Below are 144,179 nucleotides of genomic sequence, written 5' to 3'. Positions count from 1 at the left end.
TGCATTGTGCACGAAACGGCAGTTGTCCATCTTTTTACATTCCTCCCGTGCCGATGCCTATGCTTTGTCAATATGAAATAAAGTGAATCATTTCAAGAGAACGGTGAGTGCCATCCTGCTGTCTTTTTCTACTATGATATTTCATGTTTTTTCTTCATATGGATAGAGCACCCATTCAGCAAGGGTTACAGGTGTCACACTGATAGTGGTTACAAGCAGCTTTGCGGGTATTTCCTTCTCAGGGACAGTGCCGGATGTTTCTTTTTTTCTTTGACTGACAATTGCTGGATTCATAACTGGCTTAGTGATCGGACCCAAAGAGTGGTCGTAAATGGCTGCACATCCATTTGGAAGAATGTCTCAAGTGGGGTACCACAGGGCTCTGTCCTGGGCCCTGTATTGTTCAACATCTTTATCAACGATTTAGATTAAGGAATTGAGGGTAAACTGATTAAATTTGCTGATGACACAAAGCTAGGAGGGATAGCTAATACTAGAGAAGAGAGAGAGAGGATTCAAAAAGATATAAATAAACTGGAGAAGTGGGCAGCAACTAACAGAATGGTTTTTAACAGGGAAAAATGCAAAGTACTACATCTGGGCAATAAAAATGAAAAAAGCATATACAGAATGGGAGGAATAGGGCTAAGCAACAGCACATGTGAAAAAGACTTGGGTATACTAATAGATCACAGACTGAATATGAGTCAACAGTGTGATGCAGCACGAAAAATGGCAAATGCAATTCTAGGATGTATTAACAGAAGCATACAGTCTACATCACGTGAAGTCATTATTTCCCTCTACTCCTCTTTGGTCAGACCGCATCTGGAATACTGTGTCCAGTTTTGGGCACCACATTTTAAAAAAGACATCAACAAACTGGAGCAAGTTCAGAAAAGAGCAACCAGAATGGTGACCGATCTGCAAACCCTGTCTTATAAGGAAAGGTTGCAGGATTTGGGAATGTTTAGCTTGCAAAAGAGAAGGCTGAGAGGAGACTTAATAGCTGTCTACAAATATCTAAAGGGCTGTCACATTGTAGAAGGATCAACTTTATTCTCATTTGCACAAGGAAAGACTAGAAGCAATGGGATGAAACTGAATGGGAGGAGACACAGATTAGATACTAGAAAAAACTTTTTGACAGTTAGAGTGATCAATGAATGGAACAGACTGCCACGAGAGGTGGTGAGTAGAGATGAGCGACTTTGCCTTTTTTCAGGTCGAGTCGGGTTTCATGAAACCCAACTTTCGCAAAAGTCGGCTCAAATGAAATCGGCCGATTATCGTGAAAAGTCGAAGGCCGACAGAAACACGAAACCCAATGCAAGTCAATGGGGAACCAAGGTCGGCAGGGAGTGGAGGACAGGAAACACACCTACAGTGCCCATTTTAATGCCAAAAACATGAATTCTTATTACTTAAGCTTGTCAATCTTAATTAACTTTATAATAATAGTTAGCCATTACACTGGCTACCTATTCACTACAGGGTCCAGTATAAACTCATCTCTCTCACCCACAAAGCTCTCCACAGTTCCACACCGCCTTATATCTCCTCTCTCATCTCTGTCTATCGCCCTACACGTGCCCTCCGTTCTACAAATTACCTAAGACTAACATCCCCCGTAATCTGAACTTCGCATCTCCATCTCCAAGACTTCTCTCGTGCTGCTCCAGCTCTCTGGAATGCACTTCCTCAGATGATCAGACTGATAACTAGCCCCGACCTATTCAAGCGCGCTTTGAAAACCCATCTCTTCAAACAAGCCTCCACATCAACTACTCAGTAAACTAACTTTGCCCTGTTCCCTCCTTCCAAATATTATTCTGAATCTGCACCCTACTATTCATCTGTCTCCACCCTCCATGCACACGATAACTGCACTTGATACTTGACTATTGCACTTAAACACACGGGCTGATGACCGGATCATGCAGCTTTATATGAATATCCCTATTATAATTGCCAGACCTGAATTAAAAAGCACTTTTCACCTACTGTGTCCCCCCCATTTCCTTGTAGAGTGTAAGCTTGCGAGCAGGGACCTCACTCCTAATGTCACTGTTTAAACTGTCTTAACTTGTATTGAATTTATTGTCTGTACGTGTCCCCGCTTAATCGTAAAGTGCTGCGGAATGTGTTGGCGCTATATAAATAAAAATTATTATTATTAGGCATTGAAAAATGGGGGTTATTTGGCTAAAGTTGTGGGGGGGGCAGGGCTGGCTCCAGATTTTCGTGGGCCCAGGGCCAAAGAGTGTCAATGGGCTCCTTTAACACATGCCACAATTCATGATCCTCTGATACGGCAGAGAAATAGCGGTATAGTACAATGAAAAATACTTCACTTCTTACATCTCATGACTGATATCCATTTCAAATTCTCCAATAGCTCCAAAAACGGACAGTATATTACTCCATACAGTATTATGGCCACCGCATAGTGCGCTATACAGAGTAATGAGGCCCATATATTTCTCCATACAGAATCATTGGTCCCATATAATGTTCCATATAGTATATGATGAGCTGCACATAATGCTACAGTATATGTTGGTCCCCATGAATGAAGCTCCACTGTCTTATGGGCCCAAATAATGCTACATATATAATGGGCCCCATATCTAATGCTCTAGTGTATAATGGGCCCTGTAAATGCTGCTCCAGTGTCTGATGTCCACCTTTGGAATGCTCCAGTGTATGGTGAGCCCCATATATCATTCTCCAGAGTATAGTTCTCCCCAAAAATTGCTCCCAACCTTTAAAACAATTAAATAAGTCTCCTAGGGTATCCCTGTACTTGTCTGGACTCCTTGTCGTCCCCATCTTCCATCTCTCTGCACTTGGACTGTTTAGGCAGAGGGCGTACAGACGTGATGTCATCGCGCTCTCTGACCAGAATGTCACTCAGGAAACGCGGAAGATGTCACGGTGGTGGAGCAGGGAGAGGTATTTCAACTTTGCAAGTGCTGTGATCCTGAGCAAGCAGGGGGGGCCCTCTCATTGGCGACGGCACTGGCAGAGGGCCCCTCATAGTACGGCAGTGTGTCTGATGGCGGGTGGGCCACCCCTCCCACCGGCAGAGACACTTTTGCGTACTTTGAGGGGCCCTGTGCCAGTGCTGTCACCCATGAGTATGCCCCCCACCTGCTCAAGGAACCTGCACTTTCATCTGCATCTTCCTCTTTGTCACCGTGTAAGGTGGTACAGTATGTGGGAAGGGGAACCTGAGTTTCATCAGGGTCAGATTCTGGCTGTGTAGAGTGCGAGGGGAATGTAGTGGTCTGGGTCAATGTAGCAGCAGATTCATCGAGCAGTGGCTGGGCATCAGTGCACTTGTGGCGCCCCCAGGAGTACGGTCGCCACAGTGGCAATACCTTCCTCCTAGGGAGTGTGATGTCATGCTTGGGAGCAACAAAGGATCTCTCTAGCAGTTAAACCAACACACAACACAGTTGCCACTCCAGGCCAGCAGGGAGAACTCTGAACCTGACTGCTGAGGAGCTGCTCTCTGTGGTCGGGAGGAGGTAAGTTAGGGCACTCTGTGAAGGGAAGGGGAAGTGTGTGGATATGAGAAGGGGAGCTGGAGGATGAGCAGAGTTAAGGCTCACTCCTAGCTGGAGCGCATGGTCCGGATTCCAGTCTCTGAGTTTGTAGGGACGCTGATGGTCCTGTAGCAGAAACCGGAAGTAGCAGCTGTAAATGCTCTGTACCCAACTAAGGCTCGGAGGCCCCAGCATCGACGTGTGGAAGCCAGAAGGAAATGGCTACGGCTGCCTGCCATACGAGAAAGTTTCAAAAGAGAGTCAACAGGGGGAACTTCAGTGAACTCAGTACTACGAGTACCTCAGATAAGCGCTAGAACGGAGGCCACACTACCTATCTGCAGAGAGAGAATTCCAAATTTGCTTCATGGCTGACCAACTCCTTCTCCATCTGTACTCTGGGTCGTGTACGGCCCTTACCAAGTACAGGTAAAAGAACTGCTTGACTGTGTCTGTCATCGTTCTCCTGCGCCTGGCGCATGGCTCTGCTACATCCTGCACTGCACATCATCTACCAACTCTTTCATCTGCCCTGCGACAAAGGCCATACCTGTGCAGGGCTTCTACATCTTACCTGCACCACAACATCTGTCCCAGAGAAGCGACACTGCAGCACTGGTCAATCTGATCAGAAACCACAGGTGGCGTCACGTATCATTCACCGGCAGATTATTTAGAACAAAACACCTTAATTTTTTTCACGTGAGTGGAACCCACTTTCAGAGAAAAGGTATCAGTCATGAAACAAATTCCCTCCTGGTTGATAGGAGAAGAATCAATTGCCACGATTTTAACAGGATCTTTTAACCTGACTGTCTCTATCTTATGAAAAGTCACAACTTTGGCATCTATCAGATTAATAGAAGAACCACAGTCAACAAAGGTGGTAGTCCCAACTGGACCGCCTGTAAGTTCCAGTTCCACCAGAAGCAGAATTTTAGTAAGTGAGGAAAAGGTTACCTGGGAGTCTGGGCAACCTCCTTGATTGTTACCCAGACTCAGTCGTTTTCCTGACGGCTTTACTTAAGAAGGGCAAGAAGGACAGCTCCTTCTCCAATGTCCAGCGGATCCACAGTAAAAGCACAATTGGTTGTTTCTTCAGTGTCTCCTCTCTTTTTCCTCCAATGACATGGCACCAACCTCCATGTGCTCAGGACTAGATGCAGAGTCTCTCAGATTGGAGAATAAAGGGGTCTCCTGCAGCATGACCCCTCTTGCCCGCAGCCTATGGTCCATGCGGACAGCCTGGATCATAGCATCCTCCAAAGAATCCGGTGGAGGATGAAGGGCTAGGGCATCTTTCAAACGTTTGGACAGGCCTCTACAGAACAAACCCCGGAGGGCAGCATCATCCCAGGAGACCTCCGCTGCCCAGCATCTGAACTTAGAGCAGGACCACTCAGCAGAGTGCCTCCCCTGTGTCACACTCATCACCATATCCTCTGCCAGACGCACTCTATCAGGCTCATCATAAATGTGCCCCAGAGCCTCAAAGAACAAATTCACAGACATACGTTCAGGAGCAGAGGAAGAGAGAGAGAAAGCCCATGCCTGTGGAGCCCCCTGAAGTAGGGAAATGACGACCCCCACCCTCTGGAACTCATCCCCGGAGGAGAGGGGCCTCAATGAAAAAAAAAGCTTGCATCCTTCTCTGAAAGACCTGAACTCCTTTTAATTCCCTGAGAAAAGGTCTGGCAATTTGACCGGAGATTCGGGGGGAATGCCAATGACACATCTCTATCCCCAGCACTAGGAGCCCCTGCAGCGACAGCCCCCTGCACAGTATCCACCAACTGTTGCTGGGTCTGGGCCATCGTGCGCTGTTCCACATTAAGTTTGTGGAACATTTGGGTCAGGTGCTTGACCTGATCAGCCAAAGCTTGTATGGGATCCATGAGGATAACACTTTTTTTTTTTTCTTCAGAGGAAAAAAAAAACTGAAATGGTCAGCTATAATGTCAGGAACACCGCACTGCACTTGCTCACTGAGCCAGTGCGGGTGTCCTGAGTACAAAGACAGTGCTCAAAGATACCTATGGAGCAGGGCAGCAGCGGTGACGATGTGATCAGGAAATGAAGCACATGACTGCTGGGGGCGTGGCCTAAGCTCCACAGATCTAGGAGCTGCAGGGAAACTCCTAGAAAGGTAACTACAGGACAATGTTACCAAGGGGCATAGACAGAGACAGAAACCAGATAAAGCCAGGGTCAAAGCACAAGATAGCAATACAGTACCAAAAGTTTAGACAGAATGGATAGTCAGGATGTAGCAATAGGTCAGAAAACCAGAACGGGCAATAGACGGTACAATAGGGACAAACTGTAATGGAGTAACGATAGCCAAGCCAGGAGGTCAGAACCGGAGTAGACAATAGTACCAAAGCGAGCGACGGAGTACAGAGTGAGGGAACAGGCCGGGTCATACACGGGAAGCAAACAAGCAACGCAGAATACACGCACACCAGGGGTCAGACACACCAGAACAACAGTATAGCTGACAGAGAACCCTGGTAAAGAGTGAGTATAAATACACCTGCCAGATCCAGAAAGAGGCCACGAACACTTAACCCTGTGAGTGCAGGGCAAGAACTCTGTTCAAACCATGACAGCCTCCTCATATATAGACATAGATTTTTAATGTGTAAACTATGCTACATATATACCTGTTATTGGGTGACACTGTACCCTTTCTCAAATTTCTACAATCTTTTCGAATTCATAATGGGCCTGAGACCATCTGAGTCTGCCTCCTGATTAGAGATGAGCGGTGTTCGAGTCGACCTGTTTGCCAAGTTCAAATTCAAGTTGTTTTGGGCGGTCTTCTAGCCGTTCGTCGAACTCAAACACTTTGCTTAAAATTTGGCTGTTAGAGGTTCCGTTCGAGAACGGTTCGTTCACCAAAAGCATAACATTATTTTCACATTAATAATGGTTTTAAATGTTAATAGACAGTTTCATGGCATGGTAGCGGTGTCTGGTAGCCAGCGGTGTAGGGCACCTGTCAAGGAGCTACACCATGTGTGTTTCCAATAATTTTTTACCGCATCTTGTCCAGAAAATTCTTTTGGGCCTTGTAGCACTCTCTGCTACTCAGCAGAGGAGCCCACCCGTGAAACTAGCTATGCCGCCTGTTTATGAAAGAACCATTTTTTTTACTGCATTTAGTCCAGTTAATACTTTGGGCCTAGTAACTGTGTCTGCTACTCAGCAGAGGAGCCCACCCGTGAACCAAGCTGTGCCGCCTGTTTATGTAAGAACCATTTTTTAACTCCATTTTGCCCAGTCAATACTTTGGGCCTAGTACCTGTGTCTACTGCTCAGCAGAGGAGCCCACCCGTGAACTTAGCTATGCCGCCTGTTTATATAAGACCTGAGTGTTACTCAGCAGAGGAGCCCAACTGTTAAGCAAGCTACAGCACCTGTGGTTTGGACAATTAATTTTTTCACATTCTTTCTGGAATGCCGGTTAGGCCTAATTCCAGTTGACCTGCACTTACTCGGAAATCCTGTTTCGCGGGGAAGAATTGGAATCCCAGATGACCATCACTAATGGGGTTCAGCAGATTATCCGCACCTGTAAGCGACACACGCTGGTCCTTTCAGTGTAGCGCGCATGCAGCCCCGGACATGTAAGGGCATGACAGACCTGTTATTGTTCGATCTCGTGTGCCAGAGCCTCATGTGTCCCTCTAGTAAGCTGGACGCGGACCGTGGGGTCATGCCGGAGTCTCGTTCGTTAACAGAATTAAGCTGACAAATCGCTAGCACAACTAAAAACGGCCATGCACCACCACCCACAGAATCGACAAAGCTTGCAATCTGTGCATCTTTTCCGTAGCTGGCATGGTTGAGGTTGCCCGTGTGGAGTCCAATTAAGCCGCAGTCTCCTCTCCGGGTGGTGCCCTTCTGGACATTCCTTTAAGGTTCAGCTTTGCAACCATACTGCCCCGGAAACCAAACACTTTGCCTTCATGGACACTGTTCGGAGGGTCGTGGGAATATCGCCGTCTGATCGGCAGTTGGCATAATTTATTGTGGGAAGTACAACGGTATATGATCGTCTTCGATTTTAGAATTTTAGATTTTTTTTTATTTTAGATTTCTAGCCCAGCCTTTCTTGACTTTATAAGGACATGACATGCCTATATCTGTGTCTCCTCCTTTTACTCCTCCACCTCTTTTCTATATGTAGTTGCCCTTTTCCATATGTTATTTTTGTCTTCTGAGCATTGTGTCTGCTTTGGGACACCTTTTAAGGTGTTTTGTAATTGTTTTCTATGTGTTTGTATGTGTTTGTGTTTGCCTGCCATTGTTTTCAATGGGGCTCGATGGTGTTCGTCGAACGTTCGACGAACATTCGACGAACTTGCCTCTTGTTTGACGAACCGAACTCGAACACTAGCGGGGTGGCTCAACACTACTCCTGATATATAGACGTACATTTTTAATGTTTAAACTATGCTATATATACCTGGTATCTGGTGATACTGTACCCTTTCTTCCAGGAAGTCCTCCTCCACCCACCACTCTAAGTGTATCATTGACACCTGGAACATTGGCACACATGCGTGATTATTTCTTGCGGATCTTCTTTTTATATTGTGGTGTGATCCATCCTGAGCGTGTGAGAGTCTGTGGGTTACTCCTGCAATTTATATGTAGATTTAAAAATTACCCCAACACTGTATACAGCTCTATGCTTGTGATGCATTACCCATTTACTGCTTTTTATATTCTGGTCTAATTCAAACTGACCAAGTGAGAGTCTGTTTCTGACTGTGGAAATAAATACTGAGATTGACAACAATGACCCCTACTCTGTGTACAGCTGTACTCTTCAGATCAATTACCGTTTTGCGACTTTTTATATTGTGTTGTAATCCATACTGAGCCTGAGAGCGTCTGTGTCTGCCTCCTGAAAAATATACGGAGATTTAGAATGTTTAAACTATACTATATATACCTGGTATCTGATGATAATGTACCCTTTTTCTACTTTTTATATTCTTGTCTAATCCATACTGAGCCTGTGAGCGTCTCTGTGTGACTCATGAAATATATAGGGAGATTGACAATTATCCTTTGACTCTATAGAGCTGTACGCTTCTGATACAGTACCATATATCTGTTGTTATTTTGGGTACATTTTCTCCAAAATTTGGAAGTATGGTGGAAGAGGCCGCGGATGTGGGCGTGGGGATGCCAGATGGTACTGATGGTGGTGGTGCATCTGCTGGTAGTGGCAAAAGCACAATAGCAGCTAAGGCAGGAGGTGTTAAGCCTGCGTCATGGTCTGGCTCCAGAACACCTGGAAGGCTACCTTTTCTAGGAGTAGGTTAACCGCTTTTAAAGCCGGTGCATCAGGAACAGGTTTTGGCTTACTTTGCCGAAACAGACTCCAGCAAATATGCCCTCCTCTTCTGAAGTTTCAAAAAATGCAAGCACTGAGTCATCAAGTGCTGGCTCCTGGTCAGGAAGAACCCCTTTCCTTGTGTCATTCACCCCCACCAAATGTGAATGATGCAGCAGGCCACACTTCACATTAGTCCATGTAGCTCTTTCCCACATACCATGCCTGGGTTATCAAGTCAAATCGTGAATTCCCCAGTCAAAAATTAATCTGACATCGAGTGTGGATGGCCAGGCAGGGCAGTGGGGTTAATCGGTACCGGGCCGGTGTCTCAGAGGGATGTGTCACGGTGGTGGTGATCTGGTCCGTTGGCATGGGCGTCCATGCAAAGAGGTGAATAACGTTTATAGGTGAATGATACGTGACGCCACCTGTGGTTTCTGATCAGATTGACCAGTGCTGCAGTGTCGCTTCTCTGGGACAGATGTTGTGGTGCAGGTAAGATGTAGAAGCCCTGCACAGGTATGGCCTTTGTCGCAGGGCAGATGAAAGAGTTGGTAGATGGTGTGCAGTGCAGGATGTAGCAGAGCCGTGCGCCAGGCGCAGGAGAATGATGACAGACACAGTCATGCAGTTCCTTTACCTGTACTTGGTAAGGGCCGTACAGGACCCAGAGTACAGATGGAGAAGGAGACACATACGCTCTCAGGCTCAGTATGGATTACAACTCAATATAAAAAGTCATAAAACGGTAATTGATCTGAAGAGTACAGCTGTACACAGTGTAGGGGTCATTGTTGTCAATCTCAGTATTTATTTCCACAGTCAGAAACATACTCTCACTTGGTCAGTTTGGATTAGACCAAAATATAAAAAGCAGTAAATGGGTAATGTATCACAAGCATAGAGCTGTATACAGTGCTGGGGTAATTTTTAAATCTACATATAAATTGCAGGAGTAACCCACAGACTCTCACACGCTCAGGATGGATCACACCACAATATAAAAAGAAGATCCGCAAGAAATAATCACGCATGTGGGCCAATGTTCCAGGTGTCAATGATACACTTAGAGTGGTGGGTGGAGGAGGACTTCCTGGAAGAAAGGGTACAGTATCACCAGATACCAGGTATATATAGCATAGTTTAAACATTAAAAATGTACGTCTATATATCAGGAGTAGTGTTGAGCCACCCCGCTAGTGTTCGAGTTCGGTTCGTCGAACAGGAGGCAAGTTCGTCGAATGTTCGTCAAACGTTCGACGAACACCATTGAGCCCCATTGAAAACAATGGCAGGCAAACACATACAAACACATAGAAAACAATTACAAAACACCTTAAAAGGTGTCCCAAAGCAGACACAATGCTCAGAAGACAAAAATAACATATGGAAAAGGGCAACTACATATAGAAAAGAGGTGGAGGAGTAAAAGGAGGAGACACAGATATAGGCATGTCATGTCCTTATAAAGTCAAGAAAGGCTGGGCTAAAAATCTAAAATAAAAAAAATCTAAAATTCTAAAATCGAAGACGATCATATACCGTTGTACTTCCCACCATAAATTATGCTAACTGCCGATCAGGCGGCGATATTCCCACGACCCTCCGAACAGTGTCCATGAAGGCAAAGTGTTTGGTTTCCGGGGCAGTATGGTTGCAAAGCTGAACCTTAAAGGAATGTCCAGAAGGGCACCACCAGGAGTGGAGCCTGCGGCTTAATTGGACTCCACACGGGCAACCTCAACCATGCCAGCTACGGAAAAGATGCACAGATTGCAAGCTATGTCGATTCTGTGGGTGGTGGTGCATGGCCGTTTTTAGTTGTGCTAGCGATTTGTCAGCTTAATTCCGTTAACGAACGAGACTCCGGCATGACCCCGCGGTCCGCGTCCAGCTTACTAGAGGGACATGCGAGCCTCTGGCACGTGAGATCGAGCAATAACAGGTCTGTCATGCCCTTACATGTCCGGGGCTGCATGCGCGCTACACTGAAAGGACCAGCGTGTGTCGCTTACAGGTGCGGATAATCTGCTGAACCCCATTAGTGATGGTCATCTGGGATTTCAATTCTTCCCCGCGAAAGAGGATTTCCGAGTAAGTGCAGGTCAACTGGAATTAGGCCTAACCGGCATTCCAGAAACAATGTGAAAAAATTAATTGTCCAAACCACAGGTGCTGTAGCTTGCTTAACAGTTGGGCTCCTCTGCTGAGTAACACACAGTTCTTATATAAACAGGCGGCATAGCTAGGTTCGCGGGTGGGCTCCTCTGCTGAGCAGTAGACACAGGTACTAGGCCCAAAGTATTGACTGGGCAAAATGGAGTTAAAAAATGGTTCTTTCATAGACAGGCGGCACAGCTTGGTTCACGAGTGGGCTCCTCTGCTGAGTAGCAGACACAGTTACTAGGCCCAAAGTATTAACTGGGCTAAATGCAGTATAAAACTGGTTCTTTCATAAACAGGCGGCATAGCTAGTTTCACGGGTGGGCTCCTCTGCTGAGTAGCAGAGAGTGCTACAAGGCCCAAAAGAATTTTCTGGACAAGATGCGGTAAAAAATTATTAGAAACACACATGGTGTAGCTCCTTGACAGGTGCCCTACACCGCTGGCTACCAGACACCGCTACCATGCCATGAAACTGTCTATTAACATTTAAAACCATTATTAATGTGAAAATAATGTTATGTTTTTGGAGAACGAACCGTTCTCGAACGGAACCTCTAACAGCCGAATTTTAAGCAAAGTGTTTGAGTTCGACGAACGGCTAGAACCCCGCCCAAAACAGCTCGAATTTGAACTTGGCGAACAGGTCGACTCGAACACCGCTTATCTCTAATCAGGAGGCAGACTCAGACGGTCTCAGGCCCAGTATGGATTCGACAAGATTGTAGAAAGTTGAGAAAGGGTACAGTATCACCGGATAACAGGTATATATATAGCATAGTTTACACATTAAAAATCTATGTCTATATATGAGGAGGCTGTCATGGTTTGAACAGAGTTCTTGCCCTGCACTCACAGGGTTAAGTGTTCGTGGCCTCTTTCTGGATCTGGCAGGTGTATTTATACTCACTCTTTACCAGGGTTCTCTGTCAGCTATACTGTTGTTCTGGTGTGTCTGACCCCTGGTGTGCGTGTATTCTGCGTTGCTTGTTTGCTTCCCGTGTATGACCCGGCCTGTTCCCTCACTCTGTACTCCGTCGCTCGCTTTGGTACTATTGTCTACTCCGGTTCTGACCTCCTGGCTTGGCTATCATTACTCCATTACAGTTTGTCCCTATTGTACCGTCTATTGCCCATTCTGGTTTTCTGACCTATTGCTACGTCCTGACTATCCATTCTGTCTAAACTTTTGGTACTGTATTGCTATCTTGTGCTTTGACCCTGGCTTTATCTGGTTTCTGTCTCTGTCTATGCCCCTTGGTAACATTGTCCTGTAGTTACCTTTCTAGGAGTTTCCCTGCAGCTCCTAGATCTGTGGAGCTTAGTCCATGCCCCCAGCAGTCATGTGCTTCATTTCCTGATCACATCGTCACCGCTGCTGCCCTGCTCCATAGGTATCTTTGAGCACTGTCTTTGTACTCAGGACACCCGCACTGGCTCAGTGAGCAAGTGCAGTGCGGGGATCCTGACATTATAGCTGACCATTTCAGGGTTTTTTTTCCTCTGAAGAAAAAAAAAAAAAGTGTTATCCTCATGGATCCCATACAAGCTTTGGCTGATCAGGTCAAGCACCTGACCCAAATGTTCCACAAACTTAATGTGGAACAGCGCACAATGGCCCAGACCCAGCAACAGTTGGTGGATACTGTGCAGGGGGCTGTCGCTGCAGGGGCTCCTAGTGCTGGGGATAGAGATGTGTCATTGGCATTCCCCCCGAATCTCTGGTCAAATTGCCAGACCTTTTCTCAGGGAATAAAAAGGAGTTCAGGTCTTTCAGAGAAGGATGCAAGCTTTTTTTTTCATTGAGGCCCCGCTCCTCCAGGGATGAGTTCCAGAGGGTGGGGGTCGTCATTTCCCTACTTCGGGGGGCTCCACAGGCATGGGCTTTCTCTCTCTCTTCCTCTGCTCCTGAACGTATGTCTGTGAATTTGTTCTTTGAGGCTCTGGGGCACATTTATGATTAGCCTGATAGAGTGCGTCTGGCAGAGGATATGGTGATGAGGAACTCTGCTGAATGGTCCTGCTCTAAGTTCAGATGCTGGGCAGCGGAGGTCTCCTGGGATGATGCTGCCCTCCGGGGTTTGTTCTGTAGAGGCCTGTCCGAACGTTTGAAAGATGCCCTAGCCCTTCATCCTCCACCAGATTCTTTGGAGGATGCTATGATCCAGGCTGTCCGCATGGACCGTAGGCTGCGGGCAAGAGGGGTCATGCTGCAGGAGACCCCTTTATTCTCCAATCTGAGAGACTCTGCATCTAGTCCTGAGCACATGGAGGTTGGTGCCATGTCATTGGAGGAAAAAGAGAGGAGACACTGAAGAAACAACCAATTTTGCTTTTACTGTGGATCCGCTGGACATTGGAGAAGGAGCTGTCCTTCTTGCCCTTCTTCAGTGAAGCCGTCAGGAAAATGACTGAGTCTGGGTAACAATCGAGGAGGTTGCCCAGACTCCCAGGTAACCTTTTCCTCACTTACTAAAATTCTGCTTCCGGTGGAACTGGAACTTACAGGCGGTCCAGTTGGGACTACCACCTTTGTTGACTGTGGTTCTTCTATTAATCTGATTGATGCCAAAGTTGTGACTTTTCATAAGATAGAGACAGTCAGGTTAAAAGATCCTGTTAAAATCATGGCAATTGATTATTCTCCTATCACCCAGGAGGGAATTTGTTTCATGACTGATACCTTTTCTCTGAAAGCGGATTCCACTCACGTGGAAAAATTAAGGTGTTTTGTTCTAAATAATCTGCCGGCTGGATTGGTACTGGGTATGCCTTGGCTTCAACGTCACAATCTTACTATTGACTGGGTCACGGGGGAGATCATTCAGTGGGGTTGTATGGCTAACGGTCTATGTTGTAACTTGACAACTCTTGTCACCCCAGTAAAATCTGTGTCAGTGTCATCTGTCGATCTGGAAGGTATTCCGGAGTACCTGAAAGATTTTGAAGACGTATTTTCTGAAAGTGAGGCTGAGGCGCTACCACCACATAGACCCTTTGATTGTGCCATTAATCTAGTCCCTGGAGCCAAGTTACCCAAGGCTCGCCTGTTCAATTTGTCCGGGCCCAAATGTCTAGCCATGAAGGAGTACATTACCGAGAGTCTCCGCAAAGGGCATATTAGGCCTTCTGTTTCACCTGTGGCGGCGGGCTTCTTTTTTGTTAAGAAAAAAGATGGTGGTTTGCGGCCGTGCCTCGACTTTCGGGAATTAAACAAAATTACTGTGAAAAATACATACCCTCCCCCTAATTCCTGATCTATGTAACCAACTCACCGGAGCCAAGTGGTTCTCTAAACTGGATTTACTTGGGGTGTATAACCTTATAAGTGTCCAGGAAGGGGACGAATGGAAAACAGCATTCCTGACTAGTGTTGAGCATTCCGATACCGCAAGTATCGGGTATCGGCCGATACTTGCTGTATCGGAATTCCGATACCGACTTCCGATATTTTTTCAATATCGGAATTCGGCATCGGAATCGGAAGTTCAAAGTTGATTGACAGACTGACGTCATCATGATGCGCGGTGTGTGCGCATCATGATGCGCCGTCATTTTGGGCCTTCCGGGGGTCTCTGCCGGCCTGCCGGGGGGCTGTGCCGGCCTGCCGGGGGGCTGTGTGGACTGCCCGGGGTCTGTACCGGCCTGCCGGGGGGCTGTGCCGGCCTGCCGGTGGTCTGTGCACCCTGTGGGGGTCTGTACCGGCCTGCCGGGGGGCTGTGCCGGCCTGCCGGTGGTCTGTGCACCCTGTGGGGGTCTGTACCGGCCTGCCGGGGGGCTGTGCCGGCCTGCCGGTGGTCTGTGCACCCTGTGGGGGTCTGTACCGGCCTGCCGGGGGGCTGTGCCGGCCTGCCGGGGGGCTGTGCTGATGTTCGGGGGTCTGTGCAAGCATCGTCCGATGGGACTACAAGTCCCATCGGGCGATGCCTGCTACCATGACAGTGATTGACACATTAGCCAATGATGGGACAGTAGTAGTCCCATCATCCGGCTAATGTGTTAAATGTTAAAAAAAAAAAAAAAAAAATACTACATACATACTACATGCATGCTACATACATACTACATGCTACATACATACTACATATATACTACATACATACTACATATATACTACATACATACTACATACATGCTACATACATACTGCATGCTACATACATACTACATACATACTACATACATACTACATGCATGCTACATACATACTACATGCTACATACATACCACATACATACTACATACATACTACATACTGCATATATACTACATGCATGCTACATACATACTACATGCTACATACATACCACATACATACTACATACATGCTACATACTACATACATACTACATACATACTACATGCATGCTACATACATACTACATGCATGCTACATACATACTACATGCCACATACATACTACATACATGCTACATACATACTGCATGCTACATACATACTACATGCATGCTACATACATACTACATGCATGCTACATACATACTACATGCTACATACATACCACATACATACTACATACATACTACATACTGCATATATACTACATGCATGCTACATACATACTACATGCTACATACATACCACATACATACTACATACATGCTACATACTACATACATACTACATACATACTACATGCATGCTACATACATACTACATGCATGCTACATACATACTACATGCCACATACATACTACATACATACTACATACATACTACATGCTACATACATACTACATATATACTACATGCATGCTACATACATACTACATGCTACATACATACTACATACATACTACATACATGCTACATACATACTACATATATACTACATGCATGCTACATACATACTACATATATACTACATATATATGTTGTTGGCGGTAAAGTTGGCTTTTGAAGAATGGAGGCATTTCCTGGAGGGGGCTGTTCATCCCATTACAGTCATCACTGATCACAAAAATTTGGCCTATATCGAGTCTGCCAAGAGATTGACCCCCAGACAGGCTCGATGGGCACTTTTTTTTCTCGATTTCAGTTTACCATCACATTCCGCCCGGGATCTAAAAGCATCAAGGCTGATGCCTTATCCCGAAGCACTGATTCGGTGTTCCCTCCAGAACCTCCCTCCTCCATTCTTCAGCCAGGAGTAGTGGTGGCCGAAATCTCATCTGAGTTACAATGACGGAAGGTAGGTATCCTTCCGCACTGTATTCCTCCGCCACACAGCAATGGCATAAAGTGAGACTAGGGACTTTTTTTTTTTAAGTGGCGGAGGAATACAGTGCGGAAGGATACCTACCTTCCGTCATTGGATTCCTGCAGCCCGTAGAGAACGGCAGCATCATCTGATGCTGCAGTTCTCTACCCAAGATCGTCGTGGGACACACTCGTGGACTGCTTCGGATCGTGGGTGAGTATTTTTGTGGTTTGTTATGTTAATATTTATTCCGGAAAAGACAATGGCTTCGGGGAACAATGTGACAAGTATTGGTAAGTATGTTACTCTATGTTATATGTACTGTATGTCTATGTATGTATTGTATGAATGTATTGTATGTATGTAGTATATATGTGGTATGTATGTAGCATGTAGTATGTATGTAGCATGCATGTAGTATATATGTAGTATGTATGTAGTATGTATGTAGCATGCATGTAGCATGCAGTATGTATGTAGCATGCATGTAGTATATATGTAGTATGTATGTGGTATGTATGTAGCATGTAGTATGTATGTAGTATGTATGTAGCATGTAGTATGTAGCATGCATGTAGTATATATGTAGTATGTAGCATGTAGTATGTATGTAGCATGCATGTAGTATGTATGTAGCATGCATGTAGTATGTATATGGTATGTATGTAGCATGTAGTATGTATGTAGCATGCATGTAGTATGAATGTAGCATGTATGTAGTATGCATGTTGTATGTATGTAGCATGTAATTTTTTTTTTTTTTTTTTTTTTTTACATTTAACACATTAGCCGGATGATGGGACTACTACTGTCCCATCATTGGCTAATGTGTCAATCACTGTCATGGTAGCAGGCATCGCCCGATGGGACTTGTAGTCCCATCGGACGATGCCTGCACAGACCCCCGGAGCCTGCACAGCCCCCCGGCAGGCCGGCACAGCCCCCCGGCAGGCCGGCACAGCCCCCCGGCAGGCCGGCACAGCCCCCCGGAGCCTGCACAGACCACCGGCAGGCCGGCACAGACCACCAGAGCCTGCACAGACCCCCTGGCAGGCCGGCACAGCCCCCCGAAAGGCCCGTACAGACCCCAGAGAGGCTGTACAAGGGCAGGAAAGGGTTTTTCTTATTCCGATACCGGAAGTCCCATAGACTTGAATGGGACTTCCGGTATCGGAATCGGCGATACCGATACTTTTTTTAAAGATCGGCCGATACCATCCGATACGATACTTTGAAGTATCGGACGGTATCGCTCAACTCTATTCCTGACGACTGAAGGGCTGTTCGAAAACTTGGTTATGCCCTTTGTTCTCACCAACGCTCCTGCTGTTTTTCAGAATTTTATTAATGCAATTTTCTCTGATTTTAATTGGTCATTTTGTGGTTATCTATTTGGATGACATTCTGGTGGACAATCAATCTCACTTGCACCGTTTGCGGATGGTTCTCATGAGACTGAGGGAGAATCATTTGTATGCCAAGTTGGAAAAATGCTCATTTTTCATGCAAGAAGTATCCTTTCTGGGGTTGATTGTGTCAGTGGAGGGGTTCCGCATGGATCCTAAGAAGGTCCAGGCTGTTACGGAGTGGGTGCAGCCTCATGACTTGAAAGGGTTGCAGCGATTTTTGGGCTTTGCCAACTTTTAAAGGAAATTTATTAAGGGCTTCTCGCAGGTGGTAAAGCCTCTAACGGACCTCACTCTCAAGGGAGCTGATGTAAAAAATTGGTCTGTAGCTTCAAAAAATTCTTTCATGACATTAAAAAAGTGCTTTTCTTCAGCCCCTGTATTGGTGCAACCTGACCCGTCAAGACCTTTTGTCGTGGAGGTTGATGCCTCGGAAGTAGGGGTGGGGGCAGTTTTGTCTAAGGGCCCTCCTACCCTTACTAATCTGAGGCCTTGTGCCTTCTTCTCTAAAAAATTTTCCTCTGCCGAGAGAAATTACGATGTCGACAATAGAGAGTTGTTGGCGGTAAAGTTGGCTTTTGAAGAATGGAGGCATTTCCTGGAGGGGGCTGTTCATCCCATTACAGTCATCACTGATCACAAAAATTTGGCCTATATCGAGTCTGCCAAGAGATTGACCCCCAGACAGGCTCGATGGGCACTTTTTTTTCTCGATTTCAGTTTACCATCACATTCCGCCCGGGATCTAAAAGCATCAAGGCTGATGCCTTATCCCGAAGCACTGATTCGGTGTTCCCTCCAGAACCTCCCTCCTCCATTCTTCAGCCAGGAGTAGTGGTGGCCGAAATCTCATCTGAGTTACAGAGAGGGATTTTGGAGGCCCAGGCTCGGGCTCCTGGGGGTAAACCCCCGGGTAAATTGTTTGTACCGAAACATTTTCGTCTCGGTCTTATGCAGGAATTTCACGATTCTGTGTTGAGTGCTCATCCTGGGATTGCAGCTACCCGGGGGGCAATTGCGAGGGATTTCTGGTGGCCCTCTATGGTAACAGATATTAAAAAGTTTGTGACTGCATGTGGGGTGTGCGCTCATTCTAAAAGTTCTCAGGTCTGGCCGGCCGGGGAATTGGTGCCTTTGCCAATTCCAGAAAGACCATGGACACATTTGTCCCTGGATTTTATCACAAATCTTCCTCCTTCCAGGGGCAACTCGGTGATATGGGTGGTGGTGGATTGGTTTTCAAAACAAGCTCACTTTGTACCTCTCCCCGCGTTACCATCTGCTGAAACCCTGGCCCGCTTATTTATGCAGCATATAATTAGGTTGCATGGTGTGCCTATGAATGTGGTGTCAGACAGAGGGGTACAGTTTGTAGCCAGGTTCTGGAGGGCTTTTTGCAAAAAGCTGGGGATTTCATTGTCCTTCTCCTCTGCCTACCACGCAGAGTCTAATGGACAGACGGAGCGCACAAACCAATCGTTGGAGTAGATTATGAGATCCTTGGCCTCTTCCAGGCAGGAGGACTGATGTGAGGTATTGCCCATGGCAGAGTTTGCATTCAACGGTCGTGTGAGTCAATCTACTGGGAAGTCTCCCTTTCAGGTCAACTATGGGTTTAACCCACATTTTGGAGAGTTTTCCCGCATGGATTCAGGTTGTCCTGGTGCTGAGGATGTGACACAACGTCTTAGAATTCTTTGGAGGGAGGTTCAGAGGAATATGTCCAAGGCCCAGGAAAACTATAAGCGGTTTGCTGACAGGAGGAGGGGGCCAGGTCCAGCATTTGCAGTAGGGGAGAAGGTGTGGTTATCCACCCGCAATATCAAGCTTAAGATACCATCTATAAAGCTGGGCCCCAAGTTTATTGGCCCATACAAAGTTGTGGAGGTTGCTAACCCAGTAGCCTACTGACTGCAGCTGCCCACCTCCTTTAAAATTTCTGATGTCTTCCACAGGTCCCTGTTAAAGCATGTAGGGACGGTGAGAGAGGATCCCTCATCAAATGCTCTGCCAGTGCTGGTAGAGGGGCAGCTGGAGTATGAAGTAGGGCGCATTGTTGACTCCCGGTGGGTGCGCCGGAGACTCCAGTATCTGATACACTGGAAGGGGTACTCTCTGGAGGATCGGTCATGGGTTCCAGCCAGTTCGGTGCATGCCGATCGTCTGGTGCGGGCTTTCCACGCCAGATACCCAGACAAGCCTGGGGGTCCAGTGGCCCCCCGTTAAGAGGGGGGTACTGTCATGGTTTGAACAGGGATCTTGCCCTGCACTCACAGGGTTAAGTGTTTGTGGCCTCTTTCTGGATCTGGGAGGGGTATTTATACTCACTCTTTACAAGGGTTCTCTGTCAGCTATACTGTTGTTCTGGTGTGTCTGACCCCTGGTGTGCATGTATTCTGCGTTGCTTGTTTGCTTCCCATGGGAAGCAAACATGTATGACCTGGCCTGTTCCCTCACTCTGTACTCCGTCTCTCGATTTGGTACTATTGTCTTCTCCGGTTCTGACCTCCTGGCTTGGCTATCGTTACTCCGTTACAGTTTGTCCCAATTGTACAGTCTATTGCCCGTTCTGGTTTTCTGACCTATTGCTATGTCCTGACTATCCATTCTGTCTAAACCTTTGGTACTGTATTGCTATCTTGTGCTTTGACCCTGGCTTCATCTGGTTTCTGTCTCTGTCTATGCCCCTTGGTAACATTGTCCTGTAGTTACCTTTCTAGGAGTTTCCCTGCAGCTCCTAGATCTGTGGAGCTTAGGCCACGCCCCCAGAAGTCATGTGCTTCATTTCCTGATACTCTGAAGCACGCATCATCACCGCTGCTGCCTTGCTCCACAGGTATCTTTGAGCACTGTCTTTGTACTCAGGACACCCGCACTGGCTCAGTGAGCAAGTGTAGTGTGGGGCTCCTGACAGAGGCAGACTCAGACGGTCTCAGGCCCAGTATGGATTCGACAAGATTGTAGAAAGTTGAGAAAGGGAACAGTATCACTGAATACGAGGTATATATAGCATAGTTTAAACATTAAAAATCTCTGTGTATATTTCCGTAGTCCGACAAAGACACTCACAGCCTCAGTATGGATTAGACAATAATCTAAAAAGTAGAAAAAGGGTAATGTATTTGAATCATACACCAGTATACACTGTTGGGGTATTTTTCAATCTTCATATATATTTCAGTCTCAGTAAGACAGTCCAGACTCTCCGCAAGAGGAAACGAGATGGATACAAGTACAGACGGAAAGTCGAGTGACTGCAGAAATTTTGGAATTACTAATCACAGGAAAAACTCCCGGGAGAATTCTCAGAGGCGATGCTTACCCTCAATTACTTTGTCTGCGGAGACAGTGAAAACAGTTCTTGTGAAGAAAGGGTTGCTGCATCGCAATACCGTGGATCCCATCACCGTTACTCATCTCCATCAAATTGTGATCACTGGGAGAGATGTAGACATTGTCCTCACTGCCTGTCATGATCTGTTTAGGTAACTTTGGAGTGCAAAAGACAGAAGCCACAGGCCGTAGGCGATTCTATTGGATTGGCATGAGAGGATACATTTAAAAATGTGGGCAGGAATGTCATATGTCTGTGAGTCGGAAAACCATGAAAGCTGATTATAAACCACCACTGCATCTCATTGTGAGTCGACGTCCATAACAAATGGAAGCCATTGATCATCTGAAGATAGAGCCCAGCAGGACAGGGCATAGCAACGTCTTTACCATAATCTATCAGTTCACCAAATTTGTATTGGCAGTCCCAGTGAAGGATTTAACAGCCCAGACTACACAGCGGTGGAGCAGGGAGAGGTAAGTATTGCAAGTACTGGGGCCCTGAGCAAGCAGGGGGGGCCCACTTGTGGATGGCGGTACTGGCACAGGGCCCCTCATAGTACGCCAGTGTGTCTGATGGCTGGCATGCACCCCCATAGTCAGAGACACTTGATTGTATGAGGGACCCTGTGCCAGTGCTGTCGCCCAAGAGTGGGCCCACCCACCTGTCCAGGGCAACGGCACTCGCACGGGTTCGTGCACCAGGTGGTGACCCCGGCCCTGGGGGGGGGAGGCAGCCCAGTTAGGGAGATTAAAAAAAATGGCATATGTTGATGTTGGACATTCAGCAGCTGAAAATGGAGGAATTGGAAAAGTCCGAGGAAGAGGAGGACAAAAGTGATCCATTTTTCGGGCAACCTACGTGTCAGCAGGGGAAGGTGGGACAAAATCCTTTGAAACCCATGCATGGTTCATTCTAATGATGGTTACATCATCAACATTTTGGGTCGACAGGTGGGTCCTTTTTTCTGTCAGGATTGATCCAGCAGTACTGAAGACTCTTTCGGATAGCACACTAGCAGCAGGGCAAGCGAGCTCCTGTATGGCATATTGTGCCAATTCAGGCCAGGTGTCCAGTTTAGAGGCCCAATAGTCAAAGGGGAATGACCTGTGAAGGAGAACATCGATATGGGAGGAGAAGTAGTTTGTAACTATAGTTGACAACTGCTGTCTCCTATCACTTTCAGTCGATGCAGTATTACCAGTCGTGTGAGCGGTACTTGAAAAATCAGTCCACAACATGGTCATGAAACCCCTGTGTCCAACGCCACTTTGGCTGTGTGCACCACGAACACCTCTTCCATGTTGCCCCTATGGCTCATTGGAAAAACATCACTGCCACTGTGTGCTGGGAATGCCTCAAACAAACGGTTAACCACAGTTGCTTGTTTGTTAGCCAATATTAGCTCTAGGTTCTCCTGTGGCGTGATGTTTTGGAATTTGCCTTTATAGCGTGGATCCAGGATGCTGGCCAACCAGTAGTCGTCATCGTTCATCATTTTGGCAATGCGGGGGTCCCTTTTTAGGATCTGCAAGGCATAATCAAACATGTGGGCCAATGTTCCCAGTGTCAATGATGCACTGCTAGTGCTGGGTGGAGGAGCACTTTCTGGCAAATCAGCATCCCTCCAGTCATGCACAAACCCTGTAGCTGACCTTGCCACGCCAACATTTTCTCTTGCCCCCTGAGAAGCATCCTCCTCCCCTAAATAATCATCCCCATCATCCTCCTCCTCTTCCTCTTCCTCTTCTTCCTCTACCTTGTCCAGGAGAGTTCCCTGAGCAGACAATGGCTGACTGTCATCAAGCCTTCCCTCCTCCTCTTCCTCCTCGGCTGCAGACGCCTGCTCCTTAATGTGCGTGAAAGTTTGCATGAGCAGACGCATAAGTGGGATGCTCATGCTTATGATGGCGTCGTCTGCGCTTACCAGCCGTGTGCATTCCTCAAAACACTGAAGGACTTTACAGAGGTCTTTCAGCTTCGACCACTGCACACCAGACAACTCCATGTCTGTCTTCTAACGGCCTGCCCGTGTATCCTCCCACAAATGCATTACGGCCTGCTTCTGTTCACACAGCCTCTGAACCATGTGCAGGGTGGAGTTCCACTTTGTTGCAACGTTGATTATTAGGCAGTGCTTGGCGGTGCCTGCCTCAAGATGTAGACTGCCCAGCCATGACTCAGTTTGTCGCTGCAAGTAGTCGGCCAGTACCTCCGCAGTGTGTCTGTTGTCGTCCAAACACATCATCTTCAACAAATCGGAAAACCAGGGGAAGAGTCCTGAGGAGATCATTTGCATATTCCCAGTGCCTTCTGGGATAAATGAAGAGTCTCCGCGAGCTCAACGATCACTGGGTTTTGGCCGTTGCAGCTGAAAAGAGGAAATCGGAAAACCAGGGGAAGAGTCCTGAGGAGATGATTTACATATTCCCAGTGCCTTCTGGGATAAGTGAAGAGTCTCCGTGAGCTCAACGATCACTGGGTTTTGGCCTTTGCAGCTGAAAAGAGGAAATCGGATAACCACGCGCCGACAGCACGAATTTTAGCTCATCTTTCATCGTTTCTAAGGAATCTCAATATGGAAGAGGCCAGGAGCCATTTGGTGAGCTGCATTTCTTGCTACATGTTCACAGACTTACCAGTGGAAAAGCCAAACTTCACATGCCACAAATGCAAGCTTGTGTCCCTGTTGGAGGAAAAGTTGCATAATCTCGAAGAGAGGTTAGCTACGTTGAAGATCATTAAGGAAGGTGAAGAGTTTTTAGACAGAGCAGAATTATCTCTTCATGTTACAGAAAGAGAAGAAATTCGAAGTGCACCTCAAGAAACATAGGAATGGAGACATGTGACCCAGAGAAGCAGGAGGATCAGGAGGCAGTCAGCACCCATACTTCTCAGGAACCGGTACCAGGCTCTCACGCAGGAAAACAATGAAGAATTACATCAGGATAAGACTTTGCCCACAAACAGCAACCTTGTACGCCTTCAGAGTCCTCCTGGATGGAGAAAGAAAAATGTTGTGAAGAAGAAACGGAGAATGGTGGTCATGGGGGATTCCCTGTTGAGAGGAACTGAGACCACTATCTGCAGACCGGATATAACTTCAAGAGAAATGTGCTGTCTTCCAGGTGCAAAAATTAAAGATGTGTCTGACAGGATATCAGGACTCTTCAGACCTACAGATGACTACCCATTCCTGCTACTACATGTTGGGACAAATGACACCGCAAGAAACGACCTGGAAACCATCTGCAGAGGTTTAGGCAAGAAAGTGAAAGAACTGGGAGCGCAGGTGGTCTTCTCTTCCATCCTCCCAGTGGATGGCCATGGAACAAGGAGGTGGAATAAGATTCTGCAGGTGAACAACTGGCTACGTCGATGGTGCCGTCAGCAACGATTTGGATTTATGGATCACGGAGTGAATTACCTTTACGATGGACTACTTGCTAGAGATGGGGTGCACCTTACGAAGACTGGAAAACATGTATTTGGAAGCCGCATTGCTACACTCATCAGGAGTGCTTTAAACTAGAACAGCATGGGATGGGAAGCAAAAGACCAGAAAAAGCCATACACCTGACAAATGCTATTGAGAACTCTGCTATTAGAAGTGGAAAGGAAGAACAAAGACAAAAGAACCTAATTAATAAAAATATTGGAGAAAGAGAAACCAATCACAAACTAAAATGTTTCTATACTAATGCACAAAGCATGGGCAACAAACAAGGAGAATTGGAACTACTAACACAGGAAAAGAAATATGATGTCATTGGAATCACTGAAACTTGGTGGGACAATACACCTGATTGGAATACAAGGCTAGAAGGATACAACTTATTTGCAAGAAACAGACTTGATAAACGAGGAGGAGGTGTCGCATTGTATGTTACAAACGCGTATATCTGCACAGAGATTGAAGCTTCAGAGACTGAGAGTTCTGTGGAAACTGTTTGGGTAAGAATACAAGGACAGAACAATGGAAAGGACACCATTGTAGGCATTTACTACAGGCCGCCTGTGCAAGCTGAATCTCTCTCAGGCAAAACTAACAGGTCAAGGAAATTCTTATCCTCTCTTGCTGACAACTTTATCTTCCAAAAGGTAAGGGAGAAACCAGGGGAACTGCTACCTTTGATCTAATCCTTATAAACAGGGAGGAAATTGTTGAGGAGGTAAAAGTGTCTGGGACCCTAGGAGGTAGCGACCATGCTATTTTAGAATTTTGGATAACTAGAGGAGGAAGAAATGTGAAGACTCAGACGTCAAGGTTAGATTTCAGAAAGGCAGATTTCAAGGGATTCAGAAAGAGAATTGGAGGGATCCAATGGCTGGATATCCTTAAAGACAAAAATGTCCAGGAAGGATGGGAAATCTTGAAAAATGAAATTCTCAAAGCACAATTGTTAACAATTCCGAAAAGAGGGAAGAATAGGAAGCATTTAAGGAAATCAGGATGGATGAACACAGAACTTAAGCACATGCTAAAAAGGAAGAAAGAAATGTTTATGAAATGGAAAGAGGGAGGCATATCTAAAGAAGAATATAATGCTGTCTGCAAAACCTGCAGGGCACAAATCAGATTATCTAAAGCTGACAAAGAATTGAGGCTTGCAAGAGATGTCAAAAACAATAATAAAGGATTTTGGGGATATGTCAAAAGTAAAAGAAAAGTCAAAGATGCTATAGGATTTTTACAGGTTGAAAATGATGAAATGGTAAGACAGGATGTTGAGAAGGCCGAACTTTTAAATTCCTATTTCGCATATGTTTTCTCTCAGAAAGGAAATGTAACATTAACTGTTCTTCACTGTCCTAATAAGGGAATAGAAGAATCCAGGATATCTATAAACAGAAATATAGTGAGGAAACACTTAGCTAACCTAAATGAATTCAAGTCTCCAGGTCCAGATGAACTACACCCCAGAGTACTGAAGGAGATAGCAGAAGAAATTTGTGAACCCCTCTCCATAATCTTTGAAAATTCTTGGAGAACATGAGATGTCCCAGAAGACTGGAGAAGAGCAAATGTTGTTCCTATCTTCAAAAAGGGGAAGAAGGTGGACCCAGGCAACTATAGGCCAGTGAGTCTGACTTCTATACCAGGAAAGATCTTTGAACAAATTATTAAACAACTTGTATTCAGTACCTGGATAAGAATGAAGTGATTAAAGAGAGTCAGCATTGGTTTGTAACTAATAAGTCATGTCAGACTAACTTAATTTCCTTCTATGATGGAATCACTGATTTGGTGGATCAAGGAAATGCTGTAGATACAGTATATTTTGACTTCAGCAAAGCATTTGACAAAGTATCTCATACAATCTTTATTGAAAAAATGACTAAGTATGGAATGGAAAAGGCAACTGTTAGGTGGATTCATAACTGGTTTAGTGATCGCACCCAAAGAGTGGTCATAAATGGCTGCACATCCAGTTGGAAGAATGTCTCAAGTGGGGTACCACAGGGCTCTGTCCTGGGCCCTGTATTGTTCAACATCTTTATCAACGATTTAGATGAAGGAATTGAGGGTGAACTGATTAAATTTGCTGATGACACAAAGCTAGGAGGGATAGCTAATACTAGAGAAGAGAGAGAGAGGATTCAAAAAGATATAAATAAGCTGGAGAAGTTGTCAGCAACTAACAGAATGGTTTTTAACAGGGAAAAATGCAAAGTACTACATCTGGGCAATAAAAATGAAAAAAGCATATACAGAATGGGAGGAATAGGGCTAAGCAACAGCACATGTGAAAAAGACTTGGGTATACTAATAGATCACAGACTGAATATAAGTCAACAGTGTGATGCAGCAGCTAAAAAGGCAAATGCAATTCTAGGATGTATTAGCAGAAGCATACAGTCTAGATCACGTGAAGTCATTATTGCCCTCTACTCCTCTTTGGTCAGACCTCATCTGGAATATTGTGTCCAGTTTAGGGCACCACATTTTAAAAAAGACATCAACAAACTGGAGCAAGTTCAGAAAAGAGCGACCAGAATGGTGACCGGTCTGCAAACCCTGTCTTATGAGGAAAGGTTGCAGGATTTGGGAATGTTTAGGTTGCAAAAGAGAAGACTGAGAGGAGACTTAATAGCTGTCTACAAATATCTAAAGGGCTGTCACATTGTAGAAGGATCATCTTTATTCTCACTTGCACAAGGAAAGACTAGAAGCAATGGGATGAAACTCAATGGGAGGAGACACAGATTGGATATTAGAAAAAACTTTTGACAGTTAGAGTGATCAATGAGTGGAACAGGCTGCCACAAGAAGTGGTGAGTTCTCCTTCAATGGAAGTCTTCAAACAGAGGTTGGACAGACATCTGACTGGGATGATTTAGCGAATCCTGCTTTGAGCAGGGGGTTGGACCAGATGGCCCAGGAGGTCCCTTCCAACTCTACGATTGTATGATTCTATCACAGCCGGCTGACGCTTACCACTAGCTGTTCGATAGTGGGACACCTCGTGTGCAACACTGGCTGCTGCGGATGGAGTGCTCGTGCGACTGCGCTCTGTGGACGAGCTTTCGCTTCTGGAGGAGGAGGAGGGTCGATCGCCTACAGTCAACAGTTTCCTATACCGTGGGCTAGGCAGCACTGTCCCACTGCCGCTGTCCCCTGTGGACCTTGCATCCACCACATTAACCCAATGCGCAGTGATGGACACTAGAGTTGAGCGATACCGTCCGATACTTCAAAGTATCGTATCGGATGGTATCGGCCGATCTTTAAAAAAGTATCGGTATCGCCGATTCCGATACCGGAAGTCCCATTCAAGTCTATGGGACTTCCGGTATCGGAATAAGAAAAACCCTTTCCTGCCCTTGTACAGCCTCTCTGGGGTCTGTACGGGCCTTTCGGGGGGCTGTGCCGGCCTGCCAGGGGGTCTGTGCAGGCTCCGGTGGTCTGTGCCAGCCTGCCGGGGGGCTGTGCAGGCTCCGGTGGGCTGTGCCGGCCTGCCGGTGGTCTGTGCAGGCTCCGGGGGGCTGTGCCGGCCTGCCGGGGGGCTGTGCCGGCCTGCCGGGGGGCTGTGCAGGCTCCGGGGGGCTGTGCCGGCCTGCCGGGGGGCTGTGCCGGCCTGCCGGGGGGCTGTGCAGGCTCCGGGGGTCTGTGCAGGCATCGTCCGATGGGACTACAAGTCCCATCGGGCGATGCCTGCTAACATGACAGTGATTGACACATTAGCCAATGATGGGACAGTAGTAGTCCCATCATCCGGCTAATGTGTTAAATGTAAAAAAAAAAAAAAAAAATTACATGCTACATACATACAACATGCATACTACATACATGCTACATTCATACTACATACTACATACATGCTACATTCATACTACATACATACTGCATGCTACATACATACCACATATATACTACATACATACTACATGCATGCTACATGCATGCTACATGCTACATACATAACACATATATACTACATGCATGCTACATACATACTACATGCTACATACTACATATATACTACATGCATGCTACATACTACATGCTACATACATACTACATATATACTACATGCATGCTACATACATACTGCATGCTACATGCATGCTACATACATACTACATATATACTACATACATACTACATACATACTACATGCATGCTACATGCATGCTACATACATACCACATATATACTACATGCATGCTACATACATACTACATGCATGCTACATACATACTACATATATACTACATGCATGCTACATACATACTACATACATACTACATATATACTACATACATACTACATACATACTACATGCATGCTACATACATACTACATGCATGCTACATACATACTACATGCATGCTACATACATACTACATATATACTACATGCATGCTACATACATACAATACATACATAGACATACAGTACATATAACATAGAGTAACATACTTACCAATACTTGTCACATTGTTCCCCGAAGCCATTGTCTTTTCCGGGATAAATATTAACATAACAAACCACAAAAATACTCACCCACGATCCGAAGCAGTCCACGAGTGTGTCCCACGACGATCTTGGGTAGAGAACTGCAGCATCAGATGATGCTGCCGTTCTCTACGGGCTGCAGGAATCCAATGACGGAAGGTAGGTATCCTTCCGCACTGTATTCCTCCGCCACTTAAAAAAAAATTCCCACACAGCAATGGCATAAAGTGAGACTAGGGACTTTTTTTTTTTAAGTGTCTATGTATGTATTGTATGAATGTATTGTATGTATGTAGTATATATGTGGTATGTATGTAGCATGTAGTATGTATGTAGCATGCATGTAGCATGCATATAGTATGTATGTAGCATGCATGTAGTATGTATGTAGCATGTATGTAGTATGTATGTAGCATGTATGTAGTATGTATGTAGTATATATGTAGTATGTATGTAGCATGTAGTATGTATGTAGCATGCATGTAGTATATATGTAGTATGTATGTAGCATGCATGTAGTATGTATGTAGCATGCATGTAGTATGTATGTAGCATGCATGTAGTATGTATGTAGTATGTATGTAGTATATATGTAGTATGTATGTAGTATGTATGTAGCATGCATGTAGTATATATGTAGTATGTATGTAGCATGCATGTAGTATGTATGTAGTATGTATGTAGTATGTATGTAGCATGCAGTATGTATGTAGTATGTATGTAGTATGTATGTAGCATGCATGTAGTATGTATGTAGCATGCATGTAGTATGTATGTAGTATGTATGTAGCATGCAGTATGTATGTAGTATGTATGTAGTATGTATGTAGCATGCATGTAGTATGTATGTAGCATGCATGTAGTATGTATGTAGTATGTATGTAGCATGCAGTATGTATGTAGCAAGTATGTAGTATGTATGTAGTATATATGTAGTATGTATGTAGCATGCATGTAGTATGTATGTAGTATGTATGTAGCATGCAGTATGTATGTAGCATGTATGTAGCATGTATGTAGTATATATGTAGTATGTATGTAGCATGCATGTAGCATGTATGTAGCATGCATGTAGTATGTATGTAGTATTTTTTTTTTTTTTTTTTTTAACATTTAACACATTAGCCGGATGATGGGACTACTACTGTCCCATCATTGGCTAATGTGTCAATCACTGTCATGGTAGCAGGCATCGCCCGATGGGACTTGTAGTCCCATCGGACGATGCTTGCACAGACCCCCGGACATCAGCACAGCCCCCCGGCAGGCCGGCACAGCCCCCCGGCAGGACGGTACAGACCCCCACAGGGTGCACAGACCACCGGCAGGCCGGCACAGCCCCCCGGCAGGCCGGTACAGACCCCGGGCAGTCCACACAGCCCCCCGGCAGGCCGGCACAGCCCCCCGGCAGGCCGGCAGAGACCCCCGGAAGGCCCGAAATGACGGCGCATCATGATGCGCACACACCGCGCATCATGATGACGTCAGGCCGTCAATCAACTGAACTTCCGATTCCGATGCCGAATTCCGATATTGAAAAAATATCGGAAGTCGGTATCGGAATTCCGATACTGCAAGTATCGGCCGATACCCGATACTTGCGGTATCGGAATGCTCAACACTAATGGACACGTAACGGCCCTGGCCATGTCTACTGGACCATGTATCTGTTGTGAGATGCACCTTTCCACTCACTGATTGCTTGAGTGCATGGACAATTATTATTATTATTATTATTTATTATTATAGCGCCATTTATTCCATGGTGCTTTACATGTGAGGAGGGGTATACATAATACATACAAGTACAGTAATCTTAAACAATACAAGTTATGACTGGTACAGGATGAGAGGGGACCCTGCCCGTGAGGGCTCACAATCTACAACGGGATGGGTGAGAATACAGTAGGCGAGGGTAGAGCTGGTCGTGCAGCGGTTTGATGGATCGGTGGTTACTGCAAGTTGTAGGCTTGTCAGAAGAGGTAGGTCTTCAAGTTCTTTTTGAAGGTTTCCATGGTAGGCGAGAGTCTGATATGTTGTGGTAGAGAGTTCCAGAGTAGAGGGGATGCGCGGGAGAAATCTTATATGCGATTGTGGGAAGAGGAAATAAGAGGGGAGTACAGAAGGAGATCTTGTGAGGATCGGCGTTTTCGTGCAGGTAAATACGGGGAGACTAGGTCACAGATGTACGGAGGACTCTGGTTGTGGATGGCTTTGTATGTCATGGATAGGACAATGTGGTCTTTCACATCCAGGTGGAGGGCTGGGATGGATTTTCGAGAAAAGAAGTGCCAACTGGGTAGGTCATAGCGTGGTACTGCGTAGGCCATGAGCTCGTGGAAAGCTTCGCTTTCAACCAACCGGTAGGGCATCATCTCTAGCGAGATTAGTTTGGCAATGTGGGCAATCAAACACTGTGTACTTGGATGAGAGGATAAGTACTTTCTTGTCCTACTGAGAGTCTCTGGTAGGGTGAGCTGGACTTGAGAGATGCATATGGTGGAAATAGCGGTGGACATGGCGGCCTGAGAGAGGGTTGTGATGGTGTTGGTGGTCTTGCTGATGGCCTAGATTCAGTCTTTCGTAGCAATAACATTGTGGTTCCCTGACTGCTTTGGCCATGAGACGACACCTCAACATTTGCTGCTGATGGTGTGCTAACCGGTGGGCTTACAGTGGGGGAAGCGATGTAGTGTTGCTGGCTACCTTCATTCGGAGCAGGTGCACATGTGGTACGTGAGCTTTGGTAGTCCGTCCACGCTTGCAAGTGCATGGTGGTTAAATGTCTAAGCATGCAGTGATATTCAAATTTCTCAGATTTTTCCCTCGGCTAAAGGTCTTTGCGCACATCTTACAGATAACCTTTGCCTGATCATTAGGATTTTGTTCAAAAAGGTGCCACACTGCACTCTTCCTACCATGGAAGACATTTTGAGGCCTTGCACGCTGTGCTAATTTGACAGTCTGGCCAAGCTGTCCTGCAGCTCTTTGGGTTTTTGTAAACTGTTTTTGGACTGCTACGGGCCTGACAGATAACAGCTGTTGCGATGTCGATGCCTGCTGCGGATCTTCCTCCTCCTCTTCTGAGCTATTGGCAGCGGCACCCTCTTCCCCCAATGGATGCCAGTCTGGGTCAACAACTGGGTCATCCATCACCTCCTCTTCAATGTCATGTGCACCTTCCTCTGTGTCACCGTGTAATGTGGTATAGTATGTGGGAAGGGGTATCTGAGTTTCATCAGGGTCAGATTCTGGCTCAGTACACTGCGAGGACAATGTAGTGCTCTGAGTGAATATACCAGCAGAAAAATCTAGCAGGGGCTGTGCATCAGTGCACTCCATGTCCGATTCATCTTGGACTGGGGAATTCGCGATTTGACTTGCTAACCCAGGCATGGTATGTGATAAGAGCTCCGAGGAGTAATCTGTAGTGTGGCCTGCCGCATCCTTCACTTTTGGTAGGGGTGAAGGACAGAAGGAAAGGTGTTGTTCCTGACCAGGAGCCTCCACTGACCACTCAGTGCTTTAATTTTTTGAAATTTCAGAAGAGGAGGCGATAGAGCTGGAGGCTGTGTCAGCAATGTAAGCCAAAACTTGTTCCTGAAGCTCTGGCTTTAAAAGCGGTTTACCTAGTACCAGAAAAGGGAGCCTTCGAGGCCTTGTGGAGCCAGACGATGATGCATTGATCAACACCTCCTGCCTTAGGTGCTATTGTGCTTTTGCCACTACCAGCAGATGCACCATCACCCCCACCACCATCAGTACCAGCTGGCAACCCCCGCCCACTTCTACGGCCTCTTCCACCATACTTCCTCATTTTTGGAAAAATGTACCCAAAATACCACCAGCTATATGGTACTGTAAAACAAGGTACAAGGTGTATATAGTATTGGGGAGAATTTTAATCTCACTATAGATTTTAGGAGGCTGAACTATTATCTCAGGCCCACTATAGATTACACCTCCATTTAACAGGCTGAAATAGGCAGGTGTATGACCAAGCACAAGGTGTGTATATAGTATTGTGGAGAATTTGAATCTCCCTAGAGATTGTAGGAGGCTGACAATGATGCTCTCAGTCCCAAGTATGGACGCAGGCAGCCTAATAAGCAGGACTGCTGCACACAAAAGTGTGGAAAAATGAGCGCTTGGTAACTGTGCAGAAAAGAGGAAGAAAAGTATTTTTGCTTTTAAAAAAGCAGTTTGCACAGCAGTGTGAAAACAGCAATGCAGCTATCAGGGAGCCTTATAAGGCAGCCTAATAACCAACAGAGCTCATGCACCAAAATATAGCCTCCCCTGTCACTGCACACAAAGTGTTGTGATGTGCAGTAGAAATCGCTACCAGCAGAAGCAGTTTTTTTGATCTTCTTCCCTGCCTAACGCTCTCCCTTATTCAGAATCAGCACCAGCAACCTCTCCCTAATGCTAATATTGGCAGAATTAAGATGGCGGTCGGCGTGCACTCCCTTTTATACCCCCTGTGACGCCCACCAAAGCCAGCCAATCACTTCAATGTCCTTCTCTATGGTGGTGACCGATGCCCATGTCATCGCGTTGCCCACTGTGTGCGTCCTCCATCATTGGCTGAAAAAGGGCGCTGGAAGCATCATTTGAAATGCGACTTTGGTGCTCTGGTCGCCGACCTCGTGGCCGACCTCACGCTATGGTCGGGTTTCGTTTTAAGAAACTCGACTTTAGCGTAAGTCGGCGACTTATGAATTTGACCGACCCGTTTCGCTCAACTCTACTTATAAAAGGTATAAATGTCCACAAGATACTTGTAGAGCAGTCATAAAGGAGGGAATCATTAATAAAAAATACCTGTCCGTCCATCACGGTTTACACCTTGTCCATTGTGATGTCAGGATGATATACTTCATATAAATGGTTCAGTACTAAAGATGATTAAATCTTCTGAAATTCACAAGGTTTGTTGATTATTCTGAATACTATGTCTCCCAGTAAATAGAAAAGTCACAAATCGCTCTACATCAAGTCTCCAATTGCTCTGAAAAGGCGTGTATAACACTCTGAGGTCTCCTAGGACTGCATCCAACACTTGTAAGCATTTTAACACCAGCAGTGCCTTTGTAATAAATGGAAACCAGGTAAAAACCAACACCGACTCAAACTGATGGTGTTGCTGTTAAAGGTAACATCCCGCTGTGATGGAGACGAGTGATGTGCTGTATATTCCATAATGTCCTCTGGTCCCTCATCACTTATATGATTGACAGAGGTAAAGGAGGCCAATTACGACCTATGTTTGTATGTCCTACTACCCAGATGGCTGGTGCCAGTCGCGGTGGTGGCGCTTCTGCTGCAGCTCCCATATTCTTAGCCATGATATGAGATCTACTTCTACACTGCCCCGTCCAGTGCCATTGTCATGGTTTCTTTTATCATAGATTTTGTACAACATGATATTACATTTTCATAATCTTTTCACTCTCTATTATATGACCTTTGCCTATAACAGACATAACAAGTTCTGCTAGATAGGTAAAAAGACAATGTGGAGGCAGCCAAGGTGCGGCTCTTATGGTTGTCAAATTGGACTAGTAAAACAAGTGTGCAGTTAAATGTCTACATGTTTTTAGTTTTCAGCATTTTTTCTACTTTTTCAACAATATTCAATTACATTTCTAAATATTTCTAAATTCTAAAAATCCAGCTCCTACAACATTGCACAGTATTCATGCTGTGACACGTTCAGATGTGAAATTCTAGCAAGCGCGCCTGCTCTGACTGACACATACTGTAAGAGGAGGGCAGGACGGTAGTCGCAGCCGATGACACTGGGGCTCTGGTGTCCTGACCTCCTCCCACAGGAATATCTTCAGCATCTACTGGTGGACCTCTTCTGGTTGCTGGTCCACGGTCAGGGATTCCACTGAGGTGTGACCCAGCTCCTGGACACGTGTTTCCAGTGCATGAAGGTGAAATAACGGACACAGATACTAGTTCTGATGCAAAATCAACGCTTTTACTTCATTCTTTAATGGTTCCAGACACAGCAGTTACATCACAGTCCACTCAGAGTTCCTCCTGCTCTTTCCCTTTCTTACTTTCTTCGACCTCATGTACATTATGGGGTAACAATGCCTTTTGCGGTACTTCAGCTTCACTACCATACGACCTCAGTACATAGGGGATCCCGCTCATTCGCTTTGTCTCAGAATTGCCAGCTTCAGCCCTATTGAGGATCTGCCACATCATGAACATTCTGCACCCTACATGACTTTTGGACCACATTTCCTTTTCCGTTCTTGCTGCTGATGTGAACTGTAACTTCCCTAGGTGCACCGGTCTTATCCAGCACCCCTCTGACTCTGTCCATGCTTCTCCACTTAAAAAACTTTGCGTAGCTGCTATGGTGTCCTGGGCTTAGAGCTGTAGTGGACCTGTCAGGCGTGCTCGCCCTTCTGTCTAATCCCTACAACCTACACGAGCTTAACCCATAGCAGCCGCTCCTACAGTTAACCCTTAAGCAATCTTCCTAACAGCTATGCCTAACAAGGTCCACTAGTATTCCCCTGTAACGGGGTCTTCTGTGCTGTAATACTTCTTACATTACCACCCCGTGTTCCAGGAGGTCCACTCTGCTTTTCCTCACTGCTGGATGAAGGACGCTGGCTCGAAAAGCTTTGTAACATGGGAACATGTAAAAGATCACTGCTTCTCCACGTATTTCCAGTGTGACAACATTTTACTCACCGGTCTCAGAATATATATACATACAGAGGACAGGACAATCAATATGTGGCAGGCCAGTAGATAACAGGCTCCAATTAAAACGCCAGACGTACATTATGTTACACCCGGTCCCCGTCCTGGCGCTGCGTCCAGGCCTGCTGCTGCTTTCCGTTCTGGGCACTCACCTCGAGCCTCACATAGGCAGCAGCCGGACTCCTCTGGATCTCATGCTGCTGCTCAGCGTTCTGTCCTCCCTCCTGCCTCCTCCTCCTTCCATTCATTACACATTACAATAGCCGCAGGTGGCCGGCGACCCCCGATAATTTACCGTGGGATTTACAAAGGAGGGGGGAGGTCAGAAGTGGGATATTTCATTTACCTCTGCCCAGGGGTTGCAGCCGGTCAGTTGCTGCATTAGGGGTATGCATCTCACATTGCACCTATCATACATGCATCTCCTATTCGGGGTGCTGGGGGGTTCTGTAACACGCTCCCCCTTTTCAGCGACGCAATCAGCATACACAGTCTGATCCTTAACGGATCGGCTTGGGGATGACCGAAGTCTTTGGGGTTGGTACAAGTGTCGACTTAGTCCATCGGCATTACGATTTTGTTTGCCGGGTCTGTAGTGGATGGTGAAGTCTAGAGGTTGTAGGGCTAAACTCCACCACAGTAATCTGGCGTTGTCTCCAGAGACCCGATTAAGCCACACTATGGGATTATGGTCCATTAGGAGGGAAAACTGTCATCCATACAAATATGGTTGTAGCTTCATGAGTGCCCATACTACTGCCAGGCACTCCTTCTCGATGGCCGCATAGCTTACTTTGCGGGGAAGTAGTTTCCGACTCAGGTAAGCTACCGGGTGGTCTTGACCATCCGGCCCGACTTGGCTCAGCACTGCCCCCAGTCCAGACATAGAAGCATCTGTGTGAACAAGGAAACATTTAGTTGGATCGGGTGCTGCCAATACAGGGGTATTGGTGAGGGCATCCTTTAGCTGGCGGAAGGCTTACTCACACTCGGGGGTCCAGGTTACCTGGCGGGGGAGGTTCTTATGGGTCAGATCAGTGAGGGACTTGGCTATGCTGTAATTGGGGACAAAATTTCCTATAATACCCTGCTGTCCCTAGAAACGCCATGACCTAGGTTTTAGTGCGTGGGGTGGGTTATTTCGCTCTGATTTGCCCACCTGACACTTGTTGGGGTTCAAGGTGATTCCAGACTTCTGGATCCTGTCCAATACTGTCTCTAGGTGATTTAGAAGATCATCCCATGTCGCGCTGTAGATGGCGATGTCATTCAGGTAGGCACAAGCATAGTCCTGGAGACCATCCATAAGCCGGTCAGCCAGCCTCTGGAAGGTCGTAGGGGCATTCTTCATCCCGAATGGCATAACTCGAAACTGGAATAAGCTGAACTGGGTGACAAATGCAGACTTGGAAATAGCATCTGTGCTTAGGGGGATCTGCCAATAGCCTTTGCATAGATCGATGGTGGTACTGAAATAGCACAGAAAGAGGACTTAAAAATCCTCCAATAATAGAAAACAGCAAAAGAGCAAAATGTCAGCTAATACTCCACATTTTTTTATGTGTTTTTTGCACTTTTTATTCAGGGTGCAGTTGGGCCCATTTGGTCTTGTAAACTGTGGTGTCTGTTCACATGGCATGCATTATGATAGCGCTGGGCAGCCCTCCTGCGCTAATAGAAGGGTGTCACTACTAAGCTGGCCTGGATGCTGTGCATGGCCATAGTGTGAACAGCGCCGCATACAAGTTTTTTATTGTGCATTAACATACCAGGCAACCGCCCCCTCCATGTATTGGTTGGCTGTGTGCGGTTGTTTCATCGGTATTCTTGCACCTGTGTTGCCATCTTAATTATATGGGCATTTGTCTGGAGGCCTGGATGGGTAAACCTTTCTGCTCTTTTGCTGTTTTCTATAGATCGATGGTGGTCAAATACTTTGCCCCCGCCAGCCGGTCTAACAACTCATCCACATGCAGCATGGGATACGTATCCATCACCGTTTTCTCATTTAGCTTGCGATAGTCAACACAAAACCGGGTAGTCCCATCCTTCTTGGGTACTGACACTACGGGGGATGCCCAGGGACTATCTGACTCTTCAATGACCCCTAAACGCAACATCTCTTGTATCTCTTGCCGCATCTCTTCTCGTACAGACTTAAGGGCGCAGAAGGGGGGTTGTCTCAGGGGGGTCTGATCCTGGGTCTCAACCTTGTGTTGTGTCAGGCGGGTGTACCCCGGTCTCTCTGAAAAATCCTCTGTCGCTGCCTCAACAACGCCTCCGCCTGCTGTCATTCCCGGGGCCCTAGGTTTTCTGCCAAGTGTACCTGGTTCCATGTTTTAGACTGAGTCCTCTCCCCTAAGATATCAGGCAAGGGGAGTCCTGCTAAATCCTCTGCTTCGGGTGCACAGATGGCCACTAAATCTTAAGGGCGCTCGCGGTAGGGCTTCAGCATATTCACGTGGATCACGCGGATAACCCTGGGGTCATCACAATCGGCGACATTGTAGGTGGTGTCGGTAGGGCCCCTGCCATGCAGCTTTGAACTTGTTCTGCCTAGTTGGTTCTAACACCATGACCTTCTGTCCTATCTCAAAGGTGCATTCTCTGGCCCACCGATCGTACCACACGTGCTGGCGTCGTTGAGCCGCCTGCATGTTCCCACGTACAGCCTGAGTCACCTCCTGTAGGCGGTCCCGGAATTCCAGCACATAGGGCACAATAGGTATCCCTTCTATGGTTCCCTCCCCTTCCCACTGTTCTTGCACTAAGTCTAGGGGTCCCCTTACCCACCTCCCGTATAACAGTTCGAACGGGGAGAACCCTGTGGATTCTTGTGGCACCTCCCGATAGTCAAACAGAAGGTGTGCAAAAGACAAAATAAAAAAAAAACACTGCTATAATTAAATAAGTAAAAAGCAAAAGTGCATTCAAATCATACAGAGTTCTTAGTAATACTGTGTTATGAATGAGTCACCGTAGGAGGCAGACACAAAAATAGAAGCTACGTCCAGAAAACCAGAGAAGTTGGCAACTATCAGATTGCAGACCCCTGAACCTATCAACACAACTAGCAGTAGCCGTGGGGGGTTCCTACGGTGCCCTAGACCCCTCGATCACAGCCGGAGAGCTAAATAGCCTAAAGACAGAAAAGGAAATCTAAACTGCCCCAGAGCAGACCCCAAAGCAAAAGGCAGCCCCCAACATATAATGACGGTGAAGCAAGATGAAAAAACACTCACACAGACAGAAAGATAGGCTGAGCAAACGATGGGGCCCAAAACTAACTAAACAGGACAGGAAAGGAAGGTTGCTGTCTGCAATCTGCAAAAACCCTATAAAAGACATAAGCCAACAAGCTGATATGGAAAAAGACCCTGAAGCAGCTAGGCTTCAAAAGCTATATCAGCACTCAGGTACTTTCTGAAGACAGAGCTAAAGGAATTCAGCTCACCCAAGCAGGGAATGGCAGAAATCCAGAAAAACAAAGCAAAACAAAGGCAAAGCAAAAATGCAAAAGGCAGAGCAGAAAACTTAGCTTTAGATGAGCAGGAATTCAGACTGGTCTCCAAGGGTCCCACAGAGAAATCACCCGCAGGGCAGAAGGGCGTCGGCGGCCTTATATCCAGTCAGTAACTCCATTCAGCCAGTCATCATCATTAGGCTCAGATGTTTGATAATCAGGCTCACTACCTTTCTTTACCAGAAGAGGGAGTTCATCGGGCCTCAGTAGTGAAGGGGAAAATGAACTCACAACAGTACCTCCCCCTTGAGGAGGGGTCACCGAACCCTCAACCATGCCACCAGGGCGATCAGGGTGAGCCCGATGAAAGGCACGCACCAATCTTTTGGCATGAATATCAGAGGCAGAGACCCAGAAATTATCCTCCTGACCATAACCCTTCCACTTAACCAAATACTGGAGTCTCCGTCTAGCCAGACGGGAATCCAGTATTTTCTCTACCTCATATTCCATGTTACCTTCGACCAATACAGGGTCTGGAGGTGCCACCCCCGGAACAACAGGTTCAACAAACCTCTTCAACAAAGACTTATGGAACACATTATGGATTTTAAAAGTGACAAGAAGAGCCAAACGAAAAGAGACCTTGTAAGGTCCAATAAATCTAGGCTTAAACTTAGGAGAAGCCACCTTCATAGCAATATTTTTTGATGATAACCACACCATATCACCAACCTTAAACTGGGGACCGATGGTCCTATGTCGGTTGGAAAACCACTGGGCCTTTTCCTGGGAGAGAAATAACTTATCCACCACTTGGTCCCAGATCTGGTGCATTCTCTCCACCACAGTGTCAACACCTGGGCAGGCAGAGGGCTCCACCTGCCCTGAAGAAAATCGAGGATGAAACCCAAAGTTACAAAAAAAAGGTGACATCAAAGTGACAGAACTAGCTCTATTATTTAAAGCAAATTCGACCAAGGGCAAAAATGAAACCCAATCATCCTGATCAGCGGAAATAAAACATCTTAAATATGACTCCAAGGTCTGGTTTGTTCTCTCTGTCTGCCCATTGGTCTGAGGGTGAAAAGCAGAGGAGAAGGACAACTGAATTCCCAGCTTGGAACAGAAAGTTCTCCAAAATCTAGACACAAACTGAACTCCTCTGTCAGATACAATGTTCTCAGGAATCCCGTGCAAGCGAACCACCTGTTGCAAAAACAGGGGCACCAACTCAGAGGAAGACGGCAACTTAGGGAGTGGTACAAGATGAACCATCTTAGAGAACCTATCACAAATCACCCAAATAGCAGTCATCCTTTGAGAGACAGGCTTATCAGAGATGAAATCCATTGAAATATGGGTCCATGGCCTCTTGGGGACAGGCAAAGGCATCAACAACCCACTAGAGCGAGAACACGATTTAGATCGGGAGCAAGTCCCACAGGACTGCACAAAATTCCTGACATCACGAGACAAGGAGGGCCACCAAAAAGACCGACTCACCAGATTTCTAGTACCAAAAATACCTGGATGACCAGCCAAAGCAGAGCAAGGAACTTCACACATCACTCTCTTCTTCCACTGGTCAGGAACATACAACTTTCCACTGGGACAACGCTCAGGTTTGTCCTCCTGGACCTCTTCCAGAGCACATCTCAGAACGGGCGAGATGGCAGAAAGAACTACCCCTTCGCCTAAGATGGTAGCAGGCTTGGTCACCACAGGAGAATCAGCAAAGAAGCTCCTAGAGAGGGCGTCTGCCTTGACATTCTTAGTTCCAGGAAGAAAAGAAACCACAAAATCAAAACGTGTAAAAAACAAGGCCCACCTAGCCTGTCTAGGGTTCAAGCGCTTAGCCGACTCTAGGTAAATCAAATTCTTGTGGTCAGTGAGGACCACGACTTGATGTGTAGCTCCCTCTAACCAATGTCTCCACTCCTCAAATGCCCATTTCATGGCCAACAGTTCCCGATTCCCCACATCATAGTTACGTTCAGATGGAGAGAAGTTTTGGGAAAAGAAGGCACAGGGATTCATTTTAGATGTTACAGGATCCTTTTGGGACAAAACAGCTCCTGCACCAGTCTCAGAAGCATCCACCTCTACCTGGAACGGAAGTGAGACATCAGGTTGCCGCAAAATCGGGGCGGAGGTGAATCTTCGCTTCAGCTCCTGAAAGGAAGAAACAGCCTCCGGAGACCAATTTAACACATCAGCACCCTTCTTAGTCAAATCAGTCAATGGCTTGGCAATACTAGAAAATTTTGCTATAAATTTCCGATAAAAATTAGCAAAACCCAAAAACTTCTGGAGGGCCTTCAAAGAAGTGGGCTGAACCCAATCGTAAATGGCCTGTACCTTGGCCGGGTCCATTTCAATAGTTGACGGAGACAAAATAAATCCCAAAAAAGAAATCCTCTGTACTCCAAAAAGGCATTTAGATCCTTTGACATACAGGGAATTCTCCCTCAAGATCCGGAACACAGTCCGAACATGTTCCACATGAGAATCCCAATCCTTGGAGAAGATCAAAATATCATCCAGATAGATAATCAAAAATTTATCGACAAAATCTCGGAAAATATCGTTCATGAAGCACTGGAAGACAGAAGGGGCATTAGTGAGCCCAAAAGGCATCACCAGTTACTCAAAATGTCCCTATGGAGTATTAAACGCCGTCTTCCATTCATCCCCATGCTTAATGCGAATAAGATTATACGCCCCCCTGAGGTCAAGCTTGGTAAACCAGCAAGCACCTTTAACTCTAGAAAATAGATCCGAAATCAGGGGTAACGGATACTGATATTTAACAGTAATTTTGTTGAGGGCACGATAATCAATACAAGGTCTTAATGATCCATCCTTTTTGGCTACAAAAAAAAAACCGGCACCTAAGGGTGACGAGGATGGTCTAATGTGACCCTTCTCGAACGCCTCTTTAATATAGGATCGCATAGCCTCATGCTCGGGTACAGATAAATTGAAGAGCCGACCCTTGGGAAATTTACACCCCGGGCTCAGTTCAATTGCACAGTCATAACTCCTATGAGGAGGCAGAGACGCAGACTCATTCTCACTAATACATCATAAAAGTCCGCCAAATAATCAGGAACATCATGCGACTGAGGAGAGGTGGAAAACACCGGAGCCTCACTAAAGGCACACCGACAACCCCAGCTCACCACAGACACAGATTTCCAATCCAAAACTGGATTATGAATTTGTAACCAGGGAAACCCCAGAACAATGGTATCATGCAGATTATGCAACACCAAAAATCTGCAATTTTCTTGATGGTCTGGGGCAACCCGCATTACCACCTGGGTCCAAAACTGAGGTTTATTTTTCGCCAAAGGAGTAGCATCAATCCCCCTCATAGGGATAGGCGTCTGCAGAGGTGTCATCGGAAATCCACAACGTTTAGCAAAATCCAAGTCCATTAGGTTTAGGGCTGCTCCTGAATCCACAAAAGCCTTGGCGGAAAATGTGGGAGCAGATCAGAGTAATAGCCAGAAGAAACTTAGGTTGAACACCACCAACAGAAAACGTGTGTGCAAAGCGTTTCTCTCGTTTAGGACAGGCAGAAATAATATGCGAGGCATCGCCACAGAAAAAACACAACTTATTACGCCTTCTCAACTCCTGACGCTGCTCTCTGGACAAAACTCTATCACATTGCATAGGTTCAGACATTTGTTCAACAGGTGGCAACACCTCTTGTGCAGTTTTGCGTTCGCGCAAACGCCGATCAACCTGAATGGCTAATGACATAGAATCGTCAAGACCAGAGGGAACAGGAAATCCAACCATAGTATCTTTTACGGCTTCTGACAAACCTTTCCGAAAGAGAGCAGCCAAGGCATTATCATTCCAGGTAGTAAGTACCGCCCACTTTCGGAATTTTTGACAGTACAATTCTGCAGAATCTCGACTCTGGTTCAATGCCAGCAGGGTTTTTTCAGCCTGATCAATGGCATTAGGTTCATCATACAACAACCCTAAGGCTTGAAAAAATGCATTCACATTAGTCAGAATAGGATCATCTGGTTTCAAAGAAAATGCCCAATCCTGGGGATCGCCACGCAGCAAAGAGATGACAATTTTAACCTGCTGCGCGGAGCTCCCTGACGAGTTAGGCTTCAAGGCAAAAAATAATTTACAATTATTTTTGAAATTCAAAAATTTAGACCGATCCCCAAAAAATACATCAGGTGTAGGAATCTTTGGTTCAGCAGCATGTGAATGAGCAAGGTAGGTGGGATTTCCCCGCACTTCCACAGCGAGCTGCTCCACACGATCAGACAATTGCTTTATCTCCATTGAGAGAAAAAAAAATTCCCCCTACGGCCTCAGAGATATAGAGGAAAAAATATACACATATTTTTTTTTTTTTTTTTACAATTCTTTCCTGCTACTGAGTACCCTAGGATCTGCGGTATTGCGGGTGATTCTGTTATGAATGAGTCACCGTAGGAGGCGGACACAAAAATAGAAGCTACGTCCAGAAAACCAGAGAAGTTGGCAACTATCAGATTGCAGACCCCTGAACCTATCAACACAACTAGCAGTAGCCGTGGGGGGTTCCTACGGTGCCCTAGACCCCTCGATCACAGCCGGAGAGCTAAATAGCCTAAAGACAGAAAAGGAAATCTAAACTGCCCCAGAGCAGACCCCAAAGCAAAAGGCAGCCCCCAACATATAATGACGGTGAAGCAAGATGAAAAAACACTCACACAGACAGAAAGATAGGCTGAGCAAACGATGGGGCCCAAAACTAAACAGGACAGGAAAGGAAGGTTGCTGTCTGCAATCTGCAAAAACCCTATAAAAGACATAAGCCAACAAGCTGATATGGAAAAAGACCCTGAAGCAGCTAGGCTTCAAAAGCTATATCAGCACTCAGGTACTTTCTGAAGACAGAGCTAAAGGAATTCAGCTCACCCCAGCAGGAAAAGGCAGAAATCCAGAAAAACAAAGGCAAAGCAAAAATGCAAAAGGCAGAGCAGAAAACTTAGCTTTAGATGAGCAGGAATTCAGACTGGTCTCCAAGGATCCCACAGAGAAATCACCCGCAGGGCAGAAGAGCGTCGGCGGCCTTATATCCAGTCAGTAACTCCACTCAGCCAGTTATCATCATTAGGCTCAGATGTTTGATAATCAGGCTCACTACCTTTCTTTACCAGAAGAGGGAGTTCATCTGGCCTCAGTAGTGAAGGGGAAAATGAACTCACAACAATACTGTATTTGATCAAACACAGCATAAAAGCCGTCCCACTATCGACAAGGTGACTCTGTGGTTGGGGCGGTCCTACACTGTCTAGTATTAATAACCTTATCATGTGTCAAAGTTGGCTTCCCCATCAGGGGAAGCCTTTAAATACAATTTCCAGCTCAGTAGAGGGAGGCCACACCCCAGCTTGCACATAATGCAAAAATACAAAGAAAAAACACAAAAGACACTGTCGGTCCGTGTCTGCCCTTATTTAATTATAGAAGGGTTTTTTTCATTTTGTCTTTTGTAGGTTTTTGTATACTTTTTGGCCATGTGAACATGCATTTATATGCTGCATGTGTACCAACTCAAAACAAGCTCAATGTTTGTGTTTTTTCTTTGTATTTTTGCATTCTGTGCAATCTGCGGTGTGGCCTCCCTCTCCTGAGCTGGAAATTGTATTTAAAGGCTTCCACTGACTGGTGTTCTAGTGGTTGGGACCCTGTCCGTGTCTGCCCTTATTCACACAGACGTCAACTTTGACACATGATAAGGTTATTAATACTAGACAGTGTAGGACCACCCCGACTGCAGAGTCACTTTGTCGATGGTGGGACGGCTGTTATGCTATGTTTGATCAAATACAGTATTACTAAGAACTCTGTATGATTTAAATGCACTTTTGCTTTTTACTTATTTAATTACAGCAGGGTTTTTTTCATTTTGTCTTTTGTAGGTTTTTGTATGCTCTTTGGCCATGTGAACATGCATTTATATGCTGCATGTGTACCAACTCAAACCAAGCTCAATGTTTGTGTTTTTTGTTTTTAAACAGGAGGTGTGGCAAGAATTTCTCCCAGTCCCTGTAGGTCCTGGTAAAAGTCCCAATGAGTTGCTTTAATGTTCTTTTAAAACATTCACACAACCCATTGGTTTGCGGGTTGTACGGGGCGCTTCTAATGGACTTTATGCGGCACAGCTTCCACAGATGGTTGGTCACCTCTGCTGTAAACTGGGTACCCTGGTCCGAGATAACCTCCCGGGGAAATCCAACCCATGAGAAAACCTGGAGCAGGGCAGCCGCTACTGTCTCTGCTAGTATGTTAGGTAATGGAGCCGCCTCTGGATACCATGTGGCATAATCTACCACTGTCAATATATACTTTTTCCCTGACGGACTGGGTTTGGCTAATGGCCCTATCAGATCGACCGCTACTCGGTTAAATGGCTCCTGGCAACTGTCACAGGTCTGGCAGTACTGACGAACATCATAGGTTACCCCCGGCCAAAAGAAGTTTTGTGTCAGATGATGCCTGGTGCAACTGACGCCGAGGTGCCCGGCCAAGGGTATGTCATGAGAGATTCGAAGTAGCTCCTGCCTATACTTCTTGGGCACTGCCAGCTGTTGTTTTATAATGGGGCTCGTCCGTGTGTGGCGCTGCTCTGTAACCCGATAGAGGAGTCCATGATACCATACAAACTGTTCCCCTTCCAGTACTCCTCTCCCCTCCTGTGCCTTCCCACGATAGCCCTGTAATGAGGGATCCTCAAGTACCTCCTTTTTAAACTCAGCTGGGGTGGCCCAAGAAATGTGTCTGGCTATGGGAGTACATGTAGGGCTGGGGTTTCTTACCTGGGCCTCCTCTGAGTGTGATTCCGCCTCCACAGCTTGAGCTTGTCTCTGGGTGGTCACAGGATAGGTCTCAGCCAGAGGGGTGACCAAGAATGCAGACAACATGGGCCCCAATTCATTTTCCAGCAAGACGTCCGCAGGCAAATCCTCTATCAGGCCGACCTCAACAAGGCCATCCCCGACTCCCCAGTTCAGGTGAATCCTGGCAGTGGACAGTCGATGTATGGCTCCTCCGGCTACACTGACGGCCACTGTCCGGTCTGTCTTCTCTTGGTCCCGGACGAGATGAGGCTTCACAAGGGTTAAAGTTGCTCCGGAATCTCTGAGTCCCTGCATACATTTTCTATTAACCCACACTGCCTGTAGATGCTGTTGTCGATTATCTTCCCGGGTTGCCTGCATGGGGTCTACTTCATGCAGCACTTTCTCCATCTCTTGCATCCCCGGATTAGTCCTAGCCCCCAATGCCGGGTCAGCTTTGCCTTGGTAGTAGTGTACAGCGGCCCAGTTGATGGTAGCCGCTCCGGCCTTTGGCTGAGGCCGGTTGGGACATTGTCTTTGCAGGTGCCCCAGATGATGGCAGGTGTAGCATCGTGCCCCAAGGGAACTCTGGTAGGCCGGGGTTTTAGCTGGTCCCCTGACAATCTTCTGTGGTTTAGGGGCCTCCAGACTCATGGGAGGGCCCCTATTGACAGTCTTTGAGCCTGGCAACTGAGACCTCCTGGCATCATGATGTTCATCGGCCAGACGAGCGGTCTCCTCAAGAGTCATTGGCCGTCTGTCCCAAAGCCATTCTTGTGTCTCGGGGTTTAATCAAGTAAAGAATCGCTCTATCAAGAAGAGCTGGAGGATGTCCTCCTTAGTGGTTGCTTGGTTCCCTTGTACCCACTGTAGCAGTGACCGCCGTAGTTTACAGGCCCATTCAGCATGGGAATCTGTTACCTGTTTTATAAGTCCGTGGAACTTTTGGCGATATGCCTCTGGTGTCAGCGCATGCCGGGCCAAGATCACTTCTTTGACCCGCTCATAGTCCATGCAGTTCTCATCAGGTATCATGCAATAGACGACTGCTGCCCGGCCTGTCAGCTTGCTGGCCAGAACCTGACCCCAATCCTCCGGCTTCACTTGAAAAAGGGCACACTCAGGGGCAGGCTGGGCTGGGTGGCAGGGAGGCAAATGCCCCCCGGGCCGCTTCCCCAGCCCTGATAGCCCTGCACAGTGATCTGCGTGCGGCCTTGTCTGCTGTAATGTGATGTGTTGCGACCGGCAGTAGACACGGCCACGCACATCACAGTTTAATCTCAGCCACGGTCTGCAGCTTATGAAACACTGACAGACTGTGTTGTGCACGCAGGCGGCGCGATGTCATTGTCTCGCGCCGCGGCTCTACAGGCCGGAAGAGAAGACGGAGGCCGCGCTGCTGGGAAACAGGATGAGGTGAGTATAAACTTTATTATTTTTTTCATATGAACGGGCTGTGGGGCCATCATACTGTATATATGGGGGAAAACTATGACCATCTTACTATATATATGGGGAGAAACTATGGCCATCATACTGTATATATGGGGGCTGGGGCCATCCTACTTTAACTATGGGGAGAAACTGCAGACATCATACTGTATATATGGGGGCTGGGGCCATCCTACTATGGATATGAACGGGCTGTGGGGCCATCATACTGTATATATGTGGGGCTGGGGCCATCATACTGAATATAAGAACGGGCTGTGGGGCCATTATACTGTATATATGAATAGGCTGTGGGGTCATCATACTGTGTATATAAATGGACTGTGGTGCCATCATACTGTGTATAAGATCGGGCTGTGGGGCCATCATACTGTGTATATTAATGGGTTGTGGGGCCATCATAATGTATATATAGGGGGAAACTGCGGCCATCATACTGAATATATGAACGGGCATTGGGGCCATCATACTGTATATACGGGGGGCTGAGGCCATCATACTAAATATATGAACGGGCTGTGGGGCCATCATACTGTGTATATGAACGGGCTGTGGGGCCATCATACTGTACATATGAATGGGCTGTGGGGCCATCATACTGTATATATGGGGGGAAACTGCGGCCAGCATACTGTATATATGAATGGGTTGAGGGGCCATCATAATGTATATATGGGGGAAAACTGCAGCCATCATACTGTATATATGGGAGCTGGGGCCATCCTACATGTATATGGGGTGGAACTGGGACCACCATACTGTATATACGGGTGCTAGGACCATCATACTAAATATATGAGTGAACTGCGGCCATCATACTATATATGGAATGTATATTGTATGTGATTATTGTTATGCTGTAATGTCTATTGTCTGTACAAATCCCCTCTGAAATGTAAAGTGCTGCGGAATATGTCGGCACTATAAAAATAAAATTTATTATTATTATTATTATTATTATTATTATTATTATTATTATTATTATATGGGGCTGTGGGACCTTCATACTTTATATATGAGGGACCTGGGGCTATCATCCTTTATATATAAGGGAACTGGGGTCATCCTACTATATATATGAGGGAAATGGGGCCATCCTACTATATACATGGGGAATTGGGGCCATCCTACTTCATATGTGGGGGAACTGGGGCCATCTCAATATATACAAGGGGGGAACTGGGATGATCATACTAGATATATGGGAGAACCGTGGCCACCTTACTATATACATGGGGGAACTGGAGCCATGCTACTATATATATATATATATATATATATATATATATATATATATATATATATATTTAGCTGGGGATATCTTACTATATATATGGGGAGAACTGGTGCCTTCATACTATATATATGGGGCTGTGGGATCATCATACTTTATATATGGGGGAACAGGGACCATCCTACAATATACATGGGGGCAACTGGGGCCACCAATCTATTTATTTGGGGCAGTGGGGACCTTCATACTATGCTAGCTGAAGAGTCCAGCGTTGCCTGGACATAGTAACCAACTGTGGTTAGTTATAACAAATTATAATGATTATATTGCACATAAAAACCGTGCATCTAATCCTGTCCTGTGTGATACTGACTGCTGAGCTGTGTATCTAATCCTATCCTGTGTGATATTGACTGCTGAGCTGTGTATCTAATCCTATCCTGTGTGATACTGACTGCTGAGCTGTGTGTCTAATCCTATCCTGTGTGATACTGACTGCTGAGCCGTGTATCTAATCCTATCCTGTGTCATACTGGGCTCCCCCTGCAGTCTGTGTCAGAGGGTGGTCTGTGTTGGCACGGTAATAAATTGTGTCATTTCCAGCTTTACAGAAGGACAATAACACCATAGAAATGATAAGAATAATAGGCCTCAGTTACCACAACTGTCTGCAAAGAAAACTGTTGCTGATAGCAACCAATCACAGCTCATTTTTCATCTTATAAACAGCTCTGGGACAGCGTGGCGAGTTTTGAGTGGCGACTTTTGTGTTTCGACTTTTATGTGGTGAGGTTGGTGTATGTGTGGTGAAATGTTTCCTGAGGGTGGTATATGTGGTGAAGCACGTGGTAGTGTGTGGCGCATTTTGTGTGTGTGTTCATATCCCCGTGTGTGGTGAGTATCCCATGTCAGGGCTCCACCTTAGCAACTGTATGGTATGTACTATTTGGCTCCATAGCTCTCATTCTTTCAGTCCCCCTTGTTCACATCTGGCAGCTGTCAATTTGCCTCCAACACTTTTCCTTTCACTTTTCCCCATTATGTAGATAGGGGCTAAATTGTTTGGTGAATTGGAACGCGCAGGATTAAAATTTCACCTCACAACATAGCCTATGACGCTCTCGGGGTCCAGACGTGTGACTGTGCAAAATTTTGTGGCTGTAGCTGCGACGGTGCGGATGCCAATACATACATACACTTTTTCCCCATTATGTAGATAGGGGTAAAATTGTTTGGTGAATTGGAACTCGCAGGGTTAAAATTTCGCCTCACAACATAGCCTATGATGCTCTCGGGGACCAGATGTGTGACTGTGCCAAATTTTGTGGCTGTAGCTGCGACGGTGCAGATGCAAATCCCGGACATACACACATACATACACACACACACACATACATACATACATACATACATACACACACACACACACACACACACACATACATACATACACACACACACACACACACATACATACATACACACATACACACATACATACATACATACACACCCATATTGAGCTTTATATATTAGATATACAGGGCAGTGGGGCCATCATACTATACAGTTGAAACCAGAAGTTTCCATACACTAAATAAAAAGACACATATGACCTAAAGCGGGAAAGGTTTATTCTGATTTCATGTCAGATAGAGAAAAACATGCAGATTTGAATATAGTGGATGTAAACTTCTGGTTTCAACTGTATATACACAGGGAGCAGTGGGGATTTCATACTGTATACAGGGTGCAGTGGGGACCTTCATACTATATATAGGGGGCAGGGGGACCTTCATGCTGTATATAGGGTCATTGGGGAACATCATATTATATTTGGGGGCAATGGGAACATCTTATTTTATGTAGGGGCTATGTAGCCATTTTACTATATATAGGGAGATCTGGTGTCCTCAATGTATAATAAAGGGCTTTGGGGACCATCATATTGTGTTTTGTGGTATGTAGGACCATCATTCTGTATATTCAGAGCATTGTGAGCACTCAGAGGACATTATTTGTTATAAATGGGTACATTATTAGTTTTAATAGGGGCACTCAGGTTCCATTATTTTTTTCTTAGGGCTCGGATCTGCTCCCATATCTATGTATTAAGCTTGGTTCTGCTCCCATATCTCTGTAGTAAGCTCGGTTCTGCTCCCATATCTCTGTAGTAAGCTCCGTTCTGCTCCCATATCTATGTATTAAGCTTGGTTCTGCTCCCATATCTCTGTAGTAGGCTCCGTTCTGCTCCCATATCTATGTATTAAGCTCGGTTCTGCTCCCATATCTCTGTAGTAAGCTCCGTTCTGCTCCCATATCTATGTATTAAGCTTGGTTCTGCTCCCATATCTCTGTAGTAGGCTCCGTTCTGCTCCCATATCTATGTATTAAGCTCGGTTCTGCTCCCATATCTCTGTAGTAAGCTCCTTTCTGCTCCCATATCTATGTATTAAGCTCCGTTCTGCTCCCATATCTCTGTAGTAAGCTCCTTTCTGCTCCCATATCTATGTATTAAGCTCGGTTCTGCTCCTATACTTCTGTGGTAAGCTTGGTTCTGCTCCCATATCTCTGTATTAATCTCGGTTCTGCTCCCATATCTCTGTAGTAAGCTGGGTTCTGCTCCCATATCTATGTATTAAGCTCGGTTCTGCTCCCATATCTCTGTAGTAAGCTCCTTTCTGCTCCCATATCTATGTATTAAGCTCCGTTCTGCTCCCATATCTCTGTAGTAAGCTCCTTTCTGCTCCCATATCTATGTATTAAGCTCGGTTCTGCTCCTATACTTCTGTGGTAAGCTTGGTTCTGCTCCCATATCTCTGTATTAATCTCGGTTCTGCTCCCATATCTCTGTAGTAAGCTCGGTTCTGCTCCCAAATCTCTGTAGTAAGCTGGGTTCTGCTCCCATATCTATGTATTAAGCTCGGTTCTGCTCCCATATCTCTGTAGTAAGCTCCTTTCTGCTCCCATATCTATGTATTAAGCTCCGTTCTGCTCCCATATCTCTGTAGTAAGCTCCTTTCTGCTCCCATATCTATGTATTAAGCTCGGTTCTGCTCCTATACTTCTGTGGTAAGCTTGGTTCTGCTCCCATATCTCTGTATTAATCTCGGTTCTGCTCCCATATCTCTGTAGTAAGCTCGGTTCTGCTCCCAAATCTCTGTAGTATGCTGGGTTCTGCTCCCATATCTATGTATTAAGCTCCGTTCTGCTCCCATATCTCTGTAGTAAGCTCTGTTCTGCTCCCATATCTATGTATTAAGCTCCGTTCTGCTCCTATACTTCTGTGGTAAGCTTGGTTCTGCTCCCATATCTCTGTAGTAAGCTGGGTTCTGCTCCCAAATCTCTGTAGTAAGCTCCGTTCTGCTCCCATATCTCTGGAGGAAGCTCCGTTCTGCTCCCATATCTCTGTAGTAAGCTCTGTTCTGCTCCCATATCTCTGTAGTAAGCTCTGTTCTTCTCCTATATCTCTGTAGTTAGCTCAGATCTGCTCCCATATCTCTGTAGTAAGCTCTGTTCTTCTCCTATATCTCTGTAGTTAGCTCAGTTCTGCTCCCATATCTCTGTAGTAAGCTCCAGTCAGTTTCCTTGTCTACGTAGCATTCTTGGTTCCGGTCTCGTGTCTATGTAGTCAGCTTGCTTCTGTTACAGTATATATGTAGGCAGCAAACTTGGTTCTGCTTCCATATATATGCAGCTAGCTCCATTCTGTTCCCATATCTATGTACCACCCTGTTTTTAAAGCCTGTTATCTCTGTCTCTTTAATGCAGTGGCCCGAGACAGCAGGGCAAAAGCACCGCAACTGGACGGCCACTGCCTTGTGATTGCCTCCTAGGCTGAAAAGTGCCAGCCAGCCCCTGGGCACACTGCCGCTCAAAGTCCTGCAGAAAGCCATCAATGTCTTCCTCTGCCTCCTGCTGACGGTCCCTGGGCGGGGGCCAGAGCTCCCCCTGCTCGCTGACTCTCCTCTCTTCGCTCTGCCATCTCCATCTTGGCTAGCTCTATCTTGGCTAGCTCTATTTTGGTCCGCTCTGCCATCTCCATCTTGGCTAGCTCTATCCTGGTCCGCTCGGCCATCTTTTCCTTCAGATCAGTACGCACATCAGCCATCACCTCTCGTATGATCTCTACTGCAGGGTTTGGGCCATAGAACGACAGTCTGCTCTTTACCTCCCTCTGGAATTCGGTCTCTTCCACGTTCACATTGGGAGGCGCTGCACTGTCGTGTTCCATGATGGCTGCTATCAAATCCACTTTTGTTTTGTTGCTGGCGATTAACCCTCGAGCTTCCACCAGGATTTTCAATGTATTCCTCTTTAATTTCTGGTAGTTGTTTTCCATTCAGTCCTTTACTCCTATAGACGGGGTATCATATCCCACTGCTGCCACCAGTGTAACGGGGTCTTCTGTGCTGTAATACCTCTTACATTACCACCCCGTGTTCCAGGAGGTCCACTCTGCTTTTCCTCACTTCTGGATGAAGGACGCTGGCTCGAAAGGCTTTGTAACATGGGAACATATAAAAGATCACTGCTTCTCCACATATTTCCAGTGTGACAACATTTTACTCAATGGTCTCAGAATATATAAACATACAGAGGACAGGACAATCAATATGTGGCGGGCCAGTAGATAACAGGCTCCAATTAAGATGCCAGATGTACATTACAATAGCCGCAGGTGGCCAGCGACCCCCCGATCATTTACCGTGGGATTTACAAAGGTGCGGGGAGGTCAGAAGTGGGATAACTCATTTAGCTCTGCCCAGGGGTCGCAGCCGGTCAGTTGCTGCATTAGGGGTATGCATCTCACATTGCACCTATCATACGTGCATCTCCTATTCGGGGTGCTGGGGGGTTCTGTAACATCCCCCATCTAGTTGCCTGTTCCAGAACTATGCTTACCCATGCTACAAACTCTATTTTATAAGTGCCCTCCTCTAATGTTCCCAAAGGAAGCACTATCTTACCCTTAACTATACAGAAACACAATAGTCATAATAAAGCATAATATCTTACAGTTTGTACAATAAGGTATCACACAATGTGGCAATACCAATCAGACGGTTGGTAATACGCAGCAGTGTAGCAGTACCGAAGCATAACAGAATATTTACATTAAAGCTCTTTAAGGGGAGGAGGCAATAAATGAGTGTTCTATCCCAATCCCCTTCAATACTACAAATTTTATTGTCATGACTTGCATCCGCTTTCTAGTACAATAAGAATGAACAAAACCCTGTGTAATAGTGAAGTATATGTAGCAGTACAGGTACCAGCTCCCACATTTCATTGATCGATCACACTGAGGATGGCACTGCTTCTGCTGGCTCCTCTCATATCTCTCCCACCTATCATTTGAATTTCTGTTTTCTTCACAGAATACTATGCTCATTGCCTTCAGAGCTCCAGTTGCACAACATGTTACTGACTGGAGTATTAGTCCAATAGTTTAGAGATTTCTCTTCTGATCTCTATTGCTGAGCTGCTGTTTTTTTCTGTTCTCCCACTACTCTAAATTACTCTAAAATGTCTGCTGCATTCCCTGCCTCAGCTTTTATACTGCCCGTGATAGTCTGTCCTGACTGTCTAAGCTATACTATGCGATGAGGTAACTGCACGTTTGCACCTTAAGTCTGTAATGTGTAAAATGGAGGCAGCATTTTTTTCAGGGTTTGATTGAATCAAATCACAAATCGTTTGCATTAGCTGGGACCTGAGGGTTTCTTAAAATTCATCACAAATTTGATTTCTGATGATCAATTCATTTGTCTCTACTCATGACAAGTTAAAGAGGGATTAATGGCCGTGTCAAATGTAACCATCAATTCTTACCAGTATAACTAATATCCATGAAATAAACCCATGACTTCCTGCGCCTTGGGTAAAATGGCCACAGCAGCCTTTTATTAAACATTGCCACAAACTTGGGGCACCCACAACCCTGGCACCCTGAACATTATATAACATGAACCAGCTGATCTGGTGCAGAGGCATAACCCACAACCTTCCTAATCTTCCCCGGTCGCATCGCACCAGCCCAGAGAATGAGGTATTAATGACACTAAATTAGTTCCCCTAACTTCACAGGACTTACACCCCCAAGTGGCCTTGGCCTGTCACAGAAGCCACCATACACTACTAGTGCCTTCCCACCAAATGTCATCACCACTGGACCAGCCTCTAACCTGGACCTATCCCCCACCGATGTGACAGGAAGAAGGGAGGGTGGGCAGCGGGATCCAGGGTGGAAGAGAAGGCAGGAACCCTCCCCTGTCCCTTATATATCCCCGCACAACCCCGCCTCCAAAACTCCCTCCCACCAATCAGACTCCAGGACACCACCACAAATCCCTCCCATCCTGATTGTCACACAAGTTAACCCCCACCCTCTAAATTGTCATGGGGCCTGTCCACCCTGCGGCTCCTTCACTTGTCTCATTTCTCAGCATTCAGTCTTTGTCCCTCAGTAACATTCTCATCTGTTTCTCAGGTCCCAGTATCCCGCTGCTCAGATCCCTGCTCACCTGGAAGCTGGAAAACGGCAAAACCGACAATTCACACCTGCTGCTATGACTGCGTCCCGTGTCCAGAAGGCGAGATCTCCAATATAACCGGTATGTACAGTCTGAGGGGTGTAACCGGCATCCGGCACCTTCTTATAGATGATGGACTCCGCATCGACCACATTCACACACTGCAGGGCAGGACGTCACTCAGGGATCGGTGTGTGGGATTTCAGCCCCAGCATTGTCTGCAGCGGTCACAGCCCAGCACAGTCTGCAGTGGTCACCGCCCAGTACTTTCTGCACTGGTCATCGCCCAGCGCTGTCTGGAGCAGTCACCGCCCAGAATTGTCTGCAGTGATCGCCGCCCAGCACTGTCTGCACCAGTCACTGTTCACTGTAAGATACACAGCTCAGCAGATGGTATCACACATGATAGGGTTAGGTACACAGCTCAGCAAACGGTATCACACATGATAAGATTAGATTTGTAAGGAGGTTGACCGCAACATGGGTAGCTGCATGCCGGGTCCCAAACTAAAAAGGCTGCATCCTCTGTTTCCAGGGGAAGCCTGAGAGAGGCGGACCTTCCCCTGCTACAGGAGGGAAGGAGGAGAGAGATGGAGCTTCCTGCTGACAGAAGGGGACGGGGAGATCCTAAAAAGAGCGCACAGGCACAGTGGAGAAGAAGAAAAAGCATGCACTGCAGGAGAGGTTGGCGCCAAGTAAGTGCAATGCACAGAGCAGAGAAGAGCATGCAATACTTCCCCCACCAGGGAGTGCTGGCCCTGTGACAGGCCATGCGGCTGCTGTCCAGGATAGGAGTTGTAGTGCTGGGGAGATTAGCTGTGCCAGCAGAGACGTGCCAGCAGTGAAGAGCTGTGCAGAGCTGTGCCAGCAGAGCTGAGCCATGCGGAGGTAAGCCAGGTGCCGTACACTATGAGACAGTGAGTACCGCAGCTGCTCTGCCCAAGAGTGACCGCACACTTGACAGACACCTGCATTCAGGTCCATCATTTCTGGACGACCTACTGTCAGCAAATCGCTACTCTCCACATTAGGAGAGAGTAACGCAGAGAGAGAAAGATGGCAAGGCCAGAGCTTGACTAATAAGGACTTGTGTACACCGCAGAGTCTCTCACACTGGACTCAGTACCGTGCAAGATACGTTTAAGCATGGGGAATCTTCCTGCCCCTCAAACTTTGCTGAGACGTCCCATGCCGCTGTTGCCGGTGCCACCGTTGGATCCCCACCTGTTACAGACCTCACCAAGATGTCACGTGCCACTGCTGTTGGTGTCACCGTTGGAACCCTGAACCTCCTCATGTCTGAAGACTACATTCCGATAAGTTTAAACTCTTTCTTACTGTACTCTCGTTCGTGCCTCATCAATCCTGTCATACTCCCAGTTCTACCCCATCCAAACTCCCTTTCCCATATTTTGTCCTATTACCATTCCTCTGTGCCCTACTACTCCCTGAGTGTAGTATATTTGTTGTTAATAAAAACCTGTTAACTCTTGATCTGTCTCCTGTCCGTGGCAACATCCCGCGTTCCTGCGATTTCTACACTTGGCGTAGTCAGCAGGATGTCGCTCAATGGCGCGGAGGTGGCAGATCAAGCAGTTAGAGAGGGCCCCAGATCCAGCATCTCCCTGGGGGCCATGTTAAATAACATCCCAAAGTTCACTCGGAATGATACCATACTTGGGAGTTGGACTGAACTTATAAAGGGGATGATGCGGATGCATCCCATGACTGCAGCCCGAGAAGCAGAAGTGGCTATGATGGGACTCTGTCATGCTTCAACCCCCCTAGGCAAGAGACACGTTAGATAAGGTCTTACTGATATATGAGGAGACACACGAGGACCCGACTGACGTGGGAGAGTTGCACATGCATCTGTTCAGGCATATTCAAAGAGAAGGGGAGACCATGACCCAGTTTATGAATGCGCTGCAGGAACTCCATACTGCCATTGCTCGCAAAGACGGAGTATGAGTAGGGTCCATTGACGTGGTGGTGCGAGACCAGCTAGTGACGAGCCTATGTGACTGTAAAATAATGCATATCCTGTAAAATACTCAGGACTAGTTACCAGATAAAAATATAGTGGTTTATTTGGTTTCTTCCATCAAAGAAAGGTTATTACAGAAAAACAGGTGAATAAAAATAAGTGAAAGAGATATTGTCCATTGTTCATACTCTGAAATCTCACATGGCAAAAGCAACATGTATTCTTCTTTCTCTCCGGGAACTCACATGGCAAATGGCGTCTGTCTCTCAGTTCGGCTTCTTCATAATAAAGTAACATACCAGCTGTTGAGTTATGTCATCTTGCGTCTGTGTCTCATGATGGTGAGGGAAGAAGAAGAGCGACCTCTACAGTTAGCCATGAATTATATACGTCTCCTAAAGCACGTGGTCTCTACATATATGGAGCTGTCTTTCTACCATGAGCCAAGCTTAAAAATAGCCTATGTCGTGTAAGCTAAAGCATTCTACAGAACTGGGTGTAATAAGAAATAATTAACGGATTATTAATATTTAACAATTCCCCTTTTGAGGGAGACAGACATTAATTGGAACCCTCAAATATAACGATCTTTTTTCTTCTTTTCTTCTTCTTTGACAAAATAATTTAATATCAATAATAATAATAATAATAATAATAATATTAGATTACCGTTATAAGTACTCAATGACATAATTGATGTGAATTCATGTTATGGTAAGCCGTGAACAATATTCATATATAATATGTATAATTATACTTCCCTAAGTCTAAATTGAAGCATCTCAGGTCCAGTCATCATCATCTGATGTCATCTGGTCTTCATTTTGATGTCTTCTGTCTTCTTCTTGGTTCTTTTAAAAATGCAGTTTTCTTATAGCATATAGATGTTGTAAGAATTGTGTGGTGTATCAAATCAAAGTCCATAAATTCAAATGTTGATAAGAAACAAAGTCTATAGATGAAATGCAGCTTTAATATCTGTGCAGTGTCATCTTTAAAAACCTGGGCTTACATTGGCTCGCCTTGGATATTCTGGAATCCTCCATCGGCACTGGTCTTTGAACAGGTGTGACGTCTTTGGTCAGCAAAGCAAGGGTTAAAATGACTCTTCCTTGCTAAACATAGCACCATAACCAGTCCTTGTCCTAATGCACAGGACATATGTCAGGGTTGTAGCCTCCCGACAATTACCTTATTGTTCACCAGCCTTACATCGAAGCTTTACAGGTGATTGAAAACCTCTGGAACTTGATAAGAACGTGATAACACCGTTCATCTCAGCATCATAGGATCATCGTCCTCTGGTTGTCAGGTTAGACACTTTAATCGTGACTGTCAGTGGTGGATACTGCACTTGTGACTGTCAGTGGTGGATACTGCACTTGTGACTGTCAGTGGTGGATACTGCACTTGTGGCTGTCAGTGGTGGATACTGCACTTGTGGCTGTCAGTGGTGGATACTGCACTTGTAATTAACACAGTTCATTTCTCAGAAGTCATAGCTTTGTTACCTTCTGGGACTTCTGGATCGCGGCATTCTTCTTCTTGCAACTGATAAGAATCAATGAAGTTTAGAAATGTGATAAGTCTTTATTAACATAATTTCAGTATCTTGCTTGAAGTCTTCATTCCCTATTCTATACCAAATCTGGTAATTTCCCTATCCCATGATATCACAGCGTACCATAGCAATTAGTAATATCCATATAATTATTATCAGAATTTGTACCATATATGGATTTCAATATTTGAAATAATAAACCAATAATAAGTGATAATACATTATTATCCATATTTTTTCATGTGATAGAACATTTTTATGTCATAGATGTAATTACCTTTTTCAACCCATAGGTGTCACTGTGTTTTATGTAACCAGTGTTATCATCTTTATTAATAAGGAATATATTTATTATACTAATAATATGTAGGAATACGTAAAGCCATGAACCAAAATAAGAATATATGAGTGAGCGAATGAATGAATAAAAGAATTGTTGCATATAACTCAGAAGTGAAACATTTCCTTAGTAATAGAACCATATCATCCCTATATTTAATGAAGCAATATTCTCAGTAGATATTACTTTACTAAATATTGGTGAAAGAATTAAAAATAATGAAAAATAAGAATAAAAATAAAAATAAGAATAAGGCCTTTATGTTGATGCAGAGTAGTTATGTCTTCAGTAACATATACCCTTAATATTTCCATGATCTGGATTATTTCATAATTGTCATAAACTTGTGTTATCAAAATATTCAAATCATGCAACTTTGCATGTAATTCCTCTTAGTGTAAAGAAATGACTCTTTATAATACTTGTTATTATACCCAATACTTATACCATTGTACCTTATTAATATTTTTTTTTCCTATTAAAATGTGTGAAGAAGAGGTATTAATCAAATGTGATGATGTAGTCAGGATAAAAAACATATTTCCCCCTTAATATCAAAAAATATTGTTTCATGAAATAATTCATTTATCAAAACCAAAATTAAAAATAATTAATTTATAAGTTGTGTAAATATTATACTTGCTTATACCATTATTTGTCTGAAGATGTGTAACCATTAAAATTAATTTGAATATCATAAAATTATCCTTTGGAAAAATTAATTTAAATGTAGTTTAAGATTAACACACTTGGACAGAGAAGGAAGGTCCACTATTCCCAGATGCAGCTGGTGAATACCAGGCTCTGTGCTGGTGCCTGTTTAAAAGAGCTAAAGCTGATAAGGAAAGAATAGATTTTCTTCCTAAACTATTTTCTATTTTGTTGTGCGATTGCACTTATCCACAATTAACTAAATCAAGAAATAATAATTACTATAGAAATATAGAAATATATGTTGTATAGATAATATTTCATTATATATCCTAATATTCTAATAATTTAACTGATCTGCATATTTCTCCTAAAGATAAAAGCTTTTGGGTTTTTTTTTTTTTTTCTCTCTTATAGAATCCTGAGGTCTCATACAAACGTATCACATTACTCGCTCAGCAGCTGCTCATACACTCAGTCACTGTCACTCAGACTGTGTCACATATTAACTTTAAACCAAATACCTCACATATGAAGGTGTGATGAATACACGTATTTTAACCCAAATTATCCTAATTATCAATGCATTGTAAACTATTTCAATTTAGTCTCTTAATATTTCTTTGAATATTCCCCAAATACACATGACATAAATATATATGTATAGCTATACTTGACATTTAGGCCTGGAAAAAAAATTCCATTGCTTTGCAAAAGTTGAGACCCCCTTTAAAATTCTTTTCCTAAGGAACAGGGACATAGTATACTGGTATACTTGTATTATTAGAACAAGGTTCAAATTCCCCTGCTATGGTTGTCATTCAAACCATGCAGTAAAGCACACACCCAGAACATTTTAAAAAGCAATTAGTTATTTCCTTTTAAGGGTTAGATATATAAAATCATGCAATTATTGCATCTTCCTTTGTAAATAAAGGCATAAATCCTTGGAAGAGAATTTTTCTCGATTAAGTCCTGCTTTGAAATGAAAATTCTAAGGAAACATAAAAAATAAGGTTAATATCATATTCATATTCTAAATATTATTACTGATGTAGATTTTAATTTTCATTAAAAAATACAGTTCTACTATTTCTACTTCTACAAACACTCTATATATATACTGTATGACTATGTATATATCCACAAACCATAAAACTACAGGATTATACTCTATAACTCACTAATTGTATAACACTGTTACACAATATATATTACTTTTTTCCTAGCCAATTCCTACACCCATACTTATTTCTCTGCAAAAAATATCCTGAAAGGTTCTTGCCATTTTAAAGCTGATAGATTCTTGGAGCAGAGTATTCAGTTTACAGGCCATGATGTCACTCACCACCTGTTTCTGTCTGTCAAATTCAGCCATCTTAGTTACAGAAAGAAAATCAGAACTCATCATTTTTCTTAATTCCATTTGTGTCTTTTCGGTGATCTTTTGCATCATTCCATATGGCTTATAACAAACATGTGATTTTCTTTTTCTTTCTTCGTAGATTTGATTTTGGGGAAAACTCATTTTAGAAGGCTTTGCTAATACCGGCTTCTGATAAGATTTTACTCTGCCTGTCTTCACAAAATTAGCACAATTTACTTTCCTTTCACGATTCTCGTGTTTTCTGGCAAAATCAAGGGATTGCGCACATTCAAACAAAGAATCTTTTTGTGACGCAATAACACGAGATGCAGGATTTAGAAACCAAAATTTGCTTACAAAACTCCTTATGAGGGACGGTGTTTTGACATTCTCACTCAGCATTTTGTACAAACGTTCATATATGGACATGAACGTAAAAATACATTCCTTCCGACCAATTCTTAATTTTTGAAGAATATCAATATCTGGATGATTTTCATTTGATGAACAAAAAATGAGAATTTTTAATCTGTCTTTATCAGTTAAATTCTCATGTGTTTCACCAGATAACTTTAAAGACAATCTCCTAGCAAAATTTACAGGGATCCACATTTTGAACAACTGATTCTTCTCCTCGTTAGATAAATCAAATTTTTCAGAACAACTTTCATAAATCTCAGAGTTTCTACAAACATCTATTTTGTTGTCATAAGCAGGAATTATTTGGCATATTTTTATCAAATTCTTCCTCACGCTACTTCGGATTTGGGCCTGTGAGTCTTCTATTTTTAGTGGTACGTCTTTCCCTTGTACGTCCTCTACGTCAGTTCTGAAGTCTCCTCCTACTTCTCCATCTTGTTCCACGTCTGCATGGTCACCTTCAATGGCTGCTACAGACACTTGATTACAGTCAATCTCCCTAACTTTACAGCCAATCTCGAGAACATCACAACAATCATTTTTGGATTTCTCTGACACAGATCTATGAAATATATCTACCATCTGTAGAATATTTTTTAATCTCTCTCTTTCTCTATTGAAAAACTTAGAATCTAACCTCTAATTCTCGAGTTCACACTCGGCATATAAACTTAACCATAAAACTTCTGAATTAGAATTGTCTACAGACTTAAATTTCAATTTACTCTGCTTAGCAAGACAATTAATGACATCCATTTTATCTTACCTTGAAATGTCTCAGCTCCTTTTATGGACAACGCTGGGTTCCTGTCTTTACACGTCTGGCTTACGTCTGGTACTTTTGGCACTTGTAGTACTTCTCAATCTATCTGGCAATTCTTACTTCTAGGTTCTATGTGATTCTTGTAAGTAGTGGAATTCCCGATAACTTGCACATATGATTTGACGTTAGCAAAGTCCAATCCCCCGTGTGGGCAAGTTGAGGGAAATCCGCAAAAAAGTACAAAAATTCAGATCTGGCTGGCTCTCCAATGTAAAATAATGCATATCCTGTAAAATACTCAGGACTAGTTACCAGATAAAAATATAGTGGTTTATTTGGTTTCTTCCATCAAAGAAAGGTTATTACAGAAAAACAGGTGAATAAAAATAAGTGAAAGAGATATTGTCCATTGTTCATACTCTGAAATCTCACATGGCAAAAGCAACATGTATTCTTCTTTCTCTCCGGGAACTCACATGGCAAATGGCGTCTGTCTCTCAGTTCGGCTTCTTCGTAATAAAGTAACATACCAGCTGTTGAGTTATGTCATCTTGCGTCTGTGTCTCATGATGGTGAGGGAAGAAGAAGAGCGACCTCTACAGTTAGCCATGAATTATATACGTCTCCTAAAGCACGTGGTCTCTACATATATGGAGCTGTCTTTCTACCATGAGCCAAGCTTAAAAATAGCCTATGTCATGTAAGCTAAAGCATTCTACAGAACTGGGTGTAATAAGAAATAATTAACGGATTATTAATATTTAACAGTGACACGCTGTGGAAGCAGGCTCTGAGGGAGCACTTGAGAGTCAAACCCAGTATGACTTTCTCTGAAATAAGGGCAGAAGCGCGCATAGGCGAGCAGGAGCAAGGTATTGGAGCCTTGATGAGTTGGTCCGGCGTTGCGGAGTACCCAACTCAAATGAAGAAGAGCCGACATGGACCCATGATTTACGGCTGAAAATGAGAAGACATTGGGAAAAAGACGAGAGTCTGAGGGAAGCCCTTACTGCTGTCTTGGGGACCAGCGTCATACCCCATGGTAACACATGGAAGAAGGTGAAGGAAATTAGAGGAGAGGTTCGGAGCATAAAGAAGGCTTCAGTGGCGGCTCCAGAGTGTAACCTTGTATCCGGGAGTGAAGAGCAAAGGCTAAGTGAGATATGCTTCCCACCGAGGTAGACGAACAAGACAAAAGCATCCACCAGACAGATGCAGATGTGTGTGCTGGGCATGCGGAAGAGTGGGACACCTGTCCAGAAATTGCCCTACCAAAGAAAAGCAATGGCAAAGACCCACTCACCCCTACGAAGGTCATGCTAATTGGAGGGAATGTCGCCCCTGGAAGGAATATTGTGGCGGGAGAAGTGCCCCATTCAGAGCAAGACCATGTCACGACGTCAGACACCGAGAAGAGATAGAGATAGAGAGGGTGGTGACTGTTCATGGTAAAATGTCTACGCTGTCCCGAAGCATGGAGGCGAGTCTGGCAGAACTCCAAACTAGGTCTAGAGGTCATGACTAGAGATGAGCGACTTTGCCTTTTTCAGGGTCGAGTCGAGTTTCATAAAACCCGACTTTCTCAAAAGTCGGGTCGAACGAAATCGGCCGATTATCGCGAAAAGTCGAAGGCTGACTGAAACACGAAACCCAATGCAAGTCAATGGGGAAGCAAAGTCGGCAGGGAGCGGAGGACAGGAAACACACCTACAGTGCCCATTTTAATGCCAAAAACATCAATTCTTATTACTTAAGATTGTCAACCTTAATTTACTTTAAAATAATAGTTAGGCATTGAAAACTGGAGTTATTTGGCTAAAGTGTGTGGGGGGGTAGGGCTGGCTCCAGATTTTCGTGGGCCCAGGGCCAAAGAGTGTCAATGGGCTCCTTTAACACATGCCACAATTCATGATCCTCTGATCAGAGAAATAGCGGTATAGTACAATGAAAAATACTTCACTTCTTACATCTCATGACTGATATCTATTTTAAATTCTCCAATAGCTCCAAAAACGGACAGTATATTACTCCATACAATATTATGGCCACCGCATAGTGCGCTATACAGAGTAATGAGGCCCATATATTTCTCCATACAAAATCATTGGTCCCATATATTGTTTGAAACAGTATATGATGAGCTCCACATAATGCTACAGTATATGTTGGTCCCCATGGATGAAGCTCCACTGTGTTATGGGCCCAAATAATGCTCCATATATATTGGGCCCCATTTCTAATGCTCCAGTGTATAATGGGCCCTGTAAATGCTGCTCCAGTATCTGATATCAACCATTGGAATGCTCCAGTGTATGGTGGGCCTCATATATCATTCTCCAGAGTATAGTGCTCCCCAAAAATAGCTGTCCACACATTGAAAACAATTAAATAAGTCTCCTCGCTAGGGAATCCCTGTACTAGTTTGGACTCCTCGTCATCCCCATCTTCCATCTCACTGCACTTGGACTGTTTAGGCAGAGGGAGTAGAGACGTGATGTCATCGCGCTCTCTGACCAGAATATCACTGTCAGGAAACGTGGAAGACACCACGGTGGTGGAGCAGGGAGAGGTAAGTATTTCAACTTTGCAAGTGCTGTGATCCTGAGCAAGCAGGGGCGGCCCACTCGGCGACGGCACTGACACATGGCCCCTTTTAGTATGCCGGTGTGTCTGACGGCGGGTGTGCACCCCCACCGTCAGAGACACTTGATTGTGCTATGAGGGACCTTGTGCCAGTGCCGTTGCCAAACAGTGTGCCCACCCACCTGTCCAGGGCAACGGCAATCGCATGGGTGCATGCGCCAGGTGGTGACCGCGGCCCTGTGGAGGAAGGCAGCCCAGTTAGGGAGGTGGAAAAATTGGCATATGTTGATGTTGGACATTCAGCAGCTGCAAATGGAGTAATTGGAGAAGTCCGCGGAAGAGGAGGACAAAAGCAAGCCATTTTTCTGGCAGCCTACGTTTCAGCAGGTGAGGGTGGGACAAAATCCTTTGAAACCCATGCATGGTTCTTTTTAATCAAGGTTAGATCATCAACATTTTGGGTCGACAGATGGGTCCTTTTTCTGTCAGGATTGATCCAGCAGCACTGAAGACTCGTTCAGATAACACACTAGCAGCAGGGCAAGCGAGCTACTGTAAAGCATATTGTGCCAATTCAGGCAAGGTGTCAAGTTTACTGGCCCAATAGTCAAAGGGGAATGACCGGTGAGGGAGAACATTGATATGGGAGGAGAAGTAGTTTGTTACCAAAGTTGACAACTGCTGTCTCCTGTCACTTTCGATCGATGCAGTATTACCAGTCTTGTGAGCGGTACTTGAAAAATCAGTCCACAACATGGTCATGAAACTCCTGTGTCCAATGCCACTTCGGCTGTGTGCACCATGAACACCTCTTTCATGTTGCCACCTACAGCTTATTGGAAAAACATCACCGCCGCTGAGTGCTGGGAATGCCTCAAACAACGGTTTACCAGAGTTGCTTGTTTGTTAGCCAATATTAGCTCTAGGTTCTCCTGTGGCATGATGTTTTGGAATTTGCCTTTATAGCGTGGATCCAGGATGCTGGCCAATAAGTAGTCATCATCGTTCATCATTTTGGCAATGCGGAGGTCCCTTTTTAGGATCTGCAAGGCATAATCAGACATGTGGGCCAATGTTCCAGGGGTCAATGATGCACTGCGAGTGCTGGGTGGAGAGCACTTTCTGGCAAATCCACATGCCTCCAGTCACGCACAAACCCTGTACCAGACCTTGCCACGCCAACATTTTTTCTTGCCCCCTGAGAAGCATCATCCTCCCCAAAATAATCATCCCCATCATCCTCCTCCTCCTCCTCTTCCTCTTCTTCCTCCACCTCGTCCACGAAACTTCCCTGAGCAGAAAATGGCTGACTGTCATCAAGGCTTCCCTCCTCCACTTCCTCCTCGGTTGCAGACGCCTGCTCCTTAATGTGCGTCAAAGTTTGCATGAGCAGACGCATAAGTGGGATGCTCATGCTTATGATGGCGTCGTCTGTGCTTACCAGCCGTGTGCATTCCTCAAAACACTGAAGGACTTTACAGAGGTCTTTCAGCTTCGACCACTGCACACCAGACAACTACATGTGTGCCTGCAAACTGCCTTCCCGTGTCTCCTCCCACAAATGAATTACAGCCTGCCTCTGTTCGCACAGCCTCTGAACCATGTGCAGGGTGGAGTTCCACCTTGGTGCAACGTCGATAATTAGGCGGTGCTTGGGAAGATGGAGCAATCGCTGCAGCTTCTGCATACAACCAGAGTGTACGGGCGACCGGCGGATGTGCGAGCACAGCCTTCGCACCTTATGGAGCAGGGGTGTTAACTCAGGATAATTATTGAGGAAGCACTGCACCACCAGGTTCAAGGTGTGAGCCAGGCAAGGTATGTGTCTGAGTTTTGAAAGGGCTATGGCTGCCACAAAATTAATCTGAGAGGGCTCTCACTCCTACATTCAGGAGGTCCCTTCCTTATGCCATATAGTTACCAGACAGCGGAATCCATATTCCCCATCACTTTAGAATGCAGATAATACAGGCCTATTGTGAATTCTGGGGTTCATCCACCATCACCACCCTGTCCCCCGCCGTGTCATTATGTGGCCCTCGCTGACAATATTATTATTAGTAGTTTTCTGCCCATGAGAAGGAGTGTGGGCATTAGGTGGGATGAACCCTGGTCCATGCAGTCTTTATAAAAACCCCTGAGCCAGCAGACGACAGCGCCCACTGACCCTCATGTCTCCACATCTACTTTAAGAAAAGTTGTCCCCAAATGCTTTTTCACCTGTAAAATAACAAAACTAAGAAAAGGGGACCCAGTAACAGTGCACAAGATGTAATTATAATAATATAACAAATTGTAAACACAATATATATCTAGATACGTAAGAATGTGCGCTGAACCAAAGGAAAAATGTAAACTCTTAGTCTATCGGAACCGAAACAGCAAAAAACACCAAGAAAAAACCCAATATACAGTCCATTTGATGAATATAATTAATATTTTATTGGTATCACAGGTTGAAAAACAATTTAAAAATCAATGTCAGATATATTATCCATTGTAGCAGTATCTGTTATGAATGAGTCACCGAGGAGGAAAAAACAAAAAGCAAGCTAAGCCCAGAAAACTGGAGAGGTTGGTAACTAGCGGATTGCAGACCCCTGATCCTAAACACACAACTAGCAATAGCCGTGGAGCATGCCTACGATGGTCCTAGATGCCTCGTCACGGCCGGAGAACTAAATAAGCCTAAAGAAAGAAAGGGAAAATCTAAACTGCCCCAGAGCAGACCCCAAAGCAATAGACAGCCCCCAACATGTATTGTCGGTGAAACAAGTTGAAAACACAAGCACAGATAGAAAGATAGGCTGAGCAAATGATGGGGCCCTCACTAACTAGAAAGGACAGGAAAGAAAAGCTGCTGTCTGCAATCACGCAAAAAACCCTGCCAAAAAATGCCCAACACGTCTGATAGATAAAGGCCCTGAAGTCGCTAGTCTTCAATTCCCTATATCATCACTCAGGTATATTCTGAAGACAGAGCAAAAGAGATCAACTGATTAGAGACAAAATGGGGATTCAGTCCAGTACTAGCCAGGGCTGGCTGAACACAAAAGCTAAGTAAACCAGACGAAAATTCATATGAACAATAGCAGAGAAAACTTAGCTTTAAGAAGGCAGGAACCAAACTGGAAACCAGAAGTCACAGTCAGGAGAAATCACCAGCAAGAAACTAAGGAGTCGGCTGCCTTAAATCCAATCAGAAATTCCTGATGTCCAATCACAGTCCTCTTCCTCAGGTAGCCGGTCTCTGCCATTTAGATCAGCTTCATTACCTCCCTTCACCAACAGAGGGAGTCCAGATAGAAAACTCACTACTCCTCTGTCAGCACAGCCAGCTCCATAACCCTCACCAGAAGCCAGAGGCAAACCCAAAAATGAGCTCACAACAGTACCCCCCCTTGAGGAGGGGTCACCGAACCCTCATCCACGCCACCGGGCTGATCAGGATGGGCCCGATGAAAAGCACAAACCAATCTATCGGCATGAATATCAGAGGCAGAGACCCAAGAATTGTCCTCCTGGCCATAACCCTTCCACTTGACCAAATACTGGAGTCTCCGTCTAGCCAGATGAGAATCCAGTCTTTTCTCTACCTCATATTCCACATTACCTTTAACCAATACAGGGTCAGAAGGTGCCGCCATAGGAACTACTGGCTCAACATATCTCTTCAACAGCGACTTATGAAACACGTTATGGATCTTAAACGTAACAGGAATAGCCAATCGAAATGAAACCGGATTAAGAATCTCCAAAATCTTGTAAGGTCCAATAAATCTTGGCTTGAACTTTGGAGAAGCCACCTTCATAGAGATTTTCTTTAATGACAACCAAACCATATCACCCACTTTAAACCGGGGACCAATGGTCCTATGCCGGTTGGAAAACCGCTGGGCCTTTTCCTGGGAGAGAGACAACTTATCCACTACTTGGTCCCAAATCTGCTGCATTCTCTCTACCACAGTGTCAACACCTAGGCAGAGGCTGAAGATTCAACTTGCCCTGAAGAAAATCGAGGATGAAACCCAAAGTTACAGAAAAAGGGGGACATCAAGGTGGCAGAACTAGCTCTATTATTTAAAGCGAATTCAGCCAAGGGCAAAAATGAAACCCAATCATCCTGATCAGCAGATATAAAACATCTCAAATAGGACTCCAAAATCTGGTTTGTTCTCTCCGTCTGCCCATTGGTCTGAGGGTGAACGCAGAGGAGAAGGACAACTGAATTCCCAGCTTGGAACAAAAGGCTTTCCAAAATCTGGAAACAAACTGAACTCCTCTGTCGGATACAATATTCTCAGGAATCCCATGCAACCGAACCACCTGTTGTAAAAACAAGGGTACCAACTCTGAGGAAGATGGCAACTTTGGGAGTGGTACAAAATGGACCATCTTAGAGAATCTATCACAAATCACCCAGATAACAGTCATTCTCTGAGAGACAGGAAGATCAGAAATAAAATCCATTGAAATATGGGTACATGGCCTCTTAGGCACCGGCAAGGGCATCAACAACCCACTAGAGCGAGAACAGGGTTTAGACCGGGAACAAGTCCCACAGGACTGCACAAAATCCCTGACATCAAGAGATAAGGCAGGCCACCAAAAAGACTGACTCACCAAATCTCTGGTACCAAAAATACCTGGATGACCAGCCAATGCGGAGCAATGAACTTCAGACATCACTCTCTTCCTGCACTGGTCAGGAACATATAATTTTCCCATAGGACAATGCTCAGGTTTGTCCTCCTGGAATTCTTCCAGTGCACGTCTCAAATTGGGCGAGATGGCAGAACTACCCCCTCACCTAGGATGGTAGTAGGCTTGGTCACAATAGGAGAATCAGCAAAGAAACTCCTAGAAAGGGCGTCTGCCTTAAGATTCTTAGTGCCTGGAAGAAAGGAGACCACAAAATCAAAACGCGTAAAAAACAAGGCCCACCTAGCCTGTCTAGGATTCAAGCGTTTGGCTGACTCAAGGTAAATCAAATTCTTGTGGTCAGTGAGGACCACAACTTGATGTCTAGCTCCCTCCAACCAATGTCTCCACTGCTCAAATGCCCATTTCATGGCTAACAATTCCCGATTCCCCACATCATAGTTGCGTTCAGATGAGGAGAACTTTCGGGAAGAGAAGGCACAGGGATTCATTTTAGATGTCACCGGATCTTTTTGGGACAAAACAGCTCCTGCACCAATCTCTGAAGCGTCTACCTCCACCTGAAAAGGAAGTGAGACATCAAGTCGCCGCAAAACCGGAGCAGAAGTGATCCTCCGCTTCAGCTCCTGAAAGGCCGAAACAGTCTCTGAAGACCAATTCAGCACATCAGCACCCTTCTTAGTTAAATCAGTCAGTGGTTTAGCAATACCAGAAAAATTAGCTATAAATTTACGATAAAAATTAGCAAAACCCAAAAACTTCTGGAGAGCCTTCAAAGAAGTGGGTTGAACCCAATCATAAATGGCCTGTAGCTTGGCCGGGTCCATTTCAATAGTTGACGGAGACAAAATAAATCCCAAAAATGAAATCCTCTGTACACCAAAAAGGCACTTCGATCCGTTAACATACAAGGAATTAACTCTAAAAATCCGGAACACAGTCCGAACATGTTCTACATGAGAATCCCAATCAGGGGCGTATCTAGGGGGGGCAGCCGGGGCAGTTGCCCCGGGCGCAGCCGGCAGGGGGCGCAGTCCGGGCCGCCTAATGCAGCGGTCCGCAGTGTCCTCCCTGGCGGCTGCGTTCTGCCGGCCCCCCGGCCTGAGAGTCGGCGGTTCTCTGTGTCTGCTGTCAAGCTGACAGCTGGCGCAGAGAAGGTGCGCGTGCTGGCTCCCAGGGAACAATTGTACTGGTGTCTGTATAGACGCCAGTACAATTGCAGCTCTGACCGCCGGCCAGAGCGACGTCAGCAGCGTGACATGTCATGTGATCACGCTGCTGACGTCACTCCCCGGCGCCCAGAGTGAACGCTCAGCCCTTGTGGTAAGTGTGCTCCAATGTGGAGCTGAAGAAACCACCGAAGATGGGGGGTGTTAATGTGTGGCGATGGGGGTTAATGAGTGGGGATGGGGTTAATGCGTGGGGGGAGTTAATGAGTGGAGATGAGGTTAATGTGGGGATGGGGATTAATGTGTGGGGGGTTAATGAGTGGGGGTTAATGAGTGGGGAGGGGGGTTAATGAGTGGGGATGGGGTTAATGTGTAGTGGGGTTAATAAGTGGGGATGGGGGTTACTGTGTGGGGGGTAAAGAGTGGGGATGGGGTTAATGTGTGGGGGGTTAATGAATGGGGATGGGGTTAATGTGTGGGGGTTAATGAGTGGGGATGGGGTTAATGTGTGGGGGGTTAATGAATGGGGGTGGGGTTAATGTGTGGGGGGTTAATGAGTGGGGATGGGTGTTATTGAGTGGGGATGGAATTAATGTGTGGGGGTTAATGAGTGGGGATGGGGGTTAATGTGTGGGGGATTTGGAGTGGGGGGGTAAATAATGTGTTGGGGGATTTGGGAGTATGGACGGGGGGGTTAATGAGTGGGGATGGGGGTTATTGTTTGGGGGGGTTAATGAGTAGGGATGGGGTTAATATGTGGGGGATTTGGAGTGAGGAGTACATAATGTGTGGGGGGGATTTGTGAGTGGGGATGGGGGTTATTTAATGTGTGGGGGATTTGGAGTGGGGGGTACATAATGTGTGGGGGGATTTGGGAGTGGGGATGGGGGGTTATTTAATGTGTGTGAGGGATTTGGAGTGTGGATGGGGGGGTATTTAATGTGTGTGAGGGATTTGGAGTGTGGATGGGGGGTTATTTAATTTGTGTGACGGATTTGGAGTGGGGATGGGGGATTTAATGTGTGTGGGGAGATTTGAGGACACAGAGTATGTATGAGGAAACAGTATGGGGTTGGGTGCAGACAGTATGGGGAGCGAAAAGGTTAATGTGGACACAGTATGGGGAGTCAGGGGTATGTGTGAGAAGGCAGTATAGAGAGTGAGGGGGTAAATATATGAGGAGACAGTATTGTGAACAGAGGGATGATAGAGGAGACAGTATGAGGAAGGAGGGGAATAGTGTGAGGTCACAGTATATTGCAGATATTTGTATTTAGGGGCATTATAATGACACTTCTATCTTTAAGGGGATCGGGTGGAGATTTGCTGCAGAAAACTGGAGAAGATGGAAGTCTGCAGAGACGGCTGTGGATGAGAAAACTCATCATGGGGTTTGGACAAGAAGAAGAAAAGGAGACCGACTCCAGAGACGTCATCTATAAGGTACCTGGATGTAAATGTTATTTGTGATACTGACTAATTCTCATGTTTTTATTTGTTAGGAACATTACAGGGGTTGTCCAGGCTTATGCTGAGTCTGCAGTCATTCTATGTGACTGCAGACTTCTGAATTCTCACAGTGCTCACTGAACGCTGTCAGGATTCTCTCGTGCCGGTAATTTACATACATGCGGTCACATGCTGACTAGACATGTGTGGCCTCATTCAATAAAAATGAACGGAACGAGGCCGGGCACGTCTAGTCGGAATGTGGCCAGAAGTATATAAATCACATACTTTTGCTGACATGACTGTACATTGGCAAGGGAGAATCCTAAAAGTGTGCAGTGCATTAGTTGTGAGAATTCAGAAGCTGCAATGTCAGGATTCAGCTCTGCAGGTTCCAGTGTCATCACACGGACACTTCACTCATATGCGATTTTCATAGTTATGGTCCTGTGACAACGAGCTTCTCTTCCTGCTTACAGTTTTTTACTGAACATTGAGAGCATTAGGGAGAGCAGCTCGTGGGTACATGGCTAAGAGTGCAAGTCGCATGTGTACTTGGGGGGGGGGCGCCGAACCAAATTCTTGCCCGGGTGCCAGGAAGCCTAGATACACCTCTGATCCCAATCCCAGGAAAAGATCAAAATATCATCCAGATAGATGATCAAAAATGTATCCACAAAGTCCCAGAAAATATCATTCATGAAGCTCTGGAAGACAGAAGGGGCATTAGTGAGCCCAAAAGGCATCACCAGGTACTCAAAATGTCCCTCCGGAGTATTAAACGCCGTCTTCCATTCATCCCCATGCTTAATGCGAATAAGATTATACGCCCCCCTGAGGTCAAGCTTGGTAAACCAGCAGGCACCTTTATACGTATGTGACGCGCACAGGGCAGGAAGCGAGGAGGAGACCATGTACGCCGCGTCATGTGTCCATGGCAACAATTTGACATATAGAGACATGACAGGGCACGGAGACCACCGACGTAACACTGCACAGCGCGCGTACCGCGATCAGGGGTGAAGTCCATCTACTGTAGGGGCTATAAACACTTGTGGGCAAGAAAAGGGGGTTAAACGTGAGGATTAATATATAAATAGAGGCATATCATATAGTATAAAAGTATCCATAGTACTTATTAATAATAATCAACAGATCTATCATATTATATACATATACGTGAATTTTAATAAATATATAGACATAGTGGATATTAATAAATTAAGAATAAAATACATATTATGCAAAAATTGTGCACAAAAAAATTAATATATGCACATAAATATAATGCACATAAATATAATGCAATAATAATGTCCTTGATCTATATTACTTATCAAAAATTGGGTAATAAAAATGAAAATAAAAAAATAAAAAATAGAGAATAAGTGTAGTATGTATGAACTCAAATGAGTAAACATATCTATAAAGTAAATAACATGAAAAAAATTATTATATGCATACATACATGCATGATAGCACCTACAGAATTAATACTACTACTGATACATAATATAAAAAAATATAGAAAATATTAATGATTCTTGTCTTGAAATGCTTCATCACAGGTTTCCAGAATATCCAGGTACGTATGGAAAAGTAGGGTCTGTATCATCCATCAGAATCAATATATATAGGAGATGTGAATTTCTACACAATACAAAATAATAATTAATAAAATATCTAAAAACATATATCAAAATATACCATATTGACCGATGGTGTATATACTAAATTTATATATATACAGTGGGGCAAAAAAGTATTTAGTCAGTCAGCAATAGTGCAAGTTCCACCACTTAAAAAGATGAGAGGCATCTGTAATTTACATCATAGGTAGACCTCAACTATGGGAGACAAACTGAGAAAAAAAAATCCAGAAAATCACATTGTCTGTTTTTTTTTCATTTTATTTGCATATTATGGTGGAAAATAAGTATTTGGTCAGAAACAAGCAATCAAGATTTCTGGCTCTCACAGACCTTTAACTTCTTCTTTAAGAGTCTCCTCTTTCCTCCACTCATTACCTGTAGTAATGGCACCTGTTTAAACTTGTTATCAGTATAAAAAGACACCTGTGCACACCCTCAAACAGTCTGACTCCAAACTCCACTATGGTGAAGACCAAAGAGCTGTCAAAGGACACCAGAAACAAAATTGTAGCCCTGCACCAGGCTGGGAAGACTGAATCTGCAATAGCCAACCAGCTTGGAGTGAAGAAATCAACTGTGGGAGCAATAATTAGAAAATGGAAGACATACAAGACCACTGATAATCTCCCTCGATCTGGTGCTCCACGCAAAAACCCACCCCGTGGGGTCAGAATGATCACAAGAACAGTGAGCAAAAATCCCAGGGGGACCTAGTGAATGACCTGCAGAGAGCTGGGACCAATGTAACAAGGCCTACCATAAGTAACACACTACGCCACCATGGACTCAGATCTGCAGTGCCAGACGTGTCCCACTGCTTAAGCCTGTACATGTCCAGGCCCGTCTGAAGTTTGCAAGAGAGCATTTGGATGATCCAGGGGAGTTTTGGGAGAATGTCCTATGGTCTGATGAAACCAAACTGGAACTGTTTGGTAGAAACACAACTTGTCGTGTTTGGAGGAAAAAGAATACTGGGTTGCATCCATCAAACACCATACCTACTGTAAAGCATGGTGGTGGAAACATCATGCTTTGGGGCTGTTTCTCTGCAAAGGGGCCAGGACGACTGATCCGGGTACATGAAAGAATGAATGGGGCCATGTATCGTGAGATTTTGAGTGCAAACCTCCTTCCATCAGCAAGGGCATTGAAGATGAAACGTGGCTGGGTCTTTCAACATGACAATGATCCAAAGCACACCGCCAGGGCAATGAAGGAGTGGCTTCGTAAGAAGCATTTCAAGGTCCTGGAGTGGCCTAGCCAGTCTCCAGATCTCAACCCTACAGAAAACCTTTGGAGGGAGTTGAAAGTCCGTGTTGCCAAGCGAAAAGCCAAAAACATCACTGCTCTAGAGGAGATCTGCATGGAGGAATGGGCCAACATACCAACAACAGTGTGTGGCAACCTTGTGAAGACTTACAGAAAACGTTTGACCTCTGTCATTGCCAACAAAGGATATATCACAAAGTATTGAGATGAAATTTTGTTTCTGACCAAATACTTATTTTCCACCATAATATGCAAATAAAATGAAAAAAAAAACAGACAATGTGATTTTCTGGATTTTTTTTTCTCAGTTTGTCTCCCATAGTTGAGGTCTACCTATGATGTAAATTACAGACGCCTCTCATCTTTTTAAGTGGTGGAACTTGCACTATTGCTGACTGACTAAATACTTTTTTGCCCCACTGTATATATATATATATATATATATATATATATGTATATATTAATATATTAAAATTTAAAATAACTCCTAGAAGCGAGGCATAAAATGATTAAGTATACAATAAAATAATACAGAAATATTAAAAATATTAAAATCGTCAAAGGAATGGGGCAAAACTATTATTCTCATTTAAACCAAGCAGATGGAGGGTATTCAGTATCCAAATCCATTTTGTTTCACACTGTGCAAGTTTTTGACTGATTTTCGTTCCCCTAATATTGGATTTGATCAAGTCTATCCCTCTTACTCTAAAGTGGGAGCTGTCACAATTATGGTGGAGTTTGAAATGTTTTGGAATGGTCTTCAGGTTGTTAATATCTTTCTCATTTTCAGCTGCCTTAATCCCTAAAATGTGTTCCCATGTCCTGATTTTCTATTGTCTTGCTGTTAGACCTATATGTATCTGATTACATGGGCATGTGGCAAAGTATACCACCAAGATATATGATGTCTGGTCTTATAGTTACAGGTGTCATCTTGATTGAAAAAACTACTTGCCTGTTCCGTATTTGAACAAGCCACACAATTACCATTTGGGTATGATCCCATAGTTGTGATAGAGATGAGTGACTTTGCCTTTTTTCGGGTCTAGTCGGGTTTCATGAAACCTGACTGTCTCAAAAGTCGAGTCGAACGAAACCGGCCGACTATAGGGAAAAGTCGAGGATCCGACTGTGACAAGTGGATCGCCCGCCAGGGCAGTGGGGTACTCGGTATCAGGCCGGTATCTCAGAGGGAAGTGTCACAGTAGCGGTGACCAGGTCCGTGGCCCTGGGCGTCCATGTAAAAGGGGTTAAGCGTGGCTGGTTAAAGTTTATAAGTGGATGATACGTGACGCCACCTGTGGTGCTTGGCAATGAAGGGGTTAAGCCGGCGCTGCGGGCAGATCCTCTGGGACAGATGGTATAAGGCAGCAAGATGTAATAACTCCCCACAGGTAGAGCTGTAGTCCCAGGGCAGTGAGGATAAGTGTTGAGGAAGAGGGTGTAGTGTTAGGCACAGAGATGTAGCAGTGCTGAAGGGGTTGCAGGAAGAAGGCAATGACACAACAGGGTGCAGTTTCCTTTAACTTTACTGTGCTTTGTAGGTGCTGTCCAGGATCCAGATTACAGATGGAACAGGAGTTGGCAACCTGGAAGCATCTTAGGAATCTCTCTATGCAGATGGGTTGTGTAGTCTCCTTTCTAGCACTTATCTGAGGTACTTGCAGTACTGAGTTACACTGAAGTTCCCTTTGCTTTCTCTCTTTTAGAACCCCCTCGTACGGCAGACAGCTGTAGCCTCCTTCTTCTTGCTCACACGTTGCTGTTGTGCCTCGGAGTCTTAAGTAGGAACAGAGCATTTACAGCATTTACAGCTTCCTATTCCACCGGTTTCTGCTGCAGGAACATCAGTTTCACAAACAGCCTCAGGTACCGGACCCCGGAACCATGTGCCACGCTAGAAGTGAGCCCGAACTCTGCTGAATCTTCCAGCTCTTCTTCTCTCGTCCACACACTTCGCCCTCCTCACAGGAACTAACTAACTTCGCCCTTCCTGGCCCCCAGAGAGTAGCTCCACCCCCAGTTTTTGGTTCAGAGCTCCCTCTGATGGCCTGGAATGGGAACTGTGCTGTGTGTTGAATTTGTCTGACAGAGAGATCCTTTATTGCTTCCAAGCATGACAAAACCCTCCCAAGGAGGAAGACAATGCCACTGTGGTGACCATACTCCTGGGGGCGCCACACAAGTCAATGGGGAAGCAAAGTCGGCAGGGAGTGGAGGATAGTAAACACACCTACAGTACCAATTTCAATGCCAACAACAGGAATTCTTATTACTTAAGCTTGGCAACATTAATTTACTTTATAATAATAGTTACGCATTGAAAACTGGGGGTTATTTGGCTAAAGTTGTGGGGGGGTAGGGCTGGCTCCAGGTTTTCCTGTGCCCCGGGCGAAAGAGTGTCAGTGCGCCCCTTTAACATATACACAATTCATGATGCTCCGATACGGCAGAGAAATATTGGTATAGTGCAATGATGACAAATACTTCACTCCTTACATTACATGACTGATATCTATTTTAAATTCTACAATGGCTCAAAAAACAGACAGTATATTCCTCCATACAGTATTATGGCAACCACATAGTGCGCCAAACAGAATAATGAGCCCCATATGTTGCTCCATACAGAATGTGCTCCATATAATGCTCCATACAGAATAGGCCCTATATGTGCTCCATATAATGCTCCATACCCTATATGATGGTCCATAAATACTGAACCCCATATGATGCTCCAGTATATGATGGGCCCCATGGATGATGCTCCATTGTATGATGGGCCTATATAATGCTCCATATATAATGGGCCCCATATGATGCTCTAGTATATGATGGGCCCCATATGATGCTCCAGTATATGATGGGCCCCATGGATGATGCTCCATTGTATGATGGGCCTAAATATTGCTCCATATATAATGGGCCCCATATGATGCTCTAATATATGATGAGCCCCATGTGATGCTCTAGTATATGATGGGCCCCATATGATGCTCTCGTATATGATGGACCCATATGATGCTCTAATATATGATGGGCCCCATATGATGCTCCAATATATGATTATATGATGGGCCCCATGGATGTTGCTGCAGTGTATGATGGGCCTATACACTGTGTGCAGAATTATAAGGCAAATGAGTATTTTGATCACATCATCCTTTTTATACGTGTTGTCCTACTCCAAGCTGTATAGGCTTGAAAGCCAACTGCAATTATTTAAATCAGGTGATTTGCATCTCTGTAATGAGGAGGGGTGTGGTCTAATGACATCAGCACCCTATATAAGGTGTGCTTAATTATTAGGTCACTTCCTTTTTTTTGGCAAAATGGGTCAGAAGAGAGATTTGACGGACTCTGAAAAGTAAAAAAATTTGAGATGTCTTGCAGAGGGATGCAGCAGTCTTGAAATTGCCAAACTTCTGAAGCGTGATCACTGAACAATCAAGCGTTTCAGGGCAAATAGCCAAAAGGGTCGCAACAAGCGTGTTGATAAAAAAAGGCTCAAAATAACTGCACATGAATTGAGGAAAATCAAGCGTGAAGCTGCCAAGATGCCATTTGACACCAGTTTTGCCATATTTCAGAGCTGCAGCGTTACTGGAGTATCAAACAGCACAAGATGTGCCATACTCAGGGACATGGCCAAGAAAAGGAAGGCTGGAAAACGACCACCTTTGAACAAGAAACATAAGATAAAACGTCAAGACTGGGCCAAAAAATATGTTAAGACAGATTTTTGTAAGGTTTTATGGACTGATGAAATCAGAGTGACTCTTGATGGGCCAGATGAATTGACCCGAGGCTGGATCAGTAAAGGCCAGAAAGCTCCACTCTGACTCAGATGCCAGCAAGGTGGAGGTGGGGTCTGGGTATGGGCTGGTATCATCAAAGATGAACTTGTGGGACCTTTTCGGGTTGAGGCTGGAGTGAAGCTCAACTCCCAAACCTAGTGCCAGTTTCTGGAAGACACCTTCTTCAAGCAGTGGTACAGGAAGAAATCTGTATCGTTCAAGAAAAACATGATTTTCATGTAGGACAATGCTCCATCACATGCATCCAACTACTGCACAGCATGGCTGGCCAGTACAGGTCTAAAAGAAGAAAAAATAATGACATGGCCCCCTTGTTCACCTGATCTGAACCCCATAGAGAACCTGTGGTCCCTCATAAAATGTGAGATCTACAGGGAGTGAAAACATTACTGTCACGTGCCCCGTCCTGTGTGACATGGCCAGCAGGCGGGTAACTAATACAACAGGACACGGCACGTGTAATTGTCCAGTGTGATTCGGCCCGCAGGCCGGTAACTAATACAACAAGACACAGGGGATAAGGAAACATTTACAATGGTGGGCCCTGTGATAGGGAGCGGGGGATGTGGAGACCTCCTGCACTCCCCTGAGTCAGTGTCCCCAATGCTCCTAGCGTTCCCTATGCCGGTTCCGCACCGGGCGCCGATCACGAACCTGTCGCCCTAGCACACCCTACACCTATTCCTTACTAGAGAGCTGGGTGGTGCAGGCACTGGCCCCACTGCTGTACTAACACCAACATGAGGAAAAGTGACAAGCAGGGAAACACTTAGCTTTGCTCTGATGCTCTGGCTCCAGACAACAGAGTCCAACTTCTGAGTGCATCTTCCTCCCATGGTGTCCAACACCAGGGAGCACTGTCCAGCAATGGAGTCCAGCACCTGAGTGCAGCTGTCCAGCAAAAGAGTCCAGCAACTGAGTGCAGCTCTACACCATAGCTACCACTCCACCAAGCTTTGCAAGAATTCTTCACTGACACCATAGCTGCCACTCCACCATGCTTTACACAAACTCCTCGCTGACACCATAGAGTCCAGCACCTGAGTGCAGTTTCCAGCAAAAGAGTCCAGCAACTGAGTGCAGCTCTCAGCAAAAGAGTCCAGCAACTGAGTGCAGCTCTACACCATAGCTGCCACTCCACCAAGCTTTGCAAGACTTCTCCACTGACACCATAGCTGCCACTCCACCATGCTTTACATGAACTCCTCGCTGCCACCATAGCTGCCACTCCAGGACTCCGACAGGGCTGTCCTGGATTCTCCTCAGCTCCTTCCTTCACCCAGCATGGTTGGAAAAGACCAGCAATATCACCAACGTGAGTCAGAGCAACTGACACACCTTTATGGAGTAAACACACCTGTTAGTGATTCCCGTGCAATTACACTAACCACCACCAGGAGAAAACTATCTCTAAAAACACCTGTTATGAGCTCATTTTCTGCTCCACCAGTTGAGAGTTCTCCTTCCGTTCTCCCTCTGGTGGTGACAGGAGGTAGAGAGGTTGGTTTAATTGGTAGTGATCTGCCACCTGGTGAGGAGGATAACAATTGGATCTCTGGAGTATCAGACTGGATATATGACAGCCGACGCCCTATCCTGGTGCTGGTAATTCTGTCTGCTTCTCAGGTCTTGGAATCAGCTCTGTTCCAGTCTTCTCAAGTTAAGTTTGTTTTTGCTAATGTTCACACTTGCTCTTGTTGGTCAATTCAGTTTTTTGTGTGGTCAGCCAGCCCGGCTGGGCTGTGCTGAATTTCCACTCTTATTTATCTGTATTTGCCAATTTGCTTTTTTTGTCCCTTAGTAGATTGGCCTCTTTTTGCTCTGTCTCAGAATATTTCAGAGTGCTGATATAGTGGGAGAAGTCTAGTGACTTCAGGGTTAATTTTGCTATCAGATGTGTTGGACACTATTTTTGGTAGGGTTTTTGGCAGATTGCAGACAGTGTCTTTCCTTTCCTGTCCTTTCTAGTTAGTTTGGCCTCATCGTTTGCTCAGCCTATTTTCCTGCCTATGTATGTGTTTTCATCTTGTTTCACCGTCAATACATGTGGGGGGGCTGTCTTTCTTTTGGGGTCTGCTCTGGGGCAGTTAGTTTTCCTCTTTTCCTGCTTTAGGCTTATTTAGCTCTCCGGTTGTGACGAGGCATCTAGGACCAATGTAGGAATGCTCCACGACTGCTGCTAGTTGCGTGATTAGAATCAGGGATCTGCAGTCTGCATAGTTACCAACCTCTTTGGTTTTCTGAGACTTAGCTTGTGTTGTTTTTTTTTCCTCGGCGACCCATTCATAACAGAATCACCAGCCATACCGCAGATTCTAGGGTACTCAAAAGCAGGAAAAAATTCCGACACTCTTTTCTCTTTTTTTTTTCCTTTTTAGGAAAAAAAAAAAGAGAAAAGAGTGTCGGAATTTTTTTTTTTCTCCTCTTTTTCTCTGGGGCCGTAGGAGGATTTTTTTTTTCCTAATGGAGATTAAGCAATTGTCTGATCGTGTGGAGCAACTTGCTGCTGAAGTACAGGGAATTTCCACCTACCTCATTCAGTCACATGCTGCTGAGCCCAAGATCCCTACTCCTGATGTGTTTTCTGGGGATCGGTCTAAATTTCTGAATTTTAAGAATAATTGTAAATTATTTCTTGCCTTGAAGCCTAACTCATCGGGGAGCTCTGTGCAGCAGGTTAAAATTGTCATCTCCTTGCTGCATGGCGATCCCCAAGATTGGGCGTTTTCTCTGACACCTGAAAATCCTATTCTGACTAATGTGGATGCATTTTAATCAGGCCTTGGGGTTGTTGTATGATGAACCTAATGCCGTTGATCAAACTGAGAGAACCCTGTTGGCATTAAACCAGGGTCAGGATCCTGCAGAGTTATACTGTCAAAAATTCCGAAAGTGGGCGGTCCTTACTACATGCAATGATAGTGCATTGGCAGCCCTCTTTTGGAAAGGTTTATCAGAGACCGTAAAAGATGTTATGGTGGGATTTCCTGTTCCCTCTGGTCTGGGTGACTCTATGTCATTAGCCATTCAATTTGATCGGCGTTTACGTGAACGCAAGACTACACGGGAGGCGCTGCCACCTTTTGAACAAATGTCAGAACCTATGCAATGTGATGGGGTTTTGTCTAGAGCGCAACATCAGGAGTTTAGAAGGCATAATCAGCTGAGTTTTTTCTATGGAGACGCCTCTCATACTATTTCTGTCTGCCCTAAACGAGAGAATCGTTTTGCACACACATTTGCTGTGGGCAGTGTACAACCTAAGTTCCTTTTGGCAGTTACTCGGATCTGCTCCTTGTCCATGTTTTCCACTAAAGCTTTTGTGGATTCACGAGCAGCTCTGAATCTAATGGATTTGGACTTTGCTAAACATTGTTGTTTGTCCATGATGCCTCTGCAGACACCTATTCCTTTGAGGGGTATTGATGCCACTCCTTTGGCGGAGAATAAACCTCAGTTTTGGACCCCGGTGATGCGAGTTGCCCCAGACCACCAAGAAAATTGTAAATTTTTAGTGCTGCATAATTTGCATGATACTATTGTTCTGGGTTTCCCCTGGTTGCAAACTCATAACCCAGTTTTGGATTGGAAATCTGTGTCTGTGGTGAGTTGGGGTTGTCAGTGTGTTCTTAGGGACGCTCCTTTGTTCTCCACCTCTCCTCAGTCTCATGATATTCCTGATTATCTGGCTGATTTATCTGATGTATTTAGTGAGAGTAAGTCTGCATCTTTGCCTCCTCGTAGAAGTTATGACTGTGCAATTGAGCTGATGCCTGGGTGTAAATTTGCCAAGGGTCGGCTTTTCAACTTCTCTGTACCCGAACATGATGCTATGCGATCCTATATTAAGGAGTCATTGGAGAAGGGTCATATTAGACCATCCTCCTCACCTTTAGGCGTTGTTTTTTTTTTTAGTGGCCAAGAAAGATGGTTCATTAAGACCGTGTATTGATTATCGTTCCCTTAACAAGATGACGGTTAAATATCAGTACCCGTTACCTTTGATGTCTGATTTATTCTCCAGAGTTAAGAGTGCCTGCTGGTTTACTAAGCTTGACCTCAGGGGGGCGTATAATCTTATTCGCATCAAGCACGGGGATGAATGGAAGACGGCGTTTAATACTCTGGAGGGACATTTTGAGTACCTGGTGATGCCTTTTGGGCTCTCTAATGCCCCTTCTGTGTTCCAGTCCTTTATGAATGATATTTTCTGAGACTTCGTGGATAAGTTTTTGATCATCTATCTGGATCATATTTTGATCTTTTCTAGTGATTGGGATTCCCATGTGGAACATGTCTGGACTGTGTTCTGGATTTTGAGGGAGAATTCCATGTTTGTTAAGGGATCGAAATGCCTCTTTTGTGTACAGAGGATTTCATTTTTGGGATTTATCTTATCTCCATCGACTTTTGAAATGGACCAGGCCAAGGTACAGGCCATTTATGATTGGGTTCAGCCTACTTCTTTGAAGGCTCTTCAGAAGTTTTTGGGTTTTGCTAATTTCTATCCTAAATTTATAGGTAATTTTTCTAGTATTGTCAAACCACTCACTGATATGACCAAGAAGGGAGCTGATGTGCTGAATTGGTCTCCTGAGGCTGTCTCAGCATTTCAGGAGCTTAAGCGGAGATTTACTTCAGCTCCAGTTTTACAGCAACCTGATGTCTCACTTCCATTTCAAGTGGAGGTAGACGCTTCTGAGATTGGTGCAGGAGCTGTTTTGTCCCAAAAAGACCCTGTGACTTCTAAAATGAATCCCTGTGCCTTCTTTTCTCGAAAGTTCTCCCCATCTGAGCGCAACTATGACGTGGGGAAACTGGAATTGTTGGCCATGAAATGGGCATTTGAGGAGTGGAGACATTGGTTGGAGGGAGCTAGACATCAATTTGTGGTCCTCACCGATCACAAGAATCTGACTTATCTGGAGTCGGCCAAACGCTTGAATCCTAGACAGGCTAGATGGGCCTTGTTTTTCACGCGTTTTAATTTTGTGGTCTCTTTTCTTCCGGGCACTAAGAATGTTAAGGCAGACGCCCTTTCTAGGAGTTTCTTTGCTGATTCTCTTAATGTGACCGAGCCTACTACTATCCTAGGTGAGGGGGTAGTTCTTTCTGCCATTTCGCCCGATTTGAGATGCGCCCTGGAGGAATTTCAGGAGGATAAACCTGAGCATTGCCCTATGGGAAGATTGTATGTTCCTGACCAGTGGAGAAAGAGAGTGATGTCTGATGTCCATTGCTCCGCATTGGCTGGTCATCCAGGTATTTTTGGTACCAGAGTTTGGTGAGTCGGTCGTTTTGGTGGCCTGCCTTATCTCGTGATGTCAGGAATTTTGTACAGTCCTGTGGGACTTGTTCTCGGTCTAAACCCTGTTCTCGTTCTAGTGGGTTGCTGATGCCCCTGTCGGTGCCCAAGAGGCCATGGGCCCATATCTCAATGGATTTTATTTCTGATCTTCCTGTCGCTCAGAGAATGACTGTTATCTGGGTAATTTGTGATAGATTTTCGAAGATGGTCCATCTTGTACCACTCTCAAAGTTGCCATCTTCCGCTGAGTTGGTACCCTTGTTTCTACAACAGGTGGTTAGGTTACACGGGATTCCTGAGAACATTGTGTCCAATAGAGGGGTCCAGTTTGTTTCCAGATTTTGGAAAGCCTTTTGTTCCAATCTGGGAATTCAGTTATCCTTCTCCTCCGCGTTTCATCCCCAGACCAATGGGCAGACTGAGAGAAGAAACCAGACCCTGGAGTCTTATTTAAGATGTTTTATATCTGCTGATCAAGATGATTCGGTGTCATTTTTGCCCTTGGCCGAATTTGCGCTGAACAATATAGCTAGTTCTTCCACTTTGATGTCACCCTTTTTCTGTAATTTTGGGTTTCATCATCGATTCTCTTCAGGGCAAGTGGAATCTTCATCCTGCCCAGGTGTGGACACTGTGGTTGTGAGAATGCAGCAGATATGGGACCAAGTGGTGGATAAATTGTCACTCTCTCAGGAAAAGGCCCAGCGTTTTTCCAACCGGCATAGGACCATTGGTCCCCAGTTTAAAGTGGGTGATATAGTTTGTGTGATGGTGTGATATGTTATGTGGATATCATTTTTTGTATATTCCTATTTTTAACAATTCCAGTTATTTTCATAGTGTTTTTCTTATTACATTGTAAGTCTACAGCCTCACTGTATCTGTCTCTTGATGACCCCCTGTAGTGCATTAATCCCTAAGGCCCGCCCCAACTTGTTTGACTACCCCTGGACAAGGAAGGGGGTGGGGGAAGAACAGCAGCTGGACAAGTCAGTTCCGGTGTGGACAGGATCGTGTACAGACAGCACTGCAGAGAGAAGGACCCATTTTATCCTCTGGTGCTAGAGTTTTGGATTCTCGTTTCCCTGGACATTTTATCCTGATACTGGACTGCATTCTTATTCTGGACTATCTTATCCTTTGTGTGGGGGACTGAATATGGACCTTTTCGTATTTTTGCCTGAATAAAGGTCTTGGAATTGTTCACTCTTCCCTTGCTCTGTTGATTGTGTGATACCAGAGAAGGACCCCGTGACAACTAGTGGCAGCGGTGGGATCAGAGCAGAAGGAATGGAGGACAATGGCCCATCAACATCTGGAACCAGCACCGCAGAGTACAAGAACTGGACTGCGGTGAACCTACAAACAAAGGCCCGTGAACTGAGAGTCAGCTACAAGGGACTCTCCAAGGAGCAGCTGATTGATGCTTTGGAAGGAATTCGCCTGCAAGATGACGCTGAGAAAGGATCCCCACAGCAGACGGAGGAAAGACTGCAGTCGGAGGTAAATACCCAAAAAAGTCAGTGGGTTGTGTGGTACGAGGAGGAGTTGGCATTGCTGGGAGAAGAGGCTACCATAGAAGATAAGAGGGAGGCCATTCATAGAGCTCAAGAGAGGGCATTGCTGGAGAGGAAGCTCGCTGTGGAAGCAGCTAGAAGCTCCAGACAGACTGTAACCCCAGCACCCACCATGAGGGAACTCCCCAGAGTGTCCCGCAAAGACTTCAAGCTGTTTAATGAGGCTTCAGGTGACATTGAGGGCTTCTTCCAAGACTTTGAGCATCAGTGTCGATTAATGGAAGTCCCGGAAAGGGAGCGAGTCTGACATCTGGTGGGGCTCTTAGAGGGTGGAGCTGCCGCAGCCTATAGAGCTATGGACCCTCGGTGAAACTGTGAGAATGCGGAGATTAAACGGACTATTTTAGAACATTATGCTGTGACCCCAGACACTTACAGGACCCAGTTCCGTACTTTAGCCTGTGATGAGGAAGTGTCCTTCAAGATGTATGCCCACAGCAGGGGGTTGGACCAGATGGCCCAGGAGGTCCCTTCCAACTCTACGATTCTATGATTCTATGACTCAAACAAATATGTCATCGCTGGCTGGAGGGAGAGGAGGCCTTAACTTGGGAGACCTTCCGCCAAGTCATCCTAAAAGAGCAGTTTTATTTCAAGTGCCCCGCTGAGATCCGGAAATGGGTGTATGAAAGGAGACCCAGCACTGTGGAGGAAGCTGCAGCTCTAGCTGATGAGGCTCTCACCATCAAGCCTCAGTGGAAAAAACTACTACTCAGTGAGAAAAAAACTACCAGCCCCCCAACGCTGGCGGCCCTGGTCCTTCGGCCTCCAATATTCACCATCCCACTAGACCATCAACTCATGGTGACCTTCGGGTGACTGTGCCTCGCATTACTCCTGCTCCACCTTTGGGACTATGACGTGGAAGAAGAATCCCAGAGCGCAGATGTTATGGGTGTGGGCAACCTGGACATTTGCAGTCTGGCTGTCCCTCCAGGATTTGGAAGGAGCCCCACGCAGCCCCACCACGTCCAGTACATCTTGTACATTCCACCACACCTGAGGAAGAGCTACCACCACCCCCACTAGAGTGGACCACCGACCACGGCACCATAGATACCCCTCCTCCGGCCTCTGTCCTTTAGCTACTCAGAGCAACGTCAACGGCAATGTCTTTATTGATGGATACAAAGTGTCAGGATTTAGAGACACGGGGGCATTCTTGACTATCGCTGACCCCCGTGTGATTCGACCCGAGGCAATTTACCAGAGTCCGGGAATTCCCATTGTCCTGGCGGGGGGTGCCCGCAAATATATACAGCGAGCTTCTGTGCGTTTGGATTATGGTTGTGGAGAAAAACTGTGTTGGATTGGAGTTATGGGAGGACTTCCTGCAGATATCCTCCTTGGGAACGACATTGGGGAGTTACAGTGCCAATTTGTGGGAGCAGTCACCTGACTACAGGCCCTTCAAGCACTACGTCATCCGGACCCCACCGGGGAGCAACCACTACGAACCGCATCAGAGTCGGTAAGGAATACTTTCGCTGCTACTACATTGGGAGATTCTTGGGACAGAGAGGAGTTTAGGAGAGAAATAGAGGGTGACACTACCTTAGCAGCCCTTTGGCGAAAGGCAGAAACTGGGCACCTGGGAGATAATGGGGATGGCTTCACTCGAGAAAACGGACTGTATTATCGTGTAACAAAGGGCAGTGACCAGGGCAACCCTGATACAACGACCAGGTAACTCATTGTTCCTCAGAAGTACAGGGCACAGCTACTTCAACTGGCCCATGACATCCCCTTGGCTGGGCACCAAGGGAGAAAAAGGACTGAAAAGAGACTCACCCAAAGTTTTTACTGGCCGGGCGTCTTGCAGTCGGTAGCCCATTATTGCCGCACCTGCTATGTGTGCTAGCAAATGCGGCATCCAGGAGCTCGACATAAGGTACCCCTGCAATCCCTGCCCATAATTGAGGAACCATTTCAACATGTAGCCGTCAACATCATAGGTCCTCTGGCCCACCCCAGCAGGTCGGGGAAAAAATATATACTGACCGTGGTGGATTATGCCTCTAGGTATCCTGAAGCGGTGGCCTTGTCCAGTATTACAGCAGTAAAGGTAGCCGAGGCCCTTGTTACCATCTTTACCCGGGTAGGGTTTCCTAGTGAAATATTGTCGGATCAAGGCACTCAGTTCATGTCAGATCTGGTCCAGTCCCTATGGCATAACTGTGGTGTTCGAGCCATTCGCACCACCCCATACCACCCGCAGACCAACGGACTATGTGAACGTTTTAATGGAACCCTAAAAAATATGCTGAGGGCTTTTGTTGACGTTGAAAAAGACTGGGAAAAGTACCTGCCACATCTCCTCTTCGCCTATCGGGAGGTTCCCCAAGAGTCCACAGGGTTCTCTCCTTTCGAACTACTGTTTAGCCGGAAGGTCCGTGGGCCTCTCACTCTTCTGAAAGAACATTTGGAGGGAGACATCTCAGATACCGGAATGCCCATCGTTCTAGAGCTCAGAGACCGTCTCGCCCAGCTAGCTACCTTCGCTAAAGAACATCAGCGAATGGCCCAGTCCAGACAAAAAACCTGGTATGACCGTAATGCCAGGAACCGCGAATTTATGGAAGGACAGCAAGTGCTCATGATTACTGCTTCCCCTGCCAACAAGCTTCAAGCAGTGTGGGAAGGCCCTTATCAGGTTGTCAAGAAAATTAATGACACTATGTTATTGCCCTGGACTCTAGTGGTCGACGACAGAAAACCGTCCACATTAACATGCTGAAAGACTACCACGACCGATCTCTGCCTGTTCTAGCTGTCTGCCACCCCCCTAGTGATACCGCCGATGACGAGTATCTCCCAGATCTCCACCAGGTTGCCAAGTGTGAGGATCACTGGAACAAGTGCCCCTGGGCTCCCATTTATCGGATATACAAAAGGACGATATTGTCGCCGTACAAGGCTGAGGGCTGCTGCTTTCTCCTCAAAGCCGGGGAAGACTACTCTCACCAGCCACCATGTGGAAACCCCCGGACAACGCCCCATCCAGCAGGCTGCCTACCAGGTTCCAGAGGCTGTTCAAGGTATGATAAAGAAAGAACTGGAGGGGAAACAACTGGGAGTTATTCAGCCATCTCACAGTTCTTGGGCCTCTCCTGTCGTCCTGGTCCCCAAGAAGGATGGTACAACACGATTCTGCATTGATTACAGACGACTAGAGTTGAGCGATACCAGCCGATACTTGAAAATATCGGATCGGAATGGATCGGCCGATCTTAAAAAAAAATATCGGTATCGCCGATTCCGATACCGGGAACCAATGCAAGTCAATGGGGCCAAAATATCGGAATTAAAAAAAACCCTTTCTTTCCTTGTAGGTTAATTCTACATGAAGAAAAACAACTAAGAATAATGTAGAATGTATTGTGGGAGGTGGAGGAGACATTAAAGCCATAGAGGTTTAGCCCAATCAAATGGAATAGCAGGAATTAAACTTTTTTTTTTAAAGATGTTAGGAGTTACAAAGATATTGACTATGTTAGCCTCATTTATATTTTGCCAGACATGTATGTCTTCTTCTTCTACTTCCTTTTTTTACATTCTTCTTCTTCTTCTTCTACTTCCTTTTTTTACATTCTTCTTCTTCTTCTTCTACTTCCTTTTTTTACATTCTTCTTCTTATTCCTTTTTTTTACATTCTTCTTCTTCTTCTTCTACTTCCTTTTTTTACATTCTTCTTCTTCTTCTTCTTCTTCTTCTTCTTCTTCTTCTTCTTCCTTTTCTTACATTCTTCATATTCTTCTTATTCAACAATTATTATTCTACATATTCAGCTTCTTCATCTTCTTCCTATTCTTCTTCATCATATTCTTGTTTGTGTCAGGCATTCCTGTAGTTGTTATCTAGAAAAGTTAGAAGTTTACACCTTCCGTTCTGCCTGTCACAAAAGATTTACAACAGGATTTGTCCGCGTTCAGTTTGGCCTGCAGAAGCAGGCCTTTTCCAGGGGCACCACGAGGAGGAACGGACTCACCCCCATACACTGCTTAGTCTTCTTCTGCTTATAAATAAGATAATATCATTTGCTCAGAGTATTAGTCTTATGCTTAATGTTCTTCTGCTTTGTTTTTTTTATGCTTCTTTGTCTTCTCTCTCTTGTTGTTCTGCATCTTGGTGGTTGTCTTCCTGTTCTTTGTCCTCTTGAACCAGCTGACGGTACTGGCACCCGGATGGGCAGCAGAAGGAACAAGAGCCAATGGCACTACCGAGGACCAGCTGACGGTGCTGGAACCCGGTTACTAAGCAGGAGGTACCTGTGCTACAAAGCACTACCAAGGACCAGCAGACGTTGCCGGAACTCGGATACCGAGATGGAGGCACCTAGGCCAAAGGCTCTGACGAGAACCAGCTGACGGTGCTGGAACCCGGAGGGGTAGCATAAGCTGCAAGAGCAAATGGAAATAGCGAGGACCAGCTGACAGTGCTGGCACCCGGAGGGGCAGCAGAAGGAATAAGAGCCAATGGCACAACCGAGGACCAGCTGACGGTGCTGGAACCCGGTTACTAAGCAGGAGGTACCTGTGCTACAAAGCACTACCAAGGACCAGCAGACGTTGCCGGAACTCGGATACCGAGATGGAGGCACCTAGGCCAAAGGCTCTGACGAGAACCAGCTGACGGTGCTGGAACCCGGAGGGGTAGCATAAGCTGCAAGAGCAAATGGAAATAGCGAGGACCAGCTGACAGTGCTGGCACCCGGAGGGGCAGCAGAAGGAATAAGAGCCAATGGCACAACCGAGGACCAGCTGACGGTGCTGGAACCCGGTTACTAAGCAGGAGGTACCTGTGCTACAAAGCACTACCAAGGACCAGCAGACGTTGCCGGAACTCGGATACCGAGATGGAGGCACCTAGGCCAAAGGCTCTGACGAGAACCAGCTGACGGTGCTGGAACCCGGAGGGGTAGCATAAGCTGCAAGAGCAAATGGAAATAGCGAGGACCAGCTGACAGTGCTGGCACCCGGAGGGGCAGCAGAAGGAATAAGAGCCAATGGCACAACCGAGGACCAGCTGACGGTGCTGGAACCCGGTTACTAAGCAGGAGGTACCTGTGCTACAAAGCACTACCAAGGACCAGCAGACGTTGCCGGAACTCGGATACCGAGATGGAGGCACCTAGGCCAAAGGCTCTGACGAGAACCAGCTGACGGTGCTGGAACCCGGAGGGGTAGCATAAGCTGCAAGAGCAAATGGAAATAGCGAGGACCAGCTGACAGTGCTGGCACCCGGAGGGGCAGCAGAAGGAATAAGAGCCAATGGCACAACCGAGGACCAGCTGACGGTGCTGGAACCCGGTTACTAAGCAGGAGGTACCTGTGCTACAAAGCACTACCAAGGACCAGCAGACGTTGCTGGAACTCGGATACCGAGATGGAGGCACCTAGGCCAAAGGCTCTGATGAGAACCAGCTGACGGTGCTGGAACCCGGAGGGGTATCAGAAGTTACCCCTGAAAAGCAAAGTTGGCATGCCGCAAGCTGGCCGCAGTTACCGAATCACACAGTCCTACAGGGGGTGCTTGTCCTACTGGCACTATGGAACAAACCTTTCTTACCAGAACCCGCAGTCCACATAGGAAGCACCTAAACTGCTGGCACCCTAGCCTCGGCTAACCCAACCGCAACACGACATGGCAACTTGGGGTGGCAAACTGACATTGACACTTCCCGGAAACAGCAGGCAGGGCTGGAACCAAGCTGGGCAGGAGGGAGTACCCGTGCCAAAGTCAGTTATGAGCAGCAACTGGCGATGTTGGAGCCCAGGACAAGCACTTAGCAGGCTGAGGCCTGATGTGCTGTCAATTGGGAGGCAGCAGGACAGATTGCCATCAAAACAGCAGGGGAACAGCTGACGTTACTGAACCCCACAAACACAGGAGCTAGTGTTTTACTCTGTGAAGACGGCACTTCCGAGCAACAACTGGCTGTGTTGAAGCCCAGGGACAAGCACGGAGCAGGCTTAGGCTGCATTGAAGAAATTTTAAGATCGGTTGTAGACTACTAATTTGAACCAAGCTCCACTTAGGCCTGTGGATTCACTGATTTTCGTATTTCCCCTGTCCTCCAACCCCGCCAGTTACAGCTCCGAAGTGGCGTCTGCACAATCCACACTTGTTCCTGTGTTACAGGTGTTCAGTCCGGTCAGTTAATCCCCTGATGTGTGTCCGGCAATGTCGCCTGCTCTGTCCACATTCCGATAATGGGAATGTGGACAGAGCAGGCGACATTGCCGGACACACATCAGGGGATTAACTGATCGGACTGAACACCTGTAACACAGGAACAAGTGTGGATTGTGCAGACGCCACTTCGGAGCTGTAACTGGCAGGGTTGGAGGACAGGGGAAATACGAGAGACAGTGGAGCCACAGGCCTAATTGGAGCACGGTTAAAAATCAGTAGTGGTACGACTGTGTAGGCAGCAGGAGACTTTGCCATCCACACAGCAGGGGATCAGCTGACATTACTGAACCCCACTGAGACACGGGAGCAAGTATCTCTTTCCGTGTGGACGGCACTTCCGAACTACAACTGGCTGTGTTGAAGCCCAGGAAATAGGAGGGTGTAGGCAGAGGCCTACTGTATTTTGAATGAGTTTACAGCAGGAGAGACTGCCATCCACAAAGCAGGGGATCAGCTGACGTTACTGAACCCCACTGAGACACGGGAGCAAGTATCTCTTTCCGTGTGGACGGCACTTCCGAACTACAACTGGCTGTGTTGAAGCCCAGGAAATAGGAGGGTGTAGGCAGAGGCCTACTGTATTTTGAATGAGTTTACAGCAGGAGAGACTGCCATCCACACAGCAGGGGATCAGCTGACGTTACTGAACCCCACTGAGACACGGGAGCAAGTGTCTCTTTCCGTGTGGACGGCACTTCCGAACTACAACTGGCTGTGTTGAAGCCCAGGAAATAGGAGGGTGTAGGCAGAGGCCTACTGTCTTTGTAATGCGGAGACAGCAGGAGAGACTGCCATCTCCACAGCAGGGGAACAGCTGGCAGTGCTGAACCCCACTAACACTTGAACGAATGTGTTTGGCTCTGTGGAGACGACACTTCTGAACACCAACTGACGCTGTTGGAGCCCAGGATTAGGCGAGGAGCAGGCTGGGGCCTGTTGTTTTTGGCAGGTGAAGGCAGCAGGAGACTTGCCATCTCCACAGCAGGGGAACAGCTGGCAGTGCTGAAACCCACTAACACTCGAACGAATGTGTTTGGCTCTGTGGAGACGACACTTCTGAACACCAACTGACGCTGTTGGAGCCCAGGATTAGGCGAGGAGCAGGCTGGGGCCTGTTGTTTTTGGCAGGTGAAGGCAGCAGGAGACTTGCCATCTCCACAGCAGGAGAACAGCTGGCAGTGCTGAAACCCACTAACACTCGAACGAATGTGTTTGGCTCTGTGGAGACGACACTTCTGAACACCAACTGACGCTGTTGGAGCCCAGGATTAGGCGAGGAGCAGGCTGGGGCCTGTTGTTTTTGGCAGGTGAAGGCAGCAGGAGACTTGCCATCTCCACAGCAGGGGAACAGCTGGCAGTGCTGAACCCCACTAACACTTGAACGAATGTGTTTGGCTCTGTGGAGACGACACTTCTGAACACCAACTGACGTTGTTGGAGCCCAGGATTAGGCGAGGAGCAGGCTGGGGCCTACTGGATTTTGGCAGGTGAAGGCAGCAGGAGACTTGCCATCTCCACAGCAGGGGAACAGCTGGCAGTGCTGAACCCCACTAACACTTGAACGAATGTGTTTGGCTCTGTGGAGACGACACTTCTGAACACCAACTGACGTTGTTGGAGCCCAGGATTAGGCGAGGAGCAGGCTGGGGCCTACTGGATTTTGGCAGGTGAAGGCAGCAGGAGACTTGCCATCTCCACAGCAGGGGAACAGCTGGCAGTGCTGAACCCCACTAACACTTGAACGAATGTGTTTGGTTCTGTGGAGACGACACTTCTGAACACCAACTGACGCTGTTGGAGCCCAGGATTAGGCGAGGAGCAGGCTGGGGCCTACTGGATTTTGGCAGGTGAAGGCAGCAGGAGACTTGCCATCTCCACAGCAGGGGAACAGCTGGCAGTGCTGAACCCCACTAACACTTGAACGAATGTGTTTGGTTCTGTGGAGACGACACTTCTGAACACCAACTGACGCTGTTGGAGCCCAGGATTAGGCGAGGAGCAGGCTGGGGCCTACTGGATTTTGGCAGGTGAAGGCAGCAGGAGACTTGCCATCTCCACAGCAGGGGAACAGCTGGCAGTGCTGAACCCCACTAACACTTGAACGAATGTGTTTGGTTCTGTGGAGACGACACTTCTGAACACCAACTGACGCTGTTGGAGCCCAGGATTAGGCGAGGAGCAGGCTGGGGCCTACTGGATTTTGGCAGGTGAAGGCAGCAGGAGACTTGCCATCTCCACAGCAGGGGAACAGCTGGCAGTGCTGAACCCCACTAACACTTGAACGAATGTGTTTGGTTCTGTGGAGACGACACTTCTGAACACCAACTGACGCTGTTGGAGCCCAGGATTAGGCGAGGAGCAGGCTGGGGCCTACTGGATTTTGGCAGGTGAATGCAGCAGGAGACTTGCCATCTCCACAGCAGGGGAACAGCTGGCAGTGCTGAACCCCACTAACACTTGAACGAATGTGTTTGGCTCTGTGGAGACGACACTTCTGAACACCAACTGACGCTGTTGGAGCCCAGGATTAGGCGAGGAGCAGGCTGGGGCCTACTGGATTTTGGCAGGTGAAGGCAGCAGGAGACTTGCCATCTCCACAGCAGGGGAACAGCTGGCAGTGCTGAACCCCACTAACACTTGAACGAATGTGTTTGGCTCTGTGGAGACGACACTTCTGAACACCAACTGACGCTGCTGGTGCCCAGGATTACGCATGCCGCATGCAGAGGCCAATGGGCAGCGGTTTTTATGGAGGTTGTGGACTACTACTGATTCTAACCATGCTCCACTTAGGCCTCTGGCTCCACTGTCTCTACTATTTACCCTGGCCTCCAACCCCGCCAGCTACATCTCTGAAGTGGCGTCAGCACAATCTACACTTGTTCCTGTGTTACTGGTGCTCAGTCCCATCAGTTGATCCCCTGATGTTTGTCCGGCAAGTTCGCCAGCTCTGTCCTCATTCCCACTACTGGTTATGGGAATGTGGACAGAGCAGGAGACCTTGCCGGACACACATCAGGGGATAAACTGATGGGACTGAGCCACAGGAACACAGGAACAAGTGTAGATTGTGCTGACGCCACTTCAGAGATGTAGATGGCGGGGTTGGAGGTCAGGGGAAATAGTAGAGACAGTGGAGCCAGAGACCTAAGTTGGGCACGGTTAAAAATCAGTAGTGGTTTGAATGTTGATGGAGCTGGTGACTCTGCCGTCCACACAGCAGGGGATCAGCTGGCATTACTGAACCCCAGTAACACAGGAGCTAGTGTGTTTCTCTGTGCAGACGACACATCTGAGCGACAACTGGCTGTGTTGAAGCACAGGGATTATAGTTCAGGTGGTAGAAAAATGAACACACCAGCAGACCTGGATACAGTTGCCAACCACTAATTTAGTCTGTAAGAGGAATGGCAAAGTCTTTGGAGATCCAGGCCTTGTTCATTTTCAGAAAAGTCAGCCGGTCAACATTATCGGAAGATAGTCGCGTGCGACGGTCTGTTAGTACACCACTTGCGGCACTAAAGACACGTTCCGATAATACACTGGCAGCAGGGCAAGCCAGCACCTCCAATGCATACTGGCTAAGCTCTGGCCATGTATCCAGCTTAGAGACCCAAAACTTGAAGGGGGAAGAGCCATCTGGGAGTACAGCGACAGGGCAAGACATGTAGTCTGACACCATCTGACGGAAGCGTTGCCTCCTGCTGACTCGAGGCGTCGCTGATGGTGTAGACAATTGTGGTGGACACACAAAACTTTGCCACATTTGGGCCATAGTGGTCTTGCCTTGTGCTGCGGCACTGCCTCTGCTCCCTCTTTGTGCAGAGTTTCCTCCACTGCCTCGACGCACAGAGCTGCTTTGTAAAGCACTTGCAACAATGCTGTCGGGTGGAATGGAAAACATTATGGACTGCACCAGTGACTCTTCGTACTCCCGCATTTTACGCTCCCGGTTCAACGTTGGTATGAGCCTTTGTACGCTGTCCCGGTAGCGAGGATCTAGGAGGGTGTACACCCAATAATCAGCCGAGACGAGAATGTGGGCGATGCGGCGGTCGTTTCTCAGGCACTGCAGCATGAAATCAACCATGTGCTGCAGACTCCCAACTGCCAAAGAACCGCTGTCCCCTGTTTGAGGCGTGACCTCGACCTGCTCTGCATCACCCCACCCTCGCTGTACATACTGAGTAGAGGTTTGTGTACCTCCCTCCTCTGGAGAGATGTCTTCCTCCTCCATCGACTCCTCCTCATCCTCCTCACAAAGTGTCCCCTGCCTAGGCCTTTGTGAGGAAACACGTAGCGCAGACTGTCCAGAAGCAGATGGCATTTGGGACTCCTCATCCTCCACCTCTTCTGAAACCTCATCCCTTAGTGCTTGCAGTGTTTGTTGAAGCAGGCAGATAAGGGGGACAGTCATGCTGACTAGTGCATCATCTGCACTCGCCATCCGCGTGGATTCATCGAAGGCACGCAAAACGAGGCAGATGTCCTTCATAGAGGCCCACTCAATGGTGCTGAAGTGTGAACGGCGCACAGTGCGACTTGTTTGCGCCTGATGCAGCTGGTACTCCATGACTGCTGCCTGCTGCTCACACAACCGCTCCAACATATGTAACGTTGAATTCCACCGGGTGGGTAGGTCACATATGATGCGATGTTCTGGAAGGCCAAATCGTCGCTGCAGAGCAGCGAGGCGCGATCTTGCCGTGCTGGAACGTCGCAAGTGAGCGCACTCTATGCGGACCTTGTGCAACAGTGCATCAAGATCCGGATAGTCCCTCAGAAAGCTCTGCACGACCAAGTTAAGAACATGTGCCAGACATGGGATGTGTGTGAGATTGCCTAGGCCAAGAGCTGCCACCAGATTTCGGCCATTGTCACACACTACCAAGCCCGGCTGGAGATTCGCTGGCCCAAACCACACATCGCTCTCCAGCTTGATAGCATTCCAGAGCTCCTGCGCTGTGTGGCTTCGATTCCCCAAAGAAATTAATTTGAGTACAGCCTGTTGACGTTTGGCCACGGCTGTGCTCATATCGGTCGTAACAGGCTCCTGCTCTGCTGTTTCTGAGGAACTTGAGTAGGAGGAGGAGTCTATGTGTACAGACTGGAGTCCTGCAATCCGTGGCGTTGGAAGAACACGTACAGCGCCACTCTCCAGATCCGTACCCGGCTCCACAACATTGACCCAGTGGGCAGTGAGGGAAAGGTATCGTCCCTGTCCATGGTTACTGGTCCACGCATCGGTGGTCAGGTGGACCTTGCTACTAACGGCGTTTAGTAGCGCATGTTTTATTTTGCCCTCAACATGTTTCTGCAGGGCAGGGACGGCTCGCCTGCTGAAATAAAAGCGGCTGGGCACGTTGTATTGGGGGACTGCCAATGCCATTAAGTCCCGGAAGGTGTCAGTGTCCACCAGCCTGAATGACAGCATTTCAACTGCCAGAAGTTTGGCAATGCCAGCATTCAGAGACTGTGCTCGGGGATGGTTTGCCGAGTAAGGGCGCCTTTTATCCCATGCCTGTGCTACCGATGGCTGTGATGGATGGGAACGTGCTGTTATGGGTGGAATCTGACAGGGTCTCCGGACAACAGTGGCAGAGGTTCTTCCTTGGCGATCCTGTGAGGAAGCCGAACCAGCAGTGTGTGAGCTGGAGGAAGAGGGCCCAACACGAACTGAAGAGGTGGTAGGTGGTGCTGTACGTTGGCCTACGTCTTGAGGGTGTCTATGCAACTCCAACTCGTGCTTGGTGCGCACATGTTTCCACATATTTGTGGTATTGAGGTTGCTGACATTTCTCCCTCTTTTGACTCTCTGATGACACAGCTTGCATTTGACAAAGCAAATGTCATCTGCAACTGTGTCAAAAAAGGACCACGCACTGCAACTCTTGTGAGCGCCCGGTTTGCCTTTGGAAGGAGGAATGCTCCTAACGGGTGCCGAAGTGGAGGGTACAGGCAACCAAGTCTTCCCCCTCCCTCTGCCTCCTGTTTTGGCCGGTAGGGGAATCTCTTCCTCCGAGCTGCTCCCACCACCTTCCTGTTGCTCACGCCATGATGGGTCAAGGACCTCATCATCTTCCCTCCCCTCTTCAAACAGCTGCTTCTCCGGGGTTGTCTCGCCAGCACCGTACGCACCAGAAAGTGGCAACTGAGTCTCGTCATCATCTGATGCGTACTGAGGTGTGCTGACCATAGGCACTGGCCCACTCGCCTCTTCAGATTCAGAGGGACAAAGAAGTTGCGCATCACTGCATACTCCCTCTTCTTCACATTCAGGAATGCTGCTTGGCTGGCCCCCTCTTTCCAAGCCAACAGATTCCGAGAACAGAAGTAGAGATTGTGATGGCTCCTGTCCATGTCTCTCTGACTGCCTGGGCACTTTGGCAGGTGGTGAAGAGACAGATGGTTGCTCTTCGGTGCTCTGACCCTGAGAGGATGCGGAAGTAATTGAAGTCGATGCGTTAGCTGCCATCCATCCGACAACGGCTTCAATTTGTTCCTCCCGCAGCAGTGGGGTACGTTGAGGTCCTACAAAGCTGCGCATAAAGGACTGTTGCCTGCTAAAACTGGGGGATGCTGATCCACTGGTGCCCGCAGCAGGCCCAGAATCCCCACGTCCTCTACCTGTAGAATCCCCACGTCCTCTCCCTGCAGAATCCCCACGTCCTCTCCCTGCTGAAACTCCACGCCCACGCCCACGCCCCCGCGCCTTACTCCCTGCCTTCTTCATCTTGCAAGACTGCTTAAGATAGGCAAAAAAGGACAAAGGGGGGCCTTAGTGTGCTTATTCCTGAACAGCTGGTTACAGGTACAAGAAACACTAATTTTATGAAGTGTGTGTGTGTGGACTAGACTTTAATAGGAGCTGATGTGGCCTACACAAGTTCAAAATGTAGTGTTTGGTGAACTTTTTATGTGGTTTCTTTGTTTGAAACAAACTCAAAGTATGAGAACAAAGAATTGAAACTGATAGTATCACCAACTTTTTGGAGCTATTACAATGCAGGCAGGTAACCTACAATGCAAAAGATGAGGCTCCAAAAAAATTGGGTAATACTAATCTGGCTGCGCCGGCAGGGCACAAGCCAGAAAAAAAGGCTCCTCTATCTACTCCTATATAGTGTTTGCAACCAACCAATGTTGATGGATACGGATGGATGCACACTAATAGGAGAAGAAAAAATGAGCTGCACTCAGAGACAAATATGTGTGAGGCAGTGACGCACGTTGAGCGTCCTACAACCAGACGTAGCTGCAGGACACTCTACTCAGCGTGAGCTGCACTCACACACAGTCAGAGACCTCTCAGACAGCCGTCAACAGTGCAGCTAAGTGGGCACTGGCACTGACAGGCTGCAGAAAGGCTCCGCTGTGTACTCCTATATAGTGTTTGCAACCACCGTAGATGGAGACGGATGGATGCACACTAATAGAAGAAAAAATGAGCTGCACTCAAATAAAAATATGTGTGAGGCAGTGACGCACGCTGAGCGTCCTACAGCCAGACGTAGCTGCAGGACACACTACTCAGCGTGAGCTGCACTCACACACAGTCAGAGACCTCTCAGACAGCCGTGAACAGTGCAGCAAAGTGGACACTAGCACTGAAAGGCTGCAGAAAGGCTCCGCTGTCTACTACTAGTGTTTGCAACCAACGTATATGGATACGGATGGAAGCACACTAGATTGAAATTATTTAAAAAATGCAGCTCAAAAAATAAAAGATGTATGAGGCAGCAGTGATCACACTGGGTGGCCTACAGCCTGACGTGGCTGCAGGACCCACTCCACAGCGTGAGCTGCACTCACACAGCCCTTGCAGACAGCTGTGAAAACAGCGCTGCTAGGGAAAAGCAAGCTACAGTGGTGGTTTATGTAGCCTGGATAAAGCACAATATTGTTTTTAGAATCGCTATTTCTAACTGTCCCTCACAGTCTTCTACAGCAGCCTGTCCCTAACTGAATTCACAGCAGAGTGACCAGAAATGGCGGCTGCGGTGGCTTTTATAGTGCATCATGACATCATTTCGGCAGCCAATCACAGCCATGCCAATAGTTAACATGCCTACATGCCTAACAGGATGTGCCCACACTTCGGAGGATTCCCATTGGCTTAATCAAAGCAAGCAGGCTCATAGCATGATGGGAACTTCCTATTCCGATTCCGATCCCGGAATCCGATATGAAAAAAGTATCGGAATTAAGTATCGGAATTCCGATACCGCTGATATCGGCCGATACCCGATACTTGCGGTATCGGAATGCTCAACACTACAGACGACTAAATGATGCCACCAAGAGTGATGCTTATCCCATGCCCAGGATTGATGATCTATTGCAGGGTTCCCCAACTCCAGTCCTCAAGGCCCACCAACAGGTCATGTTTTCAGGATTTCCTTAGTATTGTCCAGGTGATAATTGCATCACAATTATTACCACACCTATTCCTTACTAGGGAGCTGGGTGGTGCAGGCACTGGCCCCACCGCTGTACTAACACCAACATGAGGAAAAGTGACAAACAGGGAAACACTTAGCTTTGCTCTGATGCACTTGCTCCAGGCAACAGAGTCCAACTCCTGAGTGCATCTTCCTCCCACCGTTTCCAACACCTGGGTGAACAGTCCAGCAACAGAGTCCAGCACCTGAGTGCAGCTGTCCAGCAAAAGAGTCCAGCAACTGAGTGCAGCTCTACACCATAACTGCCACTCAACCAAGCTTTGCAAGAATTCTTCACTGACACCATAGCTGCCACTCCACCATGCTTTACACAAACTCCTCGCTGACACCATAGAGTCTAGCACCTGAGTACAGCTTCCAGCAAAAGAGTCCAGCAATTGAGTGCAGCTCTCAGCAAAAGAGTCCAGCAACTGAGTGCAGCACTACACCATAGCTGCCACTCCACCAAGCTTTGCAAGACTTCTCCACTGACACCATAGCTGCCACTCCACCATGCTTTACACGAACTCCTCACTGCCACCATAGCTGCCACTCCAGGACTCTGACGGGGCTGTCCTGGACTCTCCTCAGCTCCTTCCTTCACCCAGCATGGTTGGAAAAGACCAGCAATATCACCAACATGAGTCAGAACAACTGACACACCTTTATTGAGTAAACACACCTGTTAGTGATTCCCATGCAATTACACTAACCACCACCAGGAGAAAACTATCTCTAAAAACACCAGTGCAATGACCATACTGGTCACAGGGGGCAAAGAGAACAAAAGACACCGCCGTGTAATAATCCTAATGGCCACCGGGGCAAACCCAACTCTGAGTACACAGCTCAAGGAAAAAAAAGGTTACTTTGCATTATATCAGTCATGATCCAGCATTGATAATGACAGTTACACCTCTCGGAACAGGGTCAGGGAGGCTGTGGAGGCTGCTGCACGCAATGTCGATCATAAACAGATCAAGCAACTGGCAGAATCTATGGATGGAAGGAAGGTGAGTGTCATCGTAAAGAAAGGTGGCTATGTTGGTCCCTTTTTTTTTGCTTTTGAATGTCAGAAATGTTTATTTCTACATTTTGTGTTGTTATATTGGTTCACCTGGTGAAAATAAACAAGGGAGACGGGTATATATTTGGTTTTTATTAAGTTTCCAAATAATTCTGCAGAGTAATAGTTATCCCCACAAACAGATATCCTCCGAAGATTGTCAAATAGAAAAAAAAAACCCTATCCAACTTCCAAAAATATTAAGCTTTGATATTTATGAGTCTTTTCGGTAGATTGAGAACGTAGTTGTTGTTCACTAATAAGAAGAATCCTCTCAAATACAACTTGCCTAATAATAATTATGCAAACAGTGTATAATGCTCCATATATAATGGGCCCCATTTATAATGCTCCAGTGTATAATGGGCCCCATATATAATTCTCCAGTGTATAATGCTCCCCAATCCCCATATATTGCTTCAAACATGATAAAAAATGAAATACCTCTCCTCGCTGGGCACTGCTCAACTCTAGACTCCTCAGCGTTGCCATATTCAAGCTCTCTGCACTTGGACTGTTCAGGCAGAGGGCGTACAGACGTGACGTATTTGCGCTCTCTGACCTGAATGTCACTGTCAGGAAACGCGGAAGAGGTCACAGCGGTGGAGCAGGGAGAGGTAAGTATTGCAAGTGCTGGTGCCCTGAGCAAGCAGGGGGGCCCACTCATGGGCGACAGCAGTGGCACAGGGTCCCTCATAGTACAACGGTGTCTGTGACAGCGAGTGGGCCCCCCAACTGCTCAGGGCCCCGGCACTTGCCCGAGTGCTCCAGGTGCTGACGCCGGCCATGTTGAGGTGTAGGCTGGACGTTCAGCAGCTGAGGAAGGGGAGGACAAAAGTGAGCCATTTTGTTGGCAACCTATGTGTCATCAGGGGAAGGTGGTACAAAATCGTTTGAAACCCAGGCATGGTTCATTTTAATGAAGGTGACATCACCAATATTTTGGGTCAACAGCGGGGTCCTTCTTTCTGTCAGGATTGATCCAGCAGCACTGAAGATTCTTTCTGATAGCACACTACCAGCAGGGCAAGCGAGCTCCTGTGCCAATTCAGGCCAGATGTCCAGTTTAGTGGCCCAGTAGTCAAAAGGGAATGAACTGTAAGGGAGAACATCGATAGGGGAGGAGAAGTAATTTTGAACCATAGTTGACAACTGCTGTCTCCTGTCTGTTGCAATCGATTCAGTATTAACAGTCGTGGTCCTAGAGAAATCAGTCCACAACATGGTCATGAAACCCCTGTCTCCAATGCCACTTCAGCTGTGTGCACCACGAACACCTCTCCCTTTTGGCCCAGTACGGCTCGTGGTAGAACCTGAACTGCTGCTGTGTGCTGGGAATGCCTCTATCAGACGGTTTACCAGAGTTGCTTGTTTGTTCACAAATATTAGCTCTAGGTTCTCCTGTGGCATGATGTTATGTAATTTGCCTTTATAGCGTAGATCCAGTATGCTGGCCAACCAGTAGTCGTCATCCTTTATAATTTTGACAATGCGGGGGTCCCTTTTTTGGATCTGCAATACATAATCACACATGTGGGCCAATGTTCCAGGTGTCAATGATGCACTGACAGTGGTGGGTGGAGGAACACTTTCTGCCAAATCCACATCCCTCCAGTCACGCACAAACCCTGTACCTGACCCTGGCAAGCCAACATTTTCTCGTGTCCCCCAAGAAGCATCCTCCTCCCCAAAATAATTATCCTCCTCATCCTCCTCCTCTTCTTCCTCCACCTCGTCCAGGACAGTTCTGTCATGATCACGTGTGTCTGGGCGCAGATGTTAACGCAAGGCGGATCCATAACACACGTGACCCTGGATACACCGCCTCCAGTGGGGCGCATTTAAATAATAATACCTTAACGCCCTTGCTCACTCTGACCCTAAACCCTCACTAGGGAATGGGTCGGTGCGGAGACTAATCCCACCACTGCACTAATAACACACATGAGGAAAGAGACAATACAGGGGAAACACCACTTAGCTTTGCTCTGTTGCGTGCGATCCTAGCAACAGAGCCCTCCACCTGAGTGCATCTTCTCCTCCACCTGGATCCATCACCATAACAGGATCCTTCACCTTAGTGCAGCCTTGGAGCAGAGTCCAACACCAGTTGCAGCTGCTTAGTACCAGAGTCCCAAGGAAGTGTTCAGCTGCTGCCACGAAGTCAAGCATGCTTGAGCCCAGCTCAGCAACCAAGTCCCACATGGTGAGTGCCACTCTCCATAGTAGCCACTCCATGCAGACACTTCCCGCTGACACCATCACTGCGACTCCACCACGCCATGCCAGCCCTTCGTCCAGACACCAGAGCTGACACTCTTCCCCCCTGGCTAAGCTGTGCAGGACTCCTCACCAGCTCCATCCTTCCTCCAGGCTCTCCAAAAACAGAGTGAACACAATATCACAGGCAGTGAGTGAACACCCTGAGCACACCTTTATAGGGTGTCACACCTGATCCATAATTAAGTGCAAAAAACCCTAAAGTGCAATACCACTCACCACCACCGGGGACAGTCAAGACACCTTGGAACTTTCCAAAGTAAAAAAAGTTCACCCAGTGCAATTTAAAACTGTCAGATCACTTCAGATCATGACAGTACCCCCTCCTTAATGAGGGGCCTCTGGACCCTCAAGACCACCACTCATTAGGGAAACACCCACAGCGGGGACGCCCAGACCCTGAGTTCACCCCACCATTACCTGCCACTTCAGGTTTATGACAAACACCGCTGATATTGGCAATATATGTTCCTTTTCGAGGCACCACTCATCTCCACAGCGCCGACCTGGGGAACGAGTTAATGTATGTGTAGGTTTGCTCAGAGCTGATCAGACTCCACAACACAATTCCACAAGATGTTTTTTGGTGGCACCCATACATGCTCGTTCATACACAGGTCCGGACCTGAACGTTTATTGCACACATACATATGTCATAACTCGGTGAACTCACTCTGGACTCAACAGAGGCGTCCCCCTGTGTCACCACACTCACACCCCCACTATTCACCAAGGGACACCACCCTCCAACCCTTTCACCATGAGGACTGCGCCTCTTAGGGTTGGTTAATGGCGAGGGTAGAGATTTGTCCCTACTCCCCCGCAGCACACCTGCTGCACACACCAGGAGGAGAAGGGGACCGGGAAGTGGAGGAAATATACACTCGCTGGTCGCCTCCACACGACCAGGAGGGCGGCTTCTTCGATGGTATGAAGATTTGGCGTAAAACCCCGCGGAATATCACACCAGTTAGCTCACCACAGGGGCGTACCCCTTCACCTCGGGGAATACCAGGCAGCTTCGTGGGGCACCATTCCTCCCACCTGCCTGGGTGCGCCCGCCTGCATGAACCAGTAATGCTCCCCAGAAGCGACTCTAGGGGGTTTTAGTACCATAGCCACAGGAATATGGAGGAAAATATATATTATATATACTCGCTGGTCGCCTCCACACGACCAGGAGGGGCGGCATCGAAGATTTGGCATGAGCCCCGCGGACTATTCACCAATCTGCTCACTACAGGGACGTTCCCCTTCACCTCGGGGAATACCAGGCAGCTCCGTGGGGCACCATTCCTCCCACCTGCCTGGGTGCGTCCCCTGTAAGAGCAAGTCCCGCTCCCCAGCAGCGACTACACACCTAGTCTGCTCACCACAGGGATGTACCCCTTCACCTCGGGGAATACCAGGCAGCTCCGTGGGGCACCATTCCTCCCACCTGCCTGGGTACCACCCCGTGCATGAGCAAGTCCCGCTCCCCAGCGGCGACTCTAGGGGCTTTTGCCAGACCCGCAATTTGCCAAAGCCGCCATTTTAATTTCCTGGTTACCTGAGCAGAGGCCCCAGACCATGATAACTGCTGCTGCAACAGTTTTAAACACCTTGCCGATCCCCACCCACATCAGTGAGGCCCGGCAGCAATTACTCAGCGGTCTCCACATGGCCAAAGCTCACCAGAAAAAAAAACTGTAGGGCCTGTGATAATGTCATGATCACGTGTGTCTGGGCGCAGATGTTAACGCAAGGCGGACCCATAACACACGTGACCCTGGATACACCGCCTCCAGTGGGGCGCATTTAAATAATAAAACGTGCAGGTGGATACGCCACCTCCACCTGGCGAATTTAGGTATTACACGTTATACATACAATAATCAAATAATAAAGGGGGAACCTGGGAAACTTTAACAATGGTGGGCCCTGCGATAGGGAATGGGGGACATGGAGACCTCCTAAGCTCCCCTGAGCCAGTGTCCCTGCACTCCTTACATTCCCTAAACAGGCTCCGCACCTGTCGCCGCACGCGTACCTTAACGCCCTTGCTCACCCTGACCCTAAACCCTCACTAGGGAATGGGTCGGTACGGAGACTAATCCCAACACTGCACTAATAACACACATGAGGAAAGAGACAATACAGGGGAAACACCACTTAGCTTTGCTCTGTTGCGTGCGCTCCTAGCAACAGAGCCCTCCACCTGAGTGCATCTTCTCCTCCACCTGGATCCATCACCATAACAGGATCCTTCACCTTAGTGCAGCCTTGGAGCAGAGTCCAACACCAGTTGCAGCTGCTTAGTACCAGAGTCCCAAGGAAGTGTTCAGCTTCTGCCACAAAGTCAAGCATGCTTGAGTCCAGCTCAGCAACCAAGTCCCACATGGTGAGTGCCACTCTCCATAGTAGCCACTCCACCAGCCCATGCAGACACTTCCCGCTGACACCATCACTGCGACTCCACCACGCCATGCCAGCCCTTCGTCCAGACACCATAGCTGACACTCTTCCCCCTGGCTAAGCTGCGCAGGACTCCTCACCAGCTCCATCCTTCCTCCAGGCTCTCCAAAAACAGAGTGAACACAAACTCACAATATCACAGGCAGTGAGTGAACACCCTGAGCACACCTTTATAGGGTGTAACACCTGATCCATAATTAAGTGCAAAAAACCCTAAAGTGCAATACCACTCACCACCACCGGGGACAGTCAAGACACCTTGGAACTTTCCAAAGTAAAAAAAGTTCACCCAGTGCAATTTAAAACTGTCAGATCACTTCAGATCATGACAGGTTCCTTGCCAGACAATGGCTGACTGTCATCAAGGCTTCCCTCCTCCTCTTCCTCCTCCACTGCAGACACCTGATCCTTAATGTGCGTCAAAGTTTTCATGATCAGACGCATAAGTGGGATGCTCATGCTTATGATGGCGCCGTCTGCGCTTACCAGTCGTGTGCATTCCTCAAAACACTGAAGGACTTTACAGAGGTCTTTCAGCTTTGACCACTGCACACCCGACAATTAAATGTCACCCTCAAACTACCTGCCCGTGTATCCTCCCACAAATGCATTACAGCCTGCCTCTGTTCGCACAGCCTGTCAACCATGTGCATGGTGGAGTTCCACCTTGTTGCAACGTCTATGATTAGGCGGTGCTTGGGGAGGTGGAGCAATCGCTGCAGCCTCTGCATACGACTGGAGTGAATGGGCGAGCGACAGATGTGCGAGCACAGTCTTCGCACATTATGGAGCAGGGCTGTTAACTCCGGATAATTATTTAGGAAGCACTGCACCACCAGGTTCAAGGTGTGAGCCAGGCAAGGTATGTGTCTGAGTTATGCAAGGGCTATGGCCACCACAAAATCACTGACAACCTTGCCTGGCTCAAGATGTAGACTGCCCAGCCATGACTCAGTTTCTCGCTGCAAGTACTCGGCCAGTACATCCACGGTGTGTCTGATGTCACCCAAACACATCATCTTTAAAACAGCCTGCTGACGCTTACCTCTAGCTGTTCGATAGTTGGACACCTCGTGTGCAACACTGCCAGCTGCGGATGGAGTGCTCGTGTGATTGCGCTCTGTCGACGAGCTTTCGCTTCTGGAGGATGAGGAGGGTCGAACGCCTACAGCCAACCATTTCTTATACCGTGGGCTGGGCACCGTCGCTGTCCCCTGTGGACCCTGCATCCACCACATTAACCAAGTGCATAGTGATGGACACGTAAAGGCCCTGGCCATGCCTACTTGCCCATGCATCTGTTGTGAGGTGCACCTTTCCACTCACTGATTGTTTGAGTGCATGGACAATGCGGTCTTTCACATGCAGGTGGAGGGCAGGAAAGGCTTTTCTAGAAAAGAAGTGCCGACTGGGTAGGTCATAGCATGGGACAGCATAGGCCACGAGCTCTCAGAATGCTTTGCTTTCAACCAAACGGAAGGGCATCATCTCTAATGAGATCAGTTTGGCAATGTAGGCGTTCAAAGCCAGTGTACACGGATGAGAGTACGAGTACTTTCTTGTCCTACTCAGAGTGTCTGGTAGGGTGAGCTGGACTTGAGAGCTGCATAGGGGGGAACTAGCGGTGGACCTGATGGACTGAGAGGGGGGTTGGTGAAGGTGATCGTGGTGGTGATGATGGCCTAGATTCAGTCTTTCGTTGGAAAAACATTGTGATTCCCTGACTGATTTGGCCTTGTGATGACATCTCAGCATTTCTTGCTGGTGGTGTGCTTACTGGTGGGCTTACAGTGGGGGAAGCGATGGAGCATTGCTGGCTACCTTCAGTCGGAGCAGGCGCACAGGTGCTACCTGATGTTTTGTAGTCCATCCATGCTTGCAAGTGCATGGTGGTTAAATGTCTAAGCATGCAACTGGTATTCGAATTTCGGAGATTTTTTCCCTCGGCTAAAGGTCCTTTCGCACTTCTTACAGATAACCTTTGCCTCATCAGTAGAATTTTGGTCAAAAAAGTGTCACACTGCACTCTTCCTACTATGGTATAAACTTTCAGGGCTTGCACGCTGTGATAATTTGACTGTCTGGCCAAGCTGTCCTGTAACTATTTTTGTTTTTTTTACCTAACGGCGCGCGAGTTTCCACCCATCATAGACTGCATCAGCAATAGCAATATAGAAGAGAACAAAATCCACATGGTCACCTGCAACACATGCTACATGTTTACGGATCTTCCGGCCTAAAAACTCAACTTTACCTGTCAGAAGTGCGAACTTGTTGCCCTCTTAAAGGAAAATGTGCAGGGACTGGAAGAAAGGATAGCAACATTGAAGGTAATTAAAGAACATGAGAACTTCTTGGATGAAGCAGAAGCAAATATTCAGGATACGGAAAGGGAGAAAAGCTTCAGAGCACATACACAGGCTGAAAAGTGGAGTCATGTGACGAAAAGAAGCAAACGGATCAAGTGGTCATCACCACCCACACAGCTTAGCAACCAATATGAAGCCCTCATGCTGGAGAATGAAAATGGCACAGCTCAGGATGATACCATATCTACAAGAGAAGACACACTATCAACAAAAGAAGTTACAAAAGCAGAAACAAATGACACTCAAAAATACTCACGAGCAACAAGCAGTGCGTCCGGAAAAAAAAGAAGAGTGGCAGTTATGGGCGACTCACTACTAAGAGGCACGGAGGCAAGTATCTGCAGGCCGGACATAACCGCACGAGAAGTATGCTGCCTCCCAGGAGCAAAAATCAAGGATGTGGCCAACAGGATACCAACTATCCTCAAATCCAAGGACGACTACCTTTTCCTACTGATACATGTAGGCACAAACGACAAGGCAAGAAATGACCTACCAACTATCTGCGAAAACTTTGAAATTCTGGGGAAGAAATTAAAGGAACGGAACGTACAGGTTGTTTTCTCATCAATCCTCCCAGTTGATGGTCATGGCATCAGAAGATGGAATAGGATACTAGAGGTGAACAATTGCCTACGACAGTGGTGCAGGCAGCAAGGATTTGGATTCTTGGACCATGGCGTGAATTACCTCTACGATGGACTTCTCGCAAGAGATGGCATACACCTCACAAAACCTGAGAAACACATTCGCCAGAAGATTTGCCACACTCATCAGGAGGGCTATAAACTAGAAAAAGAGGGGATGGGAGGACAAACAGCAGACAAGAACATGCAGCAGAAGGATAAACTAATCAAGGATACTAGATGTGGTAAAGAGGACCCAAGACAGGGTACTCAGAAGGAAGCTAAGAAAAAGGAAGCAAAACTTCTTTCCTGCATTCTGACCAACGCAAGAAGCCTGACCAATAAGATTGAAGATCTGGAGTTGGTAACGTATGAGGAAAAATACGACATAGTAGGAATAACTGAGACATGGTTAGACGACAGCTATGACTGGGCGGCTAACGTGCAAGGATATGATTTGCTTAGGAGGGATCGTAAAAAATGGAAAGGTGGTGGAGCCTGTCTATATATAAAGTCCACTTTAAAGCCCACACTAAGAGAAGATATACAAGAGGGAAATGAAGAGGTGGAGTCTCTATGGGTGGAGATACAAGGAGGGAAAAGTAATAAAATCCTCATAGGGGTTTGTTATAAGCCACCAAATATAACAGAAACCACTGAAAATGTATTATTGAAACAAATAGACAAAGCAGCAAATCACAATGAGGTGATTATTATGGGGACTTCAACTACCCCGACATAGACTGGGAAGCTGAAACCTGCGTATCTCAGAAAGGAAGCCAATTTCTGTCAGTAACCAAGGATAATTATCTGTCACCACTTGTGCAGGGCCCAACTAGAGGGACGGCCCTTCTGGACTTAATTTTAAGCCACAGGCCAGATAGAATAACAGATGTCCGAGTCGATGGCACCGAGGGAACAGTGACCACAATATAACACAATTCCACTTGTCCTTCAGTAAGGTGCCCTGGAAGGGGGTTACGAAAACGCTGAATTTCAGGAAAGCAAAGTTTGATCAGCTTAGAGAGGACCTTCGCCAAATAGATTGGGGCAATGTCCTCAAAAATAGGAGCACAGAAAATAAATGGGAAATATTTAAATCAGTTTTACACCCCCACTGCGAGCTAGCCATACCGTACAGAAATAAAAGGGCTAGGAACAGGAGAACACCAATGTGGCTAAATAAGGATGTAAAAAGGGCAATAAATAACAAGAACAAGGCATTTAGGAAGCTAAAACAAGAAGGCAATGAAGAAGCATTAAAAAGTTATAGAGAAAAAAATAAAATGTGTAAAAAACAAATACATTTAGCAAAAGTGGAAACTGAGAGACTCATTGCTAAGGAAAGTAAAACAAACCCCAAACTATTCTTTAATTATATGAACAGTAAAATGATTAAAATTGATGGTGTCGGCCCTTTAAAGAACAATGAGGGTGAAATCATAGAGAGCGATGTGGGAAAAGCAAATGTTTTAAATACTTTTTTCTCAACAGTGTTCACACAGGAAAAGGATTTGCCAGGGGAAAGGCAGAGTGATAATGTAAACTCCCCATTAAGTATTACCTGCCTAACCCAGGAAGAAGTGCAGAACCGCCTTAGTAAGATTAAAATGGACAAATCACCAGGCCCTGATGGCATTCACCCTCGGGTATTAAGGGAGTTAAGTAATGTGATAGACAGGCCTCTATTCCTTGTATTTAAAGACTCTATAGAAACAGGGTCTGTTCCTTTTGATTGGTGGCAAGCAAATGTGGTACCAATATTCAAAAAGGGGTGTAAAAGGGAACATGGAAACTATAGGCCGGTAAGCTTAACATCTGTGGTGGGTAAAATTTTTGAAAGGTTTCTAAGGGATACCATTATGGAATATCTCAATGTAAATAAATGTTTAACTCCATATCAGCATGGATTTATGAAGGATCGCTCCAGTCAAACTAACCTGATCAGCTTCTATGAGGATGTAAGCTCTCAAATGGACCCAGGAGAATCATTGGATGTCATTTATCTCGACTTCTCTAAAGGATTTGACACTGTCCCACATAAAAGATTGGTAAGTAAGATGAGAAAGCTCGGGCTAGGGGAAAATGTGTGTAGATGGGTAGGGAGCTGGCTTAGAGATAGAAAACAAAGAGTGGTTATTAATGGGGCATCCTCAGATTGGGCCAGGATTACTAGTGGGGGACCACAGGGGTCTGTATTGGGCCCCCTACTATTTTATATATTTATTAATGATCTAGGGGATGGCTTACACAGTAAAATATCAGTATTTGCAGATGATACAAAACTATGTAAGGTAGTTAACACAAAGGAGGACAGTTTGCAACTACAGACAGATTTGAGTAAATTGGAGAATTGGGCTGAAAAATGGCAAATGAGGTTTAACACAGATAAGTGTAAGGTTATGCGCATGGGAAGGAGAAACAGATGCTACAATTACTTACTAAATGGGAAACTGCTGGGGAAATCAGACATGGAAAAAGACTTAGGCATCTTAGTCAATAAGAAGCTAAATTGGAGTGCCCAGTGTCAGGCAGCTGCCACCAAAGCAAATAGGGTCATGGGATGCATTAGAAGAGGTCTGGGGACACGAGATGAAAACATAATTCTCCCTCTGTACAAATCACTCGTCAGACCACACTTGGAGGATTGTGTGCAATTTTGGACGCCGGTGCTCAAGAAAGACATTACTGAACTTGAAAGAGTTCAAAGGCGGGCTACTAAAATGATAAATGGAGTTGGTTCACTACAATACCGAGAAAGGTTATCAAAATTAGGTCTATTTACTCTAGAAAAGAGAAGACTTAGGGGAGACCTAATATATTTGTACAATTATGTGGCACCCCTGAGGCTCAGTCGCCACAGAGGTACTGCACCTTCTCCTAAGGTGTAGTGCCCCACCGCCCAGGTAAGGTGGGAACTCCTGACCACGCTCCACACCTGCATCCCACATAGCAGGGTAGTTCAGCACATCTACATTGAGGGTGACCCTTTTCCTCCTAGATTCTCTGGGAGCGCCCTTGGTGGTTCCCTGCTTGGAACACTGGACATGCTGGGAGGTGGGTGGAGTTAGATATAAAAGAGGGGGAAAGTGTAGAATTACAGGTCAGTCTGACGGGAGGACAGTCGGGGAAGACAGTCAGTCAGGAGAGTCTGAGGACTGGTCTGAGAAGTAGGAGATCCCTAGAAGAGGGATAGAAGAAGGAGTGCCGCAGCTGCCTCAGTGATCTGAGCAAGCTGGCATGGGAAGGGGAGAAGAAGGAGAGAGACATAGAACTGTAATCTAAGCTTCCATAGGAGAGAGAGAGAAGGGACAGAGAGGACGTGGGTTGGAGTGAGAACCCTGCCTACAGGTTCAAGCGCAAGGCCGGGGCCCGGTCCCCGAGGTTGTATGGACACTTATGGTTCTGCAGCAGACACCGGTGGAGTAGTTGGCTGTAAATGCACTACTCCCAACTAAGACTTGAGGGCACAACAGCAACACGGATAGAGAGCCGGGAGTGAGGCGTCCCCGAAGAAGGCTACAGCTGTCTGCCGTGCAAGTAGAGTTCTAGTAACATCTGTCAGGAGGCATTTCAGGGTAACTAAGTACTGGAGTGCTTCACACTTAAAGGCGCATTGGAGGAGTCGTTGAGAGAGGCACATGTTGGCGGAGTGTTGGAAGGGAGCATTCCATCTTGCCTGGAGGTTGGCTGAGTCTTTGCCCCGGAGGACACGGTACGGAGGCAGGCACCTGTGTGCACTACGAACTGTGAGTAAAGCTTTGGAACTACAGGCCTTGGTGTCCTCCGCTTATTCTCGTGCCAACACCACCAGCACTGCTACATCTGAGTATCAGCACCTACACTGCCTGCGCCTTTCCTCCAACATCGCATCTACACTGCCCTGGGACTACAGCTCCACCTGTGGGGAGCTACACCATCTTTGCTGCACCATATCATCAGTCCCAGCGGATCTGTATGCAGCGTTGGTCTAACATCTCATTTGCCAAACACCACAGGTGGCGTCACAAACTATTCATCTAAACCATTACATTAAACCACCATTGCTTGGGCGCCCAGGGCCACGGACCGGGTCACCGCCACCGCAACACATCCCCCTGACACCGGCCCAGTACCGAGTACCCCACAGCCCTGGGAGGGTGACCCAAGTATATCAGAGGACAATCCAGAAATCTCTCCAATGAACTGTTTGTACCAAGGACTGTGACAAGAAAAAGGGGGCATTCTCTTTGTTTGGAGGAAAGACAATTTGTGCACCAGCATACAAGAGGGTTCTTCATGGTAAGAGCAGTGAGGCTCTGGAATTCTCTTCCTGAGGAAGTGGTGATGGCCAACTCACTGAATGAATTTAAGAAAGGAATGGATGCTTTTCTTGTGAGTAACAGTATAGAAGGTTACGAATAACATAATATTATAGGTAGATGGTTGACCCAGCTTAGGGGAAGGAATTTTTTTCCCTATGGAGAAAATTGGCTTCTACTCTGTGGGTTTTTTGCCTTCCCCAGGATCAACAATGCAGAACAGCTGCACTAAAAATAGGCTGAACTAGATGGACATAAGGTCTTCCTTCAGCCTTCAAAACTATATTACTATGTTACCACGTTTTTGGACAGCTACGGCCCTGCCAGATAAACGCTGCTGCTATGACGATGCCTGCTGCGGATCCTTCATCGGCGACATCTTCTTCATCTGGCAAGGGACACCTGATGAACTCATTGTGTTCATTTCAGAGCTTAACAACAATAACAAGAATATTCTTCTGAATTATTCCTCACATTCCCATGTCATTGATTTCCTGGATGTCCAAATTAGGCGAGATGATAATAATGTTTTACAGACTAATATTTTTCGGAAGCCAACGCCCGTAAATACCTTGTTTCATGCCACGTCTGCCCATCCTCAGTCCGTACCGATTGGTGAATTTCTTAGACTTAGAAGAATCTGTTCTTTCAATGATGATTTTAAAAATCAAGCACAAGTACTCAAGAATAGATTTTATGATCGTGGTTACAGCCGTCGGGTTGTCAAACGGGCATATCTGAGAGTGAAAAGTTCCACATGAAATGAATTGTTACACTCTAATAAATCACATAAAACAACTGATAAAGTGCGGTTTTTACAAAATTTAATGCCCAGTCTGAATCCATTCGTGAATGTCTGAATAGAGTCTGGCCAATTTTACGTGCAGATTCAATGTTGGCCACATACTGACCAAAAAAGCCACAAATAACATTCCGTTGTGCTGATAACCTGAGGGATTATCTAGTGAAGAGTCACTACATGCCCAAACTAAAAACAACCTGTTTGGACAAATTTCCGGTCACAAATATGGCATCATTCCCATGTGGTAATTGTGTGGCTTGTCCAAATACGGAACGGGCAAGTAGTATTTTCAATCAAGTTGACACCTGTAACTATAAGATCAGGCATCATATATCTTGGTGGTATACTTTGCCACATGCCCATGTAATCAGACACATATAGGTCTAACAGCAAGACAATAGAAAATCAGGACATGGGAACACGTTTTAGGGATTAAGGCAGCTGAAAATGAGAAAGGTATTAACAACCTGAAGACCATTCCAAAACATTTCAAACTTCACCATAATTGTGACAGCTCCCTATTTAGAGTAAGAGGGATAGACTTGATCAAATCCAATATTAGGGGCATGAAAATTAGTCAAAAACTTGTACAGTAGGAAACAAAATGGATTTGGACACTGAATACCCTGCATCCGTTTGGTTTAAATGAGAATAATAGTTTTGCCCCATTCCTTTGACGATTTTAATATTTTTAATATTTCTGTATTATTTTATTGTATACTTAATCATTTTATGCTACGCTTCTAGGAGATAAATTGATCTAAACATCAGGAACAATCACAAAAATGACTCTCAGAAGGTATAATGTCATAGAGTAGGTTTAAGATAAAGATATAATCTTTTGTAAATTCATACATGAACTCTATCCCTTTTCTTTTCCTCTCCCCTTTTCCTCCTTCTCCAAAAAAAAAAAATAAATAAATAAATATTTATTTTTCTTTTACTCTTACCTAATATTGTGTAATGAGATCCATTCTACTGTTCAGTCCGTCTGGAACTCTGGTCTCTAATAAAAAGATCCACCTACTTTCTCTGGATAGGATTTTACTTTTAGAGTCACCACCCCTATGAGGTTTTGTAACCACCTCTATTCCCCTAAAGGAAAAACTTTTTAAATCTCCTTTAGGCACATTAGCAAAGTGTTTGGAAACCGCAGAGGCTCCTGCAATAGGCAAATTAACCGAATCCGACAAATGTTTTCGCATACGCTGTTTCAATGAATTAGTGGTGCAACCCACATAATGGAGTCCGCAAATATTGCAATCAATAAGATATATTACATTTTCTGTATTACAATTGATAAAGGAAAAAATCTCAAAGTTTTTTCCATTTTTTATAGAAGAAAATGTTTTTGTTTTAACAATATATTTGCAACACTTACATATTTTTGCACCACAACCATAACAGCCTACAATTTTCATCCAATTTTGTTTCAATTTTTTGTCTGGATCAGTAAATAAGCTTGCCGTCAACATAGATCCTATAGTAGGAGCTCTCCTCCCAACAAATTTAATTGAGTGTTTTTTTAATATTTCTTTCAATTCACCACTTTGTTCTAAAATGGGCAAATGTTTTTTAATAATGGAGACTAGAGTTTAGCGAAACGGGTCGAAAAATTTCAAAAGTCGCCGACTTTTGGCAAAGTCGGGTTTCATGAAACGAAACCCGACCCTAGGATGAGGTCGGCCACGAGGTCGGTGACTTACGCGCCAAAGTCGCATTTCAAAAGTTTGTTTTGCGCTCTTTTTCAGCCAATCAGGATCCACGGACACTGTGGGCAACGTGATGACATAGGCAGGGGTCACCACCATCTTTCAGAAGGGCATACAAGTGATTGGCTTGCTTTGGTGGGCATCACAGGGGTTATAAAAGGGCGTGCACGCCGACCGCTATCTTACTTCTGGCGATCTTAGCATAGGGAGAGGTTGCTGCTGCTGATTCTGTAGGGAAAGCGTTAGGCAGGGAAGAAGAAAAAAAACTGCTTCTGCTGCTAGCGATTTTGCCTGTACAACACACCAGTCACTGTGTGTGCAGTGCAAGGGGAGGCTATATTGTGGTGGATCAGCGGTGTTGGTTGTTAGGCTGCCTTCTAAGGCTTCCTGACAGCTGCATTGCTGTTTACCCACTGCTCTGCAAACTGCTTTTTTAAAAGCAATCCCAATTTTTTTTTTTGTCCTGCTGAGTTACTGAGCGTGCATTTTTTCACACCATACAGCGGTGTACGCTCCTCATACAGTACTGTGTAACGGCTGTTATCACAGCCACAGTGAAGCTATCTGTGTGTCACTCTGTGAGAATAAGTCGAGGACATTTTCCGTTCTTACAGACCTGCACCTACTAGTTTTGTCTAGCTTTCAAACAGTTAAATATATTTGCTGTTTGATCACATTCAAAACTATAGAGAGACAGCGTGTGTCAGTCCATATACTTAAAAAACACAGAGCTTGACAATTTTACGTACACCGGACAGCCGTGTACGTGCACGCTCCTCTCAGTACCGTGTAACGGCTGTTATCACGGCCACAGTGAAGCTATCTGTGTGTCACTGTGGAAGGATAAGTGGAGGACTTGTTCCGTTCTTACAGACCTACACTCTAGGGAGATTCCTATTCTGCCCAATTCTACATACACCTTGTAGTTTGTGACAAACTAGCCAATTTCTGCCTGTGACATAGCGCTCTGATATTCAGTGGGCCTCACACAATCCAAAAGTGTCCAGTGTCCACTAGTGTGTGCAGAAATTCAAAATCTCCCTTATCCTGTAGTCACTTTCTTCACACCTGTGCCATCGAGCCTGTGACATAGCGCTCTGATATTCAGTGGGCCTCACACAATCCATAAGTGTCCAGTGTCCACAAGTGTGTGCAGAAATTCAAAATCTCCCTTATCCTGTAGTCACTTTTTTCACACCTGTGCCATCGAGCCTGTGACATAGCGCTCTGATATTCAGTGGGCCTCACACAATCCATAAGTGTCCAGTGTCCACAAGTGTGTGCAGAAATTCAAAATCTCTGTGATCCTGTAGTCACTTTTTTCACACCTGTGCCATCGAGCCTGTGACATAGCGCTCTGATATTCAGTGGGCCTCACACAATCCAAGTGTCCAGTGTCCACTAGTGTGTGCAGAAATTCAAAATCTCCCTTATCCTGTAGCCACTTTTTTCACACCTGTGCCATCGAGCCTGTGACATAGCGCTCTGATATTCAGTGGGCCTCACACAATCCATAAGTGTCCAGTGTCCACAAGTGTGTGCAGAAATTCAAAATCTCTGTGATCCTGTAGTCACTTTTTTCACACCTGTGCCATCGAGCCTGTGACATAGCGCTCTCATATTCAGTGGGCCTCACACAATCCAAAAGTGTCCAGTGTCCACTAGTGTGTGCAGAAATTCAAAATCTCCCTTATCCTGTAGTCACTTTTTTCACACCTGTGCCATCGAGCCTGTGACATAGCGCTCTGATATTCAGTGGGCCTCACACAATCCAAAAGTGTCCAGTGTCCACTAGTGTGTGCAGAAATTCAAAATCTCCCTTATCCTGTAGTCACTTTTTTCACACCTGTGCCATCGAGCCTGCGACATAGCGCTCTGATATTCAGTGGGCCTCACACAATCCATAAGTGTCCAGTGTCCACAAGTGTGTGCAGAAATTCAAAATCTCTGTGATCCTGTAGTCACTTTTTTCACACCTGTGCCATCGAGCCTGTGACATAGCGCTGTGATATTCAGTGGGCCTCACACAATCCAAGTGTCCAGTGTCCACTAGTGTGTGCAGAAATTCAAAATCTCCCTTATCCTGTAGTCACTTTTTTCACACCTGTGCCATCGAGCCTGTGACATAGCGCTCTGATATTCAGTGGGCTTCACACAATCCATAAGTGTCCAGTGTCCACAAGTGTGTGCAGAAATTCAAAATCTCCCCTGTCCTATAGACACCTTGTACCTTGTTTTACATTACTATATAGTTTGTTGGATTTTGTCTACATTTCTACAAAAAATGAGGAAGGCTGGTGGAAGAGGCCGTGGAATTGGGCGGGGGTTGGCAGCTGGTAATGATGGTGTTGGTGGTGGATCTGATGGTAGTGGCAAGAGCAAAATAGGACCGAATGCAGGAGGTGTTGAGCCTGCATCATCGTCTGGCTCCATAAGGCTTCGAAGGCTTAGTTTTCTAGGAGTTGGCAAACCGCTTTTAAAGCCAGAGCATCAGGAAAAAGTTTTGTCTTACATTGCTGACTCAGCCTCCAGCTCTATCTCCTCCTCTTCTGAAGTTGTAAAAAGTAAAAGCACTGAGTCGTCATTGGAGGCTCATGTTCATGAACCACACCTTTCCTTGTGTCCTTCACCCCAACCAAGATTGAAGGATGATGCAGGCCATACTACTGATTACTCCATGGAGCTGTTTTCACATACCATGCCTGGATTATCAAGTGAAATGGTGAATTACCCAGGCCAAGATGAATCTGACATGGAGTGCACTGATGCACAGCCGCTGAAAGATGATTCTGCTGGTACATTCACTCAGAGCACTACATTGTTCTCGCAGTGTACAGAGCCAGATTCTGACCCTGATGAGACTCAGGTGCCCCTTCCCGCACACTATACCACCATACACGGTGACACAGAGGAAGGTGCGCATGACATTGAAGAGGAGGTGATGGATGACCCAGCTGTTGACCCAGATTGGCATCCATTGGGGGAAGAGGGTGCTGCTTCCAATAGCTCAGATGAGGAGCATCCACAGCAGACATCGACATCGCAACAGCTGTTATCTGGCAGGCCCGGAGCACTCCAAAGACAGGTTCCAAAAATCAAAAGAATTGCTGGACAGCTTGTCCAGAGGATCAAAAGATCACAGCGTGCTAGGCCGCAAAATGTCTGCCAAAGTAGGAAGAGTGCAGTGTGGCTCTTTTTTGAACAAAATCCTCATGATCAGGCCAAGGTTATCTGTAAGAAGTGCGCAAAGACCTTTAGCCGAGGGAAAAATCTGAAAAATTTGAATACCAGTTGCATGCTTAGACATTTAACCACCATGCACTTGCAAGCGTGGACACAACACCAAACCTCATGTGCCACATGTGCAACTGATCACAAAGAAGGTAGTCAGCAACGCTACATTGTTCCCCCCACTGTAAGCCCACCGGTTAGCACAGCAGCAAATGTTGAGGTGTCGTTGCAAGGCCACAGCAGTCAGGGAATCCCACTGTTATATCAACGAAATACTGAATCTAGGCCATGAGAAAGAATACCAACTCCATCACCATCATCAACCCTCTCTCAGTCCGCCCTGTCCACCACTACTTCCACCATATGCAGCTCTCAAGTCCAGCTCACCCTCCCAGACACTATGAGTAGGTCAAGAAAGTACTCAGTCTCTCATCCGCGTACACTGGGTTTGAATGCCCACATTGCCAAACTAATCTCGTTTGAGATGATGCCCTATCGGTTGGTGGAAAGCGCAGCTTTCCGTGAACTTATGGCCTATGCCTTACCACGCTATGACCTACCCAGTCGCCACTTCTTCTCTCGCAAAGCCATCCCAGCCCTCCACCATCATGTAAAAGACCGCATTGTCCATGCACTCAAGCAGTCAGTGAGTGGAAAGGTGCACCTCAAAACTGATGCATGGTCCAGTCGGCATGGCCAGGGCCGTTACGTGTCCATCACTGCGCACTGGGTTAATGTGGTGGATGCAGGGTCCACAGGGGACAGCGGTGGTGGGACAGTGCTGCCTCGCCCATGGTATAGGAAACAGTTGGCTGTAGGCGTTCGACCCTCCTCCTCCTCCTCCTCCAGAAGCGAAAGCTCATCGACAGAGCGCAGTCGTACGAGCACTCAATCTGCAGCTGCCACTGTTGCACACAAGGTGTCCCCCTATCGAGCAGCTAGTGGAAAGCATCAGCAGGCAGTGTTGCAGATGATGTGTTTGGGCGACAGACACACCGCCCAGGTGCTGGCCGAGTACTTGAAGCGACAAACTGAGTCATGGCTGGGCAGTGTACATCTTGAGGCAGGCAAGGTAGTTAGTGATAACGGCCGTAATTTTGTGGCAGCCATAGCCCTTTCAAAACTCAGCCACATACCTTGCTTGGCTCACACCTTGAACCTGGTGGTGCAGTGCTTCCTCAAAAATTATCCGGAGTTAACAGCCCTGCTCCAGAAGGTGCGAAGACTGTGCGCGCACATCCGCCGGTCGCCTGTACACTCCGTTCGTATGCAGAAGCTGCAGCGATTGCTCCACCTTCCCAACCACCGCCTCATTATCGACATTGCAACAAGGTGGAACTCCACCCTGCACATGGTGGAGCGGCTGTGCGAGCAGAGGTAGGCCATAATGCATTTGTGGGAGGATACACAGCCAGGCACTTTGAGAGCAGACATGGAGTTGACAGGTGTGCAGTGGTCGAAGCTGAAAGACCTCTGTAAAGTCCTTCAGTGTTTTTAGGAATGCACACGGCTGGTAAGCGCAGACGACGCCATCCTAAGCATGAGCATCCCACTTATGCGTCTGCTCATGCAAACTTTGACGCACCTTAAGGACATACAGTGGGGAAAAAAAGTATTTAGTCAGTCAGCAATAGTGCAAGTTCCACCACTTAAAAAGATGAGAGTCGTCTGTAATTTACATCATAGGTAGACCTCAACTATGGGAGACAAACTGAGAAAATAAAATCCAGAAAATCACATTGTCTGTTTTTTTTTTTTCATTTTATTTGCATATTATGGTGGAAAATAAGTATTTGGTCAGAAACAAAATTTCATCTCAATACTTTGTGATATATCCTTTGTTGGCAATGACAGAGGTCAAACGTTTTCTGTAAGTCTTCACAAGGTTGCCACACACTGTTGTTGGTATGTTGGCCCATTCCTCCATGCAGATCTCCTCTAGAGCAGTGATGTTTTTGGCTTTTCGCTTGGCAACACAGACTTTCAACTCCCTCCAAAGGTTTTCGATAGGGTTGAGATCTGGAGACTGGCTAGGCCACTCCAGGACCTTGAAATGCTTCTTACGAAGCCACTCCTTCGTTGCCCTGGTGGTGTGCTTTGGATCATTGTCATGTTGAAAGACCCAGCCACGTTTCATCTTCAATGCCCTTGCTGATGGAAGGAGGTTTGCACTCAAAATCTCACGATACATGGCCCCATTCATTCTTTCATGTACCCGGATCAGTCGTCCTGGCAGAGAAACAGCCCCAAAGCATGATGTTTCCACCACCATGCTTTACAGTAGGTATGGTGTTTGATGGATGCAACTCAGTATTCTTTTTCCTCCAAACACGACAAGTTGTGTTTCTACCAAACAGTTCCAGCTTGGTTTCATCAGACCATAGGACATTCTCCCAAAACTCCTCTGGATCATCCAAATGCTCTCTAGCAAACTTCAGACGGGCCCGGACATGTACAGGCTTAAGCAGTGGGACACGTCTGGCACTGCAGGATCTGAGTCCATGGTGGCGTAGTGTGTTACTTATGGTAGGCCTTGTTACATTGGTCCCAGCTCTCTGCAGTTCATTCACTAGGTCCCCCCGCGTGGTTCTGGGATTTTTGCTCACCGTTCTTGTGATCATTCTGACCCCACGGGGTGGGATTTTGCGTGGAGCACCAGATCAAGGGAGATTATCAGTGGTCTTGTATGTCTTCCATTTTCTAATTATTGCTCCCACAGTTGATTTCTTCACTCCAAGCTGGTTGGCTATTGCAGATTCAGTCTTCCCAGCCTGGTGCAGGGCTACAATTTTGTTTCTGGTGTCCTTTGACAGCTCTTTGGTCTTCACCATAGTGGAGTTTGGAGTCAGACTGTTTGAGGGTGTGCACAGGTGTCTTTTTATACTGATAACAAGTTTAAACAGGTGCCATTACTACAGGTAATGAGTGGAGGAAAGAGGAGACTCTTAAAGAAGAAGTTACAGGTCTGTGAGAGCCAGAAATCTTGATTGCTTGTTTCTGACCAAATACTTATTTTCCACCATAATATGCAAATAAAATGAAAAAAAAACAGACAATGTGATTTTCTGGATTTTTTTTTCTCAGTTTGTCTCCCATAGTTGAGGTCTACCTATGATGTAAATTACAGACGCCTCTCATCTTTTTAAGTGGTGGAACTTGCACTATTGCTGACTGACTAAATACTTTTTTTCCCCACTGTATATAGACATATATTTTGAATGTGTACGCTATCCATACATGTTATCCGGGGATACGGTACCCTTTCTCACCTTTGTGCAATCACGTGCAATCCATACTGGGCCTAACACCGTCTGAGCCTGCCACCTGATGTATAGACATATATTTTGAATGTGTACGCTATCCATACATGTTATCCGGGGATACGGTACCCTTTCTCACCTTTGTGCAATCACGTGCAAGCCATACTGGGCCTAACACCGTCTGAGCCTGCCTCCTGATGTATAGACATATATTTTGAATGTGTACGCTATCCATACATGTTATCCGGGGATACGGTACCCTTTCTCACCTTTGTGCTATCTCGTGCAAGCCATACTGGGCCTTACACCGTCTGAGCCTGCCTCCTGATGTATAGACATATATTTTGAATGTGTACGCTATCCATACATGTTATCCGGGGATACGGTACCCTTTCTCACCTTTGTGCAATCACGTGCAAGCCATACTGGGCCTAACACTGTCTGAGCCTGCCTCCTGATGTATAGACATATATTTTGAATGTGTACGCTATCCATACATGTTATCCGGGGATACGGTACCCTTTCTCACCTTTGTGCAATCACGTGTAATCCATACTGGGCGTGAGAACGGCTGGCGAGCTGTTAAGCAAGCTACAGCACCTGTGGTTTGCACACGTAAGTTTTTCATTTTTTCAGGAATGACGGTTAGGCCTAATTCCGGAACTGCGGTTGACCTGCACTTACTGGGAAATCATCGTTAGTGGGTAATAATTGTAATCAGTGATCCCCATCACTAACGTTGTTCAGCGGGTTATCTGCACCTGTAAGCGACAAACGCTGGCCTTTTCAGTGTAGCGCACATGCAGCCACGGACATGTAAGGGCATGACACACCAGTTATTGGCCAATCTCATGTGCCAGAGCCTCACGTGTCCCTCTAGTAAGCCGGACTCGGACCGCGGGGCATGACGGAGTCTCGTTCGTTAACGGAATTAAGCTTGCAATGTGTGCATCTTTTCTGTAGCTGGCATGGTTGAGGTTTCCCAGGTGGAGTCGAATTTAACCGTAGGCTCCACTCCTGGTGGTGCCCTTCTGGACATTCCTTTAAGGTTCAGCTTTGCAACCATACTGCCCACGTAAAACAAACACTTTGCCTTCATGAACGCTGTTTGGAGGGTCATGACTCGTGGGAATAATGCCGCCCAATCAGTTAACCTGCTAGAGAGATCCTTCGTTGCTCCCAAGCATGACATCACACTCCCTAGGAGGAAAGTAATGCCACTGTGGCGACCGTACTCCTGGGGGCGACACAAGTGCACTGATGCCCAGCCACTGCTCGATGAATCTGCTGGTACATTGACCCAGACCACTACATTCCCCTCGCACGCTACACGGCCTGAATCTGACCCTGAGGAAACTCAGGTTACCCTTCCCATATACAGTTCCATCTTACACGGTGACAAAGAGGAAGCTGCAGATGAAAGTGCAGGTTCGGCCCACCCGCCATCAGACACACCATCGTACTATCAGGGGCCCTGTGCCAGTGCCGTCGCCAACGAGTGGGCCCCCCCTGCTTGCTCAGGATCACAGCACTTGCAAGGTTGAAATACTGTGCAGTGAGATGGAAGATGGGGACGACGAGGAGTCCAGACTAGTACAGAGATTCCCTAGCGAGGAGACTTATTTGATTGTTTTCAATGTTGGGACAGCAATTTTTGGGGAGCACTATACTCTGGAGAATGATAGATGGGGCCCACCATACACTGGAACATTCCAAAGGTGGACATCAGACACTGGAGCAGCATTTACAGGGCCCATTATACACTAGAGCATTAGAAATGGGGCCCATTATGTTTGGAGCATTATTTGGGCCCATAAGACAGTGGAGCTTCATCCATGGGGACCAACATATACTGTAGCATTATGTGGAGCTCATCATATACTGTTTCAAACATTATATGGGACCAATGATTCTGTATGGAGAAATAGATGGGCCTCGTCATGAGATGTAAAAAGTGAAGTATTTTTCATTGTACTATACCGCTATTTCTCTGCCGTATCGGAGCATGATGAGTTGTGGTATGTGTTAAAGGGGCGCTCTTTCGCCCAGGGCACATGAAAACCTGGAGCCAGCCCTACCCCCCCACAACTTTAGCCAAATAACCCCCATTTTTCAGTGCGTAACTTGTATTATGAAGTTAATTAAGGTTGACAAGCTTAAGTAAGAAGAATTGATGCTTTTGGCATTCAAATGGGCACTGTAGGTGTGTTTCCTGTCCTCCTCTCACTGCCGACTTTTATTCCCCATTGACTTACATTGGGTTTCGTGTTTCGGGACGACCCCGACCTTTCCCTATAATTGGCCGATCTTGCTCTACCCGACTTTTGGAAAAGTCGGGTTTCACGAAACGAAACTCGACCATAAAAAAACAAAAGTCACTCAACTCTAATGGAGACTATTACTTGATACTGTGGACTAAATTTGGTGCTAAAAACTATACCCAAGTCATTGTTTTTTTCTTTGATATTTTTATATTCCAACAATTCCTGTCTATTTAAGTTGTCTACTATGCCTCTCGCTTTTTTTAGAGACCAGTTTGGGTAACCCCTAGATTTTAATCTTTTTACCAAAAGTTCAGATTCTTTCATATAAGTATCTTTTTCTGTACTATTTCTTTTCGTTCGAATCAGTTCACCAGTGGGTATATTCCTGATTACAAGATTAGCGTGACATGAGTTTGCCATCAATATACTGTTCACAGCTGTAGATTTACGATAGGGTTCCACCAACACTTTTTTTCGATTCGAATCTAATTTCAAGGTCAAATCCAAAAAATTGATTGACAACTCATTCATTTGGCATGTGAATTTGAGATTAAAACTATTGTTGTTTAAACATGAAAAGAAGGAGGATACTAAATCCTTCTTCCCCCTCCACACAAAAACCAAATCATCAATGAAACGTCCCAACCAAAAAATGTTACATCTAAATGGATTATTAAGATGAAACATATACCTCTCCTCCCATACTGACATAGTTAAATTTGCTAAAGATGGTGAAAATTTGGCCCCCATGCTCACTCCCTGTATCTGTAAATAATATTTCTCATCAAAAACAAAATAGTTATGAGTGAGCAAAAAGTGTGCTGCAAGCAACAAAAAATGTTGGATAAAAAAACATTTGCCCATTTTTGAAGAAAGTGGTGAATTGAAAGAAATATTAAAAAAACACTCAATTAAATTTGTTGGGAGGAGAGCTCCTACTATAGGATCTATGCTGACGGCAAGCTTATTTACTGACCCAGACAAAAAATTGAAACAAAATTGGATGAAAATTGTATGCTGTTATGGTTGTGGTGCAAAAATCTGTAAGTGTTGCAAATATATTGTTAAAACAAAAACATTTTCTTCTATAAAAAATGGAAAAAACTTTGAGATTTTTTTCCTTTATCAATTGTAATACAGAAAATGTAATATATCTTATTGATTGCAATATTTGCGGACTCCATTATGTGGGTTGCACCACTAATTCATTGAAACAGCGTATGAGAAAACATTTGTCGGATTCGGTTAATTTGCCTATTGCAGGAGCCTCTGCGGTTTCCAAACACTTTGCTAATGTGCCTAAAGGAGATTTAAAAAGTTTTTCCTTTAGGGGAATAGAGGTGGTTACAAAACCTCATAGGGGTGGTGACTCTAAAAGTAAAATCCTATCCAGAGAAAGTAGGTGGATCTTTTTATTAGAGACCAGAGTTCCAGACGGACTGAACAGTAGAATTGATCTCATTACACAATATTAGGTAAGAGTTAAAGAAAAATAAATATTTATTTATTTATTTATTTTTTTTGGAGAAGGAGGAAAAGGGGAGAGGAAAAGAAAAGGGATAGAGTTCATGTATGAATTTACAAAAGATTATATCTTTATCTTAAACCTACTCTATGACATTATACCTTCTGAGAGTTATTTTTGTGATTGTTCCTGATGTTTAGATCATGCCTACTATATGATGCGTCTTTTCATATATGTTTATATATTGTTGCTTTTTGTGGCAGTTATTCCATATTATTGTTGATTCGTTACTAAATGTTTATATCATTTGTCTATGTATAAAACATGTTCAATATAAGTATTTTTCTGGCAACATTTTTGAACTGAGTTTCAACCATCTACTCAGATGTTTTTAATTGGTTTGTTCCACTGTTTTTAATTAAGGGTCATTTGCATATGTTCCACAAAGGAGGATATATTGCTAGTGTTGGAGCTCAGTTCAAATAGGACCGTGAGGAAGGCACATAGTGCTGAAACATGTAGTCCCTTGCTGGAATGCTACTAATTGATTGGAGTTCCTCATACTTTTTATGACATAATGGATTAATAAAGAAGAAGTTTTTATAAATCTGGTGAACTTTCATCCTTTTGCTGGATCCCCATTTCCTCATATTTCTATTTGTTGGGGCATACTCCCTGCCTGGATCCGTGCAAAGCATAAGGTGAACACCGATTACTGCATCAAGAGGAACTCCTTTATGGTGAGCTGGCTATATGTTTCTCACATTGTTTGAATATATACCGTATATACTCGAGTATAAGTCGACCCCCCTAATTTTGCCACAAAAAACTGGGAGAACTTATTGACTCGAGTATAAGTCTAGGGTGGGAAATGCTCCATAGATTATTCCCCCATATGCTGCCCCCATAAGAAGCTCCATAGATTGTTCCCCCATATGCTGCCCCCCATAAGAAGCTCCATAGATTATTCCCCCATATGCTGCCCCCATAAGAAGCTCCATAGATTATTCCCCCATATGCTGCCCCCATAAGAAGCTCCATAGATTATTCCCCCATATGCTGCCCCCATAAGAAGCTCCATAGATTGTTCCCTCATATGCTGCCCCCATGCTGCTGCTGCTGCATGTAAAAATAAAAAAAAAGACATACTCACCTCTCCGTCGCTGGGTGTCAGGTGCCGGTGTCACTGCTGGCACCTGAGATACTCACCTGTCCTGCATCCATGGCTGCTCACCGCTATCTGCCACGTCATCAGTCAGTGATGTTCAGACTGCAGGGGGCGTGGCGCGCACTAACCACGTCACCGCGCCCTCTGCTGTCTGAAGTCACTGACCGATGACAGACAGCAGCAAGCAGCCATGGACGCAGGACAGGTGAGTATCGCTGTACTTACCCGTCCTGACGCTGTCTCTTGAGCCCCCAGCTTCTCCGCGCTCTCTCTTCCTGCCTTCAGCAGTCATGTGGTACCGCTCATTAAAACGCGCATATTCATGAGTTTTAATGAGCGGCACCACGTGACCGCTGAAGGCAGGAAGAGAGAGCGCGCGGAGAAGCTGGGGGCTCAAGAGACAGCGTCAGGACGGGTAAGTATGACCTGACACATCCGCCCCCTCCGACCCCCTTTGTATATGACTCGAATATAAGACGAGAGGGGGACTTTCAGCCCAATTTTTTGGGCTGAAAATCTCGACTTATATTCGAGTATATACGGTATATATATTGTGGTGTAGTTACCACTGTGTCGGCTAGGGGGCGCTGTGTGGGTGTCCCAGGACGGGTGTACAGGCACATTCAGTGTGGTAACAGGAGCAGGGTCCTAAATGACCATTGTGGGTCTCAAGGTGGGTGGCCTTGGGATGCAGGCTCCAGGGTGTATTGATCAGCAGAGGTACTGCTGATCTTTCTGTTACACTGTATCAGGGAAGCCTGTGTGTCTATACAACCTTTGGTGATGTCATAGCCATGTGATCCCCTTTGGGTGTGGTTACAGGGCTATGTAATTGAGGTGTTTGGCACATGTGAGAGAGTGGAGGGAGTCTGTCTGAGTGTGGACAGACTTCCATGTGTCCAGGTGGGACACTACAGAGAGTGTATATGGGGAGGACTACATCTCCCAGCATGTGCTGAGACTCTCAGTCCGAGTCTGAAGCCATGGACATTTCTGTTCCTTTGCCTGAAGTGAAGGTTACATTTCAGTGTTATGCTGTCTATGGTTTATGGAGTAATAAACCTGGTGAAATTTTAAAGGAACGTGCCTCATGTTTGTCTCCCGCTGCACCTAAGCGAGTCAAATCCCTACAATTGGTGGAGAATGCGGGCAGCGACTCCCAGAAGCACGTGTGGCAGTGCTGGCGATTCTGAGCCAGGAGAGCAGACGGTCTGACAACCGTGAGTAATACTGACCGAGGTCAGAGAAAGTGACTGTATTAATATTTGTGGGATACCTCTGAGGAGAAGAGGCATCCAGGAACCTGTGTGGCCGACACAGGTAACAGACAGGAGTCTGTGTTGCACTGACCTGGGTCAGTGAGAGACTGTGTTCCTGGAGGGGTCAGTGAGCAAGGTCCTGGAGGGTCAGTGTTGGGAGGTTCTGGGAGAGGAATCGGATCCCTGGAACACGTGCTATGACCTTGGACCTGGTGAGGCGTGTGTTGGGCAGTCTCAGGCGGAGACGGATGTCCTGAAGAGCACCCGCTGAGCCCCTGGACCTGGTGAGGCTGGTGTGTTGGGAGACCCTGGGAGGAGGGTCGGCTCCCTGAATAGCACCCGGTGTGCCCTGTGTGTTGGATGGTCTCAGGCGGAGACGGTACGTCCTGAGTGGCACACGAACAGGACATGTGAGAGACTGTGCATGTGTTTTGTTTTTTTTTCTTTTCCTCTGCAAAACCTGAAGGTGCTTGCTGTGGCTCAGTGGGGTCACGAAGGTCTCGCAGCACAGGGACCTGGTGTTTTCTTTAAGGGATCTGCCCTGGGAGCATTGGTAGCAGACGCTGTCTGTCTACGCCATCCTGCTGCAGCTTTATGGCATGTGACTAAGCGGATACAGTAGTTGTGGCTTTACACAACTATTGAGGGTGAGTACCCTGTATTATTGCTGCATAACCCATTATACCTGCACTGGTAAGGCCCTATGGGCGCACTTTTGTGGCTTTTTTATCTTTGAGGGTGACAAGCGGCTTCCAGTAACCCGGCGGGGTTACGAAGGTGACAAGCGGCTTCCGGTGGATCGGCGGGTCCACGAAGATGGCGCAGCAGGAGCTGCAGTGACACCAGCCGCTGTGTATGTGTGTGAACAGCAGCCGGAGGTGCCGGTGATCAGTGACAGCAGGAGCTGTGGTGGTGCCAGCAAAGACTTGTGTGGTATCGTGAGAGACAAACTGTACTGTGTGAACTGTGGCATAAGAAGTTCTGCAGAACGGACATGGGGAAATCCCAAAAGGGGGCGGTGACCCAAAAGGGGGCGGTGACCCAAAAGGGAGTGGTAACCAAAAAAGGGGTGGAGTCCCAAAAGGGGGCGGTGACCCAAATTAGAGTGGTAACCCAAAAAGGGGTGGAGTCACAAAAGGGGGAGGTGACCCAAATTGGAGTGGTAACCCAAAAAGGGGTGGAAACCCAAAAGGGGCGGTGACCCAAATTGGAGTGGTAACCCAAAAAGGGGTGGAGTCCCAAAAGGGGGCGGTGACCCAAATTGGAGTGGTAACCCAAAAAGGGGTGGAGTCCCAAAAGGGGGCGGTGACCCAGATTGGAGTGGCAACCCAAAGTGGGGTGGTGGTCCAGAAAGTGGCCAAGTGTGAAGTGACAGCACTGGGTGACTCAGTAGGTATGTCTGGAGTACCACAGTGTATGTGCAGGTCTTTTTCAGAATGTGGAATATCCTTTCCGGGGAGTAATGATGGGCCACAGATGTGTACAGTGATGCTGCACCGGGAAGGAGCCTTTGGTCGGCTGGACTCAGAGAGTCAGGTGACTCTGACAGGAACGCCTCTCGTTTTCTCTCTGACCGAGAAAAACGTCAGGGTTCGCTGTAAACACGGGGTCACGGTGAACTACGCAGTAGACACAGTAGTGTTTGAGGGGACCAAAGGTGGTGAGTGCCAAGGTAGAGGGATACCACGGGACTTAGTCTATGCCTGGGAGAGGGGCCGGGACTTTCTTTTGTTTGATGACATTTGGTCGGATGATGGAGATGCTTCGACTGTGGGGCCAGCGGACACTGAGACAGTGACGGCTCCTGACATGGACAGGTCAGAGGTAGAACTGACCAGAGGAAGAAGTACATCTGCCCAACTGACGGACCTGACGTCTCGTGATAAGACAGATGGTGGGCTGGGAGATGAGACTACTGGACTAGACACATTGGTGCTGGACGGTAACTGGAGGGTTCACTCGACTGGTGTGACTGACCCAGTGGTACCCTTTGATGATATAATTAAAGAGGTAGTGGTGAGACACGTGCTGGCCAAAAGAGAACAAGATCATGAGATACAGCTGATAAAGGAGACTGTAACAGAACATGTCGAACGGGAAAGAGTCCTAAGGCAAGCAGCTGAGCACAGAGTGGATGAGCTGGAGAAGGAAGTCTCTGAGCTCAGAGGTCACCTGTCAGCATGTAAAACCATGAACAAGACCCTGTTGGAAGATATGGAGGTGCTCAGAGAGGCCCAAGAGAAGCATCAACAGGAGATTCTCAGGAGAGAGGATCAGCATCGCTACCTGGCAGAGGAGCGAGATAAAGTTCTGCAAGAACTCAGTGGAGTAGTAAAAGGTCTTCTGCAGAAGAAGTGGATGGGCGAAGACGTACAGCGGCCGTGCCCGACTGATAGCAAGGCAGAACTGCCAAATCCCATCTTGGAAAAGGGTCCTGAAGACTGTAAATCTCAGGAAGATGGTGAGCCAAGAGCTGCACAAGACAGTCACCCGGTCTTGGCAGATACCTTGAGGGAAGTGTCCGTGGGGAACCCAGAGCCATCTGTCCAGGATGAGAGCAAGTCCATGACCTTCAAGTGCGTGATGGAGGTACCCGAAGACGTGCGAGAAGCGTGTGCCAGCGAAGGTGTGCATGAGACTTTTAAAAAGGCAGTAAAGGCCTATAGTGTGAGCTGGGCACCAGAAACAGACCAGTTGGTGATACTGGCAGAAACGGAAGACACAGAGAGAAGGGTGGCTGTCCTGAAGGAGATGCACCTACAATGTCTCCGCACGAAACAGATGCTCGTGGAGCGTAATAGGAAAGCCGCTCGACGTCTGGAGCTTGCAAGGGAAGCACAAAGTCGGCTGGGCTTTGTGGAAGACATAATTCCGGTACCCAGAAATCTGGTGGGGAAAGTCGTTGGCAGACTTGGAAAGGTGATGCAGGAGATGGTGAATCGATCCTGTGTGAAGAGAGTGAGGATCCCACCTGCTGGTGAAATCCAAGTCGTTATTGAAGATGACATGGTTCCTGTCATTGTGGTTGGCTCGGTGGAAAGCATTGGGAAGCTTCGCATGCTCCTGGAATATCGGGTAGCGTACCTGAAGGAGATTGAGCAGCTAAGACAGGATCGACTGCAGATGAATGAGCAGATAGAGAATGTCAGGTGGCGTCCACCTCCAATCCAAGGTGTAAGGACCCGAAGGGATCCTCCAAGGAATGAAAGGACAGGTAGTCGAAGGCAAGAACGTCGAGAGTCCGCAAGTGGCCGTTCTAATCGTAGTAACATAGGCACGAGACCCGGTGGTGGACATAGTGACAGAGGGTCAGACTCAGACCAGCCAGTTGGCCCAGCTGGACGTGGGACTCATGACAGTGTGAACTGGGAGAGCCGGCCGGTGAGAGAAAGGTCGGGTGTCGGAGCGCACTGCAAACAGGTGGAGACTAAAGAGTGTCTGATCACACTGACGGACGTTGACGGGAAGGCCAAAGCCCAAGGCCGAGATACTGACCGCTGGGGGCGGGGGAGGCCTAACGTGAATATGAGGCAGTTTGACTACCGAAACAGACGGAGATGGTCCTCTCGACTTGTAGGGCAAGGTGACATGGGTGCCAGGTCTCAAGATACCTGGGTGATGTCATGTGTTCAACCCCACAAGTTTGAACAGAGGCGGGAGGTATGTGGTGTAGTTACCACTGTGTCGGCTAGGGGGCGCTGTGTGGGTGTCCCAGGACGGGTGTACAGGCACATTCAGTGTGGTAACAGGAGCAGGGTCCTAAATGACCATTGTGGGTCTCAAGGTGGGTGGCCTTGGGATGCAGGCTCCAGGGTGTATTGATCAGCAGAGGTACTGCTGATCTTTCTGTTACACTGTATCAGGGAAGCCTGTGTGTCTATACAACCTTTGGTGATGTCATAGCCATGTGATCCCCTTTGGGTGTGGTTACAGGGCTATGTAATTGAGGTGTTTGGCACATGTGAGAGAGTGGAGGGAGTCTGTCTGAGTGTGGACAGACTTCCATGTGTCCAGGTGGGACACTACAGAGAGTGTATATGGGGAGGACTACATCTCCCAGCATGTGCTGAGACTCTCAGTCCGAGTCTGAAGCCACGGACATTTCTGTTCCTTTGCCTGAAGTGAAGGTTACATTTCAGTGTTATGCTGTCTATGGTTTATGGAGTAATAAACCTGGTGAAATTTTAAAGGAACGTGCCTCATGTTTGTCTCCCGCTGCACCTAAGCGAGTCAAATCCCTACAATATGTATATATATATATATATATATATATATATATATAAATTTAGTATATACACCATCGGTCAATACGGTATATTTTGATATATATTTTTAGATATTTTATTAATTATTATTTTGTATTATGTAGAAATTCACATCTCCTATGTACATTGATTCTGATGGATGATACAGACCCTACTTTTCCATACGTACCTGGATATTCTGGAAACCTGTGATGGAAGCATTTCAAGACAAGAATCATTAATATTTTCTATATTTTATATTATGTATCAGTAGTAGTATTAATTCTGTAGGTGCTATCATGCATGTATGTATGCATATAATAATTTTTTTCATGTTATTTACTTTATAGATATGTTTACTCATTTGAGTTCATACATACTACACTTATTCTCTATTTTTTATTTTTTTATTTTCATTTTTATTTTTATTACCCAATTTTTGATAAGTAATATAGATCAAGGACATTATTATTGCATTATATTTATGTGCATATATTATTTTTTTTCTGCACAGTTTTTGCATAATATGTATTTTACTCTTAATTTATTAATATCCACTATGTCTATATATTTATTAAAATTCACGTATATGTATATAATATGATAGATCTGTTGATTATTATTAATTAGTACTATGGATACATTTATTCTATTTATATATTAATCCTCACGTTTAACCCCTTTTCTTCTTGCCGACATGTGTGTATAGCCCCTACAGTAGATGGACTTCTCCCCTGATCGCGGTACGCGCGCTGTGCAGTGTTACGTTGATGGTCTCCGTGCCCTGTCGCGTCTCTATATGTCAAATTGTTTCCATGGATACATGACGCGGCGTGCATGGTCTCCTCCTCGCTTCCTGCCGTGGGCGCGTCACATACGCGCTCAGTGGTGCACTCTAATATCCTCCATGTTACTAAGGACGCTCCTTTCTGTTGTGATCACAACATATCATATCATCATAGCGTTTGTTACGGACTTCCTGTCCTGCGCTATTGAAAACCATCTCACAACAGAGGACGCCGTCTACTGGTAAGATGACGCTGTGTCACATGATCAGCATCATGTGAACTATTTCCGGTCCTGTGCAATAGACTCTTTGATCCTATGCCCACAGTATACTGGTGATATGCGCAGCACTGAGTGTCTCTATGTGATTTCAGCACGTCAAACCTCTTCCGTACACAGTTTTCTTCTGATTGGCTGTTTCCTTTCACACCCCCATGTTGGATTGGCCCTCTATTACATAACTACTTTCCTCTCTCCTACTAGCGCCACCCCCTGACGAAGGCTAATTGACGAAATGCGTGTTGGGGAGGGTGCTTGTCCAGGAGACCAGGAGCCACTTTCTTGTAAGTCACTTTATTACAATTTAGGATATATATCTTTTTTGGCACATTTTGTATTTTGCTTATTTGCACAATTTTTTGATAAGATTTTTTGTAATATTTAAAAAACAGAATGATATTTTTGTATTAATTCATAGATACCTGTCTATGATATCCACATTAATAATAATAATAATAATCTTTATTTATATAGCGCCAACATATTCTGCAGCGCTTTACAGTTTCCAAACACAAGTCATAAGTAACAACGTTAACAATACAATAATTAAAGCGAAATAAGACGACCCTGCTCGTGGGAGCTTACAATCTACAATGAGGTGGGGGAGATACAAAGCATAGGTTTGTATTTACAATGATGTATTTACAATGACGGTCCAGTCATTTTCAGGGGGTGGGGGTTAGATGGAGATAGTGAATGGGCTACACACACACAAACATGACTTTGATTACTGAATGTGATAGGCCGCTCTGAACAAATGTGTTTTGAGCGAGCGCCTAAAACTATGCAAATTGTGGATGGTCCTAATATCTTGGGGTAGAGCATTCCAGAGAATTGGCGCAGCACGGGAGAAGTCTTGGAGTCGGGAGTGGGAGGTACGGATTAGGGCAGAGGTTAGTCGAAAGTCATTTGCAGAGCGCAGCGGTCGGTTAGGCCGATAGACAGAAATGAGGGAGGAGATGTAAGGGGGTGCCGCACTGTGGAGAGCTTTGTGAGTGAGAACAAGTACTTTGAATTGTACCCTGTAATGAATTGGCAGCCAGTGTAACGACTGGCGAAGAGCGGACGCGTCTGAGTAACGATTAGCCAGATGGACAACCCTGGCTGCTGCATTAAGGATAGACTGGAGAGGGGAGAGTCGAGTGAGAGGGAGGCCAATTAATAGAGCATTACAGTAGTCCAGGCGGGAGTGGATCAGGGCGACAGTGAGAGTTTTTGTTGTTTCCAAGGTGAGAAAAGGGCGGATTCTAGAGATGTTCTTTAGGTGTAAGCGGCACGAGCGGGCAAGAGATTGTATATGGGATGTAAAGGAGAGATTGGTGTCAAACATAACACCCAGACAGCGTGCCTGCTGTCGGGGTGTTATTATGGTGCCACCCACAGAGAGGGAAATGTCAGATTTAGGGAGGTTAGTAGACGACGGGAGCAGAAGAAGTTCAGTTTTGCCAGCGATGTGAATTTAGTCCATCCAATAAAACTTATCTGTATCTAACATTGAGGGAAAGAAAGATATTAGACAGATTCACAGAGAGACAGAAATATAGATAATAGATGATAGATAGATAATAGATTCAGAGACAGACAGAAAGATAGATAATAGATAATAGATAACAGATAGTTATTCTTCCCACAATAAATTAACACATTGTGAAATTTTCTTACAGACAGCGAGAGCTGCATGAAATGCCAAAGTGACAAATGGCCAAATGAGAAGAGAGACCAATGTCTGCCTAAAGTGGTGGAATTCATCTCTTACCAGAATGACACAATGGCTTCTGTATTCTCCTGTATCTCGGTCTTCGGATGTCTTGTGACCGGCTCCACATTTGGGATATTTATTTCCTACCGGGACACTCCCATTGTGAGAGCCAATAACCGGAACCTGAGTTACCTCCTCCTGGTCTCCATCTTTCTCAGCTTTCTCTCTGTGTTTTTGTTCCTTGGACGACCCAATGATGTAACTTGTAGATTACGTGAAACCAGTTTTGGATTTTTCTTCTCAGTAGCCGTCTCTTCACTTCTCGCCAAGACTGTCATGGTTTGTGTTGCTTTTAAGTCCACCAAGCCTGGAAGCACTTGGAGAAAATGGCTGAATGTTAAACTGCCCTATACCATAGTGTTGTCATGTTCATCCCTTCAGGTTGTAATCTGTGTTTTCTGGTTGTCTATTTCTCCCCCATTCCAAGATCTGGACGCTGAGTCTTATCCTGGGATTCTCATCATTCAGTGTAATGAAGGCTCAGATATCTGGTTCTACTCCATGTTGGGTTATCTGGGGCTCCTGGCAGCTGTGAACTTTGTCCTGGCTTTCTTGGTGAGGACATTACCGGACAGTTTCAATGAGGCCAAGTACATCACCTTCAGCATGGTGGTGTTCATCAGTGTCTGGATTTCCATGATCCCGGCTTATCTGAGCACCAGAGGGAAGACCATGGTGGCTGTGGAGATATTTGCAGTGATGGCTTCCAGTGCTGGACTTTTAGGATGTGTGTTTTTCCCTAAATGCTTTATTATTTTGTTTAAATCTGAAATGAATAAAAAAACGGAGCTGCTCGGAAAAAGAAAGGAATGACTGCACAATATTAGGAACCACTGATAATAATGACTAGTTCTGTACATTAGACCCATAGAAACCTTTATAAAGTAAGATGCAAGATTCTCTATCAACCTGTGTATGAAAGAAACATTGACACATTTCTTATCCCGTTTTCTCCAGTAATTGATGCATTTATCAGGACGTCCCATATTTGTATTAGAGAAATGTAGAAATTTCTCTGAGGTTTTGGTAAATTATCTGCTTCCTCCTTAAAGAGAATCTTTTACCAGTTTCTCCATGATAAACCGGATTCATCATGGAATAGCGGCTGCAGAGCTGAGCACAACACAGCTTTTATCATATAACTAGCTGAAGAGCCCGGCGCTGCCTGGGCATAGTAACTAACTGAGGTTAGTTATAGCAAATTATAATTATCCTCCATCCCATAGTCCCATGCCCATATACCCATCATACATATCCACGATCCCATAGGCCCGTGCCCATATACCCATCATACATATCCTCCATCCCATAGTTGAGTTCCCATATACCCATCAAACATCCTCCATCCCATAGTTCCATGCCCATATACCCATCATGCATATTCTCCATCCCTTAGTCCCATGCCCATATACCCATCATACATATCCTCCATCCCATAGTTGAGTTCCCATATACCCATCAAACATCCTCCATCCCATAGTTCCATGCCCATATACCCATCATACATATTCTCCATCCCATAGTCCCATGCCCATATACCCATCATACATATTTGCTATCCCATAGTCGAGTGCCCATATACCCATCACACATCCTTCATCTCATAGTCCCATGCCCATATCCCATCATACATATCCTCCATCTCATAGTCCCGTGCCCATATACTCATCATACATATCCTCCATCCCATAGTCCCGTGCCCATATACCCATCATACATATCCTCCATCCCATAGTCCCGTGCCCATATACATATCCGCCATCCCATAGTCCCATGCCCATATACGCATCAAACATATCCTCCATCCCATAGTCCCGTGCCCATATACATATCCACCATCCCATAGTCCCGTGCCCATATACCGTCATATATATCCTCCATCCCATAGTCCAGTGCCCATATACCCATCACACATCCTCCATCCCATAGTCAACCATTATGACATCATAATGAGCGGCTGCAGGGCTTGCAACCTATGATGACATCAGCATCGCCATGGTGACCATTGTGACATCATAATGAGGGGCGGGGCTTGATACGCACACACTGCTTCCCCAGTATGAAATAGGGGCATTATGACATCATAATGAGGGGCGGGGCTTGACGCACACACACTTTTCCTCCCAGTATGTAGATAGGGGCAAAATTGTTTGGTGAATTGGAACGCGCGGGGTTAAAATTTCGCCTCACAACATAGCTTAGGACGCTCTCGGGGTCCAGACGTGTGACTGTGCCAAATTTTGTGGCTGTAGCTGCGACGGTGCGGATGCCTATCCCGGACATACACACACACACACACACACATACATACATACATATATACACACATACACACATACACACATACATACATACATATATACACACATACACACATACATACATACACACATACATACATACACACATACACACACACTTTGAGCTTTATATATTAGATTTCTCATCTCCACTGTGGAGATACGAGATTAGAAATATAGGTTATAATTTATGAAGAGCCCACCTGGGCATCACCAGAGATTTTTATCTGGGAGTGTGCAGGGAAAAAAAGGAACATGTCTCTAGAATGTCAAAAGAACATCTTTCTCCTATGATAGTAATGATAGATCGTCCTGCTCTCAGCCCTGATCTCTGCCCAATATCTACTGCAGAGTGTGACTACAAACATCTTTATCTTTCATCTCTCAGCAGTGAGTGTGGGAGTAGGAATTACAGCTGTACTGACAGTCCATTGAAGAGAGTGCTGCAACTGCAGAAGTGTTTGTAATCACAACCAGCTCAACTCCCCTTTCCCCCTCACTGACTGCTGTGAAATGAAAGACACAGGTACATCTCAAAAAGTTAGAATATCTTCAAAAAGTTAATTTATTTCAGTTCTTCAATACAAAAAGTATATATATAGTCATTACACACAGAGTGATCTATTTCACGTGTTTATTTCTGGTAATGTTGATGATTATGGCTTACAGCCAATGAAATCCAAAAGTCATTATCTCAGTATACTAGAATACTTAGCAACACTACCTTGAAAAAATGGTTTTAAAATCCGAAATGCTTGTCTACTGAAATATATGTTCAGTAAATGCACTCAGTGCTTGGTCAGGGCTCATTTGTCATCAATTACTGCATCAATTTGGCGTGGCACGGAGGCGACCAGCCTGTGGCACTGCTGAGGGGTTATGGAAGCCCAGGTTGCTTTGATAGCAGCCTTCAGCTCATCTGCGTTGATGGGGCTTGTGTCTCTCATCTTCCTTTTGACAATACCCCATAGATTTTCTATACGGTTAAGTTCAGGCGAGTTTGCTGTCCTGTTAAGCACAGTGATACTGCGGTTTTTAAACCAGGTATTGGTACTTTTGGCAGTGTGGACAGGTGCCAAGTCCTGCTGGATAATGAAATGTCCTTCTCCAAAAAGCTTGTCAGCAGAGGGAAGCATGAAGTGCTCTAAAATGCCCTAGTGGATGGCTGTGCTGACGTTGGTCCTAATAAAATTCAGTGGACCTACACCAGCAGATGACATGACCACCCAAACCATCACTAATTATGGAAACTTTACACTAGACCTTGGAAATAAAGACCTCAGAGTCTGGAGGAAGAGTGGAGAAGCCACATTCCAAGCTGCTGTGGTCTAGTGTGAAGTTTCCACAATCAATGATGGTTTTGGGAGCCATGCCATCTGCTTGTGTAGGTCCCAAGGTGTTTTATCAAGACCAAAGTCAGCTCAGCCATCTACCATGAAATGTTAGAGCTCTTCATGCTTCCTTCTGCCGACAATCTTTTTGGAGTTGGAAATGTCATTCTCTAGCAGTACTTGGCACCTGTCCACACTGCCAAAAATACCAATACATGGTGTAAAAACAACAGTATCACCGGGCTTGATTGGCAGCAAACTCGCCTGACCTTAACCCCATAGAGAATCTATGGAGTATTGTCAAGAGGAAGATGAGAGACACCAGACCCAACAATGTGGACGAGCTGAAGGCTGCAATCAAAGCAACCTGGGCTTCCATAACCCCTCAGCAGTGCCACAGGCTGATCGCCCCCATGCCACGCCGCATTGATGCAGTAATTGTTGGTAAAAGAGCCCCGACCAAGTATTGAATGCATTTACTGATCATACATTTCAGTAAGCCAAACATTTCAGATTTTAAAATAATTTTTCAAGCCAGTGTTATAAAGTATTCTAATTTACTGAGAAAATGACATTTGGGTGTTCATTGGCTGTAAGCCATAATCCTCAACAGTAACAGAAATAAACACGTGAAGTAGATCACTGGTTGTAATGACTCTATAGAATATATGAGTTTTACTTTTTGTATTGAAGAACTGAAATAAATTAACTTTTGATGATATTCTAATTTTTTGAGATGCTCCTATATGAGAGGTGTTTGTAATGAGAGTGAGATGTATTTTATAGCTCACAGTAGCTGCAGAGAGCGGGGCTCCCTATCATTACATCACACAGGAGATGGCATGTTCTTCTGTCCTTCTGGGGACATGTTCTTTTTACCCCTGCATGTGAATCTTGCTTATGATTGCGCAACATCATGCAGAGGAAAAAGTACAAACCCCCCCAGAGGGGAATCTCTGCTAATGCTCCATTGGGCTTATTATAAATTATAGTTTAATCTTCACAACCTATAATCTACGTAATGGACGGGAGAAATTAAGAAATAAAATCTACATTTTGTTCGTCTGTGTAAACCCTATTCCGTGATGTGGCCAGCTTAACATTCAGAAACCGGGGAAAAGTCTTCGTTATCAGTTTTATTATAAAGATTTTAATGCTTATGGGAAATAAAAGAATACATATAATGTCCTGAACACTGAGGAGGTGACGCCATGGTAAGTGATTGCTCTTTCCGCATTACCTTCCCAGCTCTCGGCTGCACCTTTGCTTTATTGTTATAGCACTTGCTTTCGGTGGTTCATACAGCGGTAAGTGTATCAACAGAACACATTTTTGTGGAACTATTCTAAGCTAATGAAATTGTTTAGAATTTCCCATCATTGTTGTATTCTGGTGAATCAGAATTTTGTCATTTTGCTGGATTTATCTGTAACAATAAAATATCACATTGTCCTTGCCGTCCATCTGTCCATGATGCCGAAACTCCTTGCTCGGTCTCCACCCGGTCCATAAGTCCCAGCTTTGGTTTTCTCTTTACTCTTTGCGGTGTTCACCGGTGCCGACTAGGCCTTAATCCCGCTATGGTGTAATGGCATCCTCATGGGTGTTGTCCCATACAGCCAGAGAGGATGATGGGACAAATGGAGCGATGCTTCTCATGGCTTGGTGGAGGCCTAGATGATGCAGCAGCCTGGTGAAGAGAGAAGAGAAAATGGGAAATGGAGGTCTGGGAGCGAGCAGAAGACAAGAGAGGAACTGCAGGAACATGGTCGATCAAAGGTGAGCAGAGAATGATATTTTATTATTCATTAACCCCTTCCAGGATGATCCATGTAACTATGATCTGCAGTTGGGAGGCCCCAGAGCATAGCACACCATGTTATATAGCAGTCGGAGTACATTCATTTTATATCAAATGCATTGGATGCAAATTGAATTTCCAGGACAAATTTTCATTTTGTCAGTTTCGCTCATATTTTTGACCTAAAAGAATGCAGTGAAAATGCAAAAAAGTCCTAATGAAAAACAGCGAAAGGCAGAAAGTCCTATATGTCCCCCAAAGCTGTAACATAAGGGACAGACACAATCACACTGCAGCCGAGAGTCAGGACTGGCAGAGATCCCCGCAGCACCGGGGTTGGAGCTGCTGGGATTTATCAATTCATGCTGTTTATTATATTCTCAAAATAACCCTTTAGGGTCTGTTCACAAACATTACCTTTACTACAGATTGTTCTGCATCAAAAGCCAGAGTGTTGGCAGGAAAAATTCTGCGCACAGTCTGTATGTTTTATGTGTGTTATTGTAATGATACTTGTAATGATAAGTAAGATATGACTTTGCTGGAACATTCCAGAATCTCCCATTGTTACACTACAGATGAGACTCTGCTTGTCACACGCTGCAGATGTGACCCACCACCCTCTTTCCACCCACACCGCAGCACTGTGCCTTCTTGTAATCCTACACCAGACACTTCCTGTGCAAACATTCCCCTCTCCACAGCTAAGGAATGTTAACTACATGTAAAGCGCCATGGAATAATTGGCGCTATAACACTAAATAATAATAATAATAATAATAATTAGCAAAGTGGAAAGAATGTCTTTGTCCTGGCCATGCGGCTAATTCACGTATGGAAAATATTAAAAGAAGGCATACCTCGCACCGCATTTGAGACAGGAAAATTAAACGGACATTTCTGCGACATGTTCCGATCCAGAGTCATTATGGTGGTTCTTGCGAAGTTCTAGCACCCACTGAAACCGAGAACTGGATTTATCCTAAACGATGTGACATAATTACTGCATGTTTGGTCTCTATGTTAATCCCTGAATCTACTGAATTGGGTAGGCTTCGAACCCCTCTATTAAGTTTATAACTTAATCAGAGAAACTCTGGAGCTGGTGGCGGCAAAGTGTGATCTGGGCCCTGGGTACTGCTGAGAGTGACGGAAGGGATTTTATAAGCTAATTGGGTGGCTGCGGCCAGAGCATTTATAATTCCCTCACTGCAGCATGCCGGGTGGCCAGACCTCATTGAAGCAGCCGGCCGGTGACCAATTATCCCAGGTGTAGTTCCCTGACTGTCCTGAGGGTAAGGGGGGCGACGGAGAGCTGTGAGTTCCAAAGTGGGACTGAAAAGTTTCATGAAGTATCATGGGCAGTGGTGGGACAACCCAAATAGCCCCTCTGTGATAAATTGTTAGGGCAAGACTATCTTGCTGTGTTTTTATCACATTGGCGACAGCGGTGGGTTAACTAAGAAAAGCCCCCCCTGTGCCTGAGATAACCATGTGTCGTCAGTGCGTCGCATCCCTCCGTCCATGACATACAGGTGTCAGTGGCCGTCTGTGACATATTGGTGGCAGAGCGGTGGGATAATCATAGAGCATTAGTGATCTGGTTTGGGCAATCATTCCTCTCACTAAAAACCTGCATGGTTCCTGCGGGAATCCTGCGTCATAGGTTTTGGAGAACAGACTCAGTGTTTACTATTCCTGAGACAACTGTGTGTACTTGCAAGTATCCCCTCCCTTTTTTTTTTCTCTCCTATCTTTTATTTGGCAACCATGGCTACAATGGGAGCAGACTGGTATAAGCAGCAGAGAAAGGAAACTCTTGTTGGAATACGCACGTATCGGGGCCTTGATGCCACGAACAAAACAAAGACCAACTGATCACAGCTCTGGTGCAGCTGGACAGTGCCCAGAGCCCAGCAGGCGCAGAACCCAGCCCCAGCAGAGTTGGCACTGCAGCTGAGGTCCAACCACCGAATGCTGGCTCCACATGCAACCAGAGCGAGTTGGACCCCTATCTGCAAATTGATCCGGGAAGCTCAAGAGAGAGCAGAGTGCCAAGCACAGGCTGAGAGAGCCGAGCGGAAGGCCGAGAGAGCCCATGAACTTGAAATGCTCTGGAAAGGGGGAACACCCTTCACAGCCAGGAGCAGTGAGCCCAACAGCACTCAGAGTCCAAAGCCCCCGCCAGAGCATTTTCCCGTAATGGAAAAGGACTGAGACTTGGACATGTTTCTGCGGGCCTTTGAGAAAGCCTGCAGACAGTACCGGCTGCTTACGGACCAATGGGCCAGGTACTTGACACCAGGGCTAAAAGGCAAAGCCATGGAGGCGTTTTTTTCTCTCCGGCCAGAAGAAGATAACAACTATGATGTCATCAAGCAGGCCCTAATCGCCAAATACCGGCTGACACCTGAGGTATACCAAAAGAAGTTCCGGAAACTCCAATGTGGCCCACACAATAGTTATAGCGATGTGGAGCAAGGACTCAGGACTCACTTTGACCAGTGGATCCATGGACCGTCAGTTGATACCTTTGACCTGCTGAAGGACCTGATAATCAAAGACCAGTTCCTGCATCTCTGCCCAGCTGAGGTCCGACAGTTCATCTTGGACTGAGAACAAGCAGATGCGGACAAAGCCTCGCAGATCGCCGACAGCTATGAGGCCAACCTGAATCCAGAGACACGGAGGCCAGTCACCGCCAGCTGGAGAGGGGGTAAGCCTGCAACCAACCCCAGTGCCCCTGCCAGCCACCCCTCCGGAGGCTCTGTCCCTGTTGCCAAAACCAGGCCTACTACTGACAGTCGCCAGTGTTACAACTGCGGTCGGACTAATCATATCAGTGCCACCTGTCTGGAAAGGCAGAAGGACCCCCCAACTAAGGCCTCTGGGCCCAACGCCTCTGTTCTTTTGGTGGGAAGTGTGGTTGGGAGG

General features: G+C 46.1%; 1 protein-coding gene across 1 annotated transcript; it reads left to right on the top strand.

The window, feature by feature from the left end:
• Positions 1 to 47,393: 47,393 nt before the first annotated feature.
• LOC141096658 (vomeronasal type-2 receptor 26-like) lies at positions 47,394 to 136,626 on the top strand. The gene is made up of 3 exons (XM_073583370.1): positions 47,394 to 47,468; positions 55,232 to 55,355; positions 135,719 to 136,626. The coding sequence occupies exons 1-3, from the start codon at positions 47,394 to 47,396 to the stop codon at positions 136,624 to 136,626; spliced, it is 1,107 nt and encodes a 368-aa protein (XP_073439471.1).
• The last annotated feature ends 7,553 nt before the right edge of the window (positions 136,627 to 144,179 follow it).

This window comes from Dendrobates tinctorius, unplaced genomic scaffold, assembly GCF_039654945.1.
Source record: "Dendrobates tinctorius isolate UK_male_01 unplaced genomic scaffold, ASM3965494v1 ptg000077l, whole genome shotgun sequence".
Taxonomy (NCBI): Eukaryota; Metazoa; Chordata; class Amphibia; order Anura; family Dendrobatidae; genus Dendrobates; species Dendrobates tinctorius.
Note: the sequence above shows the minus strand (reverse complement) of the source record. Positions and strands in the feature narration are given on the sequence as shown.

What these genes read in the sequence shown, in the direction of transcription:
- LOC141096658 (XM_073583370.1), top strand. Translation starts at nt 47,394, where the DNA reads ATGTCATTGTCTCGCGCCGCGGCTCTACAGGCCGGAAGAGAAGACGGA. An exon ending in CTGCTGGGAAACAGGATGAG is followed by an intron (nt 47,469 to 55,231) that starts GTGAGTATAAAC and finishes TCTGTTTCTCAG; the next exon opens with GTCCCAGTATCCCGCTGCTC. An exon ending in CGAGATCTCCAATATAACCG is followed by an intron (nt 55,356 to 135,718) that starts GTATGTACAGTC and finishes ATTTTCTTACAG; the next exon opens with ACAGCGAGAGCTGCATGAAA.